We start from the raw sequence: 144,179 nt of genomic DNA on the forward strand, positions 1-144,179 counted from the left end.
GCGTTTCTTTTGTTGCTCGGTATATGTTTAGACTAAGAATTTGAAGAAGAATACGATGTAATCAATTTTAAAAGTGTTTGCGAAAATTGTATTTTAATGACAACTTTAATGAGCAAACTCATTAAAGGCACAGTAAGCCTCCCGTAAACCATCACAGATACGGTCAGGCTTTTACACACAGTACAAACACCCTTTCATTTAAACACTCACCGATTAGCGAACGACGAAGAAGAAGAAAACACTCACCGCTTGAGAACATCCTAGGTGCCCTCCGTAAAGAGCGAACAATTTTCAAAGAATTTATTTTTGCGTGGTTTATCTTACCCCTGAGCCATCGTGAACCCGTGTGATCCAGTTTCCCTTTTTCACAATGTAGTCGTCAGTTAGTCATTTGAATGCGACTCGATGTGAGCTTATCTACAATGGCACGTTTTTATGCACGAAACAAACGGCTGTGGTTCACAAGAACTCTAGCGATGGCTTTTGACTGTTGAGAGGAACGGCGATATGCATAAACCGTCGTCTGCTACGACCCTTGCGTGACCCTGCTTCCGGGCTTTTCTTTTTTCAAACTTTCACAACTTCGAATTGTACTGATCTTGTCTTGATGAAAAAAGAATTCTTTTATGATTAAAGAATGTTTGTGTAACAAGCTGTCAATTTATTATTTAGATTTTAAAAGTTAGGTCTAGCGCAAAAACGCACCACGGTCCAAAAACATTCTGATAATCATCGATCCACGGCTATGGCCAGTTTACATCGATGGAATGAGACCCGAAGGGAAGTAACTCATTTTTGACCTGAGTTCAGGATTGGTCCAAAAAGTGTTTGAGACAATCTGCAAAATTAATTCTTTAAAAATTGCTCGCTCTTTACGTAGGGCACCTAGGATGTTCCCGTTTGGTGAGCGTTCAAATGGAAGGGTGTTTGTACTGTGTGTAAAAGCATGACAGTATCTGTGATGGTTTACGGGAGGCTTACTGTCCGGGCGTGATTTCTGGTATTGAATATTCATAACAGCCGTCCAGCACCAAAACGAGGCGCCATTGTTGTAGAGGAGCAAGTCCACGAAAATAAATTCTTTGAAAATTTCTCACGCTCGACAGAAAGCAGCCAGGATGTTCCCGTTCGGTGAGCGTTCAAATGGAAGTATGCTTGTATTGTATGTAGACGCTCGGGGAGCTCTGTGATGGTTTACGGGAGGCTTACTGTGCCTTTAATTAATTTTTAAGCCTCCAAGCTGAAATGCAATAGCAAAGTCCGGCCTTCGTCGAACATTACTTGACCAAAATTTCAACAAAATTGGTTGGAAAATGAGAGTGTGACAGTGCTGCCTCAACTTTCACAAAAAGCCGGATATGACGTCATCAGATATTTATCGGAAAAAAAGAAAAAAAAACGTCTGGGGATATCATACCCAGGAGCTCTCATGTGAAATTTCATGAAGATCGGTCCAGTTGTTTTCTCTGAATCGCTCTACACACACACACACACACACACACACACATACGCCACCACCCTCGTCTCGATTCCCCAACTTGACTAAATGTAACAAGAACGCTGAGGCGTAATTAACCATGCAGTCAAGCACAGTAGCCACGCACACCAGCTGCGATGCGATGATACTTGAGTCGAGCACTTACAAACGTCCAATTAGCTCTCACTTTCCCAACACACACACACACACACTCAAACACACAAGCACGCACACACACACACACACACACACACACACACACACACACACACACACACACACACACACTAAACAACGTCCATATACATATTGTGACCAGTTTGAAGAGAGACAGACAGACAGAGACAGAGTCGAGGCACAGACAGACAGAGAGAGACAGGTCAATTTTCTTTATTGTGCTTGGGGGAAGGAAGGTCGGAAGATGAAGTCGTAATCTGGCTTTTCGGAATTTTTGGGATAAAGAGGGTAGTATCTGACAGCATTTAAAGTGTCATTCTTTAGAAAAAGTCAAGCTGATATTGTTAATTCCAAGTTTCCTTTGTCTTGTTAATTTTTAGCGTGATAAACAAAAGGGTCCCTCACTGAACGTTATAACATTTAGAGGGTCACCTAGAATAGTCCTGATTGGTCAAAAAGCCATAGGGTGCACTGAACTGGTAATAAGACGTTCTGTTGTCTATGAGTCGACTCAAAAATGGAAGGTTTCAAAGCCTGCTAGACAGACTGACACTGTACACTCGACTAGTACACAAACCCGTAAGAGAAAATAGTTTAACAAAGCAATCCACAAAGTCTTTGCTGAAATACAGTGCTTTTTGTCTAACGTTAACTTCCCCCCATAATTATCTAGCAAGTGGCTACTACATTCGTACAGTCGAATATAAGCCGTTATCTTTTTGTACCCATTTTCACAAAATCAGAAGACACCTGGTTGTTTAAACAAAAATTACAAAAAAATCCATGGGACTAGAAAAGTTTACTACAGAAATATAATGTAAACAGAATGTTCTTTCTTCCACAAAAGTATTAAATACTTTGAATAACTTAGACCATAACTAGGCAGTACCCTTAAAGCTGTCGTCGATTTATGACTATCCGGGGCTACGAGTTTGGAAAGGTAGGGCCGAGAATCCTGTACAGATGTATGTACACCGAAGGCGGCCCGTAACTCCACCTACACTGCCTGCATAACCTTGACAGCTTCATTCAACGCCTGACTTTTGCGCTTATAGCTTCGCGTTTGCTCTCTCAGAGCTGAGCATAATTTATGTTCAAAAGGGATTGAGGGGAAAATATAAACGTATCATGTACGGCCATGATAATCATCCTTGTTTCGGAAGAACCTTCCATCACATCTGTAGGTCCAACCTGGATCTGCTGCTTTTTACGTTTCGTTTGAATGTGAACTGATCACAATATGGTTATTCTTCTTTCGCGGTGTGCTAGTGGCAAGTGGCGTTGGTTCCGTACCGACATCAACGCTGCCACTGATGTCCAGTGTACTTGCGTTGATAATTAACCTCCTCCAGAATTGAAAGTTGAACAGATATCTGAAAGCAATCTTAAAAGGGGACGGGTAGAGCCTAGACAATGATTTTCTTTGCACTATCAAGAAAAACATGCATCAGTTTGCCTAAATTCTGGTCGCGATTATGCACACGTAAAGCAAATGCCACATTAGGAGTAAATACAAATGCACATGCCATTTATTTCGGAAATCTTAGTTACAGAGCTGCAAAGCAAGCAAAACTGCATAAATCTACCTGTACCTAAAAAGATATGTCACCAAACACATTACTCAAAAGCGTCCGAACGGAAACAATTTGATGAAAGTGGTACGAACGGACACCTGTTCTCGTCAAAATCAGTACGAACGGAAACACAACCGTTTTATGCAAATTCAATACTCACGTATATAGGTCCAATCTCACTCGTAGGCGTTCTGTGTGCTATCTGACGTCCATTGGAACACACAAAACTTGTAGTAGGGGCTGTTTCTCCCTAATCGTATGTGTACGAACGGAATCACTATTTGTATGAACGGAAACGGGTTCTCTTGTACGAACTGAATCATGGGATACGAACGGAATCGGCATGTTGTCAAAAAAAAAGTTATTGTACAAAAGCCATGGGTTTCTAATAACTTCTGTTCAAGCGAAATGTCATAACAGGCAATGCTTTTGGTGCTCATGTGCAAATCAGGGATCAGTTCTGATTACAGAGCGAGAAAAACAAGAAAATGTTGGAAAATCATGCAATGCTGCCACGTTTGAACCACGTCGACTAGCAACTGTGTATGTATCGTACACTTAGCCCAACCAATTTGCTACCTTATTCTTACAATATCATAAAAGTGCGCTGCCCACACGATTTACCGCACATTTTTTCCTCGACCAAGTGCCAAAAATGACGCTGTATGAACGGAAACATCCGGCGTACGAACGATATAGCCGGAATCAGTTTGACACACTGTGTCGACAAACCCCTCGTTCACCCATGCGGCGCAGGCCCTTTTGTGTGGGTTATGTCAATTCCTCTCGCTACCCGAGCTAGCCAACAACCCTCGCCACAGAGCGACACGGGGACGGTGTGTCTCGCTGTTTGTTGAGCATTTCTGTCCCCAGAACTAGTGTGTATTTGGGACATGACGTGGTTATATGCTTAAGACGCTGTTGAACGTTTTTCCTGTTCCTTAAATACAGTAGTACTCGGTAGGTTTAAGTCGAACTTGTTTTGTGTCTCAGCAAAAATTGGAATTTTTTGCACTGACCGATAAAATGACTCTAAACGTGCTGTGATTAAAACTTTGTTTTACAAGTTCGAGTGGAACTACTTTTTCCAGTGAAAGCTGGCTGCAAAGTTGCACCGAGATGGAATTATACGGTTCGTGACAAATTCCAAGGCAAGGATACCTCTACTCCCAACATGGCTACCAAGAAAAGAAGGGAAGGTTTTGTACGCGTCAGGTAAGCTGGTATCCATTCTATTTTAATGTGACATTTTTTCTTGCGCCGAAAGATTTGGGCACGTTGTGAAATGTTGTTTTATGCTAAGCCTGCTGTGCTGCTGCATGTCCCAAGATTGAGAGAGACAAAATGTTTATGTGACATAGGTTACATTACTGGTGTAAAACTTAATTTGCTTTTACGTTTGGTACACCAGTGACAATCTACAGGCTTGGTGTTTTATTAATCAAACGGTTCTTCGAAGTCCCGGTCTTCGCCGTAATAACTTCTGAAATTTCCAAAGCAAATCATTGAGAACTTGAGCAGATATGGCTCTTTGGGTGGAGGAACCCCTCAAAAATGTCCGCAAAACGTGCCTTTTTTGGCCTCTAAAACGGTTGACACCTACCGCCTTTGACAAAAGGCTACACAAAGACTAAAGCAGTCAGGTGCATAAAACAAAATGTTCTGAACAGGAATTTGAACGGCCTTTTCAATGGTTGTTAGAAGTGTTTGGTTTGTGCATATTCTTATTTTTTTTAGATTTTAAAATACGGGGCTACGGTTTTTGTCAGGTCGATTTTGGGGGTGACTTTGTTTGACAGACTGTCACGGGATGCCTATACAAAGTACCATCAATCGGACAAATGATATGTACAGCTGACATAATTACCTTTTCGGGCATATAAAGTTCAACTAAAATAAATTGCGTTTTAATGCTTTTCTTAGCGTGCGAAAATTGTTGCAATAATTTTTTGGCCAACTTTATATAAGAAGTTGTATCGACGTTGATCACGTGAGACGATAGATATGCCCTATTAAAGAGGTTATATGACGCACATTTGGGGGTACATTTTGTTACCCATAACGGTAATCAATAGACAATGCTCGTAAATAACTCCGTCAGTTTTGTATGAGTTGTGAAAGAGTGAATACCCTCACTTTTAGTGAGACAAACAATCTACACGTGCTCCTTATCCACGTGTTTCAGACACACCCCTTGCTGTGAATTGTTTGTCTCAATAAAAGCAAGGGTATTCACTCTTTTACAACCCATACAAACCCGACAGAGTTACTTCCAGAATTTGTCTATTACGACAGTAAATTGTGATGATGGTGATAAGAGAGGTGAAGACAGAGTGAATGACTGTGGTGGTGATGGTGGTAAAGAGGGAGGTGCAGACAGAGTGAATGACTGTGATGGTGATGGTGGTAATGAGAGAGGTGCAGACAGAGTGAATGACTGTGGTGGTGATGAGAGAGATGAAGACAGAGTGAATGAATGTGGTGATGATGGTGGTGATGAGAGAGGTGAAGATAGAGTAAATGGCTGTGGTGGTGATGGTGGTGTTGAGAGAGGTGAAGATAGAGGGAATGACTGTGTTGGTGATGGTGGTGATGAGAGGGGTGAAGACAGAGTGAATGACTGTGGTGGTGATGGTGGTGTTGAGAGAGGTGAAAATAGAGTGAATGACTGTGGTGGTGATGGTGGTGTTGAGAGAGGTGAAAATAGAGTGAATGACTGTGGTGATGAAGATAGAATGAGTGACTGGGGTGATGATGGTGGTAAAGAGGGAGGTGAAGACAGAGTGGTGAAGGACTGTGGTGATACTGATGATGTTGATATTGTCGATGTGTATGCAAATGTTTCTGATGTTCATATTTTGCATGACTCTCTGGATGTTGGCAATGCGCATGAAATGGATAATGTTGTTGTAATGTCAGATGTTGATGTTTATTTTGACTCGTTAGATGTTGAGAATGTACGTAACAAATCTGCTGTTAAAATAGATGTATACAATGTTAATAGTGAGATTGGAGATTCCTTTAGTACTGAATATAGTATTGAGGATAATCCTGATATACTCTCCTGCTTAACGCTTAATGTCTGTGGAATCACTTCAAAGCTAAAATTTCCTGAATTTGTAAAATTTATTGCCAAATATGACATTATTTGTTTTAGTGAGAGCAAACTTGATGATGTTGATGAGATTAACATTCCAGGATACATAGCATTCTATAAGAATAGAGGAAAATTTCGCAGAAAATCAGGTGGTGTATTAGTTTTATTACGGGAAGTGTTTGCTAATAATATAACTATTTTTGAAGAAAAAAAGCTGTCACATAAGATAAAAGAAGAGATGAAAATATGGTATAGATTTTTGGATGTAGAAATGTGTGAGAATGCGCTATTTTTTAAGTTAGATAAGAAAGTACTTGGCCGTGACACCCTTTTTTGTGCTTTATATATTCCCCCAGAAGGATCACCTTACCATAATAAAGATGTTTATGCTGAATTAGAAGAGGTGTACATGCAGTTTGGGGTAGATAATGATTATGTATGTCTTTTAGGAGACTTAAATTCCCGCACTGGTCATCTGAGTGAAATGTTGTTTGAAGATGATCAGCATTCAGAAGGTTTTGTTGATAATGACTTGTTTGACTCTAATGAGGTTAGTACTCTAATAGGTGAGCGGGCATCACAGGATAATAATACTAATAACCTTGGTTTCAAATTGATTGATTTTTGTAAAATTACTGGCTTAGTTATTGCAAATGGTAGAGTTGGCGATGATACAGGGGTTGGTAAATGCACATGTAAGGATAAGAGCGTTGTTGATTATTGCATCCTGTCAAAAGATTTGTTCTCGAAAGTTAAATATTTTTCTGTGATGGAATTTTGTGAAATGTATTCTGACGTACACTGTCCAGTTGTTTTGCATTTACTAAAACATAATGAAGTACGCGCTAATGATTGCCTAGCAGACGATGTGAAAAAAAACAAAAATGAAGATTTGCTGTCTAAAAGTAGAGAAAAGGATAACAAGTACACAAAACCAAAATGGGATAATAATAATGGGACCAAGTTAGCTTTTGTAGTTAATCTGAACGAGAATGATATTTATACTGTTGAAACTAAATTACAAAATATGCTAGCTACAAGTGAGAGTACGACAACAGATGACGTTGATAGTGTTACTAATAAGATTTGTGATATTTTAAATTGTTCTGCTGAGAAAATCGGTGTAATTAAAGAACACAAATTTATGAACAAACCACGTTCAAAGAAATTCAAACTCAACAACCATGGTTTAGTGCAATTTGTAAAGAGAAAGGAAAAATATTCTTACGTGCGAAAAACAAAGCAAGACGCTTTAAAAATGTGTTCAATGAACATGAAAAAAAGAGTGCTTTTAAAGAATACAAAAAGACAATAAAAAAGGAATGCAAGTTGTATCATAATGCGTTCGTTAAAACTTTGAGAAAGTTAAGAAGTACTGACCCGAAAGCATACTGGAATCTTCTAAATAAAAATAAAAATAAAAAAAATAATTCCAAAACTAACTATCCAACTTGTTCGGAGTTTTTCGAACATTTCACTAAACTACAAGAGTGTGATGAAAATGAAATGAATGACAGTAATGAACCCTTAAATGAAGCAAGTAATGAATTTCTTAATGCGCCTTTTACAAAGGAGGAAGTTATCAAATGTATAGACAAGCTGAAAAACAATAAGGCATGCGGTCAGGATAAAATAATTAATGAGTATCTAAAAGCGTCACATGATCGAATGATTGATATTCATGTATTGTTGTTTAATGTTGTTTTGCAGTCAGGAAAGGTTCCAACACAATGGGCTGTAGGTGAAATTATTCCATTGTACAAAAATAAAGGCTCCCAAGCTGACCCCACAAATTATAGAGGAATTACTATACTCAGTTGCTTCGGAAAACTTTTCAGTGCAATTTTAAATGCTAGGTTATCAAACTTTTTAGAGAGTAATAATAAATTAGGTCAAGAACAAACAGGTTTCCGCACAGGTTTTTCAACACTAGACCATGTTTTTACTTTGCATTGTATATTAAATTTTTTTCTCAACAAAAAGAAGCGACTGTTTTGTGCATTTGTAGACTATGAAAAAGCGTTTGATAAAGTTCGCCGTGCATTTTTATGGGAGAAATTAGTTAGTTCTGATGTTAATGGGAAGTTTTTAAAAACTGTAAGAAATATGTACGAAAATGCCAAGTCTTGCGTTAAAGTTAATAGTGAGTGTTCTTGATATTTTCCCAGTTTGTGTGGAGTTAGACAAGGGGAAAACCTGTCACCGCTGTTTTTTGCTCTATTTTTAAATGATCTAAAGCCTTTTCTGTTGGAAAACAGTAATGGTTTACAATCTATGTCAAGAGAGGCTGTTGTGGTTGGAATGGATGATACTGATGTAAATGCTTTGTTTCAAATGTTTTTTATTACTGTATGCGGATGATACTGTGATCTGCTCAGAGTCTGAAAAAAACCTACAAGAATGTTTGAACAAAATGCACGAATACTGTTTAAAATGGCGTCTAAATATTAATGTAAACAAAACGAAAGTTATAGTTTTTTCCAGAGGTAAAATTAGAAATAAACCATTGTTTACGTATAATGGCAATTTAATCGAAGTAGTGTTTGATGTAATGTACTTGGGCATTAAGATTAATTATAATAATAAATTTTCAGTCGCACAGAAGAATCTATATGATCGTGCCTCAAGGGCAATGTTTGTTCTTTTGCGTACTTGTAGACAATTGTCACTGCCTGTGGACATACAAGTTGACCTGTTCGATAAAATGATTGCTCCAATTTTACTATACGGATGTGAAGTATGGGGTTTTGGTTCCTGTGAACTTGCTATTAAACTTCAATTGCGTTTTTATAAAATTGTTTTCAAACTAAAAAAATCAATTCCAAATGCTATGATATTTGGTGAACTTGGAAGATATCCACTAGATGTTAATATGAAATGTAGAATGCTTTGCTATTGGTATAAACTGATTAGTCCTATTCACAAAAATAAATTTTCAAGTATTGTGTATTGCTTTACTTATAAATTGTATATCAACAAGATGATTGAATCTAATTATTTATGTTTTATTGAAAAAACCTTAAATGAAATTGGTCTCTCTGGCCTTTGGACTTTTCAAGAAAATGTTCAATACTCAAGCGCATGGTTTAAACAGAAAGTAAAAAGAAGCTTGTATGACCAGTATATCCATAAATGGTTTACAGAAATTGGAACAAAAAATATGTTTTGGAATTATCGAATGTTTAAAGATATTTTTGCATGTGAAGACTATGTCACACACCTGCCATATCAGCAATGTGTTTCAATGATGAAGTTTAGAACATTAAACAGCAATGTGCCTGTACAGAAAGAACGTTATCTTAACATCCCGAGGTCAGAAAGAACTTGCACCAAATGTGTATCACAAGACATAGGTGATGAATTCCATTATTTATTTGTCTGTGATTTTTTCAAGGAAGAAAGAGCTGAGTTGTTACCACCTTAATATTGGAAAAAACCTAATGCACTTGAATTTAAAAAGTTGTTTGCTACTAAGAAAAAGAAATTGCTAAAGAATATTTTGGACTTTATTAATAGAATTTGTAACAGCTTTTCATAACTTTTTAAAAAATTTTTAATTTTTATTTTTTATTTATTATATTAGCATATATCATGATTGTATTGATTGTATTTATTGCTCCCATGGGGTCGCCTTCACGCGGCGGGAGTGTTTCCACAGAGCTACCCCACCCCTTTACTTCTCTTCTTTTGTCTTATTTCTGCCTTACCAGTCCTTTCACCTATATTTCCTTCCAAGAAAACTCTCCCTACTATTCCCTGCAGATTTCCAATTCTTTTCTTGTTGTCTTATTTCTATCTGACTGGATCCATCACCTTTATTTCACTTACCAAAAGTCTTCTTTTCCACATCCTTATTTCTCTGCACCCCGCATGTCGTAAGAGGCGACTAACGGATTATGTTTCTCCTTTTACCCTTGTTTAGTGGTTCTTGTATAGAATATAGTCAGTGTTTGTAAAGATTTTTAGTCAAGCAGTATGTAAGAAATGTTTAGTCCTTTGTACTGGAAACTTGCATTCTCCCAGTAAGGTCATATATTGTACTACATTGCAAGCCCCTGGAGCAATTTTTTTATTAGTGCTTTTGTGAACAAGAAACACTTAACAAGTGGCTCTATCCCATCTCCCCCCTTTCCCCTATCCCATCTCCCCCCTTTTCCTCGTCGCGATATAACCTTCGTGGTTGAAAACGACGTTAAACACCAAATAAAGAAAGAAAGAAAGATTGTATTTATTGTTCAAAATGCCCCCATGGGTTATGGACCAATAAAAACTTGAAGCAACAAGTCGCGTAAGGCGAAAATACAACATTTAGTCAAGCTGTCGAACTCACAGAATGAAACTGAACGCACTGCAATTTTTCAGCAAGACCGTATACTCGTAGCATCGTCAGTCCACCGCTCGTGGCAAAGGCAGTGAAATTGACAAGAAGAGCGGGGTAGTAGTTGCGCTGAGAAGGATAGCACGCTTTTCTGTACCTCTCTTCGTTTTAACTTTCTGAGCGTGTTTTTAATCCAAACATATCATATCTATATGTTTTTGGAATCAGGAACCGACAAGGAATAAGATGAAAGTATTTTTAAATTGATTTTGAAAATTTAATTTTGATCTTAATTTTTATATTTTTAATTTTCAGAGCTTGTTTTTAATCCATATATAACATATTTATATGTTTTTGGAATCAGGAAATGATGAAGAATAAGATGAACGTAAATTTGGATCGTTTTATAATTTTTTATTTTTTTTTACAATTTTCAGATTTTTAATGACCAAAGTCATAAATTAATTTTTAAGCCACCAAGCTGAAATGCAATACCGAAGTCCGGCCTTCGTCGAAGATTGCTTGGCCAAAATTTCAATCAATTTGATTGAAAAATGGATATGACGTCATCAGAGACATTTATCGATAAAATGAAAAAAACGTTCGGGGATATCATTCCCAGGAACTCTCATGTAAAATTTCATAAAGATCGGTCCAGTAGTTTAGTCTGAATCGCTCTACACACACACAAGCACAGACACACACACACACACACACACACACACACACACACACACACACACACACACACACACACACACACACACCACGACCCTCGTCTCGATTCCCCCTCTATGTTAAAACATTTAGTCAAAACTTGACTAAATGTAAAAATGAAACAAAGGTTCTGCGTAGCGTGTATTGCTCAGATCGGTTGACCCTATGCTGAGATTTAACGATTTTTGTTTGAAAACGGGATACTGGTGTGAAAACCTTGGCCCAAATATAAGTAGGACCGCGGCACATTCTCGTGTGTGCGTCGAGCGCGGGCTGAAAGGTAAAGCTGTCGACGAAAAAAAATGTCAATTATTGAGCAGAACAAAATCTACCTAACCAATAAAGCTAAAACAATTAGATTAAATTTTTTTTTAAAAGCCTGTTTCAGTAAAATCAAAATGCAACGACGTTTTTGCCATTACCATAGCTTCACAAGTGGCACGATCGTTATGCTGTAATTATTTCATACCAGTTGCCGTTTAGAACGATATGACTGACGCTGTATAAAGCTCGCATTTTGAACTATCTAATGTTTACTATGTGATTTTCCTTACGGTTCAAACTTGGGACTTTTTAACACGGCTGAATTCAATTCTTTGCTCCAAATAAACCCTGTCATATTATACCAACCCAAACAGACGGAAAGAAAAGAAACCTTTAATGTCCTCACTGTCCTCATTCAATGGCCTAGAGCGAGGTTCTTTGAACAGTGTGCTGCTTTTTTTGTATGGCGACTGGCTTGTCAAGTTCTGTGCACACAAAGCGGTTGCCATGAGTGTAATGTAACCCGAGCGAGGCATGCATTTGCATGATCTAGGCCCCTCATTGTCACACGAGTGATCGACTGGTGCACTACAGCGAGCAAAGCAATGCGTGATTTCATGTCGAGATTGGGTGTGCCTGACACTTATCACGCAACCTGACTTTACCACCCTTGGGACAGTGATGGTCTGCCGTGCTTAAAGCTGTGGTCTATTTATGACTTTCCGGGGCTACGAGTACAATCATGTACAGAATTCTGTACAGCAAACGCTACCCGAAACCCCACCTATACGGCGTGTATGACCTTGGCCCGTATACATGAACTGGAAGTTAGAAACACTGGAAGTAGAGGCCTCTTTTGGAAGTGGGAACTCCCGAAATTAACTTTCCAACTGTTCACCATGCATTAACGCCGTAGTGGTGACTTCGAGAGTATTCGGTCAAGGTCGCGAAAATTGGGGGAATCCCAACTAGTACGCATGCGTTTGTTAACGGTAAGCTTGGCGACCAGAAGAAACACATTTGTGTTTGTTTGTTTGTTTGCTTAAAGCCCAGCCGACCACGAAGGGCCATATCAGGGCGGTGCTGCTTTGACATTTAACGTGCGCCACACACAAGACAGAAGTCGCAGCACTTCCCCCCGCGGGTTAGGGGGAAGAACTTACCCGATGCTCCCCAGCATGTCGTAAGAGGCGACTAACGGATTCTGTTTCTCCTTTTACCCTTGTTAAGTGTTTCTTGTATAGAATATAGTCAATGTTTGAACAGATTTTAGTCAAGCAGTATGTAAGAAATGTTAAGTCCTTTGTACTGGAAACTTGCATTCTCCCAGTAAGGTCATATATTGTACTACGTTGCAAGCCCCTGGAGCAAATTTTTGATTAGTGCTTTTGTGAACAAGAAACAATTGACAAGTGGCTCTATCCCATCTCCCCCCTTTCCCCGTCGCGATATAACCTCCGTGGTTGAAAACGACGTTAAACAGCAAATAAAGAAAGAAAGAAATGTTTGCAAATAAAGGCAAATTTTAATGGCAATTTTTACGTTTTTGCAACGCATGAATGGTAATTCAAGCGTAGAAAGATATACAATTATCTTTTTTTTTTTTTTTATCTTTGACAACACTGGTGAAGTGGCCTAGTGGTCAAGACATCGGCCCCGACATTTCGAGGCCCCGGGGCCTTGAGTTCGAATCCCTGCCAAGTCGTTTATTTTTTCTGCTCGATCCTTCTCCACAAACTATGCTCAGCTCTGAGAGAGCAAACCGGATGTTACCACTGCAAAATTCAAGCGTTGACTGAAGCTCTCAAGGTCATACACGCCGTATAGGTGGGGTTTCGGGTAGCGTTTGCTGTACAGAATTCTGATTTTATCCCTATTTTTCAACCTCGTAGCCCCGGAAAGTCATAAATAGACCACAGCTTAAAGGCCACAATACATCTGCGCAGTCGCCACTACACTACATGCTGCGATAGGGATTATGACGAGTACTTGGGCTGTTTTCTTTTCAAGCAACGTGTAGTGGGCTGTACTGGGGAAAAAAAGAATCACCTCAATAATCTGCAGTACGTCGTCTGTCCTCCTGGCGTTACATCTAGGTGAGCGCCAGGCCTTACAGAAACACACACACACGGATGTGCGAAAAACTAAAGCACACACAGTAATAATTATTAACCTTTTCAACATTCATTGTTTTGTGTCGTTTTTGTTTGACCTCAGTTGCATGCAGGCTGCTTCAACCCTTCCTTTTTTGCTTCTCTCTCTCTCTCCCTCTCTCTCCCCCCCCCTCTCTCTCTCTCTCTCTCTCTCTCTCTCTCTCTCTCTCTCTCTCTCTCTCTCTCCCCCCCTCTCTCTCTCTCATTTTGTTGTTGTTTTGTTTGTTCTTTGTTGTCGGGGAGCATCCTTCTTCATTGTTTTTTTTTTTAAACGAAATTTACACTTTAACACCTCTCAGTCTAACTGTCTTAATCTTAAATTCCAAAATCAGACATACAACGAATATTCATAGGTGATACCGTAACCGTATTTACCAATGCGAATTTTAGCGACAATCCTCAAATATTTCATATATTCTACTGCCTGAAGGAAAATATTTTTGCGTGGTGGGAAGCCCAGCAAGGCTGTTTCTGCATTCAATACTATACGAACGTCAAATTTCTTCATAACTCTATATACAACATCTGACCAAAAGTCATGTATTTTATGGCAATCAAAAAAGAAATGTTCAATTTAATCTATTTCATTGGGACAAATTGTACAACAATTATTATTAACTATACGAATTTTAAGTAACATTATGACCGTGTATTTGTTGATGCTATTAGTATTAGAAGTGATATATATCAACAGAGGGCTGGGTTTTTAACCACACATAAGTTAGTGTTTGTGGTAGAAATATTTACAACACACTGATTGTGACACTTGTTTACGATTATGACAGATATAACGTTGCAATGATTTTACTTTTACTGCCGTTATAACTTTCTTGATCGAGTAGATTTCCTCCAGCACAATCATTCTTAAAGGGATTTTTTGTTCACAGCTTAACTAAGTCAACCATTCAGGTGGAGGTTAAGTCAACGAATACGTACGAATGTCACAGTTTTCAATTGCTTCGTGCGTCTTTGTTTATTGAACAGTACTCTTGGTTGTGGCACCGTTGTGTTCCTAAGACTCTGCACTTTCCTTTTCATATAAGGCTCAATGTGTATAACTGGATCAAACACGTGATAATGAATAAAGTTATTAGTTTTTTCCGATTAAGGTACATATAGTATGTTTGGTTTTACTTATTTGCAAAAGGAAGTAGATATTTTGAAAAATATGAAATGCAAATGTCGGCTATTAATAATATTGTTGATATCTGCTTCCTCTAGCAGATAATCAAAGCCTAACATACGTAGACGGGTACATAAGGATGTAGACCATCTGTTGTGGTGATACCCACCTCACTTTCAGGTTCCAATTAGTCACTCTATGTACCTTCATCGGGAATAAACCCTGATTACTTCATTCATTAGCGACTACCGTGTTTCAGTTATACACTGTGAGCCTTATATCAAAGGTAAGTGCAGAGTACGATCAAGAGTACTGGTCAAGAAGCAACGACGCACGAAGCAATTGAAAATTGTGACTTTCGTAGGTATTAGTTGACTTAACCTCCACCTGAATGGTTGTGATAGGGTGTGACGCGGCTATTAGTTAAAATTCCGTTTTCAAACAAACAGACAAAAACAAAACAATATCTTGTTTTCCACTATGTTGGTCTCATTTTTTGGGTCCTTCTGTTTCATGATCTTTCTCAACTTCAAAACAGCCGAATACCGGAAATAACTCGGGTTTTGTATGAGACTTGGAAGGGTTGCTTTTCCTTGGAAACAAGAGTGTTAAAACACGTCATAGGAATTTTTACTTACATCCAAAAATTCATAATTTTGTACAGGGGCGGACGAGGGGGGGGCACAGGGGGCACGTGCCCCCCCCCCCCTCCAGCAAAAAAATAAAATAAAATTGGAAAGCTGATTCTATGACAATTTCTAGGTTCAAATGGCACCAGATGGCACCATTTTGCTTCTTTGGGCCAAACATTTTTTCCGGGGGGACATGCCCCCGGACCCCCCTAGCAAATTCGGGCGCTTCGCGCCCATCACATTCACTTTCGATTCAAAGTGCACCCCCCCTTACAAAGCAACTGATCCGCCCCTGTTGTATACAGACAAATGATTGATTCGAGTACTGCAGAATTCTCATTTGCGTATGACAACTGGCGTACATTTCCTACCCATGTCAACACATGACGAAAAAATAGAACGGTCACGCTGTGTTCCACTGACAGCGGCTATTGCTGAGTGCCGCTTAAATTATGCTGCGATCACGCATGACTGAGCATCGCTGTAGCACAGCAATCAACGAACAAATATTAAGCGTGTTTTTACATGGCTAGCAAATTTGTACCAGTATATATGCAAATAAAACTTCGGCAGTGTTTGTATCAATCATTTGTCTGTAAAAATGCGAAGTTATTTGTGTGTGTGTGTGTGTGGGGGGGTAAGTGAATAACCCTATTAACGTTTATTGCATATCATCTGAACAATTTTTTTTTTTTTAACGCCCAGCCGACCACGAAGGGCCATATCAGGGCGGTGCTGCTTTGACATATATAACTGCGCCACACACAAGACAGAAGTTGCAGCACAGGCTTCATGTCTCACCCAGTCACATTTTTCTGACACCGGACCAACCAGTCCTAGCACTAACCCCATAATGCCAGCCGGAGCAGCCACTAGATTGCCAATTTTAAAGTCTTAAGTATGACCCGGCCGGGGTTCGAACCCACGACCTCCCGATCACGGGGCGGACGCCTTACCACTAGGCCAACCGTGCCGGTATCTGAACAAATACATGTGACTATCTGAAATGTTACTCGAAGCACGGATAATATCATAAACGTTTTGAAGCAATCAATTGGGTCATTGCTGAAATATAGCGCTTCACAAAATTGACACAAAAACGTCCGTCTCGTTTTTGACCGCTCCAGGCTGCGGTCGACACCTGCATCAGTAAGAATGACGTAACACACGAAATAGCAACCCTGTTAAAGGGAATAAATCTAACAAGAAAACTTTCTCAAATCGCCCCAATAGCTATAAAGTTCAGGTTGGGGGTTGTAAGTCTGTAACCACACACCAGTAATACCTTTAAATAAACTTTTGAGCGCTGAGTTACTCAAATTGAAAACGGCTGTGTTTTGAGTGGGCATCCTAGATTGTAATTCTCAATGTGACGTTCTTTAAAAGCGAGTCATAGATTTCGTTCTGACCTTTCGACCCTGAGTATTTCATTCGCTATTCCCAGAGATCATTGAGCCGATAGCTATATAAACTGAGCAAACCAATTATTGCACCCATTTTTGTACCCCAATTAAAACATTCATTCTCGTGTCATTATAGCCGCCTTTATGCAAAGCATAAACAGGCTATCTAGGATTCGCTCTGGTTGTTTGTTTGTTTGTATCTTGAAGAGTTTAGACTGTATCGCTGGTACTCTGGTACTCAATTGAGCTCACATTTGGTGAGTAGCTTGGAATTGTGGGGCCAAGGGTGTGTGCAAAAAATTACGTTCCTAGCGGTAGCCAAACGGAAGATAGTAGAGGAGGTTTAGATATTGCGTCACGTACCCCGACCTCACCTATCCCTATCGAGATAAGTCACGCAGAGGAATGTTGTAAAAACTGCTCGTTAGATACCACGTCACGTATCAAAGTAGGGCAAGACTCCTTTCGAACATCATGCATCAAGTTTTGTGCTTTAAAAAATCGTGGACAGCGCGCAACAATACCCAGTGTTGAAACTGCTGCTGTCATTGTGTAGGTGTCGCTGTGAGCAGTTATGTTCCACTGATTTTTGATTTTTGTTAAGGAAACAGAAAAGAAAAGTAGGGCAATCGAACTTCGAGCGTTGGCTTGTGTACGTTCTGGGTCACTGGCCACCACGCTTTCACCCCCGCTTATAAGGGTGTGTGTTAGTGTGTAAGTGGGCGTCGTTGTGTTTCTGACTGTCGTGTGCGAATGTGTGTATATGTGTGTGTGTTTGTATGTCTGTCTGCGTGTCTGTCTGCGTGTCTGTCTGCGTGTCTGTCTGTCTGTGTAAATGGGCGACGCCGTGTGTGTGCGAGTGTGTTTGTGTGCGTGTGTGTGTATGTCTGTTTGTGTGGGTGTGTGTGTGGGTGCGTACGCGCATGCCTTTATGTGTACCCAAACCTAGCCTTCAATTCAAATGAATTGGACGGAACATTACTTTAGGGTCGTTTACAAAGTCTATGAAACAAAACATTCTTGCAAGGCAGTTTTACTAACCAAACCAAACAACATCCCCCCCCCCGCCCCCACCACACACATATGATACACGTGTGCGTTGGGTTACCTTGCAGACTTGATCTGTTCCTGGGAAAAGGTTACTGTTATGCTGAATTTTCAGTCTTTTTAAACATACGCTTCCTCGCGCAAGGTACTTGCTTCCCGGGAGTATTTTGGTCGAGATGACATTTCTAAATTTAACTTGGGTCGTCCTTGCGTGCTTCGTGGTTTGCTGTGATATCGCAGAGCCGTTGGAACGGGTCATCCGATTTATTTAATTTTAGTCAAGCAACCACACAACTAAACAAGTCGCGTAAGGCGAAAATACAACATTTAGTCAAGTAGCTGTCGAACTCACAGAATGAAACTGAACGCAATGCAACGCAGCAAGACCGTATACTCGTAGCATCGTCAGTCCACCGCGCACGGCAAAGGCAGTGAAATTGACAAGAAGAGCGGGGTAGTACTTGCGCTGAGAAGGATAGCACGCTTTTCTGTACCACTCTTCGTTTTAACTTTCTGAGCGTGTTTTTAATCCAAACATATCATATCTATATGTTTTTGGAATCAGGAACCGACAAGGAATAAGATGAAAGTGTTTTTAAATTGATTTGGACAATTTAATTTTGATAATAATTTTTATATTTTTAATTTTCAGAGCTTGTTTTTAATCCAAATATAACATATGTATATGTTTTTGGAATCAGAAAATGATGGGGAATAAGATGAACGTAAATTTGGATCGTTTTATAAAAAAAAATTTTTTTTTTTACAATTTTCAGATTTTTAATGACCAAAGTCATTAATTAATTTTTAAGCCACCAAACTGAAATGCAATACCGAAGTCCGGGCTTTGTCGAAGATTACTTGACCAAAATTTCAACCAATTTGGTTGAAAAATGATAGCGTGACAGTGCCGCCTCAACTTTCACGAAAAGCCGGATATGACGTCATAAAAGACATTTATCGAAAAAATGAAAAAAACGTCTGGGGATTTCATACACAGGAACTCTCATGTCAAATTTCATAAAGATCGGTCCAGTAGTTTAGTCTGAATCGCTCTACACACACACACAGACACACAGACATACATACACCACGACCCTCGTCTCGATTCCCCCCTCTACGTTAAAACATTTAGTCAAAACTTGACTAAATGTAAAAATGTGGTTTATGCGCCAGGATATAGGAAAATGTAACAGAACAAAAAGCGCTGTATTTCAGTAATGTCTAAATGGATTGCTTTGAAACTATGTAGACTTCAGATCCTGAAAGTTTCAAAGCAACCCATTTTGCCTATTATGTTTTTTGTTCGATTTGTTATGGGTACCTTTTTGTCAGGTCGATTTAGGGTACCATTATTTGAGCGTGATCCCTGTTAAAGAAATCTTTCATTTGAAAGGTGTGCCAGATCCAGTTGGCTGCCTTAAATTGCATAGAACGTTTAAAATCAAATAGCACGGGAATTAATGCTTTAATTGGGGTGCGACATTTGTCGCAATATTTATTTTGTTAAGTTTATTTTTTCCAATAGACGATGTTCGGAAATAACTCTGTCGGGTTTTTATGGGTTGTGAAGGAGTGAATTTCCTGGATTTTAGAGAGACAAACAAACCACACGTGCTCCGTGTTCGTGAGTTTCAGACACACCCTCCGCTAGTTATTGGCCTATGGACTGTTTTTCTCAATTGGGAGCGAGTTTTAGCGTCAACTAAGGTGACTCGAGTCGAACCGGAGGTCGCAAAAACTCGGTCCGGTACGACTGGAGTGACGTCACCGGTTAACCAACGTTCAACCTTGGTTCCTGCGTAGGGTCTCTCCAGTTCCAAGATGGCTGCCAAGGCGAGGTGAGAAACTTCTGCAAATATTTTTTGACAAAGTTACGGATTGTGAGAAGACATTTGTTGTAAATCACTTAGCCTTTCAAAAATTAAGGATACTGGGTTGGATACTGTCTTGGTTTTAATGCATTTTATTTTAGCAGTGATGTTTATTTTGGGAAGAAATGAGGTCAACAGGAGTTTGGGTGCGATTTCGGCTCAAATGTACTTTAGCGCCCTGAACTTTTACCCGGCTGTTTTGCGCTCGATTTTCACGCTCACTTCTTCATTGACGTTCGAATCGATAGTTCGATGTTTTGGCATTACATTCACATCAACAATAAAACAGTACACTAACCAAAATGTACCGATTATCTCAAAACAACAGCGATGGAATCCGTAACGCGCTTGTCGCCATCTTGTTGCAAGGGACGCGACTGGACACAACCCAACAGCGTTTCCGCGAAGAAAAAAACCAGACATGCGCAGTGACCCTACCGTAGCTCAACCCTGTTCCTCGCGAAAACTCGCTCAACAGCAAGGGTATTCACCGGCTCGGCGAGAGATTTATTTCTTGGAGTCACCTTTGTTCAGACTCTCTTCGGTGTCCGAACACTCCCGTGTGCACACATCCACACGAAAAAGGCACCAAGCTCACGGCGAAAGTCTCAGGACTTGGAAAACGCAGGAGCGATGCATCATCTTTGTTTTCTTTATTTGGTGTTTAACGTCGTTTTCAACCACGAAGGTTATATCGCGACGGGGAAAGGGGGGAGATGGGATAGAGCCACTTGTCAATTGTTTCTTGTTCACAAAAGCACTAATCAAACATTTGCTCCAGGGGCTTGCCGCAACGTAGTACAATATATGACCTTACTGGGAGAATGCAAGTTTCCAGTACAAAGGACTTAACATTTCTTACATACTGCTTGACTAAAATCTTTACAAAATTTGACTATATTCTATACAAGAAACACTTAACAAGGGTAAAAGGAGAAACAGAATCCGTTAGTCGCCTCTTACGACATGCTGGGGAGCATCGGGTAAATTCTTCCCCCTAACCCGCGGGGGGTAGCGATGCATCATATCTCGTCTCTCATTCTAATGACTGACTATTAGGGTTTAACGTCCTCTTAGACCAACTGGCCTATATTAGGACAGGTATTGGTAATACGCTGAAGATATGGTGTGATACTTTGATTCGAACAAGCCCGCTGTGGCTGTCTTTTTGGACACACCAGTATTGGGTTTGTCTCGTGAAAGTATCGAAATACGATCATGATAATCAGAGACGATAGATGATGCATGCGTGTCTTCGTGTTTTCCAAGCCCTGAGACTTTCGCTGTGAACGTGGGATTTTTTCCGTGCGCATGTGTGCACACGGGGGTGTTCGGACACCGAAGAGAGTCTGCACAAGGAACTTAGTCGATAAATATCGACAGGGGGCCGACTAATGGTTTAAATGTGAAATGTAAGTATAATAATGGGTGTGGGTCTGAAATGAAGTTAGGTAGTAGTTAACATTTGTTTTGAATAATTATTGGTATTTTGACAATGTGGGTAGCATGGAAATGTAAGCATTTGAATGTAAGTCTTAGGTACCATTGTACCCAGGAAGAGAGACCAGAGATAGGTGTAGGTTGCAATAGCTTGTGTGGTCTTTGAGTTTTGTTTTTGATTCCTATTGTTTACATGTGCCAATAATGTTATAAAACTGTACCTAAGGGGATATAATAACGATTGGCTGTAGCTTTCGAACACAGAAAAATTATTTCAGTATTGCAAAGTGGTTTTGATAGTGTCGAATGTAAACAGAACAGTCTCAAAGTGAAGGTGGATGTTTTCCGGAAATTGCGAAGTTAACAAGAATACAGAAAAGCGCGCTTTCCTGCTTAGCACAATACGCTACCGCGCTAATCTGGCGTGTCAATATCACTACGTTTTGGACGTGGAAGGTGAGCGATTTCCTTCACGCGGGGATCAGATTAATAGGTGCTTGATTTTGGTATTTTGATTTACATAACATTAAACCTTTCTTGGGGTTCATGGTCATGGCAACAGCCATATTAATATTATATGATGTATAATATTATATTTCAGCATATGTGAATTACATGTCATCATACCAAACTGTCATACATTTTTATTCCTGCATTATTCTGATTGATCACAACCAAACCTACTATCATTGGACACATCCAAATGCAAGAGCCTGTTCTTGACAACTTGCCATTGATCTAAACATATATTTTTAGATCAGTGCAACTTGCTTGGATCTCTTGTTTGGCCTGTAGGTAAAATGTACAATGTATTTTCTGATTTGTGCACAAAAGCTTTTTCTTTTCTTTCAACATAACAATGTTTAATGTCACTGTATGTTTGAAAGACCATGGTCACATTTATAAAACAAATGTTAAATTAGAAAATAAATAACATTTTGGTTCATGATTTTTTCCTACACCTGTGCTGAAAATAAGACATAAAAATGTTGGTATATAAGTCACTCAAATGCAATACAGTATGAATGGTTTGAGTTTGTTGCGGTTGACCCTGCACAGTTCGATCTGTGTTGTTTTTGTTGAACAATTTTGCCGTCACCCCTCCCATAGGGTGACTTATTTCACAACTTCCTGTGTTACACAAACTCAGTGATGACCAATTTTGCCTTCACCCCTCCCATAGGGTGACGGATTTCACAACTTTCTACTGATGAACAATGTTGCCTTCACCCCTCCCATAGGGTGACGGATGTCACAACTTCCTGTGTACACAAACTGATGACGTATTTCACAACAAAATGGCGCTGCCCATGGTCAACCTCGAAACTAACCGTATGAATGGGGGCCTCCTGGCCCCCATAACAAAGTTGACTCCGAGAAATAAATCTCTCGCCGAACGTGGGGATCGAACCCACGCTGATAGCGACCAACTGGCTACAAAGCCAGCGCGCTACCAACTGAGCTACGTCCCCGCCCCCATTCTAATGAATGATGGCGTTTCGAAGAAGACAGACGCAATGGGTTTGTTTGAGTCAAAGTATTCCACCATGTCCATCAATACCTGTCCCAATGCAGGCCAGCTGGCCTAAGAGGAGGTTAAGCCCAATAGTCAGTCAGGGTATTCACTCTTTTGTAATCCATTCGGTATTCATACCCGACATAATTATTTTCCAGAATTCGTCTATTGTAGGTCTATTACCCAGTACTTCAGTTTGGGGAATATTCGTCAAAGACTGAAGTAATTTCCCTATAAAATTACACACACACAAAATATGTATATATTTCTGTTTCATTTCAGTATCATATTGCGTGAACAATGACTAAGGGCCTGCGGCCAAGGTTGTTATGACGTCACAAAGGAGAATGTTGCAGAGGCGACTTGGACACGCTGGTCCTTGTGAGTTATTTAGACCAGATCCATCCTTAATTGATTCTCTCTCTCTCTCTCTCCCCCTCTGTATGTGTGTGTATGTATTGTGTGGGCGTATGTGTGTGTGTGTGTGCGTGAGTGTGTTGGATTGTGTGCGGGTGTGTATGTGTGTGCGTGTGTGTGTGCATGCGTATACAGGTATGTGTGACGTGATGTAAATGTGTGTGTGAGTGGTGCACATATTTTTATCCCTTTGCATTATTTTGACATGTAATTTTAAATGTATTCTGATTTATTTGATATTCGTAAAGATAATGTAGTAGTTTGCAATACTGCATGATTAATCTTTACATGTGTAACTTTCATACTTTTTTTTTTTTCGTGTCGGTTTACGATTGTCATTGTATTCATCTTAATACATGTTTTAGTTTTAGCAGGGACAGGTTGTAAGACTAGGCATCAGCCTAAAATCTCCATCCTTGAGTAATAAAGTTCGTTCGTTCGTTCGTTCTCTCTCTCTCTCTCTAGCGGCCTCGTTTAGAGCGCGACACGTGTGACATGTTGTACTTGTCTGTTTGTACGGACACTCTCCTTTCGTGCTATTTGCTACATGTGAACTTTTGAATTCGATTTTCAAATTTCATCGAGTGTTCGAACAGTCCTCCCCAAATCCACCCCCACTTTGCAACGGGCTCATAGCATACGCAATAACCCATTCTGACCTCTCTCTCTCTCTCTGTCTCTCAAGGACGTGTAACCTTCTTTCACCAATTCCTGAAGAAGTAAAGAAGGTCGTTGATATGTTACCAAGATTCGATGGCCTTCCCTGAGAGAAAGGCCTATGGCTTAAGAAAAAGCCTGAGCACCTCAAAACACGTCATGCAACGTGGGTTGAAGCATCTCTGGTTGAAGGAAAAGGAATGAGTGTCACTGGTATACATCCTGCGCATGCGCGGTACACCGGTAGGGGAGATAACCACTACGGACCATGCCTTATATGGCATGTGGTTTTTGTTTTAGAGTTATCTCCCCATGTTACCATGTAAGAGTGCTTCAATGTCTTAGCAACCAAACGAAGTTATTGCTATCTATGTGAGTTGGGTAAGAATATGTAATTTAATCCTGCTTTGTTCATTTTGATTGACCAGTCTGTCACTCTCTCAAAGTCGTCCGATTCGCTGACACGCACTTGCATGTCAAATCGCTTGTCGAACCACAGCGTTGATGACGGACTGATTACGACGGATGTCTGGAACACTGCCTCTTCCTATCAATCACTTCACCTTTTTCATACCTGTCAAGCTCTTGTGGACTCTCACCATAAGATTTTGCTAACAAAACCATAAGTTTGCACCAAAAAGCATAAGACAACGTGCAACTTGAAATTGCAGAAGTCGTTACTGATTAATCACCACAAGAACTTAAATACAAGCGCACACACACACACACGTACACACACACACACACACACACACACACACACACACACAGACACACACACACACACACACACACAAACAAGAAATCAGCCTTATTTCACACATAATAAGAAAAACACACTTTTTTCAACACTGAACTGCACTGTTTTATGTAATTTTGAAATGCAAAGCATGTTTAAATGTAAATTGTTAGATACTGAGAATCACCTAAATTGTACAAAGACAATACACTTCCAACCAGACACACACCCCCCGCGGGTTAGGGGGAAGAATTTACCCGATGCTCCCCAGCATGTCGTAAGAGGCGACTAACGGATTCTGTTTCTCCTTTTACCCTTGTTAAGTGTTTCTTGTGTAGAATATAGTCAATGTTTGTAAAGATTTTAGTCAAGCAGTATGTAAGAAATGTTAAGTCCTTTGTACTGGAAACTTGCATTCTCCCAGTAAGGTCATATATTGTACTACGTTGCAAGCCCCGGGAGCAATTTTTTGATTAGTGCTTTTGTGAACAAGAAACAATTAACAAGTGGCTCTATCCCATCTCCCCCCTTGTTTTTAATCCACTCCTCGGTTGCATTACAGGAGTTGTATAAAAATGTTTATACTACTCCTGTAATGCAACCGAGGAGTGGATTAAATCTAGCTGATTATTTTTGGGTGCGTATCGCTAGCGCTACGTGTCATTTGTGCTACGTGTCATTGTCCTACGTGTCATTTGTGCTACGTGCCGCTATCGCTACGTTGATTAGTGCTACAAATAATTTGTCGATGAATCGCTATCATTCGTTCATTATCACTACGTGTCGATAGCACTACATCTTTTAGCGCTACGTGTCATTATCGCTACGTGTCAATACCACTTACTGACGACTCTCTCTTTCTCCTTTTTTCTCTCGCTCTCACTCCTGGTTTGTGTACGTGTATATGTATGTCGGTGTATGTGTGTGCGTGTGTGTGTCTGTTTCAGTGTGTGTGTGTGTGTGTGTGTGACTCTCTCTCTCTTCCTCACTCGCTCGCTCACTCACTCTGTCTCTCTCTCTGCCTCTCTCTCTCTCTCTCTCTGTGGCCTTATTAATATAATAAACCATTCTGAGTTCTGAGTTATCTCTCTCTCTCTCTCTCTCTCTCTCTCTCTCTTTTTCTCTCTCTCTCTCTCTCTCTTCTTTCTCTCTCTCTCTCTCTTATGTTATGTTCGTTTGTATGTATGTTTTTGTTTGTTTGTTTAGTCTGTTAATCGTTTGTTTGTTCGGTTGTTTGCTTTTTATTACTTCTTTGATTCATATTCTAACATTTTTTAAACGTATTGTCATTAGATTAAACCCTCCCATGGGCGAGGGTTGGATGTAAAAAAAAACCACCTGTTTGCTTATGCCATTACCCTCGTTAAAGGCACAGTGCAGCTCACAGCCTTCGTTTTGCGGTTTTTTTGCAGCTGAGTGCATTTACAGTTCAAAAATTCTCCTATGGTAGTAAAATTCTCCTATGGTAGTAACGTGTTGGTCTGGGTTCGTTTACGTAACATGCCAGATGGATGCAGATAATACGACGACATCTGTGAAGCTCGACAGTTTCTTGTTCACGCGAGTGCATAAATTAACCTAGTTATTACGTGGTGTTTGGTCGGAGTTCGATTCAACTGAGTGATTCCGGCCTCCATTTTGTTTTACACAAACTCATGATGACGTCTGACATAGTTTGCTAGTGACTGTCTTTTTGTGCATGATGTGGTGATCTACCTGATCTAAATTTAGATCCAAAAATAGGTCAAGACCAGCCGGGTCCGAGTACGAAATTAATTCGTAAAAAAAATCGCAGTTCTTGACTCTTTGGGTGCAAGTCAATGAAACTTGGTAGTTCTTCTAACAGATAGCTGCCTGAGGTATGACTAAAAGCCCCAGGGGCTCCGTGCACCTGGATTTGACAAGTTCAGTACCTTTAATAAAGAATTTGTCCTTGTCTTGTCTTGTCTGTCTCTGTCTCTGTCTCTGTCTCTGTCTCTGTCTCTCTCTCTCTGAAGGCATATTTTGTTGTTCCTTTCACTTTGCCAGAGATTTGTAATTTTCGGAAGAAAGTTTCTGCATGATTTTCAGTTGTTTCTTTCGGATTTTGATCTTTTTAGAAAAACAGGGCTTTGCTTTTGACAAACTTGTAAGACAGTGTTATTGCATATATTTTTACTAGAATGTTGACACAAGGTATAACCGAGGATATTGAAACCTTTTCTTCTCTCCCAAATTCTTTTATGAAATGAGAGGGGGGAGAGAGAGAGGGGGGGGGGGGGGGGGATTGACTGACAGACAGACAGAGAAAGCGCGAGAAAGCGGAAGAGAGAGACAGTTAACAGAGAGAGAGAGAGAGGGACGGAGGGTGCTTTTTATTTTATGGTTGGTTGGTTTTAGTTCTTAATGCACTGTTTTTGACAATAGTTTTCATTCGGTAAAAGGCAAATTCAATTACCTCTCTCTCTCTCTCTCTCTCTCTCATAATCATTACACACACACACACACACACACACACACACACGCACAAACGCATACGTACCCACGGTATCGTACACACAAACTCACACACAGAAAAACATCCGTGTATGTATATACGGTATCATGCGAGAGAGAGAGAGAGAGGTAGAGAGGTGGGAGGGGGAAAGAGCGAGCGAGAAAGAAAGAGCGAGAGAAGACAGAAAGACAGATGGAGAGAGAGAGGGGGAGGAGAGCGGAAGAGACAAGGAGAGAGCGATTTTAAAGAGGTACAGAGAAAGAGCGATTGAGAGGTGCAGAGAGAGAGAGAGATCAAATCAAATCAAATCAAATTTTATTTTTGTGAACGAACGAACGAACGAACGAACGAACGAACCAACTTTATTTTTCGAGGGTAATGGAGTAGATACAGCAAAGATCTTTTTTCATCCAGCCCTCGCCCAAGAGGGAATTAACTAACCAGTGCATAATATTAAAGCAGAAGAAGAAGCAAAGCAAAAACATAAAAACATGGTTATTAAATCAGACAAAGAGGAAAAAAAAAAATGTTCATAGCATACATGGTCATTGGTAATGGTATACATTAAAACACACACTTTGACACACACGGTCACATGCACACAGACACACACAGACATACATGCACATACAGACACACACGCACACAGACACACGCACACACACATACACACACACACACACACACACACACACACACACACACACACACGCACGCATACACACACACACACACACACACACACACACACACACACATGTACACATTGTACACATAATCATTAAAAAAAAAACTTAACTGAAATGAAATGATTATACTAGTAGATCTTCATGTACTTATCAAACAGCAGTACCTGATCGAGGCATTAAGTGCCACACGACGATGAAAGCATATACAAAAAAGTATGTCTTCTAAAACTGGCAACAGAAAGTGGCTGTCTGAGAGAGACTGGTAAACCATTCCACAGAAATGGACCTGAATATGCCAGACTAGTTTTATACAAGTCAATTCTAGGGAGGGGAACATTTAGTTTCTTCGTGCGGCTTGATGAAGTCTCAGTTAATAATATTCTTTTAGTTAAATAGTCTGGTACACGTCCAAGAACTATTTTATGCATAAACCTTGCCTTGTTAAACGCTAGTCTGGATGAAAGTGGAAGAATTTCAGCTTTTTTGTAGTCATGATTAGAGAGGGTGCTGTTTTTCAGCAGAACAACTTTTACTCCGCGTCTGTGCAAAGATTTTAGGGGTCTTAAAGCTGCATCACTTGCAGAATCCCAAAGGGTTGATGCATAGTCTATTCCAGACTGCACATGCGCTTGAAAAAATGTTCTGCGCGCATCAAAATTTAGAAAATGTTTAATCTTTGCAGACTGATGAACTTTTTTTGCTGTAGATTTACATAAGTTACTTACATGAGGGCCCCATGTTAGATTGTTGTCAATAGTTACACCCAAAATTTTGTGTTCACTAACCTCGTTTATCAGCTGACTATCAACAGAAATGCACTTCTTTGGTTCCGACATGACTTGTCGTTTTTGACGCGTAGTAATTAGCATATACTTTGTTTTTTCTGGATTGAGAGACATGTGGTTTAAATGCGTCCATTCTACAGCATCATCGACACACTTCTGAAGCGTGTCGACTACCGAAGTAATATCATCACCTGAGGTATGAATAGTAGTATCATCAGCTAGCATATCACACTGTCCAGAGGATATGTGTAATGGTAAGTCATTGATGTAGACAGAAAATAATAAAGGTCCGAGGACCGAGCCTTGTGGGACCCCATATAAAATTGGCATTGCTTCAGAGCTCGAACTGTTAAAGGTAACTTTTTGTGTTCTTCCCGACAAAAAAGAGGCTATAAAAGTCTGTGTGGGCTGTGGTAGTCTATAAATGGAAAGTTTCCGCAAAAGGAGGGCGTGATCAATAACATCAAATGCCTTTGCAAAGTCCATAAACAGTGCTCCACATAACTTATTAGAGTTGATTTTTGATGTGAGAGAGAGAGAGAGAGAGAGAGAGAGAGAGAGAGAGAGAGAGAGAGAGAGAGAGAGAGAGAGAGAGAGAGAGAGAGCTCAGAATGGTTTAATATACTAAGGCCACAGACTCATATACAAACCACGGGGGATGGGGGAAGAACAAAATCAAAAATAAAAACCACACACACCAACAACAACCATGAAATAAATACATGGTGAGACTGAAAAGAGAGAGAGAGAGAGAGAGAGAGAGAGAGAGACACACACACCCAAACACACACACAACACACACACACACACACACACACACACACACACACACACACACACACACAGAGACAGACAGATCCGACAGACAGCCATGCAGACAATACATATACACACTCACACGCAAACACAAAGGGAAGTGTCTGCCGTTTGAACATGTAGTATAGTGCTATCGACACGTAGCGCTATCGACACGTAGCGCTACAGTACATTGGTTTTTCAAAAATAGTGATATCGACACGTAGTTTTATTGAGACGTAGTGATAATGGCACGTGTGAATTGTGGCAATAGCACTACGTGCCGATAGCACTACTGTTTTTGGCAATTTGTGTCGATAGCACTACAGAAAATAGCGCAAACGATACGTAGCACAAATGACACGTAGCGCTAGCGGGACGCACCGTTATTTTTAGACAAGTGAGAAATGATAACGAACTACTTTACACCCAAAACCGGCACGGTTGGCCTAGTGGCAAGGCGTCCGCCCCGTGATCGGGAGGTTGTGGGTTCGAATCCCGGCCGGGTCATACCAAAGACTTTAAAATTGGCAATCTAGTGGCTGCTCCGCCTGGCGTCTGGCATTATGGGGTTAGTGCTAGGACTGGTTGGTCCGGTGTCAGAATAATGCGACTGGGTGAGACATGAAGCCTGTGCTGCGACTTCTGTCTTGTGTGTGGCGCACGTTATATGTCAAAGCACATGATCACCGCCCTGATATGGCCCTTCGTGGTCGGCTGGGCGTTAAGCAAACAAACAAACTTTACACCCAAAAATCACACGTGGATTATTCGAAGTTTGAATAAAGAGGGCTAAAAAATAATCAATACTAGAATTTATTTTTAGAACATGACATCATTTGAAACCCAGACGATTGGATCCTGTTGCGGAAGAATACAACGTTGACTCAAAACTGTAACAACAATGGCTGACGTGTATAAAGTACACGTATACCTCGCCAGGTTTGTTTCTCAGACGATGCCATTTGGTTTGTGTGTGTTTTTGTTGTTGCTTACTGTACATGCCATACATTACGTGTAAAATCCAGTTCTTTAACAGGCAACAAACCTTGCAAATTTCCAGAAGCTGCAATCTGAAGCGACCTATCTCTGATTCTAGCAGACGATCTCTCCAATGTTCAACACAAAATCAGCAAACTCTCCTGTCACATAGAACGTCCATTATATAGTGCAATGTTGAAATGAAGTTACCGGTCTGAAACATTTAGTCGTTTCTTCTGAGACAATCCTTATTCTCTTATCATCTACAGATTTACCGCAGTCTTCACCACGCGAATTCCCAACAGAAGTCAGACTTTCGAACATACAATTTACGTAGGCAAGCATGATACGTCATGACGTCCTATGATTTCTAGCATATTGACGTAATGCTAAACATCCGGTTATTCCGAGTTTTCTCCGTAATACATGTCCGTGGGTTTTTCAATGTTCGGTTATTTCCGTGGCTTCATGCGGAAAGGGAACCGTCGTCTGCAATCAACGACATGGACCGTTCTGGTCCTTGTTGCTGGCAAAAACATGATTTTAACACAGAATGTAATGTCAGAATAGCTATATATAAACGCTATTGTGTTTTCATCGTAGCAAGAGGGTCCGATATTTAGACGAGACAAGTATAATGCCGACGAGTCGGAGACTAAGAATAAAGTAAAAGAATAGGGACTATTTGAATGACGCGCATTTGACACTCTGAGTGATTAGGCTGAAATCAGTGAAATTGCCTACAAAATGTCGCCTGCATGACTGCATGTTCGACCCGTGTTGCTCGTTGTGTAAATAGCTTAAACAATGACGACAACTCGTTGATTACTGGAAAATAAACCCTCGTGGGTATTTTCCAGTAATCAACTCGTGGTCATTGTTTAAGCTCCTGTAATGCAACCGAGGAGTGGATTAAATCTAGCTGATTATTTTTAGACAAGTGAGAAATTATAACGAACTACTTTACACCCAAAAATCACACGTGGATTATTCGAAGTTTGAATAAAGAGGGCTAAAAAATAATCAATACTAGAATTTATTTTTAGAACATGACATCATTTGAAACCCAGACGATTGGACCCTGTTGCGGAAGAATACAACGTTGACTCAAAACTGTAACAACAATGGCTGACGTGTATAAAGTAGCCTACACGTATACCTCGCCATGTTTGTTTCTGTGACTAGTCGACAGACGATGCCATTTGCTTTGTGTGTGTTTTTGTTGTTGCTTACTGTACATGCCATACATTACGTGTAAAATCCAGTTCTTTAACAGGCAACAAACCTTGCAAATTTCCAGAAGCTGCAATCTGAAGCGACCTATCTCTGATTCTCAGGCATGGGAATTGTCCTTTTTTTTTGTTCCGCCGAAAATGCAAAAGTGTCCACCGAAAAAATAAAGGGGGGGAGGCACACAAAAAAAAGCACCGGTTACTTTGGCCTTTGCGCAAAAGCCCGCGAAAACTTTCCGTACTTTGTTCACGCACTGCTACCGCCCGCCTCAGTTATTGAACTTTTATGTTTGAAAGTAAACCAGATTGCACAGATTGTGTTACAAGTTACATTTTCCTGTTTGTCTCAACAGATCAATTTTTTTAACAAATTTAAACCATATAATACATGTATATATTTTTTTTTCTTCAAAAAAGCAAAAATTGGTACATTTTTGTACTAAAAACTCTGATTCTAAAAACAGAATTTAATGGCAAACTTGGAGCTCAGATGACACCAGATTGCACCATCTGGGTTCTTTGCAGAATTTTTTTTCCGGGGGGGCATGCCCCCGGACCCCCCTAGTAAGGCTAGGCGCTTCGCGCCGTCGACTTGACGCTTCGCGTCTTCAGTTAAATATTTTCCGCCTTTTTTACAATTTTCAATTCCCATGCCTGCATGGATTCTAGCAGACGATCTCTCCAATGTTCAACACAAAACTCAGCAAACTCTCCTGTCACAGAGAACGTCCATTATATAGTGCAATGTTGAAATAAAGTTACCGGTCTGAAACATTTAGTCGTTTCTTCTGAGACAATCCTTGTTATCTTATCATCTACAGATTTGCCGCAGTCTTCACCACGCGAATTCCAAACAGAAGTCAGACTTTCGAACATACAATCTACGTAGGCAAGCATGATACGTCATGACGTCCTATCAGTGATTTCTAGCATATTGACGTAATGCTAAACATCCGGTTATCCCGAGTTTTCTCCGTAATACATGTCCGTGGGTTTTTCAATGTTCGGTTATTTCCGTGGCTTCATGCGGAAAGGGAACCGTCGTCTGCAATCAACGACATGGACCATTCTGGTCCTTGTTGCTGGCAAAAACATGATTTTAAAGGTCCTCGTCTACATTTTCTCACGGAAATTGACATTTTACAGCATTTTAAAATGCTGAGTCTAGTCACTAACACTTTCAAAAAAACACCCCCCTCCGATCAGAAAGGACGGAGACAGGGTAGCCGTTTGAAAATTCATTGTAGTATTTCAGCATAGTAGGATATCCTTATTTGGAACATAATGTAAACCGGAAGTTTTCAAAGTGCTCGACCACCCAGAATTCCTAGCGGTGAGCAGCCGCTGCCTTGAGGAAAGTTCTCTGGTAAGTTCTTTTTATCAATTATGCAATACATTCTTGTCGTATAAGACTTTTAAGTGGCTGCAAACAAGGCTTCATAATGCAACAAAACAGTTTCAAGCAATGTGTTTGCTCTGTTCACGTACTGTGTTCGTCATTCGTAGATATTAAATCTTAGCCCAGTTGACGCATTTCAGGGAACCTCTCAAAAGTCAGTTTTACGCTTACAGCATTGCACATTACGGTACTTTATGTTTTATGGTGGTTTACAAAGATTCGCTTAATGATTCGGTTCAGGAATTAAGGAATCATCATAAAAATAAAGCAAAAGCATAGGTCCAACGCTAACTGAATGTTTCGAGAGGCACAGTTCCGACACAGTGACACACGTACACTGACAATGAAATCTAAAACGCTTGCAATCGATCTAAATTTGTATTTCTGCACACACAAAACATTTCGACTACAAAATAAGGATCTGAATCAAAAACAATTGTATTTTCCAACAATAGTTCTTGATTTGTGTGCTTTCATTTTTAATGAGTTTACGTAGACTACTACCCGCAACATCGATGCCGTCAGAATCGCCATTGATTTTCCTGCAAGACTAACAACTACAGATCTAACTGCATCAGTTGAATCAGATATCTAGATTCTCCGGTCGAATCTTAGAATGCAGCTGGTTTTTATTGTTGTATTTTTTAAGTCTATGTGTGTGCCGTATGTGTGTAAAATGTGCATGTATGTGTAAAATGTGCGTGCGTATGTCTGTGGATGTGTGCATGTGTGTGTGTGTACGTGTTCCTGGGGTCCCCCCCCCCCCCGGCCATCCAATGTACCTCTCAGAGAAAATAAATGTGGACTTTGGACCCCTGCCTTCAGTTGGAACCCCCCCCCCCCCCCCCCCCTCAAACGAACTTGGTCCGGCCCTGGTATTGCATGGTAGATATCCACCGATCAGAAGAGGCAGGGCAGGGCCAGCAGGTGCGGCAGTGTTACATTGTTTGTGAGCGCAATCGGGGACGTTAAAGGGAATCAAGGACACAAAGAGTCCGCATGCGGACAGCTACTCAAGAAGCTGCCCCCAAGAGTTATCGGGAAGAAAGATCCAGTCTCTTAGTCTTACAGTGAGTTTGTGTAGTTACAAATGTAATGGTTTGAAGAGTTCTTCTCTCTGTTATTGCTTGAGTGCTTATGTTAATCTCAGTTATTCAAGTATGGGCTGTATATTGTAAATGTGTGTGTGTGTGTGTGTGTGTGTGTGTGTGTGTGTGTGTGTGTGTGTGCATATGAGAGAGAGAGAGAGAGAGAGAGAGAGGGGGGGGGGTGGTGACACACTATACTTCCGTTTGCTGTTTAAAAGGATACTTACAAAATCGACAATCCCATCAATCAGTCGAGACAATTTATTAACAAAAGAATTTTAATTATATACCAACTTATTTAATGCATACACTCTTACATATGTATATATCTGAATGCATAAAGCACACACACACACAAACATGGCCTGCAACTTTAACAGAGGATCCTTCCCAGAGGAGCCTACTTCAAGTGCAGCCACATGTCCTTCCAGGTGTGTTTGTCACCACTACCAAGATAGGGGAAGGGAGGTTGATAACCACCCATCAAAGACCTGTAATTACAAAAATAGTACTTAAAAATCTGAAACAGTTTCAAAAATGTTAGCACACTGCTGTTAATCGCCATAAGTTGTGCATGACTCGACTATGATGTGCCGTAATTATGCATTAAAATTATGATGAAAAAACAACAACCTGAAAAGTGATGGGCGTGTCAGGATAGGGCGGATAGTCGTTAGATGAAATCTTTAGAAATGTGTCATGTTTCAGTTATTAATCTTTAAATGTTATAACAACATCCTGGAAATTCACTTCGTAATACTAAAGTAGAAATGGCCCAGTCAGGCTGATTTTTTGGCAAATATAGGGTGACCTTAAAAAAATGCTACCCTCTAAAATGCTAATAACTTCTACATGTACAGTCGAACTCGCTTAAGACGAATCACTGGGGATCGGAAAAAAAGTTCGTCTTAACCAAAATTCGTATTAAGAAAATTGATTGATTTTATTTTTTTTTAAAATTTTTTTTTTCATTTTCATTTTCATTTTCATTACTTTATTGTCCCATCGCTGGGAAATTCGGGTCGCTTCCTCCCAGTGGAAAGCTAGCAGCAACGGAGTCGCGCTACCCAAGTGTCTGCGTGTTTAAGTGTATTCAGCCACCTGCACTTATGGCAGAATGACCAAGGTCTTTTACGTGCCATTGTGATGACACGGGGGTGGGACATGGCTTCCGTCTCTGGGTCTGCACATAAAGTTGACCCGTGTCCGTCCCGGCCCGAATTCGAACCTGCGACCTTTCGATCACAAGTCCAGTGCTCTACCAACTGAGCTACCGGGCCCCCCTTTTTAAGTCTTGTACATTTTATGGTGTTTCAATTTGTTTCTTTCGCAACTTTCATGCTGCTTCACGTTTAGACAATAAAGTGACATATTCAGTTACATGTTCATGTGTGTCTCATGTTGAGTGATGATTGTTGAGTTTGAGTGAGAGTGACCACACAGATGTTTCATCCAGTTGTTACGTTTTTGGTCACACACACGCACACACTGACACTGTCCACATTCGCGGTGTTCCTATCATTTGTCCGGAATCACTTACCTTGGCGACGGGTAGCAAACCTTGGCCAATTTAGTTTTTTTTTTTTTTGTTGCAACATGATGTTCAAATCCAAATCGAAAGCACTGACTGACTGATAAACTATCGCGAACCGGCGAACGCTAACGTTGAGAGTGTGGTTTCCCTTGTCCAAGGGAAACCACTCTGGCATCTATATTTTTTGGCAATGGCTTCCGTTCTAAACATTGATGTTTCGTATTTGGTATTCGCGAAGGAAATAAACGTCAGTCAGTCATTCATGTTCAGTGTCTGAGCTATCAATCACTTTGATTCTAAATTTGAAATTGTTTTGTGAGTACAGTGTAATCAGTTTAACTTTATTCAGTGATTGGTTGAGCAATGGTTCAAGCAGTCGACGCAAGGGAAGACTTTGACACATGTATTCAAACTTCTCAAATTCCCATGATATGTCGATCTCGGGACGAGTTTAAAGATTTCGTCATAAGCGTGAGTAAATTACAGACATTATGCATGCTTGGGAATCCAAAAAGTGCTCGTTATAAGCATAAATTCGTTATAAAGAATTCGTTTTAAGCATTTTTTTTAAGCATGAAGAAAGAGGTATTCAGTTGGGAACTTAAAACTAATACGTTATAAGTCAAAATTCGTAACTAGCGTGTTCGTTTTAAGTGGGTTCGACTGTACATCTGTTGACCGAATCACTTTATATTTGGGGGACATAAAATTCAGCCTATGCATGACCCTTCCACATCTTGGCAACTTTTCTTGAAATAGCACAAAAGTCTGACCATTTGATCTACAAAAATGCCCCTTTGTGAAAGTGTCACGGTAGCTGAAGTTTATGTCCCCCAAATATAAAGTGATTCGGTCAACAGATGTAGAAGTTATTAGTATTTTTGAGGGTTGCATTTTTGGGGGGTCACCCTGTCACCCAGTCTTCTTCAAAATGGCAAAACAACACTGCTAGGCACAACAGCTGAACCAAATTAATTTGTGTGGGCAAAAAATGAGTTCTTCAATTTGAGATAATAAAAAAACAAACAGTGTCACTCTTGCTCACACAATCAAATCTGCATCCAAATCAGTCTGTGTTGTTAACATATCTTGTCTAACATGGACGCTATGGCATGCTGAGCGGTGTAGGTGTCAATACTCTCAGCAGGCATAAAAGGCAGTTTTTTTAAGCCATTTTAGCGGGTAATGAGACAAAGAATGGTACATTTGAGTAACTTGCAAACGCATTGCCTCCAAACTTTCGGAGATTTGTGTTAACACATGTCGTAAAGCACACACGAAATCTCAAGTCATGTGAGGTATTAGTTCTGCTGTTATGCGACATCCTAGAAAGAGTTTTAAAAATAAAGATGTACCCTGTCCGATTGAACAGGAAAAAAAAATAGAATTAGCATGCATTTAGAAAAATGAAAGCTTCAATTTACCCTTAAATTTAATACAGTTTCACCAATGGCTGTTCGAATGTGCACTTCTTTAAACGCACACACACATTTTTGGAAAATGCTTTTTCAAGAGCCATTGATCATTATTTTAAGCGTGTCGGCAGTGAGCTTTGCTATGCGTAGGCCGACATTTGCGCTCAGCGCTCTGAATGAGTCAACTTCTTAAAAAACTACTTTCGCGCTGAAATCCTCATACCACCCATGTCTGATAAAATATGTACATGAAATTTGAGTATGTGGCGCATCTGTCATTGTTCTTGAAGATTTCAACAAATAAAATTTGTTCAATGATTCAGCAAAAACCTATCGTCAATGTCTGACATGACAAATAACAGCAGACCTAATGTCTCAAATTACTTGAAATTCCGAAAGTACTTTACAACATGTGTTAGCACAACTCTCCGAAAGTTTGAAGGCAATGCGTTAGCGAGTTACTCAAATGTACCATTTTTTGTCTCATTACCCGCTAAAACGGCTTCAAAAACTGCCTTTTATGCCTGCTGAGAGGATTGACACCTACATCGCTCAGCATGCCATAGCGTCCATGTTAGACAAATATGAAAAAAACTTACTGATTTGGATGCAAATTTGATTGTTTTGTCTAAGAACATGCTAAACATGTTTTGTTTTAGCAGTTCTGATTTGTTGTCAATTTTAACGGGGGAACCTTGATTTTGCGAATTTGATTGTGGGGTGTGTGTGTGTTGTAGGTTTCACTGTATCGACACTACGTCATGTAAACTCAATCTGTTTTCTGAATAAGTTAGGGGCATAAAAGGCCGTTCCAGTCATATAATTGGTTTTACGATAAACGGCCTCATCATAAAGATCTGCCCTCAAACGCATCTGCAAAGTTTTTTTTTATGACGAGTAGTGTAGAACAATCACCATCTAACACATCTGATCGCAAGATTATGCATCCCCGAAAAATTCTGCTATGTCTCCGGCGCATTCAGTATCTGTCTGAAGGGTTTGAAAACAACTAATTACAACACACACACACCCCCTCCCAACCTCCACCAACCCCCCCCCCCCCCCTTTCCACCCAAGAGAAAAAAGAAGAAAAGAATAAATACATTGATAAATACAAGGAGAAGGAAAGAATTAATTTACTTTTTTTTCAATTGTTTTTGATAACAAATCTATTGCTTCTAGGTCATCATTATCAGGCCGATGATGAAACCAAAGCTTAGTCACGGAAATGCATATATGGACTAAAAATGACGTGTATTTTCTTGCAGGACAATGACTTGGACATGACTTCATCCTGAATCGGCAGAGCAGCGATGTATTCTTACATGGATGCCATGGACGTCTTCCACCTAGCGGGCACACAGATGGTTCACAAATCTACCCACTTAATTGTATATTGCATACCTACCCCCTCACTCTTAACCATTGCTCCTTCAGTTCTGTAGTAAACCATAGACTGATAGAGCGATCATTTCTGAAAATATTGTAAGACATTAGCTTCTTTACTTCTGCAGCTGCATCAAAACACACACACACACACATACACACACACACACTTAATACCGATGCCACATTTCAAGTAATCGGGCTGCATGTATATGTGTTGTCTTCTGACACGGCTATGCATGCTAAAGTCCACAATCAGAATGGCAGGAGCTATTGGAAAAACCGTTTTCTTTTTTTATATTTAGTCAAGTTTTGACTAAATATTTTAACATCGAGGGGGAATCGAAACGAGGGTCGTGGTGTATGTGCGTGTGTGTGTCTGTGTGTCTGTGTGTCTGTGTGTGTGTGTGTGTGTGTAGAGCGATTCAGACTAAACTACTGGACCGATCTTTATGAAATTTGACATGAGAGTTCCTGGGTATGAAATCCCCGAACGTTTTTTTCATTTTTTTGATAAATGTCTTTGATGACGTCATATCCGGCTTTTCGTGAAAGTTGAGGCGGCACTGTCACGCCCTCATTTTTCAACCAAATTGGTTGAAATTTTGGTCAAGTAATCTCCGACGAAGCCCGGACTTCGGTATTGCATTTCAGCTTGGTGGCTTAAAAATTAATTAATGACTTTGGTCATTAAAAATCTGAAAATTGTAAAAAAAAATAAAAATGTATAAAACGATCCAAATTTACGTTTATCTTATTCTCCATCATTTGCTGATTCCAAAAACATATAAATATGTTATATTCGGATTAAAAACAAGCTCTGAAAATTAAATATATAAAAATTATTATCAAAATTAAATGTTCCAAATCAATTTAAAAACACTTTCATCTTATTCCTTGTCAGTTCCTGATTCCAAAAACATATAGATATGATATGTTTGGATTAAAAACACGCTCAGAAAGTTAAAACAAAGAGAGGTACAGAAAAGCGTGCTATCCTTCTTAGCGCAACTACTACCCCGCTCTTCTTGTCAATTTCACTGCCTTTGCCATGAGCGGTGGACTGACGATGCTACGAGTATACGGTCTTGCTGAAAAATGGCAGCTACTTGACTAAATATTGTATTTTCGCCTTACGCGACTTGTTTTACATTTTACGGTAGATACATTTTTGTCTTTGATCTTCAGGCTTCCATAACAGTTCTCTAAATGTCTTGAGAATACGCCTGAAACGTTACATGAACCAAAACAACAACAACCGAAAAACAAACGCTGTGCATAGGGAACACAAATATAAATGATAATCTGCTAATAATTTAGCAGGGAGTATCAGCCGGGACATTATTTATTATTCTGAATAGATCAACATTCATATATGCATCAAGTGTACTACTTGATCCTGCTAAATAGTTGTATTTGTTTGTGACTGATGCACTTTTTATTCACTTTGCACATATGAACAGCTCAGATCATGGGTCAATAAAGTGTTACACAGATGGTCAAAATTAAAGTACAAGATATTGCACTGGAAGTGGAACTACACTGTTGCTTAGTGTCTGTATGAAGCTACAAGGTGAAAATAGAAAAAGAAAAACACGATTCTTGACTTTGATGGGCTTTTTCTGCTCGTAAGCACACATTCTTCTACTCATCACAGCATGCCCCATTATTGAGTTTAAAACACCAATTAAATTTGTTTTGAATAAAACTCACAATTTTACAATAAGAATTTAGAGACCTGAATCAATTAGGTATATCCTACTTAGTTTGACTTTTGCAAAACTAAGTAATTACACATTTAATTGAATCAGTCAGACAGACGGAGACATAGAGAGACAGACAGAGGGCAAACAGAAATCTGAGAAAGAAACCCCTTTAAAAATGTTACCATGTTTGAAATGAAACATCGCAAGGTGAAGCCATAATTCATCACCTTTCAGTATGACGTCATGAGCGTGTTCCACACTTGAAATGACGTGTTTTTATCATGTTGTCGTTTTAGCCTATTTTCAACGTCAAACACCATGAAACTATATATATTTGGAATCAGAAAATGGTAAGGAATAGATAGAAGTTGTTTTTAAGTGTCTTTTTTCATAAATAAAGATAGTGGTTATTTATCGGTTTTCTTAATTTTTGAGTCACTTGAGAAAAAGTGACTATGTAATCGGTCAGTGTTAGTCTGTCCGGCCGGCCGTCCGTAGACACCACCTTAACGTTGGACTTTTCTCGGAAACTATCAAAGCGATCGGGCTCATATTTTGTTTAGTCGTGACCTCCAATGACCTCTACACTTTAACGATGGTTTCGTTGACCTTTGACCTTTTTCAAGGTCACAGGTCAGCGTCAAAGGAAAAATTAGACATTTTATATCTTTGACAATGTTCATCGGATGTGATTGAAACTTTGTAGGATTATTCTTTACATCAAAGTATTTACATCTGTAGCCTTTTACGAACGTTATCAGAAAAACAAGGGAGATAACTAGCCTTTTCTGTTCGGCAACACACAACTTAACGTTGGGCTTTTCTCGGAAACTATAAAAGTGACCGGGCTCAAATTTTATGTGAACGTGACTCATTGTGTTGTGAATAGCAATTTCTTCCTGTCCATCTGATGCCTCATATAATATTCAGAACTGCGAAAGTGACTCGATCGAGCGTTTGCTCTTCTTGTTAAGCATAATTATCAATACAAAACAACAAAACTATATAGTTTTAGATACAGGACGCAATAGGGAATACACCAATATAAATTTTTTGTTTCAAATATTAGTTTTTAAAAATTTGAAAAAATGACATATTTCGAACAAACATTTCAATAACAAAACTTTAAGTGACCAAACTGAAATGCAATCCCATAATCCGGCCTAGATCTGAGATTGTGTGATAAGAAATTCGATCAAATTGATGAAAAACTGTAACTGTGAAAGTGCTGCCTCGACCTTTTGGCAAACGGTAAAATATGACGTCATCAAACTGTCCTATCAATAAACGGAAAAACCTTCTATGAGAAAATCCAGTCAAAAATATCCATATCAAATTTCATAAAGATCCACTCCGTAGTTTTTGAGATATGATCTGCAGTGTGAAAAAACGCCCATAACGCCCAAAACGCAAACTCATTTGTCATGATTTGGTCGTGTTCTGCTGATACTATAATGTTTTTCTTTCCTAAAACACACTATAATAGTAGCCTTTCCCAATGTCTATGCTAAAACTGACTTGTCTGTGTTGTCAATGATTTTGCTACAGTGTGAGAACACAATCTCACGCCCATAACGCTGTGACACGAAAACTCATTTGGTCGTGTTCTGCCGATACTGTAATGTTTTTCTTTCTTAAAACACACTATAATAGTAGCCCTTCCCAAATGCAATGCTAAAAATGACTGGTCTGTGTTGTCAATGATTTTCTGCGAGAATGCGATCTATCTGTTTGTCGCAAAGACCGTGTGACACGAAAGTTATGAGCGGAAGACAAATCTGCTGAGTGCAATTTCGTTTCAGAAGATAGTTGGTTAAAACAGTTTATCACTGAGACACGCAAAGGAACACTATAACTTTATTATTCAGGCCATATTTGCTTTCCTTTGTCATGTATGAAAGTACTGGCCTTGGTTGAAGAAAGTGACCTGGCGCTGTGCAACAAATTTGTCGCCATTTTCCGCCGTGTTTTGTAAATAAAACGTGTTTACTACCCACACATACAAAACGATGCTGTTGGTTCTTTTTATTTTCTTATTGTTTGATTCATGCTTAGCAGTTTAGTATGCTTTGTTTTCTTCTCAATTCAATGGATGGCTATAAAATAAGCATTTAAATGTGAAGGTGTTAAAATTACCCATGATCTGAGCTGTTCACACATGTATCACGTAAAAAAAATCAAGGGAGGTAATTTTGCTCGGATTAGATGGTTCCCTCCCCTGATAACAAAAGCACTTCTTGTATGTGTTATTCAAACGTTTTGTTGGTTTTTGTTGAATATTGATGTGAAAGGTTCAGTCCTTCCCGAGTAAACTATTCAATTTACAGTCAGAACAGACCAGGCCTGAAAAGACCATCACTAAACACATCAACTAATCAGCCTGGGTGCAGTTTGTGATTGTTTTTTATTGACTGATTTGTGAACGAACACAAGCAGGAATCTGTGATGATAACACATAAAAATAAATTATCACTTTGCGCATGAAGCAGCCAGGTTGTCGAATCTAAGTCTTTGTTCATGTACAATCTTGTCTAAATCTGAGATGGTGAGCCAAAAGTTTTCATGGGAACGACTGTGCCTTTCTGTCTCTCAATTTTTACACCACTTGCCACTCATGATTGCATGACTCTAAGAACAGGCAAGATGTGGATATCGTGGTTTTAATGATACATTCGGACATACAAATGGTTACCGCTGTTTTCTTAGATACGTGTGATCTCTCTTTTCCCCCCTGGTCCTTTCTTTTTGATGTTATTAATTTTAGCCTGAAGTTTGTTGCAACTATTGGTCCGCTTGCATTTGTTGTTATAGTAATTGTGGATATGTTATTTAATTTGTCTGTGTTCCCTCATTATGTTGTCACTGTCAACTTGATGAATAAAGGCTATGAGAAAAAAATGTTACCCTTCACCATTAGCAAAATATGCAGCTGCATATACTAAATATTTCTGATACCTTGACCAAATACGATGTTTATTTTTGCGTGTTCTCGTTTTTTTAGAGCGAACACACACACACACACACACACACACACACACACACACACACACACACACACACACACACACACACACACACGGACAGTCTCTCTCTCTCTCTCCCTCTCTCTCTCTCTCTCTCTCTCTCTCTCTCCCTCTCACTCTCTCTCTCTCTCTCACACCCACACACACACACACACACACACACACACACACACACACGTACACGTATACACACACACACACACACACACAGTTTCAATGTTAAAAACTTGAAACACATATCCCTGTAGCATCAATAAAGGTTGTGTACAGGAACATCATAAAAGCTTGCTTACAAACGGACTCGCTGTCCTCGAATAAAACAGCTTTCGAATAAAATAGCTTACTGTTGGATCTTTGCTCAAACTGCGGCTTTCTTGTCCACATTCCTGGCGCACAGATCTGCAATGTGCAACGTTACTGTTGAATATACACAATTTATGTTGAAGTCACAGGCACAGATAGACATACCCCCCCCCCCCCCCCCCCCCCCCCCCCCCCTTAGCTTACACACACACACGCGCGCGCGACTGCGTGAAGATGCACGTCACCTTATCATTTAATCACACAATGTAATAACGTGGTGGTTAAAACCGAATAGTATCATGAATCTCTGAAGAGAATCTTTTTTTTTTCAACAGTCGTTCGTGTAAGGCACACGCAGACGGAATGTAGCTGAAGCCATACTGTAAAAACTAAGAACAGATCTATAAGATTCTAAAAATTTTTGGACATTTTAGCTCTATTCATCTGGATGAATCGGCCACTGAAAATGTAACTCCCCCCCCCCCCTCCCTCCCACACACACGACACGACACTACCTGCGAAAAGGAAAACGTGTGGAGGAATACATAATGTAACAAGAGGCGAAGCCTTCAAGGCTCACGTAAGAAATCGACAAACAGTAACACAAACTCAATCACTCCGTCACACATACACACACACACACACACACAGTAAGCATAGGTGACACTGTGCAAGAAAGCGAGACACTAAATAGCTTAAACAATGACGACAACTCGTTGATTACTGGAAAATAAACCCTCGTGGGTATTTTCCAGTAATCAACTCGTGGTCATTGTTTAAGCTCTATATTACGCACCCTCACACACACTCGCACAAATTGTACACCGACTTAGTCGTTAGAGAGGTGCTTTCGGAGCTGTCTTTTAAAAGAAGATAATGACAGACATGACCTAATATTTACAGGTACGTGTAGTGAATTTAAAGGAACGCACCAGAATAAGAAAAACTAGTTTTAAACAAATCGATGCGGGGCCTTGGTAAGGCAAGGTTATTTCGAGTGTTTGAATAATATGACGGAGATGATTTGAAGAGTTGTATAAGATATGTTGGGGCGTCCTTATACTTGATACATAAATGAACATTTATTATACAAAAGCTGCTTCTTTAAGCTTAACCCAATACTTTTCATCTTTTCCTTTGTATAAAGAGATGGACTGGGCAGAACTAGTTTAGCAGCTCTACGCTGGAGCGATTTCAGCTTCTTCAAGTGAACTTCACTACACCCGTCCCATACTATGGAAGCATAATCAATATGGGGTTTTATGTGGGCATTGTAAAATAGTTTTCTTGTGTCTAGATTAATAATGCTTTGTAACTTTGACAAAAGAAACAGGTTTTTAGCAATTTTTTTGCAGATTCCATTGATGCGAGTCTGCCATTTGAGATTATTAAGAGAGAGAGGGAGGGAGGGAGAGAGAGAGAGGGAGGGAGAGAGAGAGAGAGAGAGAGAGAGAGAGAGAGAGAGAGAAAGAGAGACTCACAAACAAACATTGATGTTTCCTTTTTCCCAGCTCTGCAGAGAACGTGGACGGTGCTGGTATGCCTGGTGCTGTTTCTGGTGCTGATGGAGTTTCGCTACATGTGGCACCAGATAGACTCCCCTGCTAGCGACACGGACACCGACCAACCAAATCTCGGCGCAGGCTACAGAAACGTCCTGGTTGACACCCGCAGCCCATTCTCCAAGGCACCAGCGTCTGGTACAGGAGACAGTCAAAATGTTGTCATCGAAGAGTGGCACCTGCGTTATGTTCAGTAAGTCAAGGCCTCTGTTAAATCAAGATTCACTGTATAGACACATTTTTTGTAATGTAGTATTTTTTTTTAACACAGCCTATACATGTAGTCAAGTTTTGACTAAATGGTTTAACATAGATTTGAAATCGAGGCGAGGGTGATGGTGTGTGTGTGTGTGTAGAGCGATTCCGTGAAAACTACTGGTACGATCTTCATGAAACTTTACATACAAATTCGTCCAGATGATACCCCAAGATCACTTTTTCCTTTTTTGGATAAATGTCTTTGATGACGTCGTATCCGGCTTTTAGTGAAACTTGAAGCATTGTCAGGCTCTCATTTTTCGATCAAATTGATTTAAATGTTGGTCAAGAAATCTTCGAAGCCCAGACTATAGGATTGCATTTTAGCTTGAAATTTTAGAATTGATAAATGAGTTTGGTCATTCAAAATCTCAAACTTCTAATTAAAATTAAAATGTTAGAAATCGACCCAAAAATGATTTCATCATATTTTTTTTTTTATTGTTTATCGGCTTGGTGGGAATAAAATGCAGTGCGTTCAGTTTCATTCTGTGAATTCGACAATATGACTAAATGTATTAATTTTAAATTTTACGCCACTTGTTATGATTATGACTCTGCGATCTACATAAGACAAATGGACAGGTGACTATAACAATTTGCAAGTATATTCTTCCACATAAAATCCCATCACTGTTTGTTTGATTTTCTCTTTCATTTTTTCTGTTAATGTCTTTGATGACGTCCTATCCGCCCCTTTAAAAAAGTTGAAAACTGCAGTGAACTTTTTTTTTAAATGTTGTTCATTTAACATTATTTATTTTGATCCAGAATAGGCGAACAAAACTGATTGTTTTGAATAGAAAAGTGATTGTTCTTTTCACCAACATAAAAAACTTCTGATTTTGTGTCGATTTTAACTAAGAGGACCTTGCTTTTGTGAATTTGAACATGATTTTTGTATCTTTTCATCAAATTCAGTTGTGCCATGTGTCAGCCATGAATAACCTCTTTTAATATGCAGGGAGCTGAAGATCCAGACACACAACAAGTGGATTGTACTCGACGTCACGTCCACAGACTGCAGGGGAAGTGTGTCCACTCCCAGTGGCTGGAAAACACTGGTCATAGGACATGCAGGGAGGCAAACAGGATGCAAGTAAGTGTTTGTGTCAGGTCACTTCAGCTTCACTGCATTGCACACTTGGGGGGGGGGGGGGGGGGGGGGGGGAGAGAGAGAGAGAAATACTGGGCCAGATGAAGAGTCTGTCATTTACTATAGTTCGGACCATAATCTAGCAATCATGACAATTCTAATATTGTACTGTCGCATCCTATCATCTTTCTTTTTTACATTTAGTCAAGTTTTGACTAAATGTTAGAACGTAGAGGGAGAATCGAGACGAGGGTCATGGTGTATGTGTCACAGTGTGTGTGTGTGTGTGTGTGTGTAGAGCGATTCAGAGTAAACTACTGGACCGATCTTCATGAAACTTTACATGAGAGTTCCTTTTTTTCATTTTTTCGATAACTGTCTTTGATGACGTCATCTCCGGCTTTTAGTAAAAGTGGACGCGGCACTGTCACACCCTCATTTTTCAATGAAATTGATTGGCAAAGCAATCTTCGACAAAGGCCAGACTTTGGTATTGCATTTCAGCTTGGAGGCTTAGAAATTTATAAATGAGTTTGGTCATTAAAAATCTGAAAATTGTTAATTTACATTATTGTTTTATAAAACGATTCAAAAACAAATTCATCTTATTCCTCATCATTTTGTAATTCCAAAAACATATAAATATATTATATTTGGATTAAAAACAAGCCCTGAAAATTAAAAATATGAAAATTATGATTAAAATTAAATTTCCAAAATCGATTTAAAAACAATTTCGTCTTCTTCCTTGTCGGTTCGTGATTCCAAAAACAAATAGATATATATATTACTAGATCATTACCCGCTTCGCCAGGTGGATCGCGAGACGGAGTATGCAGCGTGGCGGTTCGCACCGGCTTCGCCGGGATGATCGCGAGACGGAGTATGCAGCGTGGCGGTTGGCCGGCTTCGAGCACGTGTTGACGTGATTGACGCCACACGAAGGAAGGGAGATAAACGCGCAAAACACTGGAGAAGATAAGGAAGAGTTACTGGAAATGGATCTACAGAAAAACCAAAATCGGTTCACCGCGCCGCGCTTAGAGCACGTGTTGAAAACTTTCATCGACCAGATTGTGTCCGGGGTCTACCTTCTTCTTCTTCTTCTTCGGCGTTCCAGGATTTTTGGCCTCAGGTCAGACTTCAAGTTTTGTAGCTTGAATAAAGCTAGTGGTCAGGATCAGGGAGTCTTTGGTGCACCAGAGTTGCTCCTGCAGTGTGGCACCTTGGGGCCAGTGATCTGTTCTGGCTTCCTGGTGGAGCGGGCAGGTCTGCAGGATGTGCTCCGGGGTCTGTGGGCCTGTTTTGCACGGGCAGTTCGGTATGTGCGACAGACCAAGGCGGTGCATGTGGGCACGCAGTCGACAGTGTCCAGTCCGTAGGCGGAAGAGGATGGTCTGCTGATGGCGCTGTAGGTTGGGTGGGGTCTACCTGAATATGCCCACCAAATTTGAAGCAGATCCATCGAGAACTTTGGCCGTGCATCGCGAAGTGACAGACACACACGCACAAGCCGTATATAGATATAGATGTTTGGATTAAAAACAAGCTCAGATAGTTATAAAGAATAGAGATACGAAAAGCGTGCTATCCTGCTCAGCGCAACCATGCACTACCGCGCATTCTGGCTTGCCAATTTCACTGCCACGAGCGGTGGACTGACGATGCTACGAGTATACGGTCTTGGTAAAAAAAATCAGTGCGTTCAGTTTCATTCTGTGAGTTCGACAGCTCGACTAAATGTTGTATTTTCGTCTTTAGCGACTTGTTTTAATTATGTATAAGGTGATGGGTATAATCAGGGAATATGCATATTTCTTGAAACTGTAGGGGATAACTATTCATTCTCATTTACTCAACAATACATTGTTTTCTGCAATATCAATGAGTTGTTCTTCAGTGTTAGTCACGAAAAAGGGGAACTAAGCTTACAAAATAAAATGCATTCCTGTTCTGGCTTATTTTAAGCTCCATTCTATGCAGAATCTGAATTTATTCGTACAAAAATATTTTCTGTACACGGTTGAGATATCGTACAAGACAGGGGAGGAAGAGGGGGAATGCAGGGTGCACGCACCGTGCATTTCGGGCGTTACATTGTGACACCATCAGTACCTTAGCTGAATTATGAAGACCAAGTTTGACTGAAGAGAAATGGTGTAAATAGCTTGCTTTGATTATCACTACTTTGACACATTTAACCATCTATGGATGCAGGCACGTTCATTTATGTAGGTTCTACAAATAACAGAATTACCGTGTGGTTTCATCGCAACGTTTTCAATGTTAGAGCGATCTCCAGGAAACCAAGCCTTGTTATAGTAGAAGGCCACAGAGCTAAATTTAGCGTCGCCAGTACGAGAAACTAGAGCTACATCTGTAAGGGTTTTGCGACAGACCTGATTTTTGCCATCAGTTTAGTGAGGATTTGAAATGTTTTGAGTTCTTTTCTGACTTACAAATAAAGCTCAATTTTCACAAGAGGTAGACTAAATGTAGAGCGGATAAAGGTTGCACAGAAATCAACAAACCTTTATGCATAAGAATGTTTCATTTAACAAATACTTTCCTCTAATTTTGATGACCCCAAAAAGTGACCAACACTGGAGAACTAGTCTCATGACTGAATACCCTTTGCAGGTTACCATCGTGCGTAACACTTGAGCCAGACTCCAACAGGACAGTATTCAGGCATGAGGGTGCAGCCTGGTGGAAGAACCTGGCCTACCTCGCCGCTTTGTCGCACGGAGCTCAGCTCATTTTAGACGCCGACTGTTCCGTGTCCCTGGCAGAGGCCGTCACAGTTTTGAAGGTTTCTGGTTTGCTTTCTTAAGCCTTCCAATGGGCTTCTGTTGAGAACATTCTGTCACACCCTCTCCATTGTAAGAGGTTGTGGGTCTCTCCTTTGGTTAGCTTTTTGTGCGTCCTGCAGGTAACTTTCAGTTGATTCTTCTGCCACTCTATTGTTCCAACTTCCTTATTGTTATTGTGTCTATAGAAGAAGACATTTTATTTGACTTATTTGCTGCAAATGTACGCTGTTCACGTACAATTAAATAGCAACACATGATGATGTTGACGGTGATGATGTTGACAGTGATGATCTTGATGATGATGGCGATAATTAGAAATGTTCGCTGATCAACAGTTCTCTCATCCTGTCAAAAAAATCACCGTAAAAAAATGATTGCGTTTTGCAGTTTTCGCCGGCAGAAAAGGATCATGGCATGATGTACAACGAAACGCTTCTCTTCAACCCTTACGCTCACTTTGGGGCGTGGGCGGCGGCACCCAGGGCTGCATCAGGTAGCAGCGGCGGGCGACTGAACAATTCCCACTTGTACTTCATCAGAGACTTTGACCACAATGTGGTGGTGAAGCACGCGCTGAGTGAAGCCTCTCAAGATATTGTGACGGACAAGCGTGGGGGTGCCCCTATAACAAGGTATCAGATGGAATGTTTTTGATTTCGTGCTTGTTTTTGTTTTGACTAAAGCTCACATCAGATAGACAAGACATCAACGGTTGAAATTACTTGGGACACCAACATAGTTACAACCTGCGAATTATAGAGTCTGAGCTGCCAGACACACGTGACGTTGCTGGGCATGTTACGCACAGCACTTCTTCTGGCTGACGAATCGCTCGCTCTCTCTCAGACTATTGTGGAACCGTTCATCTATAAGATAAGATGCATCAGTGATCAACTGCACGGTTCAAACGGCGGATTGTCCCAGTTCTGAATGATTATAGTCATAAACTTAAAAAATAAAATAAAATTTAAATAAAAATGGAGTGTTGGCTTTTAGTAGTTTGCCCTTCTGTTGTTGAAAACAGGGGAATTAAAAATTGTTGAAGCCAGCCCAGAAAAAGAGTCATGGCAATCAGAGCTTTACGAAAACACCACGCTCAAAGGGCACATGTACATACGCAAAGCATTGAATTTAGCTTAGATCTCTGCAGATGAAGCCATTTTCAAATGAAGGTTTATAATGGCGCTAACCAATTTATTGTAGGCAGCCATACTCTGTTTTGGGGAGATGCATGCTTAGTATTTTCGTGTTTCTATAACCCACGGAACTCTGACATGGAGTACAGTATCTTTTCAGTGCTTACTTGGTCTTGTGCTTGCATGTACACATGAAGGGGGATAAGGCGCTGGCAGGTCTGCACATTAACTGACCTGGGAGATCGGGATAATCTCAACCCTTAACCCACCAGGCGTGTCCAGGATTCGAACACTCAGCCTTCCGCAGGGGAGGCCGACGCCTTATCCACGAGGTTATTGTGCCCGTCTAAACTAGCCTTTCCTTTCCACAGATTTGACCGCTCTGCACCTCCAGTGTTCGTGGGCCAGAGAAGCTTCTCGGCTGCCATCCCCGCGTGCAGCGTGTACAGCCGGGACGCCGTGTGGGGGCTGGTGCTGCCCTGTGTGTCTCACAGTGTGCGCTGCCACGCCCTGCGTCTCCTCCTGGCCCAGAGACTCTTCCGGGAGATGGACGCCTTCTCCGGCTATTACCAGCTTCACGCCACGTCAAGTGTTGGACCATTTCCCGAGTCTGAGGCTGGCCAGGCTGTTGATGCTCAAGGCCTTGTGCTATTTTTGGATGCGTGGAAGTGTGCCAGTAACTTGACTTTTTTTGGGTGTATCGACGCTCTTGTTGAGGACATGTTTAAAAATGGTAGCTTTATTAATCAACACGAAAAGTCTCTGCTGAAATCTTGGATCATCGCCTTACAGAAAACTGCTGGGGTTGTGGAACCGGCTAGAAGAAGTTCTCCGTGGCGTGGTGTGAGGAAAGTCAGTGAAATGCGCATGACTTTCGGTAGTGTGCTGTCGCAGCTGGAATCCGGAGGAAGCAAAGTGGAGCAGCGTTTACGAAGCCAGTGCGCGGACCAGGTGAAGAGAAGTTGCAATGGCAGCGTTGGTGGTGTGAACTGGTTCCCCACCGCCCAGTGGAGGAAGCCGCTGATCATGGAGGTGGTGCTGATTGTCGTCTTCAACAGCAACCGCTTCTTCTGGAACAACCTGCCTTTCTTGGAGACCATGCACCGGCCCTTCTTCAAGTAAGATGCTAAAACCTAGCTCTGTGTGAACAAAATACAATTGGTCGCAGTTTTCTTTCTTTTGAGATTCGACGTTTAGGTACATTGCAGAGTTTCAGACACAAGAAAATATCTTGATCTCTCTAAGACTCTTTTCGTGTGAAAATACAAAATCAAAGAGACTGCCAACGTTCTAAAATTCAGAATAAAAAAACAAGAAGTTGTTGAAACGTTTGTTATTGACTAAACAATACGTTAGTCACAAATATATCGACCCAACGGTCTTTTAAGTGAACAGACAAACAATTAGTGACAAAAACTTAGCTTGATGGAATTTCGGCCGCTCGCCAGGAAGGCACACTTGCCTTCCTTCCATGGATAGCGAAGCAAGAGTTACCCCCTTGGCTTCTGGTACCTTTTGGTACTGTTACCTTTAATTTTTCGTTTTCATGTATTATACCCTGATAATTGCAATAGAGAAACTATAATGTCACCGACACAATGTGCTTGCGAAAGATGAATAGCAGGCGTTGTACTGGCCTTGCACTATGAAGCGTGAATTCAATAAAGGGGAGGTTCATAATCTCAGAAAGAAAATAATGAAGCAAAAAAATAAAACCCAGGTGTGACAATATCTTATTCTTGCCTCTTACCATCTCTGAGGTATGGCGACCACAGACAGACAGACTGACAGACAGACTGACAGACAGACTGACAGACAGACTTACATCCATTTAACATAAGATTGGATAAGATTTACCCTGCCGAGATGAGAAACCACGCGATTCCATGGATGAATCGGAGGTGTAAGAACCATTACACAAGAACCATTACACAAGAATGTTCTGAATTCTATACTAACCGTCATAAAAAAAAACCACTAGGCTGGTGCGTTTGAGGGCAGGTCTGTGTGATGAGGTCGTTTACTGTAAAACCAATTATATGACTGAAAAGGCCATCAATCCCCTATCTTATTCAGAAAACAGTGTGAGTTTACATGAGGTATTTAGTGTCTACTGGTTGGTCCGGTGTCAGAATAATGTGACTGGGTGAGACATGAAGCCTGTGCTGCGACTTCTGTCTTGTGTGTGGCGCACGTTATATGTCAAAGCAGCACCGCCCTGATATGGCCCTTCGTGGTCGGCTGGGCGTTAAGCAAACAAACAAATTTAGTGTCTGTATATACAGTGGAGCCTACAACACAGATACCCGGACAGTTCAGGAAATGTCTAGAAGCAAATGGAGGTAACTCTTACTTGGTTATACATTGAAGGGGGGTAACTTGTATCATACATATATATGCATATGCCTGATCATTCTCACAGAATGTATAGAGTCAAAGTTAGACCTGCTCATGTCAAAGTTATTTTTCAGCAAAACAAAGTGTGTTCGTGGTTATACTTTTACATTGTCTCCCAGCCTTTTAAACCAAATGTATACATTAGCACACACTTTCAACTATTCTTATCCTTATTGGAATAAGATTCTAGAAATTTCTGAGAGATCAGAAACACCCGGGCGAAGCAGGGTCCTGACTGCACGTTTAAAAAACAATGTGAATGAATTGTGTGTGCCTTTTTTTTAAGGACGAATGTTTTTGATTTGTGAACTCGTCCATTGAAGTATTGCACCACTTTATGATCCCGTCGCAATATAACCTTCGTGGTTGAAAACGACGTTAAACACCAAATAAACAAACAAACCACTTTATTATAATTATATCAACCTTTCTGTGACTAAAAAGGTGCTTATTCTTGCTGTTTGGCGCACTTACGGATAACAATTTCTTTCACAGGGGTCACATAACAGCCACTCAAATGTGGTTACCTCCCAAATTGATGGAAGTCTTGAATTTTCCGATTAAGAATTACCGATTTCAGTAATATTTGCACACCGACAGTAAGATCAAATATTGGACCTATGTGAACCATAACACGTATTGAATTTGCATCAACCAAAATCACAAACGTCATATAACGCGTACGAACAGAAATAATTTGATGAAAGTGGTACGGACACCTGTTTTCGTCAAAACTGTTTGATGCAAATTCAATGCATCTTATGGTTCACATAGGTCCAATATCACTCGTAGGCGTACTCTGTGCTATATGACGGCCATTAAAACATACATAACTTGAAGTGGGGGACTGTTTCTGCCTGATCTAACGAATGTGTACGAATGTGAACGAACGTAAACGCTTTTTCGTACGAACGGAAACATGCACTTTTGTACGAACGGAATCTTGGCGTACGAACGGAATCTGCATGTTTTCGAAAACAAGTGATTGTACAAAAGCCATGGGTTTCTATAAACTTCTGTTCAAGCGAAATGTCGTAACAGGCAATGGTTTTGATGATCATGTGCAAATCAGGGGTCAGATTTGATAACGGAGCGAGAAAAAAAAGAAAATGTTAAAAAAATCAGGCAATTCTGCCACGTTTGGCCCGCGTGTGTTATCATGAGGATTGCTAGCACCTTGGTACACATCGCCCAACCAATTAGCTACCTAATTCTTGCAATATCACAAAAATACGCTGCCCACACTACTTACCGCCACGTTTCAAGTTTTCCCCAAGCAAGTGCCGAAAATGAGGCTGTATGAACGGAAACATCCTACGTACGAACGTAAACATCCGTTGTATGAACGGAATCAGTTAACACACGGTGAAGCCTGTGTGCTTGCTTACCACCCACTGACATCATTTTTTCTCAAGGGAGCGTGACGCGCACGTGCCAAAAGTCTACACGAAGTTGCCGCGTATGATCCTATGAAGAAGTTTTAAGTAGTCTGATAAGAGTTTTCGTCAGATGCATGGACAGCGGCTGAGGAAATCCTCTTTATTTCCTTTATTTATTTATTTACTTATTTGGTAGGCCTACACGTCTTGCTTGTTTTTGTTGAGTCCAGTGTGCAGGAATTTGTGTTAGAGAAAGCAAAGTAAAATGCAATATTGATCAAGTTGCAAGTCGAAACACTGATTTGCCGACAAGGGATGGCGTTAAACAGCATTTTGTTGTTCATGTGTAACAAATCTAAAAATATTGGAAACAAAATTGGCAAAATTGGTACATAGTCAAACCTACCGGTTATTTTCATTTGACATGTGTTGCTACATATGCAGTACAACACTGTGTGTAGAAGGAATGTGGCTTGCAGGTTTCAACATTCAAGACAGACTAACGAATGGAAGAGGAGGGGAAGAAAGGGGGTGAGATGTCTTAATTTTGTCACGTTATTTTCCAGGCATATTGTGTACTGCGTTCCAAATGTGGATGAACTTGTGGCGAGCAATCGGAATGAGGATTTTCCTTACCTGACCATGGTAGAGGGGCTGAGTGACCAGTGGTATCTCATGTACGAGTGTCTCACCACAGCTGCCCGCATCAATTTTCAGGTGAGTTCATTAGCGTGGCCACGCGATTTAAAAGTTGAAATAGGAATGACAGAACTGAAATGGTCATCAGAACAAGAACCAGACGTTTGGAAATACGTACACTGACTTGGACTAGCACTAGCAGTACACATACAGACACACACGTTTATGAAAATACGTTATGAAAGATGCGTGGTAGACATGACTGACTGATCGCACAGGTGTTTTACTGATATTTAATGCACAATTAAAGATTTTAGACAAATACCTGGTCTTGGAGTCAATCTTTTCTCAGTTTAGTCAAGCATGCACTGATATAGTGCTTAATTTACATCATCATTATACAGAATTAGTACTTAAAACGGTTGACTATAACATTCCGTGGGGCAGTTTTTATTGATTTTATTTTTTATTTTTTATTTAGGTAGCCTACATGTATGAAGATTATTTGTGCAAAACAATGGTGCACACGTATGTTGATGTATGAATATACTAGATGAATACCCGCTTCGCCGGGTACGGCTTCGCCGGGAAGAAGTCGAGCCGAATACCCAGCTGCGCCGGGGACCCGGCTTTGCCTGGTGTACGCCGGCTTTGCCGGCACACCGCATGAAGGAAGGGAGATAAACGCGCAAAACACTGGAGAAGAGTAATATGGAGAAGAGTAATACCCGGCTTTGCCGGGACAGTGACCTTCTAAAAATAGTATAACGGGAATATGGATTGAGCGTTGTCGACAGTGACCTTCTAAAAATAGAAACGGGAATATGGATTGACGCCACACGAAGGAAGGGAGATAAACGCTGAAAACACTGGAGAAGATGAGGAAGAGTTACTGGGAATGGATCCAGAGAAAAAACAAAATCGGTTCAGCGCTGCGCGCCGAGAGCACGTGTTGAAATATCTCATCAACCAGGTTGTGTCCGGGGTGTACCTGAATATGGCCACCAAATATGAAAGAGATCCATCGAGAACTTTGGCCGTGCATCGCGGACACACACACACACACACACACACACACACACACACACACACACACAGACACAAGTCGTATATATATAGATAGAAGATAGATATACATGACAGTGTTAACATCTACTGTTGTATTATAAATGCTACACTACCTATCAGAACAAATTTAACTGGATTGATGCATCTGTGGGTAGGCTAGATCTTTGTTACGAGGCTGTTGATGTTATAATGAATTAGTATTACACTGTTAGAACAACCATTCGCTGCGCTGCTTTTTTCTTTATTTGGTGTTTAACGTCGTTTTCAACCACGAAGGTTATATCGCGACGGGGAAAGGGGTGAGATGGAATAGAGCCACTTGTCAATTGTTTCTTGTTCACAAAAGCACTAATAAAAAATTTGCTCCAGGGGCTTGCAACGTAGTACAATATATTACCTTACTGGGAGAATGCAAGTTTCCAGTACAAAGGACTTAACATTTCTTATATACTGCTTGACTAAAATCTTTACAAAAATTGACTATATTCTATACAAGAAACACTTAACAAGGGTAAAAGGAGAAACATGACATACTGCGCTGCAGTATGGACTTGCAAACAGGTAAGGTGGCAGGAAGCAAAAATGAAGCACACAAAAAACGTCAAAATAATTTGTCATGTTGCTGCCATCAAGTACTGAGAAGTGACTTTCTTCATTGCTATTTGTTGCGTATCTTGGTCGTTCTTTGAAAATTGCTCGCTCTTTACGGAGGGCACCTAGGATGTTCAAAAGCGGTGATTGTGTAAATGAAAGGGTGTTTGTCCTGTGTGTAAAAGCCTGGCAGTATCTGTGATGGTTTACGGGAGGCTTACTGTGCCTTTAAAGACTGATAGATCAGATTTCGGTGAATTTTTGGTTTACCTTTTGTGTTTAAAAATAGCCTTTGAAACGATGAGGAACCAAGCCAAATAAGCCACCATGAAGTTTATCTTAATGCCAAAGACAATGTAATGAGTTAAAGTTAAATGTCAGCATTTGGCATGAGGTATCTGCGAGGTTCTTTTTAGTTCCAACCGTCATGCAAAGCTGATGAACTCAAAAGTGTTTGCTTGAGTTGGAGTAAAGCACTACAAAACTTACGTTAAAAAAAAAGGGTTGAATGAAAAAGGACCTAAAGTTTGGACGGGGTGGGGTCATGGTGTAATAGACTTTATTGCATTTTTTTCGTAGTTGTTGTTGAAAAGAGCACCACTTAAGAACATATGTGCTGTTTGTTGCAGGGTGTACGAGGCTTCCTTCAGATCGGAGATGACACTCTGCTCAATACCTGGCTGCTATTCAACATGCCCCGTGACTCCATGTGGATGCCTCATGGCTTCACGACCATGCGTGGTGACCAGAGCAGCCACCGTTGGGACTGGTACTGGTGGAAAAAGTCCAGGGGCCGCCCTGCTGTGCTGCATGCCTTGGCTGACCTTGAACGTATCAGCGGCATGACCTCCGAGCAGCTGCGACGCCTTGACCCCAACTTTAACAAGACTAGCCAGTCACCAAAGCATCGCGCAGCAACCACTTTCCTTGAACTGTATAAGAATGGGAAGGAAGGGTTTCCACCTAATAAGTCTGCTCTGCGTGGGGCTGAGGTGTGGGATGAGCCGTCCAAGCAGGAAGCCTTGGGCTTTTTGAACAACTACTACCGGGCCAACAGACTGGCGGGCTTGCTGACACACAGAGCCATGGACCTCTTCTACATCCCTCAAGTCCTCATAGACCGCTTCGTCAGTTTCTCCAGGTACTTCATGCGCCATGGTGTCATCATAGAACTGGCCGTTCCTACAATACACTTTGGACTGTCCCACAGGTCTGACGTTAAGTATGTCACAGGCAAAAGTCTGTGGGAGCATGACAGATCCGTCACTTATTCTTTTTACAACAATGCCACTTTTTTTCTTCACCCTTTTAAAATGAAGGCCACTATGGGTGAGAAGCAGGGTCAGAACTTATTCTGTCAAGTGTACATGAAAAACTTGTTTCTGGAATTGTTTAAGCATGTAAAAAGATGATCGAACTTACGGTGCTTGCTTGTTTATTTGTACACATTAAAGTAATTAATTTTTAGTTAATGGAGAATTCACCAACATGTAGACCTGACCAGTTTATTCAAAGTTTTGTTTACTTTTATTGTCAAACTTTGGCAGCTTCTTTGGAACATTCTGTCCTTGGCAATTAGTTAAATAAGAGAACACTAAAGTTATGATGGCTCCATTGGGAGATGCCCTTAATGTACATACACCTTTTGAACAACATTCCCCGACATGACCTGGTTTTGGGGTGGCTGAATCTTTGAATCATTTGTTTTGAACTCCACCACCCCCCCCCCCCCCCCTTAAAAACAACACAAGCAAGACAAAGATAAAGGAAGAATGAACCGTTTGGGGGGAAAATTATTTTCTGGTTGCAATAAGTTATGACTGAATTTTCATGAGATTTCCCAGTATTTGATTTCGAAAATGTTAAATTGAAATTGTGTAAATTTCAATGGTTTCAAAGATTGCAGATGTACATACATGTATATTATTTTAGCACATAAGCTCAAACATTAACATTTGTTACTTGGTGCCTTTTCTTGGCGTGGTTCCTTACCTAACCCCACAACATTTATGATTAAACCCTTGTTATTCTGTTGTTAGGCAACAAATTGAATTGTTGATGACTGATCCACTTTTTATGAATCCCTGGAATCAGCAACTGGTGCTTTAGATTTGCATAATGTGAATAATCTGTTTAAAATCACACTCCTTCTGGTGAACACAGTTGTGTGGGATGAGACCATCTCTCCACTTTGTCACATGGTCAACAGCCTGGGTGGTCTCTGTGCACAGTGGCAATCATTTGACAAATACATTTTGTCAATGCAACCAGTGGTTTTTCAAATTAATTCACCAAATAAATTCAACTCATCACAGGACGGTGTTGATTTCTTTCTTTATTTGGTGTTTAACGTCGTTTTCAACCACGAAGGTTATATCGCGACGGGGAAAGGGGGGGAAGATGGGATAGAGCCACTTGTTAATTGTTTCTTGTTCACAAAAGCACTAATCAAAAAATTGCTCCAGGGGCTTGCAACGTAGTACAATATATTACCTTACTGGGAGAATGCAAGTTTCCAGTACAAAGGACTTAACATTTCTTACATACTGCTTGACTAAAATCTTTACAAACATTGACTATATTCTATACAAGAAAGGGTAAAAGGAGAGACAGAATCCGTTAGTCGCCTCTTACGACATGCTGGGGAGCATCGGGTAAATTCTTCCCCCTAACCCGCGGGGGGGACGGTGTTGATATTTGGTATGTGACCAAGTGGAGGGATGGTCTTATCCCAGATTTGAGATGGTGTGCCCAATTGTTTTCACAGGAAGGAGTGTGCCTTTAAGTGGCTGACTGTTGTAATACATGTACTAACTTGTAATATCTATTTGACCATGTTGAACTCAATGCTGAGTCAGTGAGTGACATATTTCAATGAAAATGGGTGAATACATAGTTCATTTACTATTAAAACACTACAAAGATATGTTTTGTTATCCTGCTAATTTCTAAACTCTCTCACTTTTACTGCACTTTGCATAGCGGTGTGATTATAAAATGAAATAACCGAAATTGCACATTTAATAAAATGCTCAAAACTTACTTGTACACCTAGAACAATCATTTTGTGGGTGGATGAAATTTCTGACTATGATGTGTGCTTTAACATTTCACAATGAATTTGTTAGTTCAAGTTTTGCTGTGGTATCCCAAAGGGTACTGGTGTATTTTGTTGTTCTTGTTGTAGTTGCTTTTGAGGTCAGTGTAACTTGCACATCATACTTTCGGGACTAGAAGGCACAACTTTTTTCAACCATAACCCCCTGCACCCTATTGACCAGTAAGAAGGACATTTAAGACTTCCAAAAATCATGTGTTTTTTTGTTTTTGTGTTTATTTTTTGCTGTCCTGTGTAGGTTAAATACAAACAAACAATGATAATGCTAACACAATGTTAAAATCATTTCAAAAATATTTAGAAAATTCAATGGTCCCAAACAACATACACACAAACAGGCACGCACATTGAGGCCCCAGGCATGGACAGCTTGTGGCATAGTTGCTGAACTTCTGAAGAAATGCTTCAATGCTCAGAATTGTTACATGAAGTAGCCGTTAAATGTAGGAATGTTCTCACAGCTTTAACATCAACATTGCTGAAAGACACCACTTTTTGTCAAGTAACCTGGTTCAAGTGCCTTTTAGGGCATAGGAAGTTTGAATAGAATGGACTATTTCGGAAATAATAAGAGTTGCCCCCCACTGTTTGTGTACATAAAGAAAACATGTGGTCGACCAGTAAAAGCCACGATATCAGCAAACAACTGACTTCGATGTGTATGCTATGCAGTGTCCAATTGATATGTCTTTTTCTTTCAAAAATCTGCACATCGGAACAACGCACTGGCGATGGGCTGCTGTGATCGCTAAGCACACGTGTCAGTTTCCTAAACTGCCGTGACCTCGGGCAAAACACATTGCCGCAACAAATAGTAAACTCCAATGTGTATATTTTCGAAAAGAAATGGGGTCATATCAAGCGGACACTGCATAGCATACACATCGGTATCAGTTATTTGCTGCGATTGTAGTTTTCACTGGTCAACTATGTTTCCTGTTTGTATGTAAAACGCGTGGCGGAACTCTTCCACAACATTGAAAATCCTGACCGAGTTACTTCCAGAAAACGTCTATTACACATCTATGAAGTTGTTGGCATAGGTAGAAAATGAGGTGCAATAGTTTAGTGTGTATTGACAGGAGAGAGAAATACAGTCAAGACAATCTGACGCACACAATGTTTTTTGTTACTCAGCTTGTTATGAATGGAAACTCGTGAAAATGCTGATGAACAAACATCGAACGCAGAAGAAGAAGAAGAAGAAGCTGATGAACAATCACATTGTGAATTTCTTGCTTTGTCAAAAACAGAATTTTGGAACAATAGCAGTCTATCTGTTTTAAGATGTTTACATACTACATGGTTCAGCTTTACCAAACCCAATAGAACCATGAAAATTGATTATTTCCCTTGAACAACATTTGGTGAAAAATCTGCTGGAACACAGCATTTTAACACAGGCCTGGAAAATACTGTGTTGGCGCCAAATTTGGCCAAGTTCATAGCAGAACTAACTGCTAACCCATTTCTTTCAAAAACTTGTACATGCTTTCATTGATGAATATTTTCTGAAGGTATAACATTTATTTTATCCTACTTCACACACACAGACATGAGAGAGAACACACACATTCACACAATACATATAAAATGCTGGCACAGGAATACACTGTAAAGCCAGAATCCACACACATATACACACACACAGGCTATATAGTCTAGAGAAAAAGTGAGAAAGAGAGACAAAGAGACAAGATAGGCACACAATCAAACACACATTCTACGCGCTCATGCACACAGAAAAGCCAGCATACGCATACTCAAAAGCCAGCACCCACACATACACAGAGACTATATTCATCAGAATCAGTGCAGCTTTTTGTTATCATTCACACACAGAAATCAGCTGGAGGAAATATCAACAGCGCACACATGAACACTCGCACATATGAGACATAAAAACAAACATTGCTTGCAAATCAAACAGCTGCCTGCACATGCTACAAAAGTAACATTCTGTTTTAAAGAGTAAACAGGGTTTTCATTTTAGTTCATAACCAAGCTTCAATGATACACAAACTTGGTAGTGTTGACTTCTCCCGAACAACTGATTGCCAGCGCACTACATGTTGAAACACGTGTATTGACAGTAAACAGAAACATGTATAACATTTTCCAACTTAACTCCCAACAGAAACCAATAAAATAAACTTAGCAACTTATGACAATTTTCGCACCCCAACAAAAGTATTCATACCCGTGTCTTTTCATTCAAACTTGCTATGCCTTTGAAGGCTTTTGTTGGGGTGCGAAAATTGTCACAATCTTTTTTTTGTGCTAAGTTTAGAAAATCAACTATGAATATGAGCACCGAGTGGAGAAAAAAAGAAACCAAGAAAAGAAGGTGTCATCAAATCATGTGAAGGTGAGCTTGGTTTTTGCAAACTCCTTGCTGAGTGCGTCCATCACATCCTTGTGTGCAAGGCCACCTCCCTGCTTCTTGATGCTGCCGTAGTTTTCTTTGACAAACATGGCAAAAGGGTTGGGCGTGCGAGGCGTAGCAGGGACAGAGGTGGTGGAAGTGTGCCTGCTGTACGGAGCCTGGAGCTGGAAGCACCCCCTGCACTTCCCACACACTTTCTTCTCTGTGTCCAACGACTTGGAGTGCCGACCAATTCTGACAAGGAGAGAAATGAAGTTTACAATCAGTTGTTTTTTCAAATGTCCTCATACATTTGTTCATAACTGAACCATTAATCTTCTTCTGCTTCTTCTTCTTCTGCGTTCGTGGGCTGAAACTCCCACGTACACTCGTGTTTTTTGCACGAGTGGAATTTTACGTATATGACCGTTTTTTACCCCGCCATTTAGGCAGCCGTACGCCGTTTTCGAAGGAAGCATGCTGGGTATTTTCGTGTTTCTATAACCCACCGAACTCTGACATGGATTACAGGATCTTTTTCGTGCGCACTTGGTCTTGTGCTTGCGTGTACACACGGGGGTGTTCGGACACCGAGGAGAGTCTGCACACAAAGTTGACTGAGAAATAAATCTCTCGCCGAACGTGGGGACGAACTCACGCTGACAGCGGCCAACTGGATACAAATCCAGCGCGCTACCGACTGAGCTACATCCCCGCCCCACTGAACCGTTAATAAAATGATACAAGCAGAGGAAAGACTGCCTTTGAAGAGGATACTGAAACTGTTGAGTGTAAACACATACATATAAGGTAGTGGTTAAAGCACACAGCATATTCTCAGTGAAATCTTGTTCCTGCTGTCTGCACATCTGTTCCCCTAAAATTAGATTTAACTATGTATGCAAAAACTCAATGATTGAACTAAACATGCTATTTGCCAGATCAACTCGCTGGATAAAATAAGATCATGAGAAATGAACTAATCAAAGGGCCAGAAGCGCAACTGCTTAACTGACTCACCATCGTTGTGCGCAACATTATCTGCAGCTACACACACACACACACACACACACACAAATTCCTATGCTATACTCTGCCATTAAAAGCATTCAAGAAAATGATAACTGTCTCTTATGTTATACAGACAGTTATCATTTTCTTGACCTGAATTTGACCACACTGTGACTTTGAAATTTTACAAAAGTAAGGTGGGTCATGTCTGGAGATCATTAAATCTTCAAAGTGTGTTACGTTTCAAAGCTACAGCTCTAAACACTGGTGTAGGTGTAATTTTTTTTGAAAGTCGGAAGAGGCAAGTTTTGAGGTCAACCTTAGTCGGTAATAAAACCAAAAGCAACACATTTGGAAACTGCTCCGCACGTTATCTTCACAACTTTACGGATTTGAATTTACGAATATGTTTCTGTGAAATTAGCAGCCAATAGACGTTTTCCGGAAATATCTCTGCCAGGATTTATAAGCGTTGTGGAAGAGTTGCACCCCTTTACCTTGTACAAACAGGAAATACGGGGATGACCAGTTAAAACAACAAATGCAACGAATAACTGACTCCGACATGTAAGTTATGCAGTGTCCGCTTGATATGATCCCATTTCTTTTGAAAATATACACCTCGTAGTTTACAATTTGTCCCGGCAATGCCGGATCGCTTGCCCCAAGTGATAGCTGACAATGTGTTTTGCCTGAGGTCACGTGAGTGTTGCTTGAGGTCAAGGTCACAGCAGCGTTGGAAACTGACACGTCTGCTTAGCGATCGGACAGGTATCAGACTTTAAATTCATTCACTTTTCCCTCCCACACATATGTGCCACCATGTCAAACACAGAGGAAGAAAAATTATATACTGACTGGTAGCCACACTTGACACATTTGTAGATATACTTGGTGCTGATGCTGTAGTCATGGCAACGGCGGATTACAGGAATCTCAGGATGTGCTCTGTTAGCCTTGCTGGCCCTAAAAGAGAAACACACAGATATAAAAGAATGCAATACTCATACAAAATACATTGTATTTACCATAACAACTAGATTTGCATATACATTTAAAAAAATGTATTAACATCTTTTTCCCCATATTGATATTTGTCAGATATATTTGCAGCCCTATAAACTTTTACCAAGTCATAAATCCAAGTGCATACACAACCAGGAAAACAGGGTTTGGACGTTCAATTATTCCCATTTAAAAAGATGTTAAGGTTTTCTTTACTAACTGCAATTTCTCCACGCGCGGTCTGTGTTGTTGCCTTGTCTTACCGTTTCATCCCTGAAGATAGCTGACAATGCTTAATGCTTAACTTTTTCATCTTTTTCAGACCAACAAAACCCCGATAGAGTTAATTCCAGAATTCCTCTATTAAAAACTGACTGTGTAGAAAAAAAATTAAATTAGCCATTTTAACTACAATTTTAGCCTTTAGGGATGGTAAAATGATTGCACTTTTGAGTTTTACATTGAGGTTATGAAAAGAAAGTCTGAGAAAACAGGGTCTTAAAAGGGGTTCCACTGTATAACCAGTGACCTTGACTGTGACAAGGTCAGTACCAGTATCTCCAATGGGGTCCATGCCCCTCCTTGGCTTGGTTGAGCATCCAGACAGCTGCGTGACACATCTCATGCACCAAAGTGTCCCTCACACGTTCTGCAAACACACAGACATTGACAATGCTATCTTCCTATATGTCTTTTTTTTCCCATTAAAAGAATTTGTGTTAAAGTAACAAAACCTTTCAAGAACTACATTTTCTCATTGCTGAGAATAAAATCTAAAGTGCTTTGTAAAATACGTTGTTTTCATCCATGTGCAAGCGTGCGACAGACAGCACATTATTAACGTTACTTTCTGACACTGTCTAAGAAAACAGTTGAAAATGAAATGTGATTTTCTTCAATTCAAAGCTGATTTAGAAATGTTTATTGTCACACCTGAAAAATCAACTTAAAGAATTTGATCCAGGGAAAGGGCCGAGTGGAGAGGAGAGGCAGTACGAAAAAAATTGCAAACCTAACAGAAAATAGCTGATCTACGATGAAGATTACAACATAGGGTTCTGCGCATTCTGTTGCCAGTAACTTCTGTTCTTTGCCTTATTAAATTGGTCTCACTTTACAAATGTCCCTAAAGAGTAACGTTCAACAGCCACTTTCTCCTCTCTGTGATATCTACTTGCCCAGATTCAACAGGGTACACCTCACAGACTCTCCGCATCATCCACCGTTAATCACCATTCAGTTTGGCATTTTACCCTTTCTGTTTTTATATTCTACTTTGGTTTTTACATTCACATCCTCATTGTGTAAAGCACGGAGAGCATATATTCCTGTGGTTTACGTTATAGCATTATAATATTATTATATTATCAGCGTTTGCTCATGTGAGGCTTTAACATCTTTTAAATTAACATGTACTTTCAGGGACATTTTAGACACATCAGATAATTGACCCTATTGATGGACAAGGCGTTCTAACAATCCATCATGATACTGAAAACATCAGACGTACATATGTCGACAACAAAAATCATGGTATATTGGAAAAGCCAACAAATAAAACGCCTGAATCAAATAAAAAATTAACCAAATAATACCCAAACAAAATACAACCTCAGACAACACAGCCCCGACAGCAACTAGGCGAAAAAATATTTATATGGCAGCTAAATTTGTGATCTAGCTTAGCTTACATATTTTGTGGATACATGTAATAACAAATGATAGTGAAAGATGATCGTCTGATCACAATCATCTCTTCCGCATGTGGTGATGATGGATGATTCTGTTCAGAACACCATGTACAAACACACTCAAACACAATAATAGATATGGGTCATTCCATAAAGCTGTGTACCAAAAGTGTGACATGCATTGTGAAAATTGAAACTGTCTGAATAGGTTGTTTTTATGGTTTATGTGACAGATATAGACATATGCCACGGTGCCATGCTAAACAAAAGATAAGTTTATGCTTTTTGGATACGAGGGGTGGTTGGAAAGGTGTGTAACATCACACATGTTGTGACGATTCGATTGGTCCATGACATGGCGTCATCAACCGGCTTATGAATGACTGTGTTATGAATGGAATTCTTTTGGTTTTAGTGACGTCGTCATTGAATACTCGAAATTCGGTCAGATTTAGGTGCGTTGTTTTTAACACACGGCAGATCAAGAGCCTTAACGATTTTGATTATTAATGATTTGCTTTGTCTTTGAGTTACGTCGGACACACAGTGTTCCTCTCTTAAACATGTTGGTATTGTTTTGTGTTTATATCTAAATCATGGAATAACTCAGATACAGAACAATACACAAACTATCAACACAATAGACACGATACTTTTTACCTCAAAAACGTTATTTTTCTACCAAATCGCCTCATTTTTGCGACCATATTTTTGTGATCATGCTTCGAAAAATTCAATGTACTTTACGGGTTTTCACAGCTTATGTGTCCGAAACAATGTACTGCCGATTTCAAAGCTACATGGCACAGATTATAAACACGATGGGCAACTTTTTAGATCTAGTTGACCACTTGCGCCTTCTTGTTATATTTGATTGATAATTCAATCTTTTCTTAGTGGTCCTGTCAGAAAGATTATTCTTCCTTTACCATAAATCTAAGTGTCATGGGCGAGAATAATCGCACAATTTCTAACTGTAAGCTAGTGAAATCCGATGCTAAATTTGCCTGCTTGGTTCGCCCAGTCAAGTCTTCCAGATACATAAGCTTAGTATCACCAGGCAGTTTGAAGGGACTGCTCCTTTTTTTGCTTAATGCCCACTAACAAGGAAATCAGCTTCACAGACACAGGATTTCTTTCTCTCTATTTCACAACAGCATTTAATCTGATTTTCTTCGATTTATCGTTCCCCCCCCCCCCCCCCCCCCCCAAAAAAAATAGTCGATCGAGTGTGTTCAAATTTTGATGAAAACTCAATGGTTTTTACATTTAGTCAAGTTTTGACTAAATGTTTTAACATAGAGGGGGAATCGAGACGAGGGTCATGGTGTATGTGTGTATGTGTGTGTGTGTATGTGTGTGTGTGCGTGTAGAGCGATTCAGAGTAAACTACTGGACCGATCTTTATGAAATTTGACATGAGAGTTCCTGGGTATGATATCCCCGGTCATTTTTTTCATTTTTTCGATAAATGTCTTTGATGACGTCATATCCGGCTTTTTGTAAAAGTTGAGGCGGCACTGTCACACCCTCATTTTTCAATCAAATTGATTGAAATTTTGGCCAAGCAATCTTCGACGAAGGCCGGACTTCGGTATTGCATTTCAGCTTGGTGGCTTAAAAATTAATTAATGACTTTGGTCATTGAAAATTGTAAAATAAAATAATTTTTTTATAAAACGATCCAAATTTACGTTCATCTTACTCTTCATCATTTTCTGATTCAAAAAACATATAAATATGTTATATTTGGATTAAAAACAAGCCCTGAAAATTAAATTTTTTTTAAATTATGATCAAAATTAAATTTTCGAAATCAATTTAAAAACACTTTCATCTTATTCCTTGTCGGTTCCTGATTCCAAAAACATATAGATATGATATGTTTGGATTAAAAACACGCTCAGAAAGTTAAAACGAAGAGAGGTACAGTAAAGCGTGCTATGAAGCACAGCGCAACCGCTACCGCGCCAAACAGGCTCGTCACTTTCACTGCCTTTTGCACTAGCGGCGGACTACGTTCAATTTCATTCTGTGAGTTCCACAGCTTGACTAAATGTAGTAATTTCGCCTTACGCGACTTGTTTTACCTTAACTATGACAACTGGAACAGGACTAGACTACAAAGAATAGCCTAAGACTTGACAAAGAGACACCGAGCACATATATCACAAAATAAAACATTAAAATGTCGAACTTTTTAAAAATATTAACTTTAAGAGCGAAGAGTCGCGAAAGGTTGCCTACATAACATTCGTTCCTCGTTGGTAACGACTCATAAAACGCTCCACGCCTGCTCCGTTCAAAAAGTTAATGGGATTTTTTTTATGGAAAAACCTTTCAGCGATGTTGAAGAACATTGCATGCAAAAGAAACACCAAGTTTGATGCGTTGCTAAGTGACAAATATCATTTTTAACGATCCAGCGTAACCAGAAAAAATATAAACGAAGCTTAGTGACGACACGCAGAAGGCAAATCACATTCAAATCGGATCAAATTGACACAGCGCACATTCTAACACATTCACTACACATCAGTAATGCCTGATAATACACACAGTCGCATATTCGTGCGTACAGAAGTTATAGACACGTTCACGTAGTTCGCGGTTGCTTTTATAAACCAAATGTTGCGTAGGCAACCGTTATTTTGGAACGATCCAAATGCACACTGTAAACATGCGTAAGGGCAAACAGCTAAGTGCATATGTAACACTAGCACAAAACACAACGAAGATGTATGTTGGGGGTTTCATAGTCGCATTTCATTGGCAGCCACACGGATACTTAAAAACAAGATGTAAGCAATGTCACAATAAAAACGCCATTTTGACGTCATTTTCTGTGTTTGCTTTCATACAAAACATTAACCAACCTAACGATCTTCTTGATTTTATTATCGTTATCTCTTTGGTCAATTTGCAGTCTGTTGATATCCTTATATCATTCGAGAAGCAAGAGAAACATTCTGAAATCTAACTCTAAAGTCATGACCCTCTCGTGGTACACAGCTTTGTAGAACGACCCATATACACACACACTCACTTTTTCCCACAAAGCAAAGACCAGGTGAGATTCCACAACTCAATGTAAATTCCAAAGCTCCAACAGGAGCCAATTTTACTCATGCCTCATACATGCCAGGTGGTGCAACAAGGAAGGTGAGACTAAGAAGTGCATCCTTTCTACCTGGACGTACCTGCCGTGTCACACACTTTGTTGGAAAGCTCAATGACCACTGTGTAGTTGCAATCAACCCTCTTCTGCTTGCACAGCCCTGCCGTCTTCAGCAAGCGCTTGTTCCACACTACGGGCATGTCTGCAGGCAGCTGTGGAAACAGTGAACACTCTGAAACTTGCAGCGCATGAAGAATACAGGAACAAACGCTCAACTGACTCCCCTTCACAATGGTACTTCAAATGTCCTGCCATAATTATTATCAATTTACCTATAAAAAGGATGGACAAATGAAATTATTGTTAATTTTAGAAAGAAGGCACCATTGAACCCTCTCATAGTGCACAGTTTGTGATAAAAAAATCACGTTGACCCTTGGGTATCACACCTTCCCAGCACTGAGAATTCGGTTATCTAGAGCAGCCATCTATAAATAGCCCAGCCAGCTGCACACAGCGAGCCAGCCAGTCAGCTGAGGGTGCCAGCAACAAACTGGCCTGTCTGACCGTAGCTGTAATACTCTTACTTACAACTTTATTTAATGATAGCTGAGCCGTTTGTTGCATTTCTTTTTTGAAATTTGACACATGACTAGATCGATTTCTGCAGATACCACTCAATGCAATTGTAATCCCATTTCAATTTGGTAAGAAGTATTTATTAGTACTAACTGATTGAGGTGCTTTGGTGTGTTTTGAAAGTGTTAGCACACTTTTACTACAGACATAATACAGTTTTGTTTTAGAGGCAACAAGCATGCTAAACACAGAACAGCAAGCAGAATGAATGAAGCAAGCCTTACCTTTGCACCAGAAAGTAGAATGAATAACTGCTAATCCAATACACTGCACTCCATTGTATTGTATACAACTTTCACAATTCATTTTGACGGCATGAAAATGAGCACAGTCCACACAAAAACAAGATAAAACAGCACAGATACCAACACATTCACTTTCCTTTAGATAAGGCACATATTCATTCCAGTAGTGCTTGCTTTCCACAGAACAGAGAGCACAGTGAGTGGGAGTAGACACTCGTCCCAAAGTACAGACCAAACCCATGGCGCCCCCCCCCCCCCCCCCCCCACCCTTTTTCCCCCCAGACAAGTCTTGCTTCCCTAGAACTGTTTATTACAATCTGCAGCATAGCATCTCTCCCAACAGGTCTAGGTACCAGCAAAGCTACAGGATTAGAGGGAACTGAGATAAGGGGGCATTTGTTTTAACATCTGGAATCCATTTCCTGCTCAGTGCCAAGGGGCCAGTTTCACTTAAAGCTGCCTACTATCAATTACAGTGGGGATAAACATCCCTGGCTCCACACACAGCAAGCTAATTGCCTGGCTGACAGACTGGTGCAAGATAGTGGGGCATTAGAATGAAGGGAATGTGTTCTCTTCTTCTTCTTCTTCTTGGCGTTCGCAGAGGTTACACAATCAGTCCAGCACTGGTGATAAATGTTGTCGTTTTCTCCAACTCCTGTCGACTGCCGTATAGTTTGGTCTGCAAGGGAGTTGGTGACGGCCACACTTCTTTTCGTTCCTCATCTAGTAAGGGACATCGCTGTAAGATGTGTTCCGCTGTTTGGTCCTCTTGACCGCAGGCACAGGTTGGTGATGGCGCCAGCTTGAACTTTCGGTTCATGTGAGCATTGAGCCTGTTGTGGCCAGTACGCAGCCTGATGAGGTTGACTTGCTGCTCTCTGGACATGGTGTGGTAGTCATCTCTGTTTGTCCTTGGCCTCATCAATGCCTTGATGATTGTCTTCTGCTCACTAAAGCTGACACTGTTTTCAGGTTGGTCTTCCACGGCTCCTTCTTTTGCCAGCTCATCTGCCCTTTCATTTCCTGGTATCCCACAGTGTGCTGGTATCCACTGGAGGACAACTCTTCTGGTTTGTCTGACCATCTGTAATGCTTTGGCCAGCTGTGGGAGTTTGTCGTTCTCTAGGGCCTGAAGGACTGAAAGGGCGTCCGAGAGGAAGACAACTTGGTAGCAAGGGTCTGCGGAGTCCTGAACGAAGGAGGCGGCCTGCATGAGAGCTTCTGCTTCTGCTTTATAGTTTGTGCAGTGTTTGCCAGTGGCAACGCTGGATGTAGCTGTATGTCCCCCAGGGAACTGGATGAGAATGCCTGCACCTCCATTGAGCACGGCGTTAGTCGCTGATCCATCGGTGTATACATGGATCCACGCCTCTTTTGGGTACTGTTCGTCGATCAGGGCTAAGGTGAGTGCCTGTCGAGCTGTGTCATTCTGATCTTCTCCTGAGGTAACATGTGGAACACTGGTGCAGATCTGGATGCCTGGTTTTTCTGTTGCCTTGGGGGTTTCCTCTTCTTCTTGAGTCAGAGGTAGAGTGTTCTGTGGAAGGACTTCCCTGTACTGTCGAGAAAGTCTCTTGCTCTCGTGTACAAAACTGCTCCGTTTAAGCCGGTTCTTGGTGAGGTTGCTCAGTCTGTGCTTCATGGGGTGGTCGGGTAGGCACTTGAGCTTCTCGGCCTGTACCATAGTCTTGGCTTCTCTTCTCTGACAGAGGGGTTGGATGGTGGTAAGCTTCTCCATTTCCTTGATGGGCGTGGATTTCATTGCACCGGTGATGAGTCGGAGGGCCTGGTTTTGCACACGGTCAAGGGTCTGCAGGTTTGTCTTGGCTGAGGTTGACCACGCTGTGGAGCCGTACTCGAGGTGGGGTCTGATTGTTCCCTGGTATACTGTCTTCAGTATCTTCTCGTTCGCTCCCCAGGTGGTACCTGCCAGCTTCCTGAGTATGGCTAGCTTGCGCCGGGCCTTCGTCTCTGCCTGTGCAATGTGTGGCTTCCAGGTCTGCCGTCTATCAAAGGTGACACCAAGGTACGTTGCTTCTTCATCCTCTCTCAGAGGAGTTCCACCAAGCCTAATGGTTCCGGCTTTCTGCTTTGGCGACAGTGTGAATAGGGTGGTGGAAGATTTCTCCTTGTTGATGGAGACGCACCAATCTTCTGCCCATGCGTTCAGCCTATCTGCCGCTTGCTGCATTCTGTAGGTGGCAGTACTTGCGTGCTCCTCCTTGCACCAGATCACAAGGTCGTCTGCGTAGAGAGCAGCTTTGATCCCCTTGGGCATCTCAGACACCAGATCGTCGATGAAGAGAAGGAAGAGTGTGGGGGAGAGGACTCCGCCCTGAGGGACGCCATGACGAAGGAGGAACTTCTTGCTTTTGGTCTGGTCGACGTTAACTCTTGCCCTGCGGTTATAGAGGTAAGAGCGAATCCACTGGTACATGTTGCTGGACACGCCTTTCCTCAGCAGTTTTACAAGGAGTCCATCTTTCCAGACCTTGTCAAAGGCCTTCTGAAGATCTATCCAGGTGACGAAGACCAGCTTCTGTTCCTGAAAGGCATCTTCAACTTCTTGCGCCAGGTAAGTGACCTGATCTTCAGTGCTGCGGAACTGTCGGAATCCAGCTTGTTCAGGGGCGAGAAGGTTCCTGGATTCCAGGTACCACCTGAGGCGCTCGTTCACAATTCTCTCCAGGGTCTTCACAACACAGCTGGTGAGGCTGATTGGGCGATAGCTGGTGGCCTTCTTTGGATCCTTCCCTTTTTTTAAGATGGGGATCATGATCGCTTCTCGCCAGAGTTGTGGTAGCGATCCTTCTTGCCAGCTGCTGTTGAAGACCTCGAGTAGCTTGTTCTCTGCTGCACTACCAAGGTGGGTTAGCATCTCGTTGGTGATGCCGTCTGGGCCAGGGGACTTCTTCGCCTTTGACTTTTTCAGAGCTGAGTGCAGCTCGTGGAGTGTGAGTGGTTGACTCATGGCGTCCACTGTCGACTGTCTGGCAGGTCTCTCTCTTTTCTCTCTTCTTGCTTCTCTCTGTTTCTCGGGGCTAACATGGAGGTTGCTCTCAGCTGCATAGCTTTCAGCAAATTGGTTGGCAGCATGCTTTCCAGTTAGCACCTTCCCGTTCTCTTCTAATGTGATCTTTCCTCTACTGGTGTTCTCATCATTCAACTGCTTGGTGAGCCTCCAGAGCTTTCTGCCATCCTTCTCAAGGTTCAGAGAGCTTGTTTTCTCTTGCCAGCTTCTCCGTCTTGCCTGTAGCTTCTTTTTGAGAAATTTGGCTTTGGCTTCCTGGAGGCGGATGTTGTTGTTTTGTGACGGGTTGACTTCTGCTTCCCTTCTGGCGTCTGCCAGATCATCATCCAGTTCCTGCAATTCATTGCTCCAGTAGGGCTTATAGTCTCTCCTGGCACCCCTGGGAATGGACTCACGCGCTGCTCTGAGGATGCTCATGTTGAAGTCCTTCGCCACCATGTTGATGTCTCGACCCTCGACTCTGATGTCTTTGGTGAGTTCGCTGGTGCGGTGTCTAAAGAGGAACCAGTTCGCTCTTTTGTAGTTCCACCGTGGGAAGGAAGCTTCAGTGCAGGACTCCATGCCCAGGGTCAAAAAGACTGGCCGATGGTCACTTCCACCTAGCTGTTCTCCGACCTCTCTGCTGGTTAGCTGGTGCATGTCTTCCGTGCAGAAGGCTAGGTCAGGAGTGGATGTAGTGTGCCATCTTCTGGAGTAGAATGTAGGGCAGTCAAAGGGACTGTTCAAAAGGATGAGACCTTTGTCATCCTGCCAGTTCTCCACCTCTTCTCCTCTCCGATCCAGGTGGTCATATCCCCAACTCTGTGAATGACTGTTGAAGTCACCCACCACGATGAAGTTGGAGGCCTTTGCGGGGATCGTGTCAAGGGCGAGGTGTCTATCATTGGGGCAGTAGAAGTTGACAAGATGGAATTCTGATGTCTTCGTCTGAATTTGAATCACCTGATATTCGGAGTCCTCCATGTGCGTTTCTATCAAACAGGCATTGATGTTGTTCCTGATGAGGGTCAGGATTCCTCCTTTGCTTCGGTCTGTTCTGTCGGACCTAAGGCATTGGTAGCCTCTCACTTTGAAGGACTTTTGGGGTGTCAGGTGCGTCTCCTGAATACAGCAGATGTTGATGTTCTTCTCATGCAGGATATGCTCCAACTCTGTCTTCTTGTTCAGGATACTTTCTGCGTTCCAGTGCATGACCTGAAAAGGTCGCTGCTGACTGGGTTTCTTCCTGGTTGTGGTGGTGCCAGTCACTTTCCTCCCGCGTCCCCTGGCGTGACAAGACGGACGGGAGGGACCTCCAGTAGTTGGGGCTGGGTCCCTTTGAGGCATGGGACCCGACGCTGCTCCACCCTGGGGGGTCCTCAATGGGCGAGCGCCATTTCCATCTGTGCTGGTTGATTGTGTCATCATTTGCGTAAGTGCGTGTACCCGTGGTTTGTTAGAATGCGCCGTGCGGCCCGGGTCCTCCGTCTTCAGCATTCGGGGTTTTCTGTCGGGGTTACCTCACCCTTAGCTCATGGCCCGTACGTCCTACCCTGAGAGCACAGGGGGGAGGATTTTCCGGGATCCCACCCGGAGCCAGTTTGGTCCGCGGCCGCAAGCGGCTATCTCCATATCTGAAGACCGTTCCCCTATCCGCCACCCGGGGACGCGCTGGGTTGGGGGTGGTCGCCCCACTGAAAATCCCACACTGGGTTAAGAAAGATCAGCCTGTCCCAGGGAATGTGTTCTAAATCTCCTAGAAACAGCACTCGCCAGAGATAGTGAGACTCTGCTGGCCGCCATTTTGGATTTCCATTGCCCTGGTAACCAGCCAGTGCGGGCGCACTGGCAGGAACAACTGGGTCGGCTAGGCCACGAACCGAATTCTGACCTGCACAGCGCGGCTGAGAAGGTGTGGCATAAGGAGAGTCACAACCAGACCTCAAACTCATTTCATTTTCATTACTTTATTGTGATGCAGGGATGTTGCTACAAATTCGTGCTAATCGGACAAATGTCCTGACTTCATCAACATGAATAGGACATTTGACCGGCTTCACAAATTTCAATAGGACATTTCAGGTGACCTACATTGTGGTCGTACCCATTTTCGCCTGCTATTTACTGTTCTCTCTTTATGTCGTCCTTTCTTCTTTTTCTCTTTTGTTTAATTGAGGTTGCATGGCATTGTACCTCATAAATACTTTGTTCCATCAGCTAAGTTTAAAAACAAAGAACCAGAAGACAAGGCAAGGAACTGAGACAAGCGATTTGGGACTGGGAGTACTTGCCAACCGATTCTACATTTCCAGAATTTGAGAATACTTTTGGCTGCTTTCACTTTTAGCCTCTCTCTCTCTCTCCCCCTCTCTCTGTTGTGTGGGTGAATGTGTCGGTTATAAACATACAGTTACTCCTTGTCCTTATTGTTACTTTGACGAAAAAAAAATGTTGTTCTCCATTTATAACAATAACAAAAATCAATAGGTTGAAAGAAAGAAGGTTTAGACAAATGACAGGAAATTACAGTTACCTCCCTTGATGGGAGAAAAATATGATTTCACCAATTATTTCATGAAGCAAATGAACAAATGACTTAATTGACTGATTCAAATAATTAACAACAAACTTATTAGAAATGGCTTTGTTCCATATGATACTTTTAAAAGGACCCACTGTACCAACCCCCCCAAACAATTGATGTTTAAGGCAGGTAATTACTCCATACCTGAGAAAGACTGATTCCGTACCAGTGGGATACATAAAGTGACAGAATTTTATGAACCTTCAGATACTGATGCCCTGGAACTATTGCAGCAAATCTCTCTCTTTCTCTCTCTCCCTCTTGTGAGTTTTTCAAGTGTGTAGTGTCAGCTTGTTGGTTTTGTCTAGTTGTTGTATTGTGGATTACACATGTTGTAAAATGATCTTGAGTACATAGCCACAAAATGATGTCACTGCCCAGCTCTGCGGTCCTATGAATCGGACATTTGAGGCAGTTAATTGGACTATGACCGATGTCCGACACCTAATTCACCCAGCCCAGATTCAAACCCGTTGCCCACAGAGCACAAGTCCAGTGCTCTACCAACTGACCTATTGACCCCCCCCCCCTCCCATCCCACACAGGAAATACAACAAAGGTTTTGACATTACCTGATTTTCAAAAACAGTGAAGTTAAACAGCTTGAACAAGTGGGATGACAGGGCTTCCTGTCTTTTCTTGAACTGAAGTATAAAACTAGAAGATAAAAACAGAAGATAGCAAAAGATTAATTTTGACCAGGTTTTCACAAAACAATCTATTATATATAGTAAGTGTGTGGTGTGGTGTGTGTGGTCGCAGACCTGTTTACCCTAAACCCGAGGCAAGAGTACTTTCCCAAAAAGTTGAGTGTATTTTTCAAAAAGTTGGTGTACTTTGCAAGCAAAGCCATATGGGCTAGGGAAAATGTACGCGTCGGGTGCAAACGTGTTTGTGTAAGAATAGCATGTCTTGTGAACACCTTCAGAATTTAACTCCTTCCAATACAACAAGGATAAAACAATTTTATTTACCTGTCAGTTTATAGCATTATAACCAGTGTCTTCCAAACAGATAGATAATGAAAAGATGAAGTTCGTGAAATAACATCTGCGGTTGACAGTGGCAAGTTCAGTTTTACAATCATCTCAGAAAACATTGCTTCAGCACGGACTACAGCCTTTTCCTCTGGCAGGATTTGCTTTGCGGGAATGAACTTCATAATTCCTTGGCAGCTTTCAGCGGATTTCTTTGCAGCAACCTTGTCCAGGTGAGTTTTGGAACTGCAGTGTCGTTCGATGTCATATTTCCCAGCATGGGCAACGAAGAAATCTGATTTACAATACTTGCAGTGTGCATGACTTTTCCCCACAGTAGACTCCACAATTCCTGGCTCTTTCTTATATTTCTCCAAGAAAATCTGCTGCTTCTGCTGTTTAGACTTGGTACAGTCATCCGAAACTGGAACATTTTACCGCTTCATTTTGCCACAATTGTCCAGACGATCGCACGTGCCAACAACTGAACAAGGTTTCCACAGCTGAAGACTCGCTGTCATGGTTATCTCCTTTCGACCGAAACCGGTATCAGTTGTACCATCCCGTAATCAGCACACCAACACCGGAAAACGTATTCTAGACTTTTTCTTATGCGTATTTTGTGCGTGTGTCGCGTATTTGCGTACCGATAATAATTTGGCGTACAAAATACGCCCAAATCGTACTGGTAAACAGGTCTGTGGTCGCCATACCTCAGAGATGGCAAGAGGCAAGAACAAGATATGTAAGAGGTTTAAACAAAATGCATACAAATTAACATGACTGAAAATTGATGTGACAAACTGGACCCCAGCCCTGTAGAACCTTCTAACCTTCTGGCCTCTTCATCCCTGAGATGATCCGGGGTCTGGGTGGAAAGGGAGCGCAGAAAACTGTATGGCCTGGCCTTCACTCTGTTGGGCCCTCTACTGGCCAGGGGGGCAGGTGTCCTCTGGGCCGCAACCCTTCCTTTGTCACCAGCGTGCTGGTCTTCTCTGTCCACATCCTGTCCCCGTCTTGTTTTTACCGAGGTGGCTGGGGTGAACCACTTTGGAGACGCTACCCATAAAAACATTTGAATGTGATACACCAAATTATTATTCTTGTGCTGTTTAGGAAGAGATCTCATATCGCATGAATCTTTCCTACAGAAAAAGGTTCAGTTCTCATACAGAAAAGATTTTGGCTTCCATGTTGCCTCATTCTCGACAGTTGTGCTCCCTCACCTTCATCTTGGAAAGAGTTCATGAAACTGTTACATTCATTTCAAAGGTATGTTTTAGTTGAGGTGCAGCAGTATACAGATCTGTATTCATAAATTTTAGACATTTCTTTTTTGGTCTAGAAATATCTACAGACATCAGGGGTGGGACTCTATTGATGAAAAAAGAGGAAATACCTTTTTTCTAGGCCGAATTTTATTTTAAATGGTACATTAAAATCTGTGCAATCTGGTACATTCTGAAAGTAAAATTATACTTCGTAACTTGTTTGGATCAGGTAAAAAAGACATTCTCCTCCCCCCCAAAAAAAAAAACACAAAAAACCACACAACCCAACCAAACAAAAAAAACACTTTCACACAACAATGATAGCATTGTAATGGTGCATATTTACGTAATGAACCATGTATCCATAATCCAATACTGGCAATAGTATGACGCGGAAAAATAGATTACTCCAGCGGAATTCGTAAGTTGTGTCCCTCGGAAATCCGCGGATTCGCGGAAAAGTCCCACCCCTGAGACATTGAAGTCTGCAGTTCTTTGAATAAAGGAGCAAAAATACCCACATGTCTCATTGGTTTTGGCATTTTTAGGCAGACTTGTTGGCTTCGGTGTTGACAAGCCAGCTCTCCTATCCTGTTGGCCATGATCATCAGCTGAGCTGTCTTCACTCTCACTGCTGCTGGTGTCGGTTGTCACATCCCATGACACTGACAGCTCTGCCTCTGCTCCTTTTTCTCTGCTGGCTGTTGTCCGTCCACCATTTCTGTGCAGTCAGTGTATAAATAGAGTACACCATATATCCTTTTTGCAGAACTGAAAAAAATCGCTCAACTTGCTTGCTGGCCGCTGCGCTGCTACTAATGACTTCGGTCCTCGCTCTCTCTCTCTGACTCCCTTATCTGTTACCATTGTTTGATTCCAGATGCTGTCCTTCACTCATCACCTCCCCCCTGCCCTCCAACCCTCTTCCATTCCCCGCATTCGTTCCCACGGGACTCTGCTATCACTTCCTCCTGCATTACCTCAACACCTCCTCCCCCCCCCCCCCCACCCCTTTTAGCTGCATATCTGTCTCGTTTAAATAGAGTTTATGGTCGCTGACCGCTCCCTCTAAACTCACACATAAATAGAGTACACCATATGTGGCCATTTCTGTGAAAAGGGACCTTGTTGAGCTAAGCCTCCGATTGGAGAAACGCGGGGTCAAAGTTAGACCAAAATGTAAACAAACTTTGCTGTGCTGACTGATGCCCACTTCAAGTTGAATTTCTAAAATGTTCAATGAATTATCAGCGATAGTGCAATGAACAGCAATTTAAAGTAATGGAAAATAGTCTTGGGATCAACATTACAAACTTCTACAAATGTTTATGTTCATTCCTCCTCAGGAAAAACACATCGAACCGATGACAAGTTGACTGCGATGATGCCGAAAATGCCGACAGTGTTTTGTTGTGCTTCGAGAAAAAAATTTTCGTCGCTAGTTTTGGTCAAGTTAAAACAACTTACCTATTTTTTTTTTTAATGTTTGACAGTAAGTTTAATATAAACTTTCATCTGGAAGCACATTCAGCAAAGTGATGTAGCCAAATCATCACACAGCTACATTTCACTAGACGGATCTATACGCATAGTTCAGGTAGATCTGACTTTCACGCGACCGTAGCACTGTAGGAAAAAGCAGACGACAAATGCAGTTGCCCGATGAAGAACAGTTACTCCCCGTTTACATCTTTAGTTGCTTCCCTTGCTAAAGTTACTGATATTTAGATCAGTGGTTACTGACTGGGGCATTCTGTTCTTTGCAGCTGTGAATTCTGATAGTGGAAGGGCAAGTCAGTCTTCTCAGTTGAACACGGAATGTTCTGCTGACAGAAGTCACTTTGGGATAAGACAACGATTTTGTTGACGAGGTCAATGCTGTTAATTCAGAATAATTTTGTTGCACTTCGCCCGGACATCATTTTGTGACTCCGAAGTCGAAGCAGATCTACTTTGATCACGATGGTGTTGTAAAGGTTCATGATGACAACGCACACTACTAATCGGTTAAAGAGTTCTCCAAGAGCATAGGCCTATTGCGAAGCAAGGTCTTCCTCTTCCTGATCGTTTGAATGCCCGGACATCGTAAATGAGAACCTGTTGCTCTTACCGTTTGCTGTCTCCACTTAGATCTATGACAGGCTACAATTTCAGGTAAGTTACCATATAGACTGCAGTGTGTGTTTTGTGTGTGTGTGTGCGCGCGCGCGCAGCTTGTGTGTGTGTGTGTGTTGTGTGAGGGTTTCTGTATGTGTGTGTGTGTGTGTGTGTGTGTGTTTTTGTGTGTGTGTGTGTGTGAGAGAGAGAGAGAGAGAGAGAGAGAGAGAGAGAGAGAGAGAGAGAGAAAGAGGGGTAGATAGAGGAAGAGAGATGATGATTTTGATGATGATGATGATGATGATGATGATGATCGTGGTGGTGGTATGTGTGTACGTGTAGTATGTTTTTAAACTCCTCTTTTTTTTTATTTAACCAATGTTACTCTCTTTCTCTCAGTTTGCTGGCGTGGAACAGCAAACAAGTCCAGCAATTCACCGGACAGTGCAACAACAAAAGACAGAAGTGCCTGGCCACAAAGCAGGTGTTCGACAGAATGGGGCAACAGCAATGTCCAGCCGGTTCCAGTTCCAAGGAAATCAGCATGGTTTACCCTTGGGACTTTGCTCAGTAGGTAAAGACATATTAATACTTTACAATTTGTCAGTACTTTAAAAAAAAAAGGGGGGGAGCAATACAGTTATATTTGTGTTTATGTGCTGTTTTCTCCAACAAAGAAGCACACACACAGACACACACACACACACACACTACATTTTCGATAATGTCACCATACCATACCAGCTTAGAAATGGCAAGTGGACAGGTACCCAAAACCAGACTTGAGCTGTGCAAATAGTGGTTAGTAAATAATATGTTGATCAACTCTGTGGTTGCCTTTGTTTCAGAGAAGCAAATCGTCTACCTTGCGAATGAGGCAGGGGTACAGAGGAGGGTAGCAACTTCAGTCTTCGGCATGGTGCATCAATACTTAGGCATGCAGTTTTGTGTGTGAAAGAACAGCACAAATCCATTTTGAAAATGTCTTGATCGTCGGCCACATCAAGTTCGACCCTGATAGGCATTTCAGTTTGTTGAAAGTAAAGGGAGACGTTCGATAGCAGAGTGCACGGATGACATTTTCAATTCAGTGAAGTGATGGACAGACTGACAGACCCACGTGTGCAAGGACACACAGCACCATATGTTACTTTCTACAACTGGAAGCTGTATTTACCAAGGAAACTGAACAATTAATCCTTGTTATGAAATTTAGAAGTACCACAACTTCAAGTCGACAAGTGTGTGTGTATTGTTTTCAGCAGACAGCCTCAAATAGTTTGTGTTTGAATGTGCGTGGGTGAAGAAAGAATAGAACATGGCGGGGGGAGAGGTAGTATGAAAGAAGAAGAAATATTCGATAAAAAAAATCATATGGCTGATTGTTTTTACATTTAGTCAAGTTTTGATTAAATGTTTTAACATAGAGGGGGAATCGAGACGAGGGTCGTGGTGTATTTGTGTGTGTGTCTGTGCGTGTGTGTGTGTGTAGAGCGATTCAGACTAAACTACTGGACTGATCTTTATGAAATTTTACATGAGAGTTCCTGGGTATAAAATCCCCAGATTTTTTATTTTTTATTTCGATAAATGTCTTTTATGACGTCATATCCGGCTTTTTGTAAAAGTTGAGGCGGCACTGTCACACCTTCATTTTTCAATCAAATTGATTGAAATTTTGGCCAAGCAATTTTCGACGAAGGCCGGACTTCAGTATTGCATTTCAGCATGGAGGCTTAAAAATTAATTTATGACTTTGGTCATTAAAAATCTGAAAATTGTAATTAAATATATTTTTTTATAAAACGATTGAAAATTACTTTTATTTTATTCTTCATCATGTTCTGATTCCAAAAACATATAAATATGTTATATTCGGATTAAAAACAAGCTCTGAAAACTAAAAATATAAAAATTATAATTAAAATTAAGTTTACGAAATCGTTTTAAAAACAATTTCATCTTATTCCTTGTCGGTTCCTGATTCCAAAAACATATAGATATATGTTTGGATTAAAAACACGCTCAGAAAGTTAAAACGAAGAGAGGTACAGTAAAGTGTGCTATGCAGCACAGCGCAACCGCTACCGCGCTGAACAGGCTCGTCACTTTCACTGCCTTTTGCACTAGCGGCGGACTACGGTGATTGTGAAAAAAATGCAGTGCGTTCAGTTTCATTCTGTGAGTTCCACAGCTTGACTAAATGTAGTAATTTCGCCTTACGCGACTTGTTTCTTATGCATGGGAGGAGAGAATGATAGAAAAAGACGAAAAAGTAAAAATTAGGGTAACGTTACAAAAAGGGCAATAACTCTGGAATGAAACATTATTTTGACCTAAAACCATAAAAGTAATAACGGCAGATGATTGAACTTACTATTTCCCGGCAAAAGTTTGTTTTTAAAAGTTTGGCCATTTTAAGTCATTTTGGGGGTATCTCCAAAAAAGGGTCATAACTCCGTGAAAAATAAATTTGAAGGTCTGAAATTCTCACATCACGTTCTAAATATAACAGTCTGTGAAATAAAATCCAAAACTCAAAATCGATAAATTTGTCAACAAGGTCCCTTTTCGCAGAAATGGCCACATATATCCTTTTTACATTTAGTCAAGTTTTGACTACCGTACTTTCCGGGTGACAAGGCGCTTCGTTATCTAAGACGCACCCCCTTCTTTTAAAAAAAAATTGTAATCCAGTCACCCATTGGACGCAGGGGGCCGATAGGGCGCACCAAAATTGAAAAAGTATACCGTAGTCGAAGAATGAAAATAAGCCGGTGAGATCAAAGCCAGGTCCATTGTTTATAGACACGACCTTCTTCCCAGGGGTCAATGACCCAGTTTTTGCCATGAGAGGTGGTTCCTGTCATAACTGAGAGAGGAAACACTTCCTGCTTCGGGGTCAGTGACCTGTCAGTGACGGAGTTTAACAGAGTCGAACTCTGTGTGTGCGGCGAGATCAAAGACATTGTGATAGCTGGGTGGCCTTGTTTATAGACACGACCTTCTTCCCAGGGGTCAATGACCCAGTTTTTGCCATGAGAGGTGGTTCCCCTGTCATATCTGAGAGAGGAAATACTTCCTGCACCGGGTCAGTGACCGAGTTTAACAGAGTGGAAATAATTATGTGTGCTCTGTGTGTGCGGCCAGATCAAAGGCAGGCATTGTGATAGCTGGGTGGCTTGAGAGCTCGAGGAAACTTGGCCAGGGCAGTACCAAGAAGCTGAAACATGCATTATCACAAGTTGTTTGACTGGTACTCAGGCGATCTCTTTGATTTTTGTCGTATTTCATACACGGATTAGACGCTTCGTTATACAAGACGCAGGGGTCGAACTCGAGGAAAAAAGTCGCGCCTTATGACCCGGAAAGTACGGTAAATGTTTTAACATAGAGGGGGAATCGAGACGAGGGTCGTGGTGTATGTGTGTGTGTGTGTGTGTGTGTCTGTCTGTGCGTGTGTGTGTGTAGAGCGATTCAGACTAAACTACTGGACCGATCTTTATGAAATTTTACATGAGAGTTCCTGGGAATGATATCCCCAGACGTTTTTTTCTTTTTTTCGATAAATACTTTTGATGACGTCATATTCGGCTTTTTGTAAAAGTTGAGGCGGCACTGTCACACCCTCATTTTTCAATCAAATTGATTGACATTTTTGTAAAGCAATCTTCGACGAAGGCCGGACTTCGGTATTGCATTTCAGCTTGGTGACTTAAAAATGAATTAATGACTTTGGTCATTAAAAATCTGAAAATTGTAATAAATTTTTTTTTTATATAAAACGATCAAAATTTACGTTCATCTTATTCTACATCATTTCCTGATTCCAAAAACATATAATATGTTATATTTGGATAAAAACAAGCTCTGAAAATTAAAAATATAATAATTATGATCAAAATTAATTTTCCGAAATCGATTTAAAAACAATTTCATCTTATTCCTTGTCGGTTCCTGATTCCAAAAACATATAGATATGATATGTTTGGATTAAAAACACGCTCAGAAAGTTAAAACGAAGAGAGGTACAGAAAAGCGTGCTATGCAGCACAGCGAAACCACTACCGCGCTGAACAGGCTTGTCAGTTTCACTCCGTTATGCACAAGCGGCGGACTACGGTCATTGTGAAAAAATGCAGTGCGTTCAGTTTCATTCTGTGAGTTCCACAGCTTGACTAAATGTAGTAATTTCGCCTTACGCGACTTGTTTTCATCTGACATTGAGAATCAGTGTGACTTTCTCTGTTTATCTGGTACACTCTTTGTCAAGGCTAGGAACAGTTCAGCAAGCAAGTACAAGGAGAAATGTCATTTTTATTGGACACAGTGCTGTTTCCTGTACATTGCTCTCAGATAGGTTTTCCACCATGTGTGCAATAGGAAAGTTTGCCCGTCAAAATATTGCTATCGTCACCCAACACTTTTCCTGGCTTCCAATTCAATTTAGGAATAAGCCACAAATTGAGTCCACACTCCAAACAACCTGAAGAAAATGACCACATCAATCAAATGCAATAATAAATCAGCTACCTTACCCAGAGCCAAGAAGATCATCACGTTCGCCTTTCAGATCCACATGACAAAAATCTTCATCAGAGTCGGTGGCATCGGAATCGGTGACAATAAAATCGTCCAGGTCATCATCCTCACAGGAAACGTCTTTGTGCAATCTTGCAGGCGTACGTACTCTCTGCAAAACTGTCAACAATCGCAGAAGAAAAACTTAACTTTATACTCTTAGACTTACTGTACTGATTTGAAGCACATAATGTCTACAATATATTAATATAATATATATATACATGTGATAAATATATATTACACCATAAACCTTAAGTTGATGTTCTCTCACTCTACTTTAATAGACTGAAAATGATATGGTTTTCTATGACATGGACACCTATTGCCCTAAGAAGGGCTCATGACATAAAGCAAATAATCTATCTGAGTTCTCTCTCTCAGTGACACATGTACACACACACAAACTTTTTTAATTCTTACATGCTTCCAGCTTTTGGTCACCGTCCTCTTCTCTACTGCTGTCAAGGTGAGCGCTCCCAGTCTTCCCCTGCTTCCTTCATGGACAGCACAATTCAACACTCATTTGTCAAGTCTGCATGACTCATTACTATTACATTATAGCCATGTTGGTCAACTAATGAAGAGTCAATGGTACTCATGTTTTTCCTTTTCTTTCATAAAGATGTCAATTGTCATCACAAGTGAACAACTGCCCTGATAAAGATGACCTGAAAGCGAAAATATAATGCCAGACAAACTGCACAGGGGATGAACTTGACTACAAAAAAAGTTGAATTAAAAATTTGCTAAAAATCTAAACTTCAATTCAGCAACTGATGAAAAAAGTCCCCATTGTGTAACATGTACTTTAACCATAACATTCAGAAAAGATCCTTTCGGTAGAAAATCTTCCTGAACCTCCATAAGCTGTCATTAGTGTCGGGCTGTAACATCATTATTCATGACAGGGATGTTGCCACTGCCAGCATTTATTTTCTTCAACACTTTACAAAAATGTCCATAAACGTTTTCACAATTCACGGAACTTGGAATTTGAGGTGGCTCTTGGCATCACCTTCTCAACACAGTGAAAAACATTTGACAGACCTGCCCAAACGACAGCAAAGGAATTTAAACGACATTCTGACGACTGTCAGTGCCAAGAGACATCCCTGCATGATGCATTCAACTTGGTGTGTATCTGTAGTGCATGTACACAGAAAGGAAGCATCTTTTAGGTAACTGTAAAATGTAGGTGGTCATACCTGGAACTGGAAGAGTCAATAGATGTTGCATTTGAGTTTGAGATCTTCTGCTGCCTGTAGTCCATTCTTTCTCCTGTCTCCATCCAAAAGACTGGTTTTCCACTGGTTTCAGATCCATCTGCAGTAGTCTGTTCCCCCGAAACATGACCTGTGTTAGCGTCAATGCCAGGATTTAGATCAGCATGACAGTGGTGGTCCTTTGTCTTTTGATTATCATCCGATTCCTCTTCTTTGGTTCCCTGCCCTAGCTGTTCACTGCAGAATACGTCATCAGTCTCTGTATTGGTGTTGTTACTAGTGTTAGTGTTATTACTCAGATCCTCAGCATCAGCTTGGTCGTCAGAATTCTGCGAACAAAAAGCTTGCGACTCCTTAATGCTAGTTGAACCTGCAGTATCAATCCCAACACTTCTCTGAACCGAGCTATCAACTGTTTCATAAAGAGAGGAAGTGCCTGGGGTGGAAAGACATGTCATAAACTTTGATTCGCTTTCAGACATCTCTGGAACTAACAAAGATGAAGCTGGTTTGCTTTCCATGAAGTTGTCTTTCTTGCCATCTTCTGCGTGTGATTTCACTGACGATATCTGTTTTAAAGCCATGTTTCCCTGGTAAGAAATATTTAACTCTTCATAAGACAAATTTCCTAACCTAAGCTTGGAAGGTTTGAGGTGAGCCGCAAGATGACCAAAATCTTCCTGGGATGGAGCATCAGTTTCTGGACAGTCAAGACGAGTAGATTCTGACAGAGGGAGCAGTGATTCTTCTGAGGGAGAAAAATCTACCGATATACTGCCAGACCAAGACTGAGCTGACCTGATGACCGACACATTACGGTGCTGGGAACATGAATATTTGAAGGAAGTCAGAGTTGAACAAACATTTGCCACAGTAGTGCATGCCTTCACTGGTACACAATCTTTGGTGTGCAAATCGTTTAGTGGACTTGCTACCGACTTACTAACACAGGGAGACTCAATGGATAGTTGACTGGACTTATCACTTCCAGCAAAAAAACCTACAGAGTTTATGAGTGCTTTTACCTCTGTAGTTTTGGAAACTTGTTTGCAAGCCTGTTCCTTTTCACCCTCCTGCATTGCAGTTTCAGCCTCAATATGCTGTGGTTTCTCACCTTGACAAAAAACCTCAGTCTTTCCTTTCTCTGCTTTTTCTCCTCCTTCATCAGAGCTTTCCAAAAGGTCAAAAGAAATATCAAGATCAGCTAATGTCACATTTTGCAAGCTAGTTCTCCCAGTTGACTTTGGTTTGAAATGCACAGGTTTGTCTTTAGCAACTCTCTCTCTCTTCTTCTTCTCTGCTGGCAGGTTTGTGTTGCAAACCCCTGAAAAATTCCTAACGCCAGCCATATCAGTAGTCCTGCGACCTCCTTTACATGTTTTCTTTTGCAACTTTCTTGCATTTTCCTTCCCTTCAGCAACTTTCATCTTCTCTTCTTGCTTTGTATGATTTGAAGGTCTTGCTGCATGGACTGATACCAAAGAATCTTCATCAGAACTTCCTGAAGAAAAGTTGAGCAATTCTTGCAGTATTTCCTGCCTGTTGTGACGATGTCTGTGTATTGTGTATGGCTTGGCCATACTGACTCAGTTTGAGTTGCTTGTCGTGATCTGTACCAGAGATGCTGGGTCAAACCGCTGAGCCTTTCCTTCAACTTCAAGCTAAATTCTGTAGAGACAGAAAAGAAATTGGTAGTTAGTTCAGCTTTTTTACATGCATCTATATATATATATACTAAAAGGCCTCTGTCCGTCTGTCACAATGTCTTAATTTGATTGCTAAATATCTCCTGTGTTTCTAGGCCGAGGCGCTTGAAATTTGGCATGATATATACGCCATTCCCTTGGCATATCTTTGGGGAAATTTCCTAACCAATCACTACGCTAACGCCTGGAATTATGATATAATCGATGCAGCGCTCACACATGCTTTCTTTCACATAAATAGCTAAGGTGTTTGACTGATTCGCCTAAAATGTGTTGTGAATTGGGACATATAATATAAATATATATATATATATATATATATATATATATATATATCAGTATATGGTGAATCAGTACATCAAATTACAGACGAACCATTCAAAAATGCATCAAGCAAGACTGAAAAAGTTGGTGGATTTCATTAGTCGTAACTTCGAATTAAATAAAGTATCATGAGAACCCTAGCCGTGGAATAACAATTGAAAAGGTGGGAGGGGGCTGAGAATTCTTTTAGCTACAACAAGTGCTACGAGTTTGAGACTCACCCATGTGTCCGCGTATAGGGTTCGGCTGAATAATGTGTCATTGGCACTTGTAAATTGTATACAGTTTGAAAATGACACAGAAAAATTCCATTCAGAGGGTCAAAGGGCGCATCAAAACAACTTACTGCACCACCCTATACATGGACAGTTTACAGCGTTTGTATTAAATAGGCTGAGAAGAGCACAAGCGCACACCAAAACAAACTCACACAATAGAATTATAGAATATATAAATATACACATTGGCCGTGGCTAGAGAACCATGAGTCATTTACGGAGCCCCTAGGCTCGGGAACCGGTGATCGAGCTAGCTGGTCACGGAGCCTCCAGGCTCAGGAACCGGCACTCCCCACAAGCTACTTTTATCGTTTATAAACTGATAAAGATTTTTCAAATCAAAGAACAATGGTCTTCTTTTTGGGGGAGAAATATTTATGGTGATCAGTTTTAGACTCAGAAAGACTTGCATCTCAGCAAGCTTGATCATGAGCAACTGATCCGCGAAGTCAGAGATGCGGTTCGCAGATGTCAGTACTGTTGAAGTAACTCGATGCAAAGCAGACTTAATTATGCTTTGTCATAACTGAAAAAAAGTGTTTTTTGTTGTTGTTTTCATGTAAATGATATATGTACTGCATATTGTTGATAAATGCTGCTTTTAGTCTTGGGACTAGTGATTCACGACTTCGTTCGCGGACACACTTTTCATGCAGTGATTGCCGACTTGGAAATGTGAGCTTTGTTGTGATGATCTTCCATTTTTAGAATCCACTGTAATGCCTTGGAATAAAGTCATTAAAGAAGAGAGCAAAATAAGAGAAAGGAGAGTGAAGAAGGAAAAAAAGGTTGAAAGATGTAACTTGTAAGGAAAAAAATAAAAAAACAGCGTTGGCACAGCTCAAAGTCAAACTCTTACAAACCACTGTGCCATTCAAATTAAACTATCACATTGATAGAAAAAAAAGGATGTCTATTTTGAGAGCTACTGGTGACGGTTTCCGAGCCTGAAGCACAGTATCGTTCACTGGACCACTACTTCCATAGAAAGACTAGTCTTTCTATGGAAGTAGTGGTCCAGTGAACGATACCTTCCGCCTGTGCCTGAAGCCAAGGTCGCTTCCCGGGGTACTGCTTCCCGGAGCCACTCCGATGACAAATCCTCACTTGGCTAGCTTTTGGTGGGGGGCTGCACGCCTTTTACAATGTCTCATCCGACTTTAGTCGAAGGGGGGGGGGGGGGGGGGGGGACCCATAGTCTTCTCTCCCAGGGTGAAGCATAGATGTGCAATCAATATAGATGGCCATTTTATCTCGGACACGACAGAGCCACTGCAACCAACATGTACGATTTGAAATTGTGTGAACAACACTGCAAACTGAGCCCGTGTTCTAAACAGCCTGAATCAGCTAAAACTCTATACATACCCTGAAGTTGACATCAAACCCTGAAACGGAACAACTGGATTAAAACCAGTCATGTGGGCAACAGTGTGTACTTTTTCAAAGTTTGAAGTGGTCCCCGCCGTCATCACCAAGGACGGCAACTCAAATGAATTATTGCGATGACTTGTTGCGACCCATCTCGTCATCGGCGCTTTTCCGGAAATGACCTACGCTTTGTTGGAATTCCAACAATGGCCGCCATTGTAGGAATTCCAACTTTGCGCTACGCGATTCTAGAAATGTACCGCGCGCATAGTGAGAATTCTGCTCTTTCTTAGAATGCGATGTAAAATGATACAAGTCATGATGGCCTATGATGATCCTTGTGTTTTAAAGTGATCAATGCTTAGTCTTGAAAAAGCAGATGCCTTTTATAACGCACCAAACCAACCGAATTACGAAAAGCAAAAACGCTTTTGATAACTTCGGCGGGCTGTAACAACACAGTTCAACGACCCATCCCACTCGACCAAAACGCACCAATTTTACATAATTTTTAACGTTTCAGATCTTACATTTTACAACCAAAACACAACAAGAGTGTTCCGATATTACTTTTCACTGGTAACTATCGATTTTAATAACTTTTTACTCAGTCTTAACTGATTATATATTAAACTCACACAGTCTCTCTGGGCTGCAGATACAGCATTACGTCCCTTTACTGAGTAGGCTCTTGCCACTGCATGGTAATCTAGGCTCTTAAAACGTGATGTGCAAGTCTGTGCGCTATATTAATGTGATCGATTGTTGCAAAATGTTGATTCAAATTAAAGATGATTTCAGCCTGTTGTAACAAACTAACACTCTACTCTGAGAAAAAAAATCATTGTGTTCAAAATAGATCGAGACAGCAGCAACTAGCTAGCTGCATGCGCTGAGTGTCACTGAGAGCCGAGTTGTTACACAGTGTACCCCCCCCCCCCCCCCCATTCAAGACTTCCCCTGTATAAGACCTTGCTTTTTCATATACCTTATTCATGACCTGTGAAAAGGGTATACTTTTTTGTGCCAGTCGAAGGGTTGCCATTTCTAGAACGAGGCAGCTCGTTTCCGGAAATGCGGCGCTTTGTTGGAAATCAAATGAGGTTTCGGAAAATCCCGATTATTCCAACTCTGCCCCGGATTCTTACTTTGCGCCCAACACGACTGTCTCGCAATTGCGTCCCCTGAGCTGCTCAATGCCACTGATCTAAAAATATTAGTTCAGCTCAATGAACGAGCTTGCACGCTGCCTCAGTAACCTAGTAAGTAAACTTTTTCTAGTTATACAGTTATCAGCTGAGTTTTTCCCAGGGGTTTATTTTAAAAACAGAAACACGTGCCTTCGGTCATTTATCCTTATGATTAATAATTGTTGGTAAACAAGTCAGAATAATCAGTGACACATTATCATGATTATGGCAAAATCAGATGAAGTGAGGTGGGAGATAATAGGGACTGCGTGCGTGTTTAACAGGTACAGAACAAATAATGTAGTCTTTCTTGATCGAGAAGATTCTTCTATGTGTCAATATTTCCAGTGGCGTTTCCCATAGGCATCAGTCAGTGAATTCAAGTACGGGAAAAAGTTCCACTCTGGCACTGCCCGGGGACAAAGTTTTAATTCTTAGGCCTAAAAAAAAAAATTGGTGTGGTTACGGTAACCCGACCTACCCTATTTTTGGGCGCCGACCCTATAACTTTTTATTAGATTTGTCAAAAAAATACCCAAAAAAAACAAGTAAACGAGTGCAGAAAACGCAATGAAAGCGAAAGCGACTTGTCGCACACTTATTTCCCTGTCAAGTAGGTTTAATTTGTACACATTAGAAAAAAAAGTAAAAACAAAAAAAAAGTGATTGCCTACCTTCCTACCCTATTTTTTTTTGCTATGTTACCGTAACCACACCTATTATTTTTTTTGGCCTTATCTTAGTTTTGCTGAATTCAATTAAAAGATCAATCTTAATAGTTTTATTTCTTGTAAAATTAGTATTACTCTTAAAAAATGTTAGTCTAGTTCAACTTGAACACAACTTAACTTCAGTGACGGTATTAATTAATTGTATCCTTAGCGGATAATGACATTATTGGGTAATTCAACAGAAAAACAGTACGTAATGCTGCGGAAAAACTGTGTTTTCCGTGGAATAACCAAATTTTGTCATCATCTGCCACAGCATCGGTCTTTTTTGGAAGCAAAGCTGTTTTTTCCACGGAAAATCTGAAATGAAGGGTGCAACGGTAAAATGGGGGAACTGTTGTTTTACTGTGGAAAAAGTTTAAATAATTGTTCGCGGAATCTTTTACTGGCTCATTGTGAGATTGGAGCACGTTTGTTCCCCCTCTACTGAGAGATGGACTCGTTCAAATTTACCCAGAACACAGCGCCAAAAGATTTTACTTCGTTGCTGAAAGTTTGAAGTCACAACAATATGGCAGTCAGTTGAGCAGTTGTGTGCTGCACTTGGGCAGATGCGAGAATAAATTTAGTCAACAAATAGATCATGGAGGGTCCTCATGTGTCTGACAATAATTAATAGAAGTACATTGTTCAAAGATTGCGCACGCTCAGCCGCCATAATTGTACTAGTCAAGGTGAATGACCACGTGCTTTCTGATTGGTCCACACGGTTAACTTGATGAAGCTACTTCATTATTGTGACGATAAAGAATCAAAAGACAAGAAAATCTCTTTGTTTTTGGATGTGAAGATAAAGTGTAAGCAAATAATGCCGCGGAAAAAGTTCCAACAATTATTCTGCAGAACAACAGTTTTGCTTCGGAAACAAATGCTGCTGCTGTGGATAATGACAAAACTTTGTTTATTCCACGGAAAAACAATGTTTTTTTCTGCAGCATTTCTGTTTTTCCGGGGCTGGAAACCCCCCCCCCCCCCCCCCCAGCCTAAATTTTTTTTTTAAATTGAAGAAAAAAAAGAAAGAAAGAAATTTGAAAATAAAGAAAAAATGATGGCTCAGATTGCAACAAATTTCTCCATTATCCTTGTTTTTATACAAAATTTCCGGGAGAGGGGGGGCATGCCCATGGACCCCCCTAGGAGCCTTTGTCTTCTAAATGACGGTTTTGGAAGGTAGTTGGGTAATTTTATTGGCTCAGGTAGCACCAGATCTGTCAATTTTCCTTGTTTTGATCCAAATTTGTCTTCTTAAATTAACTTTTGGAAGGTGTATTCTTGGCTCAGATTGCACCAGATTGCTCGATATTCCTTGTTTTCATCAACATTTTTCGGGGGGAAGGTAGGGAGGAGGTTCGGGCGCTTTGCGCCCTCAACTAAACACTTCGCATCGTCGATCTGTCCCTAGCCGAAAATTTGGAAACACCCCCCCCCCTTAAGAATGATGAGATCCGCCCCTGGATAGTATTGATTTGGTTGTATTGCCGATTGAAGCCTATTTGTTTCACCGTGACTTGAAATGTTTGAAGTTAAAAGTACTCATGAACCCCATAAGCAATAGCTGTTATCAGCTGCGTGCTTCTAAATGTAGGCCTTGGTAGCATCAAAGTGTGACAATAGCAATGTGACTGAGCTAGTCTATTATCAGCGATCACACAACTCCCCTCCTACAGATACACTCAGTGTTTGTCACCAGACCCACAACAGACCAAGCAAGAAAAGTCAAAAGTACGGTAAGTCCAAGTGACCATTATTTTATGTATGAAAAGTCATGATTTTCAAAGACCCACGCACACACCAACACACACACACAGACACACACACACACAAACACACACACACACGCAAGCACACATGTTCACAAGCACACATCTGCATACACATATACCCTTCAAAAAAAGTTAAGGACCACTTTTTCACTGAAACGCATGCCATACAAAAATGACAAGGTTAAATGATTTAATTTTGTCTGTATTATTTTATTGAAGAACTGAGGAGGGCTGTGTCCAGAAAATGTCACGTCAAACATGCCAGCGAAAACAACGCTAGAGCTTGTTACTCTAGACAACCCTCTGATTTCAAATTCACAACAGTAGTATTTCTCACAACGAAAAACTGAAAAATCTTATCCCGGCAGTGATCACTAGTTAATCTTCCACTAATTGTTAGTGAGATGTCGTACGACGTAAGGTGATCTCTCCCCGGACCATCACAGAGCCCCCATTAAACGATTTCGTTCTAGAACAGCGCCTTCTGCAAAGCGCTCTCTAGGACACCTCCAGACTCTGATGCGTCTATCAGCAGGATTCAAGAAGAGGCAGGACCCATCTGTAAACAAGAACCGAGTCCCACTATGACGTAACCACCTCACATGTTGAGTGCACCAGGCTCGGTGGGCAGCTGGATGGTTGGCAGTCAATGTTGTTTTTGCGGACTGGGCGTCTTTCACTAAAGTTGAAAGCGTGTAAGCAGTTTGTAACACTTTGATTACTGACAACAGTGTGTGGTGGCAGCTCATGGTCGATGCCAGCTGCCTTTTCAGTAACCTTTGTTTGCTGCATGACCTTCATTTGGATGAGGTGATCCTTCATTGTTGTGGTGACTGTAGGCCGACCATAACATTGTCGTAACTGTACTCTGCCAATTGCGTGAAGCCATTCCTTCAGTCCGATGATGTTGAAGTGAGACACTGCAAAACCACTTGCCTTGCAGAAACAACATGTCGTAGCCATCAAACTGCCCTTGCCTCATCCAAGTCGCTGTTTTCGTGATAGGGGCATATGTTGTTTTATTGCATTCTTTTGTCAGTGTGTCATTTTACAAACACAAATTTGTGAGCACATTTCGTGGCTGGAACCCTGTGGTAGCACGTGCATTACTGGATTTTGTCCTGGCATGTCTTGCACCGATTTCATAGGACTTTGAAAACTGTCTCACTTTTCCCGCCTGTTTAGCATGACACAGTAACTGTGACTGCCTGCCAAAAATGTTCCAAGAGCAAGACTGACTGCCCTTTTGTTAATTAAAAAAAAGTGTGGTTTCAATGAAATTGTCAAACCCTTGATTTTTGGCGAACATTTTAAAGATTGTGAACATTTCATGACCGATCCTTAACTTTTTTTGAAGAGTATACACAAAACACACACGCTTGCAGGTAAGCAAACAGATACACTGTGACATGCACACACACTCACACACACACACGCACACACACACACACACACACACACACACACACACACACAAACAAATGCGACCCCCCCACTCCCACACACACACAAACACACTCACAAGAGTCACTTATACACACGCACGCTAGCATGCAAGCACACAGACACATTGTGACATGCATAAACACGTACACACACACACATACACATGTACTCACACAAACGAACGTACGCATCATCCCCCTCACCCCAAACACATGCACACTTGCTCCCCACAGACACACACGATTGTTGCAAGATTCCATAAACAGGCAAATTACTATAGTCGATACAGTCACAGCTTTATGGCTTGTTTTTTAAAAACTGATTTAAATGAGACTCTTAGCCTAATGTACAGGAATAAAGTTTGCCATGCCAGTATTCTATCCTTGGCGGATGATGACTTTATTCAGTTATTCTGCAGAAAAACAGAAATGCTGGAGAAAAACCGTTCTTTTCTGCAGCATTTCTGCATAATGTCATCTTTCGCGAGAGCAATGTTTTTTTCTGCAGTAAAACAGTTTTACTGCAGTAAAATTGAAATCAAGAATGCTGCAGTAAAACGGAGATGTTGTTTTACTGGAGAAAAACTGTTTACACTTTTTCTTCAGCATTTTGGCATTTTTCAGTTATTCTGCAGAAAAACAGAAATGCTGGAGAAAAACTGTCTTTTCTGCAGCATTTCTGAATAATGTCATCTTTCGCCGAAGCAACGGGTTTTTCTGGAGCAAAACATTTTACTGCAGAAAAATTGAAATCAAGAATGCTGCAGTAAAACGGTGCTGTTGTTTTACTGCAGAAAACCTGTTTACACTTTTTCTGCAGCATTTTGTACTGGCTCTTGGCGGATTATGACATTATTCAGTTATTCTGCAGAAAAACCGAAATGCTGGAGAAAAACTGTCTTTTCTGCAGCATTTCTGCATAATGTCATCTTTCGCGAGAGCAACGTTTTTTTACTGCAGTAAAACAGTTTTACTGCAGTAAAATTGAAATCAAGAATGCTGCAGTAAAACGGTGATGTTGTTTTACTGCAGAATAGTCTGTCACAGTTTTTCTGGAGAAAAACGAACGACCTTGTAAAGTAGCGTTTGTATTCGTCGCCCCCTGGGATAGTATAATAGTTTGTTCCGCAGTGTACCAATCAGAAGGCGTGTAGCACAACTATTGGTAATTCTGGATGAGTCCATCTCTCGACAGAGGGGGCTCGCGTGCTCCAACATTATAATGAGCCAGTACAAAATTCTGCAGAAAAAGTGTAAACAGGTTTTCTGCAGTAAAACAACAGCACCGTTTTACTGCAGCATTCTTGATTTTGAATTTTACTGCAGTAAAATGTTTTGCTCCAGAAAAACCCGTTGCTTCGGCGAAAGATGACATTATGCAGAAATGCTGCAGAAAAGACAGTTTTTCTCCAGCATTTCTGTTTTTCTGCAGAATAACTGAATAATGCCAAAATTCTGAAGAAAACGTGTAAACAGTTTTTCTGCAGTAAAACAACATCACCGTTTTACTGCAGCATTCTTGATTTCAATTTTACTGCAGTAAAACTGTTTTACTGCAGAAAAAAACGTTGCTCTCGCGAAAGATGACATTATGCAGAAATGCTGCAGAAAAGACAGTTTTTCTCCAGCATTTCGGTTTTTCTGCAGAATAACTGAATAATGTCACAATCCGCCAAGAGCCAGTACAAAATGGTGCAGAAAAAATAAAAACAGGTTTTCTGCAGTAAAACAACAGCACCGTTTTACTGCAGCATTCTTGATTTCAATTTTTCTGCAGTAAAATGTTTTGCTGCAGAAAAAAACGCTGCTTCGGCGAAAGATGACATTATCCAGAAATGCTGCTGAAAAGACAGTTTTTCTCCAGCATTTTGGTTTTTCTGCAGAATAACTGAATAATGTCATAATCCGCTAAGGATAGTATTCTGCTGTTGTAACAATGTCATCTGTTGGGCGGAATGAAGAGAGAAAGACGTGTATGTCTTTGAGTCCGTGTGTGAGAGTCCAGAGAGAGTCTGTAAACACATCAAGAAGAAAAGATCTTGTTTACCGAACCCTTTCACACACTGTTTGTTCTTTTGTTTCAGGTGGTGGAAACAATGATTAGCATGAAGGAGGAACTATGGGGTCATATTTACAACGCTTTCGGCCAGGATCACCACCTTCTTGGTGTCTATGGTACTTTATACTCACTCTTCTTCTTCTTCTTGTTCTTGTTGGTTGTATTATATATACAGGCTGTGAGTGTAATACACACATACACAGACAGACAGACACAAACACCCTGACGCACTCACACATGTGACAGGGAGACTACCCTCATCCTTCACAAGCAGGCTCTGTAGAGTTGTCTTTATAGCTCAATGTTTCTTCAACGCCGCTGACACCTGTGAATTGTAGAGTTCTGTTTGTGATGGGGTCTGGCAGTTGCAGTCCTTGTATGTTCTTGGGATCCTTTGTATACCCATTTTTTTTATAGGGCTAAGAAATTAGCTCTAAAATCTCAATCCTGTTTGATTGGACTTTGCCTCCAAAGGTGATTGTAGTGTTCCGGCACTTAGGGGAAGGGCTCCTAATATGGACCACTTTTTGTTTCATGCTAATAACTAGCTTGTTTTCTTGCGAAGAAGTTTCATTTTGTGCTTGGTTAGTCCTTCTCTCTTAGGTTAACCGTTAGGCCTAATCAGAGTGAAATCGCTTTGATAGATATTCAGCCAAAATTAAATACAGAAAAAATCACAAATGGTCCATATTAGGAGCCTGGGCGCCTAATATGGACCAGTGAAGCGGCCTTCACGAATCACTGTAAAAAGCCCCCTATACTCCAAAATAACATGATACAACTTAGTGTACAAGTCAGACTAATTAAAATATGCTTTAGATTTATCTGTTTTGGGATGATGAGAGCATTATTTGAAGCACACAGGGAAACTAAAGAAGCTTATCAAAAACAGAGTAAAAATAAGTGAAATTATCAACTTCCACGAAAAGAAGACTTTTTGTTATATTTTTTTGAAATCTCGAGGGCTAGTTATAGGTTATTTCCAACAAGCTTTTTAATGAATTAATGAAAATAGCCTTTAGCTTTTATTTTCTTCAATTTGTTGAAGGTGGTCCATATTAGGGGACTCGCACATACTTTGAAATTTTGCTATTATTTTTTGTTTGCAGTAGAAACTCGGGGTCAACACTGCTAAAATGTAACAAATACGGTCTTAGCTGTCATATGTAGCAATTTGTGTGTGATAAAAGCTTTGGCTGTGGACAGAAACGAGTCCGTTTTAGGCGGCAAATTTAGAGTGATCGAACGCTGCCAAAAGTGAAAACAAGTCGCGTAAGGCGAAATTACTACATTTAGTCAAGCTGTGGAACTCACAGAATGAAACAGAACGCACTGCATTTTTTCACAATGACTGTAGTCCGCCGCTAGTGCAAAAGGCAGTGAAAGTGACGATCCTGTTTAGTGCTGTAGCGGTTGCGCTGTGCTGCATAGCACGCTTTACAGTACCTCTCTTCGTTTTAACTTTCTGAGCGTGTTTTTAATCCAAACATATCATATCTATATGTTTTTGGAATCAGGAACCGACAAGGAATAAGATGAAATTGTTTTTAAAATGATTTCGGAAATTTAATTTTAATCATAATTTTTATATTTTTAATTTTCAGAGCTTGTTTTTAATCCGAATATAACATATTTATATGTTTTTGGAATCAGAACATGATGAAAAATACAATAAAAGTATTTTTGGATCGTTTTATAAAAAAATATATTTAATTACATTTTTCAGATTTTTAATGACCAAAGTCATTAATTAATTTTTAAGCCTCCATGCTGAAATCCAATACCGAAGTCCGGCCTTTGTCAAAGATTGCTTGGCCAAAATTTCAATCAATTTGATTGAAACATAAAGGTGTGACAGTGCCGCCTCAACTTTTAGAAAAAGCCGGATATGACGTCATAAAAGACATTTATCGAAAAAATGAAAAAAATGTCTGGGGATATCATACCCAGGAACTCTCATGTAAAATTTCATAAAGATCGGTCCAGTAGTTTACTCTGAATCGCTCTACACACACACACGCACAGACACACACACACACACACATACACCACGACCCTCGTCTCGATTCCCCCTCTATGATAAAACATTTAGTCAAAACTTGACTAAATGTAAAAAGAGAAAAAGCCTAACGGTTTTGAGATTTGTGTTTCTGCAACTGTTTTGACATGTGCAAGTTATCCAGAGAGGGTAAATACAGCAAATAAAACTTTTTTGAGCGCTCTAGCGCCGTTAGTTTGTCAGAACAGGAGGTGGTCCATATTAGGAGCCGGTCCATATTAGGAGCCCTTCCCCTACTTACACACATAACAAGAGGCGAAGCCTTCAAGGCTTATGTAAGAAATCGACAAACAGTAACACAAACTCAATCACTCCGTCACACATACACACACACAGTAAGCATAGGTGACACGGTGCAAGAGTGCGAGACACTAGATCTAGATCTGCCTGTCTGTTCTGACAAACTAACGGCGCTAGAGCGCTCAAAAAAGTTTTATTCGCTGTATTTACCCTCTCTGGATAACTTGCACATGCCTACTTACGGGGACACGACTGCCAGTTGACCAGATCGACACTGCGCTTTCGACAGCGCTTCCTCGCGCAGACACTGGAAACACGCTGTGCAGATTAACCTGTAGGAAATCTCCTTTGGTATCTTCTTTATCTATTTTTCTGGAGCTACGAAACCGAACAATGTGAAATCGTCTTCTCTGAATCGGCGAACTGCAGCTCGGTGATAACTGTATCTATACCACAATCCTTCACGCGATCTGACCTAACCTTGACCCCTGACCTGGTCTACATACCACACACAACACAAACCAGTCAGCTGTTTTTACCCCCCCAAAACCCCCCACCACCCGTTTTCTTTGGATACACACTTTAACTACATACGTGCCGACGAAATGTTGATCATTGCTTCAATACTTTGAAGCTGTTGCTTGAATAATAACCAGGTAAAATTAGTATTTCGGTGTTCAGTCAAATGTTAAAGTTTCTACCACAGACATACATACATACATACGCATGTACGCACGCACGCACGCACGCACGCACAGACAGACAAAAGTTAGCATCGCATAGGCTACACTTACGTGAGCCAAAAACAAACAGAGAGAGAGCGAGAAAGAGAGAGAGACCCCTTCCCCTCCACCCCTGCTCAACATATTAAGAATCTGGTCACACAAGAAAAGGACTAAAATGGAAGATAATTAGCAGCCGGAGAATATCTTATACTCACAACTAGATCATCGAGTCATCCGATTGATGATGTGCTCTCAGCCACAGACTAATAGAAGCCATGAAGCTGTGTCATTGAACAGTGCAGAAAACAACTGCGGTCAACCACCCCAGCTTTAGTTCCATCTTCTCCGTATTATGCTGATCCATTTTCAAGTGACGCTAAATGGAGAAGATGTTTGACAGGCACGCTCCTGCAGGTGTGGACCGTATTCTGGATTCCTAACCTGCTGTTGATGGTGGTGGACGTGACGGGTCGGCCGACGGCGCTCCTCAGGTACAAAGTGCAGCCTGACAAGAACAGGCCTGTGAGTACAGTCGTCTCCTCACATCAGCTAGCTTGGTCCTGTGCTCCAAATTCCAAGTACACAATTTTCACAGCTCAAGGTTGCGAAGACGATAGCACAACAACAACAACAACAACAACAACAACAACAACAACAACAACAACAACAAACGAGCCTTTAAGCACCCACACACACACACCCACACACATGCAAGCGCAAGCACATACTGCCACATTAATTGGCACATACTTTTCAACTAACAAAAATGACTAAATATTAATATAACATTCAAAGATGTTAGAACTATAGTTCTGCAAGCATCTTGTCCTTCCACAAGCCAAGTGTGATGTGTGTGTGTGTGTGTGTGTGTTCGATTCATTTGGACCATTTATGCTTGTAAGATATTTTCAGGTTTCCAAATCTAAACTGTGGACAGCCGTTAGAGTTGCGATTTTCAACCAGGTGGTAGTAAGCCTACCTTTCACACTTGGTTTGTACTACACAATGGAGTGGCGAGGCTGCGGGTTTCATCCTCACCAGCTTCCTACTTTCTGCTCAACTCTACTCCAACTCGCCTTCTTTGTCGTCATTGAGGAGATTGGTTTTTACTACTCCCACAGGTAAGGCTAATTGCTGTAACACAGACGTGCGTGTGTGTGTGTGTGTTTGTGTTTGTGTGTGTGTGTGTGCTAAAGGGAGAATGGTGGTGCCAGACTGGTGCTAGAGTGAGAAAGGTGGCGTTAATTATTTTCACGTGAAAATGGTAACCCTAGGTTTTGGCACTAGTAAGCTGTCATAGAATGTGGCATCAAGTTTTACGCCCTCACGGCAAAGCCATTAGGGGCATGTTACACAGGAAAACCCGGCTTTGAATGAAAAATTGAAAAATCAAAATGGGGGGGGGGGGGGGGTGCGGGATGTAGACAGCTGGCTGCCGGCTGCTAGAGGAGAACTGAAATGGGCGAGGGACCGGGTTGGGTCGTCTTGGGTCAGTGCTGAAATGGTTACTTTATTGGCTGTTGGCCGAACGGACACCCGGGCTTCATATTTTTGCATGCATGTATTCGTGTTTCCAAGGCCTGAGGCTTTTGCTGTGACCCTGGGATCTTTATCGTGCGCATGTGTGCACACAGGGGGTGTTCTGAGAAATTCAAGTTTTACGCCCTCACGGCAAAGCCATTGGGGGCATGTTCCCGGGTGTTAACCCGACTTTAGATGAGATACACAAGTGTATGCGTGTTTAGGTGGTATCAGCCATCTGCACTTATGTCAGAATGACCGAGGTCTTTTACATGCCACTGTGGTGACACGGGGGTGGGAGATGGATACCGTCTCTGGGTCTGCACATAAGGTTGACCTGTGTCCGTCCCGGCCCGGATTTGAACCAGCGACCTTTCGATCACAAGTCCAGTGCTCTACCACCTGAGCTACCCGGGCCCCCGGGGGGGGGGGGGGGGGGGTGTTCTGCTCACCCACAACTTTATATACCCCACTTGCAGGGATTCAGAGACCTAAAGTGGTGTACATAGTAGAAAAAAATTGCATTCCTAATCTGTGAACCAGTGGTATTTACATTCTGATACATTGAGTCCTTTAGAAAGTTTGCAAGTGAAACACGCTTAATTTAAACATATTTCTCTTTTAATTCAAGCTATGATTCAACAATAATTTTAGAATATAACGCCTGAAATGATGAAATGAAAAGCAGCATCAGAAGACTGTGTATAGCATTAGCAAGGGATATAAGTCTGGTGCTTTCTGTTTTTGTTTAAACCTTCTTCTTTTATAACCTGAGCAGTTAGCCCTTTTGAAGGTGTTGAATTGAAACAAACTGACTTGAAACTTGTTTCTCATTTGGTTCAAGCTATGGTTCAACAATTATTTGAGAATATACCACCTGCAATGATAAAATCATAAGCTACAAGTAAAGATGTGTAGTACAAGGGAGGTGACTGTTATTTTCTGTGTTTGCTTTGTTTGCATGGCGATTTTCCTTTAATGCAGTAAACATTTGTTTTAAACAAAGACAAAAGTAGGTGATGAAATCAAATACCTTCAAGTTTACGAGATTTTTTAATTATGTGCATATCCAATTTTAAGTTTTTGTTTAAGCCGTTTCTAAAGCCCTTCTTGAAATTTGTTTACCACTTGTTTGTGTAGACCCCCTAGCAAGAGTGATGCAACCAAACACCTTCAAGTATAGGTTTTTGATTTTGTGCATTCATCCCCCCCCCCCCCCCCCAAAAAAAAAAGAAAAAGTGTGTGCTGTTTTCAGTTTTAAAGCCAGGAGAGGCTTAAATAGCAACTCTTGAATTGCTAAAAATTCACTTTCAGCTGGTTTGTTACAAAAACCTTCAAGTTTACAAGATATTTTACTTTTGTGCATCTCCAATTTTAAGATTTTGTTTAAGCTTATAGGAGCTTCTTGAAATGTGTTTACCACTTGTTTTTGTAGACCCCCTAGCAAGAGTGATACAACCAAACATCTTCAAGTATAGAGGTTTTTGATTTTGTGCATTCTCTCCTACCCCCCTACCCTCCCCCATTTGTTGTTGTTTGTTTGCTGTTATCAGTTTTAAAGCCAGCAGAGGCTCAAATAGCCCCCTCATGAAATGCTAAAATTAATTTTCAGCTGGTCAGTTACAAAAACCTTCAAGTTTACAAGATGTATATATTATGCATCTCCAAAAAGCTTGTTTGTTCTAAAATTTACAAGTCGGGAGAGGCCACCTAAACCCTCCCTAAAATGCTAAAATTCATTTTCGGCTGGGGGGCGCTGCCCCCCTAGACCCCCCAGCAAAGGCGCTGCCTCTGCACCCCGCCGGAGCCTTAGCGGCCCCTGGACCCCGGCCTTCCAAAATGTTCAGTCCTGGCAACATTTTGGGCTCCCACCCATGGAGAGTGCTGCTGCCAGAACGGTGCAAGAGTGAGAATGGTGGTGCCAGATTGAGAATGATGGTGACAGCAGAGAGAGAGTGGTGGTGATGCCAGAGTTAGTGTGTTCATGCCAGAAAGAGAATGATGATGTGGAGTGAGAGTGCTGCTGCCAGACCGGTGCAAGAGTGAGAATGGTAGTGCCAGGTTGGGAATGATGGTGCTGGAGTGAGTGTGTACTGCCAAAAAGAGAATAGTGACTCAGAGTGAGAGTGCTCGTGCCAGACCAAAAGTAAGACTAGTGTTGCCAGAGTGATCTTTTGGTTAACCCAGTATATCCTGGGGACCTTTCAGTTCAAGATAAAATAGAAGTTTTAATTTTGTTGCACTGCGCAGACTGCTGCACCAGCCAACACTGTACCGGCACGTGCACAAACTGCACCACGAGTGGACGGCGCCTGTGGGTGTGGTGGCCATCTACGCCCACCCTGTGGAACACGTGGTGGCCAACCTGCTGCCTGCCGTCACGGGGCCCGTGCTGCTAGGCTCGCACCTAGCGGTCCTCTGGCTGTGGATGACCATCGTCATTGTCAATACCACTGTACATCACAGCGGCTACCACTTCCCCTTGCTCACCTCGCCTCAGTTCCACGACTTTCACCACCTCAAGTGAGTGTCTGCAGTGTCACTCAGTCTACCTGCTATCATTGCTAATTTAGGCTATTATTTATGAGGGTGAATGATAGTATCTTTCTATTTCTGTGTAACAAACTGATATGAGATCGCAACCAGTTATGAGATCGTTTCCTGCATATTTTTGTAATGGTTCTAAAACAATGCAAGATCCGGAAAATTGAAATAGACGATTTTCAAAAATACGTAGCTCTTGTCAGGATTATCAGCGGTCTAGAAGAGTAAGAGCCCCTTTACCTTGGACAAGCTTTTCGTAACATCCGGAGCATGTTCCATGCTTCTGATCAGCTGTATCCTGCGATCGGCACAAACAACTAACTCTGATGTGTACGTTATTCTCGGAATTGGGGGGGATAAAAGCTGATACCCTTTTTTTCTCGAAAATCAGCTTTCACAAGTTCATCGGAGTTCAGAATTTGTTGCGGAATGATCGCTCACATTGGCACGTAGGCACAACGTGTTTTGATCGAGGTTACATGAGTATAGAAAAACACATTTGCTTAGCGAACACTTCCAGTGATCAGCAAGCTATTGGTGGCGTTTTGTGGCTCCAATGATTATATTTTGTGAAGAAAATGGTATCATTTTTAGTGTAGAATAACATCAGATGCAGAGTTAGTTGTCAAAGGCAAGAAAGCACTATTATATATATTATATACAGACTGCACAGTTCATTCTTGACTCTGGTTAAGATGTGATGCAACATGTTTTCAGGTTCAACTGCTGCTATGGGGTACTGGGCATATTGGACAGTTTGCACGGCACAGACAAACCGTTCAAGAGCTCTAAAGCCAGTCTCCGACACAGACCTCTCTTATCTCTCAGACCCATCTCACAGCTGATTCCTGATGCCGACAGCACGGAAAAGAGCCAGTAATGCTTTGGAAAACTGTGTGTATGGCAATATTTGAAGTGCTGGTGAATTTAGTCGATGTTCTTTCTGTTCTTGTGTGAATGCTTTCTGTTCTATTAGAACAAATGGTGTATGGGAAAAAAAAAGAATAGATGAAAAGGGCCACTTCAAGAAAATAATTCAAGATTTCATTAATTTTTAAAACATTATTTTAAACACTCACACAGACGTTTAAAAAGAGATTTTTTTTTAAGTTTTAAAAATAGCCTTCGGTAAAATTGAGATGAACATAACTCATACAAAACGAAATGCACATACACATTCACACGAACACACAGACACCTGTCTGCATGCCCACCAAAGAATGTTGAAACAAGAAACTTCACAAGACTGTGTAGATGTATTTTAGTGCAACCAACATACACTGACACATTGCATTGCTCGTGCAAAAAACAACAAACAAACAAAACAAAACAAAAAACATTTCTATGAAACAAACAAGAAAAAATGACTAAAACAGCAGAAACAGATGACCCTGGACTTTGTTGTCTATTCTGGACCTCACAGCTCAGTATGTCATTCATTGTCAACCAGGGCTAGCAAAACAAGTCGCATACACCTATCCAAATAACCCTTTAAAAAAAAAAGTAAATGTTTATAAAAATCCAGGTGTGTTTTTGCGTGCCAGTGTGCAACAGTGTGCTCGAGTATAATTGTTCAAACCAGAGGCAAATACTTAAATTCAAAACTATGTCTGTTTCAAATTTCTGAGAAAAAAAGTTTCAAAAGTGTCAGTTTATTTTTGAAACAAGGACACAATCAAGAAAGTTCTTGAATTTAAATTTCTACATGAAAATTCTGTAGAAATACGTTCAAAATTAAGTTGTAACAACTTTTTAAATAGAAGATTTCACTCTCCATTAACACATCCTGCCATGCATCCATACAAACACTCCTCGCTACAATAACTTCCTGATTACTTGGGTTAATCAAAACAATAACCAAATGAGTACCTCTATCTTGCAAACATCTACTATATGATAATGACTGAATGATTTCCATCCGCACAAACTCAATTAGTAACAGACGATTTTCGGAAGGAACTCAGACAGGATTTTCAGTGGTCTGGTTGGGTAAGGGCCCCTTTTACAGGGACAAGCTTTTTAAAATGAGGCGGAGCATGTACTGAGCTTCCAATCGGCTTAATCCTGCTTAATCCTTAGGACGAACAACTAACTCTAATGTGTATGTTATGCAGAACGTGCACAGTAGGATACCCCTTTCTTTTGAAAATCAGCGTTCATGAGTTCATCGAAGTTCACGATTTCTTACAGCAATGGTTGCTTGCCCTTAGTGATCGCTCACGTGTTTTGATTGATGTCACGCAAGTTTAGGAAAACATATGTCCTTATCGAACACTCCCAGTGAACAAGCAAGCAATTTTATCTCCCACAATTCCGAGAGGAATGGGTCACGTGAGATAGAACGCGGAATACGTCACTGAACGAATGGTTTTCGTCCTGTGAAGACGTGTTGGTGCACTGTCTATCTTTTGCTTTGCTTTCCTTTTTCTCTAACCTTTCTCTGTACAAGTTTTAGTTGTAGGTTAGTTGATTTTGATTGTTTGGCTCTGATGTGCATATTTTCGAAAGAAAAGGGAACATGTATCATATTAAGCGCACTTTGCCTAACAATAACATACACATCAGAGTTAGTTGTTCGTCACGATCGCAGGGTAAAGCTGATCGGAAGTGTGGAACATGCTCCGCCTCATTTTGAAAAGCTTAACCATGTAAAAGGAGCTCTTACTCTACCACACCTGACAGTTATTTCCGAAAAACGTCTATTCAGAGATCCGATTTTTTTTGTACATTTGTGAATTCTTAAATGCAGCTCTTTTTTTACATTTAGTCAAGTTATGACTAAATGTTTTAACATCGAGGGGGGAATCGAGACGAGGGTCGTGGTGTATGTGCGTGTGTGTGTGTGTGTGTGTGTGTGTAGCAATTCAGACTAAACTACTGGACCGATCTTTATGAAATTTGACATGAGAGTTCCTGGGTATGAAATCCCCGAACGTTTTTTTAATTTTTTTGATAAATGTCTTTGATGACGTCATATCCGGCTTTTCGTGAAAGTTGAGGCGGCACTGTCACGCCCTCATTTTTCAACCAAATTGGTTGAAATTTTGGTCAAGTAATCTTCGACGAAGCCCGGACTTCGGTATTGCATTTCAGCTTGGTGGCTTAAAAATTAATTAATGACTTTGGTCATTAAAAATCTGAAAATTGTAAAAAAAATAAAACGATCCAAATTTACGTTTATCTTATTCTCCATCATTTTCTGATTCCAAAAACATATAAATATGTTATATTCGGATTAAAAACAAGCTCTGAAAATTAAATATATAAAAATTATTATCAAAATGTTTTTTTCGAAATCAATTTAAAAACACTTTCATCTTATTCCTTGTCGGTTCCTGATTCCAAAAACATATAGATATGATATGTTTGGATTAAAAACACGCTCAGAAAGTTAAAACAAAGAGAGGTACAGAAAAGCGTGCTATCCTTCTCAGCGCAACGAATACCCCGCTCTTCTTGTCAATTCCACGGGCACTGCCTTTGCCACGGGCGGTGGAGTGACGATGCTACGAGTATACGGTCTTGCTGCGTTGCGTTGCGTTCAGTTTCATTCTGTGAGTTCGACAGCTACTTGACTAAATGTTGTATTTTCGCCTTACGCGACTTGTTTAACATTACTGTTGGAGTTGGACAATGCTTCAAAAAATAAAAAAGAATAATTTGACATTCTCTGGGTATATAATCTTTTTGAAATTGTAACTTTAAAAGTAAGCTAAAACCTTCCTGTTTACAAATACTGATAACATTTCATCCAACTCTGACCCAGGAACAAAAAGAGCAAATGGTCACCTTCGTAATTACACGTATGGTAACGGTTTATTTTAACTCTTGTAATATTTCAGTTAATGGCAAATTCTTTATTTACTGTGCAAAAGAGGTTCGTGGTTACAGTCACAAAAATGACAGTGACATTCAAAATAATAACATTTGAAAATTCATTGGTACTGTTTTAAGAACTCACAAGCTATAAAAACAGCAAGCCCACCTTCTCTCAGCAAATCTTGTTGCAGTACAAAACATGTAAATACGCGCATAAGGTTCAATGGTAAAACCCTGATGGGAAGAACAGTCTCCTCAGATCTGTGCAGCCTTTTAACAAGAGTTCTTACAAAAATTGTTTTATTCATATGAAGATGGCGACCTTTCAAGTTCATATAATGCCCATTGAAAATAAGTAAATCAAAATTGCAGAATTGTGTTTGACTGCATGACTGCATTGTTTTCTGTTAAGCTGTATACAGTACTTTTCTGATCACCGGATCTTGTGACATGGCGGTCCATACCAGTGAGATTCTACACTGGGACTAGGGCTTGGTGGGTATGTCAGTGGTCCTCTGAGATATTGGAATGGATGACAGATAATGATGGGTGACACTGAGGGTTTATCTTGCCAAAGTCCACACGGCCAGTATGACTACAGATGCTGTCTTCACTCTGACTTGCTCTTGCTGGGTTGTTCAGGGAACTGCTGAGCCATGGGGATAAAACCTAGCAGCAGAAAATGGCGCTGGTAGGCCTTGGATGCACGGAACTGATTGTCTGTGCCATGGAGTCTGTCCATCACACCAAGCACCCCATAGTTCTGGTTGAACCTGAAAGTACAGAAATAGCTCTGAATTGAGTATTTCTAGTTCACTTCAAACCAAATCCATTAACGTGGAAAAACTTTGGTACACAATACAACAATTTCATTTCACTTCACTTCTGTTCTCATTTCAAGATTGATTCCACAAGAAAGTGCGCTGTTACAAAAATTTAATTGAAAACATCGAAGGAAACCTTAAAGATGCAGTGCCGGTTACAGCATTGTCGAAGCAACGATTTGTCTTTTTGTTGCAGATTACGATATAAACAGTCAAAAGCTTTGCACAACTATCTCACAGATGCCTACACATACCGTTAGTGTTGCCAGCCAAAATCAATTTATGCAGTTTGTCAGTTCGTGTCTCCCGCCAAAATGTAATTAACATTTCCTGTGATCACGTTCTGGTGATAAAGGCTGTGTGCCGTATGCCAAAATGGACTCACAAACTATCTTTTACAATTTGACGTAAAGTAACCAAGATAGAAAGAATTCTCCCTCTCGTCGAGACTAAAAGACTTCCATGTAGGCTTTTGACATTACTAGTTCGTGTGCAGGACCTGATGAGAGCCTGATCAAGGGCCACACTTTCCTGCCCGAGGAATGATGAAAATTAATTTGTAAAAAAATTGTAGTTTTCAACTCATTTAAAGGTCAAAATGGATAGACGCCTGAGGCATGACTGATAGACCTGGGAGCTCAGTGCACCTTGAAGTGTCAAGGACAGTAACTTTAAGGAAAATTTTGTTCCAGTACAAGCAGACTAGCCAGCTATCTGAACACTACCGAATCCTATGACTGTCCTTGTTGCTCAGATGAGTCGGAAGAGGATTTGCGTCCAGGCTAACTGCCTGGCTCCCAAGATGCCCACACAGAGCAAGACAGGCACTCACTTGAGATGGTGGTAGTCATGCGCTTCAGGGGAAGGCAGGAAGGGGAAGTGGTAGCCGCAGTGAGCCACGGTAGTGGACATGAGGGCCAAGGCAAACCACAGCCAGGCGGTGGCCAGGTGAGAGCCAAGCAGCAGGGGGCCCAGTGCTGGGGGGATCAGGTTGGACAGGACATGCTCCACGGGATGGGCGTAGATGGACACGATTCCAATAGGAGCTGTCCACTCATGGTGTCGCTTGTGGATGTACTTATACAGGCGAGGATGGTGAAGGAGCCTGTTATTAAGAACACACAATGAACACAAAGCTGTGGATGTACTTGTCCAGGCGAGGATGGTGAAGGAGCCTGTTATCAAGAACACACAATCAGGGCGGGGATGTAGCTCAGTCGGTAGCGCGCTGGATTTGTATCCAGTTGGCCGCTGTCAGCGTGAGTTCGTCCCCACGTTCGGCGAGAGATTTATTTCTCAGAGTCAACTTTGTGTGCAGACTCTCCTCGGTGTCCGAAGACCCCCGTGTGTACACGCAAGCACAAGACCAAGTGCGCATGAAAAAGATCCTGTAATCCATGTCAGAGTTCGGTGGGTTATAGAAACACGAAAATACCCAGCATGCTTCCTCCGAAAACGGCGTATGGCTGCTTAAATGGCGGGGTAAAAAACGGTCATACACGTAAAATTCCACTTGTGCAAAAAACATGAGTGTACGTGGGAGTTTCAGCCCACGAACGCAGAAGAAGAAGAACACACAATGAACACAAAGCTGTGGATGTACTTGTACAGGTGAGGATGGTGAAGGAGCCTGAGTTATCAAGAAGACAACATGAACACAAAGCTGTGGATGTACTTGTACAGGTGAGGATGGTGAAGGAGCCTGAGTTATCAAGAACACACAATGAACACAAAGCTGTGGATGTACTTGTACAGGTGAGGATGGTGAAGGAGCCCGAGTTATCAAGAAGACAACATGAACACAAAGCTGTGGATGTACTTGTACAGGTGAGGATGGTGAAGGAGCCTGTGTTATCAAGAACACACAATGAACACAAAGCTGTGGATGTACTTGTACAGGTGAGGATGGTGAAGGAGCCTGAGTTATCAAGAACACACAATGAACACAAAGCTGTGGATGTACTTGTACAGGTGAGGATGGTGAAGGAGCCTGAGTTATCAAGAAGACAACATGAACACAAAGCTGTGGATGTACTTGTACAGGTGAGGATGGTGAAGGAGCCCGAGTTATCAAGAAGACAACATGAACACAAAGCTGTGGATGTACTTGTACAGGTGAGGATGGTGAAGGAGCCTGTGTTATCAAGAACACACAATGAACACAAAGCTGTGGATGTACTTGTACAGGTGAGGATGGTGAAGGAGCCTGTGTTATCAAGAAGACAACATGAACACAAAGCTGTGGATGTACTTGTACAGGTGAGGATGGTGAAGGAGCCCGAGTTATCAAGAAGACAACATGAACACAAAGCTGTGGATGTACTTGTACAGGTGAGGATGGTGAAGGAGCCTGAGTTATCAAGAACACAACATGAACACAAAGCTGTGGATGTACTTGTACAGGTGAGGATGGTGAAGGAGCCTGAGTTATCAAGAACACAACAGCTGGGGCTGTATCCACATCCTGATCTTCTACATTTACATAAATGGGATGAGTTAGCTATAAAAACGAGGGGGAACAACCGTTTTACATCCACGCAATGCCATCTGCATTTTACTGTTAAGCAAAGCGCGACTCGGTACTCATCAATGCTACCAGAAACAGCAAACTATGTGAGTGGCAGGAGGTATCGAAGACATGATGTAGAGCAGAAATATTTTCACTTATTAGTACTTACATGTGTCTTTTTGCTATTGGCACACCTGACACGAGAATTTAGAGAAATCTACCTTGTCAAGAGAAAATAACTATTGCATGTGTGGCTGAGAGTCAGTCTGAAAAAGCAAGCCTTCATGATTTTTTTTCAAATGCAAACTGGTTTAATGTATTACAATTACAGAGGATTGCTGACTGAAATATCATCATGTTATATTTGCCATTTCTGCAAGCAAAAACATTGACAGTATCAAATGATTTGCAGTAAACAACCATGTAAGGCAAGTCATGCAGGTGGGTGGTCTGCCCCTTGACCACTATTTATCCCTTAATGCCCAAATAAGCCAAATTACATCACTGCAGCAAACACTCACTTGAATTTATGGTGAGAACTAAACCATTTGAGTGGTGCATGCTGGCTACCTGTGAGAATAGTAGAAGCAGACCTCCTCCGTCAGAATGCAGATAATAAGCTCCAGCACAGCCCAGTGGAAGGTGGGCAGGTCCTCCGGCATGACACTGCAGCCTCTCCACCGCATGACATAGTTCACCACCACCGCCACAGGGATCCCCACCACCATCTGATTGAACAGCACCAGCTGGACCGCACGCCTTATACTTTCCTTTGGCACCTACAACATACAACACAAAGGAATTTCAAACAGCTGACACAAGATCTGACGGAATAAGTAACAGGGTCGTTCTAAAAAGCTGTTTTCCAGTGGAAACGGTGTTAAGCAGGCAATGTTGTAATGAGGCACTTTTAACCACAGAAGTTGAATTGGTCAATAAATGGTCTTCCAAAAGGGTCATCAACCACAAACTTAGTGTTCAGACACTGTGATTTCATAACTTGATAAAATTCTGTTAGGTTCAAAATTAGCTCAGGGAATATGTGCAGCTTAGCTACTCCATCATGGCAAGAAATTAACTTCACCAGACTTTTATTCACTTCATTCCCTTTAATAAGGTGGCTCTTTGCAAAAACTGTACAAAAAGGTTTACAAAATATATTTAAACATGCATTGATAAAAAAACTACTGACGGGGACATTTTTGTCTGGTTGCACTTTGTATCGCAGTAAAGCAGCAGGTCTACCAGTAATGTCCAGGAGGAGGAGAAATGCATTGGAAAGCCAGAACACAAGAAAGCCAAACACAGTGGTACCTGAAAAGAAAAAAGAAAAACAAAAACAGCACTACTTGTTAATAATGGTACCTGAAAAGAAAATTAAAATAAAACTAGGATTACTTCTTTATATTGGTGAATGCTCATCTGGAACATAGTATTCAAGGTCACTTAAAATACTCCTCTCAGGTTTTTCTCATCCAAACCATGCACACACAGACTTGTGAGACTAAACCAGGACATCAAGTGCAAGAAGCTCTGCCTGTTTGGATGAATCAGTGGATGTTTACGTGAAAGTTTAACGATACTTTGCTTCCCATAAAAACTTTGATGTAAACCGCCACTGATTGATCCAGTCTGTTGTACAGGATATGAGCATCCTTCCACTTGGACACATAAATGTCTGATTGATCCAGTCTGTTCTACATGATATGAGCATCCTTCCACTTGGACACATCAATGTCTGATTGATCCAGTCTGTTCTACAGGATATGAGCATCCTTCCACTTGGACACATCAATGTCTGATTGATCCAGTCTGTTCTACAGGATATGAGCATCCTTCCACTTGGACACATCAATGTCTGATTGATCCAGTCTGTTCTACAGGATATGAGCATCCTTCCACTTGGACACATACCAATGTCTGATTGATCCAGTCTGTTCTACAGGATATGAGCATCCTTCCACTTGGACACATACCAATGTCTGCTCCCTGTGCAGTGTGGCATTATTTGGCTGAACTTAGTTGGCAATTAAACACAGGTGCAAGTTATACATTTGATTCAGAAATCAGCCCAAAATCCCTGATCCACATTGATATAGTAGCCAGGCAAGTGACTGTTGGTATGTATGTGTGCAAATGAAAAGGTTTACAATAACCTGGGAAGGTTTAGCAGCTTGGAAATAAAAGAAACTTACCAAATACACCAAGGGTGAAAGCACTGGAGCCACAAAGATGGTAGATGTTTTTCCACTGTTGCTGCCAGAAGTCACCAGATGCTCCCCAAAACTTCTGCATATGCCTGAGAGAGAAATAAAATGATCTGTCAACACAAATACAACTAGCCTAACTTCGTCAATAAAGAATAAAGATCTTTCCCTCTCCATCTTGTAACCCCTTTTTGCTTTTGTGCTTCTTTTGTTTTTGCATTTTGTTTTCCTTCGTATGTGTTGTCCAGAAGAAGCCTATAGGCAAACATTTGACTTTGTCTTTGCTGTCCTTGTGTAGGTGAGTACAGATTTCTTTTGTTTTTCAAATTTGTTTATCTCAACCAGTCATCTTTTTGTTTAGATTTAAATAAAGAAGATACTAATTTCATGCAACTTGATACTTGGTACTAAGTCGGTCACCACAGTATTAATTCTTTGACATCCGGAGCAGAACGCGCTTTTGTCCCAAAGCACAATGACTGTGCTGGTATGTGTGAAATGTCATTTTTTGGTCAAAAATGCAAACAATGTATAATAACATTTACTTCAGGAAGCAATAATTTACTGATGACGGAGATGCGTTAAAATGTTATGCCGATGGACGTTATGCTGACGGATGCTGCCACACATACATTGGCGCCATGCCAACAGACGTGCTAAAAGGGCATTGTACTACGTTTGTTGTGTATTCACAAGCGCTCAAATGCATGTACTGGCTATCACCTTTAACTATTATATTTAGTCACTTACTATGAACTGGAGAAAGTGTGTTATACATTTGTGTGCATGCTTGCATGTGTGACCGTTGGCATGACATCCAAGTACTGCAGGCATAATACAGTCAAATATTAAACCTGCTCCAAACCATTTGCTTGTGTGAAAGATGTTTTGCAGGACGAACAAGCAGTGACCAACTCTCTGCATATAAGATTTTCATCAGTGCCTTGGAAATGCCAATGGTGTAAGCAATGGAAAATGTCCTTTCATGCAGAACATCATCACATGAACAGAACCCCACGTACCATGTTATGGAGTTTCTGGCAGCAATAAAGATAAGTAATGCAGTGCCCACAATGAAAAGGCCTTTGCGAACAGAGTCCACAAGGCGAAGAATCTGCCCAACCATTCTGGACTCAAAGGCTGCCGAATTCTTTGGCCGTGAGTCACTCTCTCTTGGATCCGTGTCCTGAAATAAGTACATTTGATGGTTATGTTTGGAACTGTTATTTTAGAAGTGGATGGATGTACCTTTAATAACATTATACAGAGTGGTTCGGGAACTGATGATCCAAGACTCGAGAACCCATAGTCACGAGTATCTCCTGAAATAAATGTTCTGTTTTGTGTGCCTGAAACAACAGTGACCTCAGTAGTGTAGTCGGCAGCGAGGTAGACCATGGTCCGGCTGGTTGGAGATCAATGTGTGCTGTCGACATACATTTTTTGTTTCTTTCTTTAAATCCTCTTTTTTTTAACCCATTCCTTCTTTTATTGCCTTTTCTTTTTCTTCTTCATTCTAAATGTCTTTTTATTAAACATTTTTTTGTGTGGTTTATGAAGATTGCCATACCAAAACTCACAAGTCATTCCATTTAATAATTTATTAGTAATATTACTGAATGCAGTTGCAAACCAAGCACTGGAATCACTACTATAGTCTTTCTTCACCAAACTGCGCTGCAGAAATCTATACCATGACAACAATCAAATACATCATACATGTACTTCTTTTCAGTTACAATAAAACAAAATTCTGATTCCCATTGAACTATTTCGTCAGCGCTGACACCTTATGTAGCCGAGCCGCATCTTTCGCTATTGCCTTCTTTTTTGATCTCCATAGAAACCTTCATGTGAAAAAAGAAAGACAACAGGTCTTTGTATTTAACTTAAAAACATATTTTTATGAAGGAATAATGGGTACTGATGAAACAAGGAACGGATATTCAAGAGCTATAGTCATTAGTTCCGCGTAAGCACTTCTGAAGGCACTGCACGTAACCGACTCATCAGTTCTCAAGCTATATATATGATAATGTCAAAAACATTGATTAATGGGACCAAGGTACAAAATCTGAAACAGACTTATTAAGTAACAATCAATGAATCATAATACCGACATGGGTAGATCCTATGACAATTAATGTGCATAAACTACTCAACATGAAACCATGATTTTTTCATTTGAACAACAGAACTACTACCAGTACTATTACCGAGTACTATATTCTTTGTGCACAGTTTCGCCAAATTCTAACACTGTTCTTGCAGAGATGTTTATACTCACTGATGATACACTTTGTGGGATCACTTCGATCAGGCACCACTACCACAACTATCTCTTTGTTTACAGTCTGATCCTGTTCATTCTGACCCGTGCCCGATTAACTGTCACATGAGCGTAACAGTCACGTCACGTGCCTTTAACCTGCAGTTGAGTTGGTAACTCCGTCGTCTATAGAACTTTTCGGTATCTGAGCAGCTCTCGCGAGATACGCTCTTTGTTATGCTTTGAACATCGCGAGAACTTCGAACTTTGGCTTGTGCAGCTCGCACGAGATCGCTGTACCGCATGCTTTGCTATGCTCTGAAGTTTGCGAGAGATCAGGAGAGCTTGGAATACCGATAGGGTCTATTATAACAAGAACTGTCGTCTTCTACCAGCACATGACTCAAGCGGTCGCTTTGGACATAGAACGTTCAAACGATTTTAGTATTTTCACGGTCAGTTTCGAATTCTAGCCTTTGATCCGGAGAAATTGAGCAAACAGCTGCTCTCTATATATATATATCTCTCTCTCCCTCTCTCGCGGCTGTTTGTGTTTCTTTCCTCGTGCGCAGTGAAACCAAGCCACTAAACTGGACTTTGTACCGACACCCTCATCTGTCAAAATATCGGTCAAATAGTTTCGAAACGCGTGTTATACACTTTGCACATATGAACTTTTGCTCCCTGACAAAAAATTCAAAGGAAGTCATTCAGCTTTTGAAGAACAGAAGAGGCTGGCTTACCTTTGCCAGTTAGAAACTGATGTCCGTGGCTCGCTTCTATGTTTACTGAGTAGCAGTGCACCAAGCAAAATCAAAACATCACTGACGTCATGTCAAGGGACGTAACTCGATAAACTCGTTAGCTCATGGTTGAACGTAAGAAAATTGCAGAACTTACTTTTAAATTACTGTCTCAACCACTCAAAAAACGATTGAGCTGTACTAATTAATGTTATGGGTGGCAGCAAAGAGGGCAGCACAGAAAGAGGGATAAGTCGCGGATTTCTGCATGCCTTTCTGCACGGCGTGGGAGTGTAGAGCTAAGTCGAGTCAGAGACTCTGCCAGTCTCTGGTCGAGTGTTGTGTGCGCGCGCTGAGCGTGTTTTCAAAGCGAGTTTATTTGCTCATGTGTGTATTTTGTAAAAAATAAGTATGTTCTCAAGTTGTGTCGTTTCTGTCAGTTTCAACTCAGTGTTTGTGTGCCAGCCAGAGCGTGTGTGTGTGTTTGTGTGCCAGCCAGAGAGAGTGTGTGTGTGCAGGTCGGCGGATCCAGCCCCCTATAGCTAGCCTAAAAAAAATAAAAATAAATTAAATAAACAAAAACTGATGGCTCAAATTGCACCAGATTGCTCCATTTTTCTTGATTTTTATCAACATTTTCCGGGCCTTTCTTTTCTATAAGTGACGGTTTCGGATATTAGTTGGGTTATTTGTTGGCTCAGGTTGCACCAGATCGGTCATTTATCCTTGTTTTTATCAAAATTTGTCTTCTTTAATTTACTTGTTGGAGGGTGTATTAGGGGAAGTTTCTTGGCTCAGATTGCTCCATTTACCTTGTTTTTATCAACATTTCCCGGACCCCCCTGGCCGGAGCTAGGTTCGAACGCTTCGCGCCCTGAACTAAACGCCGCCGCTTTGCGTCGTCGCGGCGAATTGTCTCAAAATTAATTTGGACCCCCCCTTAAATGATGTGATCCGCCCCTGGTGTGTGTGTGTGTGTGTGTGTGTGAATTTGTGCCAGTTTGTGTATCAGGTGTGTTTGTCACTGTGTGTATCAGTGTGTATTATGTTTGTCAGTGTGTCAGTCAGTCAGTGTGTGAGTGTGCATTTGTGTCAGTGGGGATGGGGGCCCGTGAGCACACGCAACGGTTTTTTTTCTGATATCCCAACCCCATCCCAGGCCCAGTACACAAATCAACTCATGGACCGAACACGGCGCTGTGCATGCTGTCTTATCAGCCGCACGGTACACACTGATGCGTGTCGGTCCCCCACTAAACCGACGCACTGGCTGAGCGGTCAGCGAACAAAGGAATTTCGGTTCGCTGGTGAAGCGGCGCCTTGACCAGCTGCTGATTACGGCGCATCGGCTGCCCTTAGTTACACAACAACACATTAGACACTACATGTACCAAAAACATAAACTTTATTTGCTGTGTGCATTTTTCTTCTCATGATACAGCCGGCTAAAAAGCTGAATCGTAGGACAGTCGTTTCCAAAAGTTTCTTAAGAAAAAAATGCATGAAGTGCACTTCAGGAGAGTTTCTTGGGAGTTTCTTGGGAAACTCTACATAAGTCGAGTTTCTATATATGTTATTTCTGTTATGTACTTCGGTACAGTTTCATCACGCCATTTGATACTGACTGTACGGAAGTAGAGTTCGCGTCATAGTGACGCGTCAGCTGCAACCGGGTGCCTGAGCGAAAATGGCACTGTAAACATTTCCCCTCCTTTCACCTTTCTCGCCACCATCCATCCTACCAACCACAGGAGCTTGTATCATAGCGCTGTTCAATTATTATTACTATCACTCCTTTATGCCTGGGTCTCACATATACGATTTTTCGGAAGTGTCGGGGATAGTTAAGTCGGCTAGGTCGGAAGTGTCGGATGCAAATTCGGCTCCAAATTTCACTCCCGACCTGTCCTTACGACTGATCCGACCATGTAGCCGACAAGCAGACGACAACCACCCGACTTTAGGGCCGACAAATCCGACATGTGTCCAGACACTTCCGACTGCAGTAACGACAATTCCGACTGCAGTTACGACATGCCCGATTATTAGCTGAAAAACTTCCGAACAATAGCCGACTCTCACAACCAGTGTAACGACTAAACCGACTAGCTGACGACTGTCCTAACGACAAATCAGACTGCCCTAACGACAAATCAGACACCATTACGACTAATCCGAACGACACTATGCTACCGACAAATCCGACCACCCTTACGAGTCTTCTGACTACCGTCACGACTAATCAGAATCGCCTTACGACTAAACCGACACGCTTACGACAACCACCCGACAAATTTCTATTCGTCTGAGTCGGGAGGCTCTTCCGACTGTTTTGAACATGTTCAAAACAGTTTGAAGGGCCTTCCGAACTAACCGACTTTTCAAAAACAAAATTGCTAATTCTCACGAACTCTCCGACCTCTTCCGACTTTCAGCCGACTACCTAAAGTCGGGTGACATTCGTAGATGTGAGACCGGGGCATTATCCTTACTGTAGTGTTATGAGAAAGGGAGGTAACTTAGACCTCGCGATTATTTGAACCACCGCCAATTCTCTGTAACTCGATGATGGAAAGCTCTACCTGGTTATGGAACAAACGGGCACTTTGACTGGCTTACATTTGCTGGCAGATAACATGGCTTCAAAAAAGAAGCAGCGTCTAAGGTTCCACATTTTGCATTACAGTTTCATCAGTTTCTCTAGAAGTCACGAATTTGTGTGTGGATCTAAACTTGGCCAAAAAAATTATTGCAACAAATTTCGCACGCTAAAAAAAGCATTAAAACGCAATTTATTTTAGTTGAACTTTATATGCTGGAAAAGGTAATTATGTCAGCTGCTCTTATCATTTATGGTACTTTGTATAAGCATCCCGTGACAGCTAGCCTGTCAAACAAGGTTGACCTGACAAAAACCATAGCCCCATATTTTAAAATCTGCAAAAAATCAGAATATGCACAAACCAAACACTTCTGACTACCATTGGAAAGGCCATTCAATTTCCTGTTCAGAACATTTTGTTTTATGCACCTTACTTCTCTAAGTAGCCTTTTGTCCAAGGCGGTGGGTGTCAACCGTTTCAGAGGCCAAAAAAGGCATGTTTTGCGGTCATTATTGAGGGGGTCATTCACTCAAAGTTCGCTCAAGTTCTCAATGATTTGCTTTGGAAATTTCAGAAGTTATGACCAATAGGCTGACCAAAATCTGTGTTGATTTTTGCGAATTTGTATACTTGGCGTGTTGTATTACGTAACTTTTCCGAACGAACTAAACAAATATTCATATTAAGTAAGGGTTTTAGATTAAAAAATCGTGACTTTGCATGCTAAGCAAAAAAAATGGTTGAGGCAATAGGTGCCAAAGTTTAAAGCAGATCTGAGTGCTGGTTTACATTTGCTGGAGATGGGAACGCGCAAGGAAAATGATCGATCATCGTCCTTGGTACTGCGTTGTTTAACTACCGCCGATGGGCTGATGTCATCAGTCCACTGTCCATGTGGGTTAGTTACTACATGGTGGTTGTCACACTTTTACTTCCTTCCCTGTGTGTGTGTGTGTGTGTGTGTGTGGCATGTTTGTAAATTTGTGTGTGATCTTGATGTTTTCTTCTATTGACCTGTTTGCCTGTGTGTGCGAGCTTACCTCTTCACAAGGATCTGATCATCAAGCAGGTTCACATAAATCCCGTACAATTCTGTCTTTAAACAAATGCAGGGGTTTTGTGAATGTGTGTGCATGCTCTGCACCTGTGATCGTGGTTGTCCCTATGTTGGTCTGTTTGCTTGTGAGCTCTTCTGCGCACATGGCGATCTGATCACCAAACATGTCTAACTTGAATTGTTTTAAACTCCAACAACTGTATGGAAGTGCAAATGAACACACAAATGTCTTCTGAATCCTTTATACTTGATAACACATATTACAATGTAACAGCAACACATGTGTGAGCCAGCAATTTTGAACTCGGTGGGAAAGCTACCCTGCACAGCAAAGTTGAATGCAATTAGTTGTATGCAGTACAGTACACAGCAGTGTATAGCCGATCAGTTCAACCCATCATGTTGCAGGCAACACATGGCGAGCTGCATTGAGCCTTGAAATGAAGCAGGACATATTTTCACAAATGAAACCTGCTACGTATAGTACGATTCACAGTAGCTGTGCATGGTGCAAAACGGCAGTAGGTAACTGCATAACCGTGCAGCAGTAGAGCAGAGATGATAGCTGTTTGATTGTTGTATGCAACCAATTGCACCAACTGCGCTGTGTATGGTATTTCCCTACTAAGTAACAAACAACCATGAGTGTTATTGCACAATCAATGATTTTCCCCTTAAAAAAGTGTAATCACTACAAAAAGTTACTTTTTTGACAAACATCTCAAAAGTATCACATTTTCTTGCAAACCCTGGCTTGGAAGGAGACAACAGAAGAGAAATGAAAGAGAAACATAAGTACATGTACTGGCATAACATACCTTAATCATGATGTTCTTGTAATTTTACATTTAACGTTACATGTACTCTGATGAATGTTTTAGTAATTTAATCTAACCTGTTATACACATGCATATAACAGATAACACACACACACACACACACACACCATAACACATTGCACCACACTAAACAGAATGGAAACACAACACCTGTTCATTCAGTGAGTTTCCAGATTGGCAATGCACCGCCAGTGCACATGTATTTGACAAAAAAGTACTTTCTAACAAACCAATAGTAATCATATTGTGTTTAGCAGAACACTGGGGGACACAGACAGACAGGAACATGTTATATGAAATAATGCATGTCACTGACACTGAATAAATCACACACACACACTCTCTCTCTCTTGATCTCTCTCTCTCTCTCTCTCTCTCTCTCTCTCTCTCTCTCTCTCTCTCTCTCTCTCTCTCTCTCTCTCTCGCACACACATATCAAGCTCATTGGAACATACAGGATTTGTCAATTCCTACCATGTCTAGAGCGGGGTGTAAACAAACAACATTTTGCTGCTCCTCTCTGTCTTGACCCTCGACTTCTTGCACTAGTTTACTGTTCTGGCTAGTTCTTTATCAAATTAAACTTAGCCATGAACAAAGAATTTAAAAGATTTAAAGTAACTATCATTTCAACATGACTTCCAGATCACTAAGTGATGTAAAAACAGACCCTACAAACAATATGCTACACAAAAACACTTGACTGAAATGAAGAGAAGTCAAAACTTTCTTTCTTTATTTGGTGTTTAACGTCGTTTTCAACCACGAAGGTTATATCGCGACGGGGGAAGGGGGGAGATGGGATAGAGCCACTTGTCAATAGTTTCTTGTTCACAAAAGCACTAATCAAAACTTTGCTCCAGGGGCTTGCAACGTAGTACAATATATTACCTTACTGGGAGAATGCAAGTTTCCAGTACAAAGGACTTAACATTTCTTACATACTGCTTGACTAAAATCTTTACAAAAATTGACTATATTCTAAACAAGAAACACTTAACAAGGGTAAAAGGAGAAACAGAATCCGTTAGTCGCCTCTTACGACATGCTGGGGAGCATCAGGTAAATTCTTTCTCGTCCCAACCAATATGGGACTCGATCCCCCTAACCCGCGGGGGGTAAAAGTCAAAACATGTTGGCGATTAATTGTTACTTTAAAGCTGAAAAAGTATCAATTCTGTCTAATGAAATATCTGTTGAAAGAAGAAAGGGCACATATACAACCCGAGTGAATTAATCTTTGGTTAGCCTGCATAGTGTCCCCTGATGAGGGTTTGGCTGTTTTAAATGTCCTCCCAAAGTACCCCCCTCCTCCCCAAATCTGTGTGGTTGAGTAAGTGAACTTCAGTGACAGTGTTGTACAGCATAACGGAATCTTTCACCATGGCTTTCTTTTTATAGAACTAGCAGTGCAAGACTAAATGTGTGCAGACAGACTGAGAACTGAATTGTTCAAACGCTCTGGCTTTTTCCAGAGGCGTACTGTGGAAGACTTGGGTAGGTCAGTTGGCACGTACACACACACACACACACATCAGGGGAAATAATCCGGACTAGTCAAAGAAGGACTCATGTTGTTATGTTTGTGGCCTTCTTCTTTCAAAAGTGAGTTAATTGAACAACATTGATACCTTTCAGCTTTTAAGTAACTATTATTCTGCTGTTGAATTCACATTTCAACCACATAGACTTTGGAATGGTACACATTGTTGGCATCAATTAGAAAAGAACACACATTAAATGGCACATATACTGCATGCATCTTTCTTTCTTTATTTGATGTTTAACATCGTTTTCAACCACGAAGGTTATATCGCGACGGGGAAAGGGGGGAGATGGGATAGAGCCACTTGTCAATTGTTTCTTGTTCACAAAAGCACTAATCAAAAATTTGCTCCAGGGGCTTGCAACGTAGTACAATGGGAGAATGCAAGTTTCCAGGACAAGGACTTAACATTTCTTACATACTGCTTGACTAAAATCTTTACAAAAATTGACTATATTCTATACAAGAAACACTTAACAAGGGTAAAAGGAGAAACAGAATCCGTTAGTCGCCTCTTACGACATGCAGGGGAGCATCGGGTAAATTCTTCCCCCTAACCCGCAGGGGGTCTGCATGCATCATTTCAAAGTAAAATTTAACACAAATTAAAACAAGTCCTGTGAAGCAATATATAAACATTTAGTCAATCTGTCGGCCTGAAACTAAAAGATCAACACTTAAAAAACAGCCAACACCAAGACTACATGGAATCGGGTTCACTAGACTAAACCCGAAGACAGACGGGTCCAGCTCATCTCCGGTAAGCATGCGAACATAGTGCCTAATTAAGCTATTTTCTGTTATAGTTACATTTTCAGAATAAACATGGCATATTTATATATTTTTGATTCAGGAAATGATAAGGAATAAGATGAAACAACTTTTTGATCAATTACTAAAATTTTAATTAGAATTATGAGATTTTTATGACCAAACTCATGTTTATTTTTAAGCTTCAAAGCTGAAATTCTTTCTTTCTTTCTTTATTTGGTGTTTAACGTTGTTTTCAACCACGAAGGTTATATCGCGACGGGGAAAGGGATAGAGCCACTTGTTAATTGTTTCTTGTTCACAAAAGCACTAATCAAAAAATTGCTCCAGGGGCTTGCAACGTAGTACAATATATATTACCTTAGGCCAAAAAAAAAAAATTGTCTGTTTCTGGTCACCCGACCGACCCTAAATTTCGGCGCCGACCCTAAACTTTTTTTTTCCAAACTCAAAAAGCCTTGGTGGTGAAGGACAGGGTGAGAAAATGAACAACAAAAACGTGTGAAAACGAAAGTCCGCTGACGATTGAAGGGGCATAACCCTACATCACAGTTGTAAGGGACATCACTCTATGTACTTCCTGTAAAACCACCAAACACCGAAGCATTCACGCTGCGTTGAAATATGGAATCTAAAGGTGATGTTCGACACGTTCTGGCGTTGACGCTGGAGAAGTGCGTGCACGAAAAAACAGGAGTTAAACTTATTAGTGCGTATCCTGAAACATTCACGATCCGGGATGTGTTTCATGATATCCATACACCCGAGTTTGACTTGAAAAAACATTCTGTGCAGGTGAAAGCTGACGAATACGACCACTGACGATCGGCGGCTTGGTTGGATCTTTAGATATCAAAAGGCTCCGATTTATTTGTGCTTCAATTCCAAATTCTGACTCTGAGGACACAAGCGAGCCGACTGCTGCACCTCCAGAAAATCAAATTAATGCATTCGCCATTCTTATGTCTGGATTGCGTGAGAGATATCTTTTCTGTTTCATCATGGAAATATCAGACCAGGTAAACAAAGAAAAACATGTCATAGTCTTTGTCACAGATTTGTAAATGTGTTGAGTGTCTTGTCTCTATGTATAGTGAATCCAGTCTCTTTGCGCAATTTTTAAGTTAGTTTTATTGGTCTACATTTGGGATAACAAAAAATTTAAAAAAATTAAAAAAATCCCTACATACCTACCCTATTTTTTTTAGCCATGTTACCAGAAACAGACAATTTTTTTTTTTGGCCTTACTGGGAGAATGCAAGTTTCCAGTACAAAGGACTTAACATTTCTTACATACTGCTTGACAAGGAATAAAATGAAAGTGTTTTTAAATTGATTTCAAAAATTTAATTTTGATCAGAATTTTTATACTTTTAATTTTCAGAGCTTGTTTTTAATCCAAATATAACATAGTTATATGTTTTTGGAATGAGGAAATTATGAAGAATAAGATGAACGTAAATTTGGATCGTTTCATAAAAAAAAATTTTTTTTTTTAAATTTTCAGATTTTTAATGACCAAAGTCATTAATTAATTTTTAAGCCACCAAGCTGAAATGCAATACCGAAGTCCGGCCTTTGTCAAAGATTGCTTGGCCAAAATTTCAATCAATTTGATTGAAAAATAAGGGTGTGACAGTGCCGCCTCAACTTTTACAAAAAGCCGGATATGACGTTATCAAAGACATTTATCGAAAAAAAGAAAAAAACGTCCGGGGATATCATTCCCAGGAACTCTCATGTCAAATTTCATAAAGATCGGTCCGGTAGTTTAGTCTGAATCGCTCTACACACACACACATGCACAGACAGACAGACAGACACAGACACACACACACACACACACATACACCACGACCCTCGTCTCGATTCCCCCTCTACGTTAAAACATTTAGTCAAAACTTGACTAAATGTAATGAGGGCGTGACAGTGCTGCCTCAACTTTCACTAAAAGCCAGATATGGCGTCATCAAAGACATTTATTGAAAAAAGGAAAAAAATAATTTGGAAACATTATTTTGTTTGTAAAGTTTCAAGAAGATGGGTCCAGAAGTTTTCTCATAATCACTCAACACGCACATACATACAACCCCACCCTCGTCTCAATTGTCCGTCTATGTTAAAACATTTAGTCTTCTTCTTCTTCTTCTTCTGCGTTCGTGGGCTGAAACTCCCACGTACACTCGTGTTTTTTGCACGAGAGGAATTTTACGTGTATGACCGTTTTTACCCCGCCATTAAGGCAGCCATACGCCGCTTTCGGAGGAAAAAACATTTAGTCAAAACTTGACTAAATGTTTAAAAAAATAAAAGGGCATGAAAATGTGAGCATGTTCTGATCAGGGACCTATATTTAGAGGTGATCTAGCTAAAGGACACAATATATTTGGAATCTGGTTCATCAGTTGTGAAGATCAGGTTTAATTTCAACCATGGTCAGATGAAACTTGTCAAACTATACTTAAAGCGAACGAGTTAGGTGCCACGTACATATTTGTCCAGTATTTGAAAGTCAATTAAATATGCTTAAGATGAAAAGACATAATGAAAAATAAATACGATGGAAAATGTATTTTCAAAAGAAAAAATATTCCACTCAGTATAGGTCACAATTTGCAGTTTTAAAGACCTGCGGCAAATAATAAACCTATAATATTTCGTCATCACTGACTAACAAAATCATGGGGGAAAAATTGTGTTTTGACCATTTAAAAAATTGTATTTTTTAAATTTTGTTTTGTTATGTTTTTTTTCACAGGAATTCTTACAGCAAAGAGACTCATGCAAACATGCCTTGTGCAAGCATAGTTGAAGTAGAAAGCAAGCGTAACTGAACTTGGGCAAGATCTTGCACAACTGTGTAACCCAAATTCAGCTAAGGCAGGTTTCACGGTAATCAGACTCTTTGATGTGTGTAAACTTTGCCTTCAAATTACTTGCTTACTGTGTTGATTTTCATCATTTTTTCTGCTTGGCATGAGTAAGTATGGTATTTGCAATACAAAAAAATAAATAAAAGCTAAAATGTTTGTGTTTGAGCAATTATTTGAGCGCGTTTTTCGAAGCGAACGTGTGAATCCTGACAGACACCATTTCCTTCTGTCACATGACCCCATCTCAAAGTGTGATTCAACAGACACAAAAATAACACACAAAACTTATGATAATGGGGTTATTAATTCAATTAATACACAAGGTTAGTCTCTGACTAGAGAAAATAGGGAAACAATATCAAATGGGAGCATAAAACCGTTTCTGGAAAAATTTTCAATCACCACCGAAAGTGTCTGTCAGTAAAAAAAACACGTGCTTTGTTTGCAAAGCAAAGCCTAATTTTACACATCGCGTGCTTTTGTCTGTTATTCTTGCTTGTGAACATCATTTTATTGATGTTCTTCACTGGAAAGCAGGTGTATCATCAACCAGGGGCGGACGAGGGGGGGGTTTCAGGGGTTTCCGGAAACCCCCCCCCAGCCAAAATTTTTTTTTTTAAATGGTGTTTTTTTGGGGTATTAATCAGTGACAAAATCTGCTGCCTGAAACTGGTAATGATCATCCTCAAAATGCACCAGATTGCACCATTTTGCATCCTTTTTTACAAAATTTTCCGGGGGGGCATGCCCCCGGACCCCCCTAGCAAGCTAGGCGCTTTGCGCCGTCGGCTCGGCGCTTCGCGCCTTCACACCCATATCTTCACAATATACTTTTGGAAACCCCCCCCATAAAATGAACTGATCCGCCCCTGTCAACAGTATCACAAAATCGCAAAGAATGAACATTTTTGTTGTGATCCGACCGGTGTCTGTAGACTGAATCACACGTTCGGCAAACTTCGTTTTTAACGGAAATAACCGAGCCTTTAATCGGAAACGACGTTTCAACCGCTTCATATCGTCTGCAGGAAGAAAAAGAGGAATGCGATACCCAGTGAGTAAAACATTTAATCGTTTTTAGTGCCTTTTGATCAAGTTTTGTTGCGTCTGTCAGCAACGTTCGTCAACCCAACGTTCGGCACAGCGACGCACGCATACGGATTTGCAGCGTTTGCATTCGGAAAGTGAGGGATTTGTGAGTTCGTTTGCATAATTTCAATCGCTAGTAGGTTTTCCCTTCGTCTCCCATTCTTGTGTGTACATGTTATTGGCATTTCATTGTGTAAATTGAAAGTTTGTGAGTAACAGTAGTAAAATCTGTCGAACGTTGGCAACGCTGACAGACGGAAATATCGAACGTTGCCTTCTATGACAGACTGGCTTGGCGATCGTACTTTCGATTCGTAGGAACACAATATATAGAGACAACAATGTGCGCTCGTTACCACAACGGTCATGAACCGGTGTAACACAAAATTTTTACTCCACGAAAAATTGACTCGGACGGAGTAAACTTCCAGTAAAAATCTTGTACGAAAAAAGAACTCACAAGGAACTAAATTTTTACTCCCCAAATATTTACTCCCAGTAAACATCTCGTACGAGAAACTTAGGGCCTACTCCTTCGTTTATAATTCGCGCAATATCCCATTTACGTGCAATCCCGTTTTGCCGCCGTCCCATTTTGGCGACATTTAACAAGCCAAGCGTCATTTTACTACCGCATCCCATTTTGGCGCAATCCCGTTTCGCCGCTATCCCATTTTTTTGATTTTTTTTTTCTTTTTACATTTAGTCAAGTTTTGACTAAATGTTTAACATAGAGGGGGAATCGAGACGAGGGTCGTGGTGTATGTGTGTCTGTGTGTGTGTGTGTGTGAGTGTGTGTGTGTGTGTGTGTGTGTGCGTGTGTGTGTAGAGCGATTGAGAGTAAACTACTGGACCGATCTTTATGAAATTTGACATGAGAGTTACTGGGTATGATATCCCCGGACGTTTTTTTCAGTTTTTCGATAAATGTCTTTCATGACGTCATATCCGGCTTTTTTTTAAAAGTTGAGGCGGCACTGTCACACCCTCATTTTTCAATCAAATTGATTGAAATTTTGGCCAAGCAATCTTCGACAAAGGCCGGACTTCGGTATTGCATTTCAGCTTGGTGGCGTAAATATTAGTTTATGACTTTGGTCATTAAAAATCTGAAAATTGTAATTAAAATTATTTTTTTATAAAACGATCTAAATGTACGTTCATCTTATTCTTCATCATTTTCTGATTCCAAAAACATATAAATATGTTATATTCGGATTAAAAACAAGGTCTGAAAATTAAAAATATAAAAATTATTATCAAAATCAATGGACGTCTACCCACAACACGCCACTGGATGCCGCGTGGTGCCAGTCATGAAAACCAGGTTCTTTGTCCCACAGTGAGACATTCAAGTTGGGGACTTTGTGACCGCTGACTTTGTCAGCATGGATGGAAAGGTGGAGAGATACAGGGCGGTGATCATCCCCAAGTCAACCCATTTCCCCGATGGGCCAGATCGAGAGGAGATCTGTGTGAAGTGTTTGCGCGCAAAAGACAATGGGAGATACTATGTCTTTCCTAATGTTGATGACATTTCATGCTTGCCAATGGCTCAGATAAAAAAAAATCCCACCAACGAACCATGAACAACAGGGGGGATTACTATTTTGACATGTGACCAAGTCTCATTTGAGCGTTCACAGTGTTACCTGAGAATAGCACACCCCCTTGAATTGGGACCAAAGAAAAAGCGTTGTATATATGCATTTTTGAATGCTTTTCTAAAGTCATAAGTTCATTTGTGAAAAAAATAAATTTTTAGGGATTGTTTTGCTGAATGCATGCAGTTAAGAAATTGACCCCGTTTTCAAATTTAGGGGGTAGGGTTGCCCCATAGCCCACGTATGTCTGTGTGACTGTGTCAAATATCAATCTACTTTGCGTACAAACTGTATAGATGTTTGTTTTTCGATTTTAGAATGATTTCTTAAGCTGGTTAGAACTTCTGAGGTCTACAGGAAACGATAAAGATAAAAAATGTACAAAATATAAGTAGCGTCCTTTATCTTACCATTGTTCTGATCAATACTGTCCCTTTATTTGCAAGTTAACCGTTTTTATTAATGTGTTCAAGGAGTATGTTAAAAATTATTATCAAAGGTTGCTTTAAACAGCACCTTTGGGCAGTTATTATGCACTGAAGTTGTAAAAGCATGTTTTGGGGGTTTTAGGATACAGCGTCTTGGAACGCCAATCATCTTGGAAATACGAATGTTCATATAAATTTTTTTACTGTTTTGGATAGATAAAAAGTTGAACTCTTGGTGCAAACTGTTTTTTGGCCCCTGTTTGACTATTTATTATTTTGGAATATTGTGTGTGAGAGGGAAACTGCAATCCTCAATATCATGAAACGTGCCCTAAGTCTATTTCTCTGGCCATGTTGTCAGTACCCAGATATTGTTTCTATTATTTCCCTTGAGCATGTTACTGTCAAGTATAGTCCTAACCAGCCAATCCCAACTACCATTACAAGTTTTGTCATTCTATTGTCTGTGAACTGAACTGAACGGAATTTTACAAGGAAAAAAAGAACAGTCCTCACTAAAGGACAGTTAGCACATCTGTGGTTTACATAATGTAAATGTAGCATTTTGTTTTACCTCGAGCAGTCTAATGTGACAAGAAGTTTGTTGTATCTTAAATGTCATGGCAAACATGATTCTGAGTCGGGTTCAAAATGGTCAATGCAGGAACTGCAGTGTGAAATACTACAAGTTGGCACTGATTGTACAAATGACAAATATAGCTGAAGTCAACAAAATATTAACTTGAGTTCAAATAAAGCTGCATGTTGTACTTCTCACCCTGTATGTTTCCAGTTCGTTTGACTCAAAATCTTGAGAAGCAATGCAGTTACATTCACATCTTGTCAAGTTAAAATGTTACATATTTTGACACAAAACCACTATGGAGAAATATGACATTCCTGTGTACTCATATTATCACTTGCAAACACATGCACCTTTCAAGACAAACCTCTACTTTATCAGTCATTGCTCTTTTTCTGTTTTAGGACTTTATGTTTGTGAAAACACAATCGATCATCAACATAGAAATTCACACCCTATCAAATTTTAACTTTAGAATTTGTTTATTCTTAGATGTTTAACATCTTAAAACACCATGTAACTGCCCATTTTTTGTTTGTTTTTGTTATGTTGTTGACCATAATTAACCCTTCAAATCTGAAAACCGTTTGTCAACCAAGCTGAATTTGTGCAGAGAGTTTATGCGCTCATCTTGAATTCCACCTTTCAAGCTGAAAAAGCTATCATCAGCAGCAAAACACACTTGTATGTGACTTACCATGTATATACACACACATACCAACTACCACAGCTCAAAGAGTTCATAAAAAGTAAAAGTTTTAAAAAGTGCTATATTCTTCGGGTATTAAAGGCACAGTAAGCCTCCCGTAAACCATCACAGATACTGTCAGGCTTTTACACACAGCACAAACACCCTTCCATTTGAACGCTCACCGAACGGGAACATCCTAGGTGCCCTACGTAAAGAGCGAGCAATTTTCAAAGAATTAATTTTGCGGATTGCCTCCTCACACAATCGGACCGTGGTGCGTTTTGGCGCTAGATCTAACTTTTCAAATCTAAATAATAAATTGACAGCTTGTTACACAAACATTCTTAAGGGATTGCCTCTTCACACAATCGGACCGTGGTGCGTTTTGGCGCTAGATCTAACTTTTCAAATCTAAATAATAAATTGACAGCTTGTTACACAAACATTCTTAAATCATAAAAGATTTATTTTTTCATCAAGACAAGATCAGTACAATTCGAAGTTTTGAAAGTTTGAAAAAAGAAAAGCCCGGAAGCAGGGTCACGCAAGGTCATGGTTCTCGTAGCAGACGACGGTTTATGCCTGTCGCCAGTTCCTCTGAACAGTCAAAAGCCATCGCTAAAGTTCTCATGAACCACTTCCGTTTGTTTCGTGCATAGTCAGAGGTACATAATAACGTGCTATTGCAGATAAGCTCACAGCGAGCCGCATTCAAATGACAAACTGACGACTACATTATGAAAAAGGGAAACTGGATCACACGGGTTCACGATGGCTCAGGGGTAAGATAAACCACGCAAAAATAAATTCTTTGAAAATTGCTCGCTCTTTACGGAGGGCACCTAGGATGTTCTCAAGCGGTGAGTGTTTAAATGAAAAGGTGTTTGTACTGTGTGTAAAAGCCTGACAGTATCTGATGGTTTACGGGAGGCGCACTGTGCCTTTAATTAGACTTTCCCATTATGCAAAGTGGTTTCTAGGTCTCTCATTGATTCTTTCAAGTCTCATATGTGAGTCTGTTGTTATTCACATTCACAAGTGAAAAGAAGCAGCCCCAAAGGACGCTAGCGTCACCCTAGGAATGTCTAAGACTAGAAGCTGGGTCATCACAACACGTTATGTCAACATTCAGGATGGAGGATGTTACACGCTTCTTGTCAATCCAACAGGCAGGAAAAGTCTGTGTGTGAATCCTACATCATGGAAGATACAGAGGAGAACCGGATGCACATGAAAGCTCGACATCTGTGAACACTGCTTTCTGAAGCATTCCACAACACAGTAATTGGTGAGAGAGGATCATGGAACTATAAATCCTCATCAGTCTAATGGAGTACAATCATGGAATTATCATCTACACTGCGTAAGCCAAATCCATCACAGTAGCACAAGTTTATTCAAGCAATGTGACATACTGCGAAGAATCATCACTATTCGCTCCAGTTTTGTACAAAGTTCACCCAAACCGTTAAGTCAAGGTCTCACCACAAGTCAAAGTCTGTGCACACGACCAGGACCATAATTTATCACGTCAACACTACGATGATAGAAATGTGTGCAACTACCAATATCAATATCCCCCCCCCCCCCCCTCCACAAAGCAAAGCCCCTCCGATGAACCACTGTTTGTGGTCCAGGTGGGGTAAGTTTGCAGGACCTGCGACAGGTGCTAATGACATCAACTGAGGGCGAGGTCAAGGGAGGGGGAGCGGCGCAGCATCTTGTAGCAGGGCTTGCAGACTGGAACAGGCTTGCGCGAGAAGTGCCCTGGCAGGGCCGTGTTGTGGGCAATGCACCGCATGCAGAACACTTCCCCACACTTCCAACAGTGAAACTGAAACAATAGTGCACATTTACTATCAATACATTTCCCACTCAACAGGAATGGGATTCATTTCCAGCACACACTCTCCTCGATCTCTTTGGACCACAACATGGTGCCTCAAAAAAGGAGATTAACACATTAAGACACGAAGAGGAGCTCTCTCTTTCTTTTTTTTCTCTCTCTCCATCTATTTCTTTCTCTCTCACTCACACACACACACACACACACACACACACACACACACACACACCTCTTTGGATCAGAACATGGTACCCCAGAAAAGAGGATTCATGCAGACAGGAGGAGGAACCCCTTGCTTTCTTTCTTTCTCTCTCTCATACGCCTCTCTTTTGACCAAAACATGGTATCCCCCAAAAAGGGGATCAATACAGAGACAGAAAGACCACCCCCCCCCCCCCCCTTCCCGCCAAACAACGATAATCAACATACCTTTTTCACATAGTAATCAAAAGGTGTGGCACAGCTGCAGGTAAGGACATGGCGTAGTGACTTCCAGTCGGAGGCCACGGTTTTCACTTCCGCACGTATCAAGTCTTCACTCAAGTTCTCTGAGCTAGGAGATCGAACCATGGATGAACTGAACATTCCTTCTTCAATTCCTGACCTTGACATTTGTGAACTCGACTCATCGAAGCCTGACTCAGAGTCACTCTTTCCATGCGTGAGACCATGCTGTTAACAGAATAAAACAATCAGATTACGACTACAAATAGAATCAAACAAATCAATGTGTATACAAAAAATTCCACAAATCTATAAAACATTGTCCACAAATCTTTCATATGTGTGTAGACTGCACAAAGAGAAAAAAAGTGTGAACAAACTCAAAATTACAACAACAAAAACAAACAAATGATCACAAACAGATAGCAATAATAACTACAGTTTAACAGCAAAAAATGAAATAATAAAAATAATATCTGCCCCATTTTTTTATCTTGGGAAAGAAGAGGTAAATCATGTCTTGGTTGATTCTCAATAGGCAATTTACAACTTTTTGGTATAGCTTTGTGGGCCCATTTGGGGGCTAGCTGAGATCATTTTTCATGTTCACTTCCTCCACTCTCAGACACCATGAATAGCGAACGACGAAGAAGAAGAAGAAGACACCATGAATAATAAACACCATTCACTTGACACACTGACAAAACACACACATTTACATTTACCACAGTAGTCATAAAAGATGTTCAAGTTCTTTTGAAGCAGAAATGGCAATCACATTTGGAAAGAACAATCTTTTACGTCATTACAAACATTGCAACGTATTTTTCATGCAAAGCAGCTTTAGTGACAATAATCAGATTCCTTTCACGCTCACACGATAAAAGTTCAATCCCCCTCAAATCTGGGACAACGTTTTGTTGCACCTTCAAAATCATGAAGAGACTTGTGCGTCAGACTGACAGACTTGTCTGGGACTTCAGATTTTCACAGCTAGAGCACAGGGGATGCATGTTGTTGAGCTTTACAGGCATGAGAATGGCTGAATAAAAAGTCAGCTGAAAACAGGAGAGGGACCCAAAAACAGGGGGTCCGGGGGTCCTCCCCCGAAAAAAAAAAATTTAAAGATCAAAATCAATGCAATCTGAGGGGTATTTGGGACAAAGTTTAGCATTTAATTTCACATAAATATGCAGGTGTTTTAGCTGCAACTTTAAGTTTTAAAAATTCTGAACAAAGGATTGTGCATACTTTATGACTTTCTTGCAAACATTCACTGACTGCTCTCACTCTCAATCATACTTGTCAAACCCACGAGGAAACATGTGATAGGATCCAGCTCATCTTTAACTTTCTCTTATTCCAATGTAGAGTTGCACTTCACGGCTAAGCCTTTATCCTTGTGTCTTTTCGTTAGTAGATGCTCGCTGAGGGCAATGAAACCACGATTGCTGTACACAATTTCTCTGTCACAAAGGGTGCATCTTGCTTGACCGGGCGTGTCGACTTTTCGAATGTGTTCACCGATCCGCTCTTGCTTGTCACCAACTTTAACCTCTTTGGAAACCCAATCCCATTGCCACTGGTTAACCACACCTTTCTCGTCATAATCCTGGCCGCGTCGAACAATATTCGATACCGAAGACATGAAGTTTTCTTTCTAATCGAACACAAGAGACGCGTCTTTGTCTCGGACAAGTAAACCACATGCAGCGGATGTTGCGCAAACGTCTGTTTCATATCATGTGGGACAGCCAAGACTACAAAAGCTGAAGTCAACCGTCAGTTCCGGATAGTGGCTTGTGCCATTTGAAGACACCCGACCGTTTGAGAATAAAAACCTCATATACGATTTTTGAGGGATTTTTTTTTTCCCGCTGAATTTTTTTTTTCCCCGCTGAAACTTCTCACAAAAACCGCTGAAATTAGCGGATCCGCGGACCATTCCCATGCCTGGCTTTAACACAGCAAGTGTATCATGCACCTGGATTACTAATAACATTGTTTTCCTCTTCTAATAAACACCTCTTTCCATGACAGTTTGTTGCTATGGTCACATCTGCTTGTGACTGTTAAGTTCCGACATTATTGAAAACAGATGTCAAACTTTTCTGCGGAGGTATGAAGAATGGAATGGTCATTAGCTTCTCCCAGTGTGTAAGAATCAACTACTTTACCTAGAGGTTAACATGAATAATCTTGCAGTCGGTCTTCTCAGCCAAGATCTTCCAAATCAATTTTTTTTTCATCTGTACCGATTTGTTTTTGTTACTAGATCATTAAAAAGAAAGACTTAGACAATACCTATAAAACACTTCCAACCCCACTTAGAGCTGAGTGCACATTGATATGCAGATGCATCAGCACAAAGAATCTCACTCTCACTAAAAACTGTGAGATAAAACAATCAATTATTGAAGGCACAAAATGTTGCCCGATGCGCCTAGGTGTGGATAGAGATCCACCAACAAATGCATGAATAAGCGCAAACCTGAACCAGCTTTTAACACTGAAAACACCCTTTACAAACCGTGGACTGATTATGAAAACTACAGTGATTTGAGTTACCTCAGGGGGCAGACGGCCATTGATGACAACGTCTGGTTCAGTGCCATGGCCAGAGTTGCTGTTGAGACTGAGGGTTCCAATCCCGTCCTCCAGGGACCCCGTGGCCATGTCAGACAGTGACTCCACTGACAGAAAGCCTTGCAGCTTGCGCTGAATCACATCCTCAGGCTTGTTCAGCAGTTTGCATAGGTGAGTTATTCTCTGTGGACACACACGGAGAGCACTAAGATGCTGAAATCGTTAACATTTCCTCCTTGCCCAACTCATTACAGAAAACAATATACACACTCTTGCAAACTTAAAAGAGGAAATATCAGCCTTACTGTTAACACACAATCAGGATTCCCCTTCAAGACCACAGATAACCTTATTCTCACTTCGTTATCACTGATCACAAGTTCTGCATCTTCCTCGACACACATTGGAGTTTGACTCAAGAACATGACCCCTGATTACCCCTGGATGCGATAGCCAGTGTAAAGCCATCAACAAACAATGGGTCTGTTTCATACCTTCTCCAGAAGGTGAACGTGATCCTCAAGAGATGCGCTGTGGTCCCTGGCTGTACTCAGAACATCAACAATGTTTTCACGGGGATGAATTCCATTCTCAAAACGATTGTACATTCCTCTCCAGAATCTGAAATACATTTAAAAAGCAATTTAACCAAAATCTTACACAAGCGACCAAAGGGGTCAGTGGTTTGTGTGTGTGTGTGTGTGTGTGTCACACACAAGACAGAAGTCGCAGCACAGGCTTCATGTCTCACCCAGTCACATTATTCTGACACCGGACCAACCAGTCCTAGCTAACCCCATAATGCCAGACGCCAGGCGGAGCAGCCACTAGATTGCCAATTTTAAAGTCTTAGGTATGACCCGGCCGGGGTTCGAACCCACGACCTCCCGATCACGGGGCGGACGCCTTACCACTAGGCCAACCGTGCCGGTCTAAACATGTATTTGAAATCACTGAATTTTGCATAGTACATATACATTTACTATAGATCTCTCGGCAACTGTCAGGCCTGAGTGATATTGTTGAAGATTCGCTATGCCAAAAGAAAGTACAGTGAATAAAATGGTTCACTTTTTAGTAGCTGTAGGGCATCTCACACCTTAAATCTAGGAATTAATAAATAACCGATTTCAAAGTCTTTATGACAGTGTTAAGAGGTTTTGGATGAGTCTTTTAACGTCAGAGTAGGTGTTTTTGGATGTGATTATCTTTTTTTTTTTGAAAGGTGCATGCTGGATGCTATGTAAGAGGTTCTGCTCAGACAGGGAAATGTGCAATCACTAAGCACTGCATGCTGTGAAATGCACGAGTCTGCAGAGAAAAGCTGCCACTCACTTGATGTACTGAGGGCTGGTGTTGGGGTTGAGCACAGGGTTGGTGATCTCTTGCTCCTTCTTAAAGATGGGGTTGATGTACTCCTGCATGTGGCGTGCCAGGTATCCCCACAGTGAGTACGTTCTCTCAGACAACCTGCAGACACAGGGTCAGTGACTATCATGGCCAGCAGTGTCAAACAGTGCATACCAATGGTACCATTCATACTTTACATATATGTCTTCCTCCATGTCAAAACATAAATGCAACAAACAAACAAAATAATTAATTAATCAAACAAACAAACAAACAAACAAAACAAAAAACAAATATCAGCAAAAAAGTTTTAAAAAACCCACCTGAAATAGATCAAATATAGTCATACCTCATTCTTTCATCAGATAAATCAAATGATCTAGCCATTTCAAAACATAAGCTGACAATGTTTAGTTTTTACCTTTTAACCTTCTCCTTGATTGTTTTTCACTATTCTTTTGTCTGCTGTACACTTTCTTTGGACACCTCTAAGGCTCCGAAGCAGAAGATATAACCTTTAATCATACATAACAAAATTATCAGCATCTTCAGGCTGTATGTGTAGACCAGTAAATGTGTAGCCGTGTGGAGATGTCACGGCCATTGTATTGTTCTTGTCTTTCAGATCCTGTCCCGATTATCACCCCTTGACCTGTATGTCTTTATTACTGGCTTGTCCATGTGTGTGGATTTGCATCTTGACTGGTTGTTTACATTCTAGTGTTCATTGGTTTATTCTTTAGAATGATGCGCGCTCATACCTGATAGCATGGGTTCAGGTCAGTTAGTTGTGTGAATACTGGTTCTGTCTGTGTGTTCGCCAAGTGATGTTTGATGAATGGCAATCCTGTTGTATTGGTGTGAAGTTTGGAGCTCATGTGAACTTTCCTGGACTGACTTGTCTAACCAAACGAACTGTGTTTTCCATCAGTGATGTGACTTTCCAGCGGCGGGCAATTGTATTGAAGTTCCATAACTTCAACGGGAAATGTGTAAAGTTGTGCTCTGCATTGAGCAGTGAACTGTAAGTAGATATTGTTTCTATTGTATTTGATAGGTTTGATCAAGTCTATGTGCTCTGATGATATGATTGATGCTATATGTAGAAGTATCTGTGTGACGTCAGATATGTATAAGTTACAGCTCCGTCCATCCATGGTATCGCGTGATATTTTGTCGAGACTGGGTCAATAAATATGATGACGTCATTATATTCTTTCACCCCGTTGAGACAAAATATAACGCTATACCATGGATGAGTCTGAGCTGTAAAATATATACGGCATGAGAAAAGTAAGGAGAATCTGTCATGGGATGTGGAAACAAAGCATGGGAAATTCACCATGGGCAGAATAATCAACGCAAGCCTAGAAGTTGTAGAACTATATTTTGTTTCAGTCTTGGCAAGGCCAGTTTTGTCCAGTTCCGGAAAAGACATCATGTATTCATTCACCCTGCCGAGACAAACTACCATGGATGAAAACGTATATATCCCGTGACGCATCAAAGCTAAATTTTGTTTTGAAATGTCTTCACAACGTACAGATAATTTATAACGACATAATCGTCATCACAAGACAGGAAAAACGCATACTTTGTTTGTCGTCTGCTACAAATCTAGTCTTGTTGGTTGACGGAGTGAATAGAAGCTTCAATCGTACCTTCCTCAACCGGAATAAATGCTCAATCCGCTGTCATTTCGCAACTGAACATTGGTTTTTTTTCTTTAACTTTTTGGTTAACATTGAAACGGCAACCCAAAAGAGTGTTTCAGCTGTTTCAAGACACAGGCTCAGCTACTTCTTTTGAGTTGCTTTTCAGTCTAAAATGACACCGGAAGCGAACAAATTGTTGCGCATACTGTCACAAAAAGACGTCATGACAATGTTACACGCAAAACGAAAGAGACTTTGACGTCATTTACTTTTGTTCGGACTTTTCCGTCTGTTCCTAGCTTGTCAGTGAAGACTTGACGTGAGTATCCAAATCGTCTTTTAGTTCTCTGTTCGCATTGCAGCTGTGAAATAATCAGTCTTGTGTCTCGGTCGTGTAGGTACAGAGTTTGCTTCTGCAATTGTTGTGTTCGTGTTGATGACGGCTTTGTAAGACAAATCAGCGAATCTATCGTGTGGAAGACATTTCTGTACAAAACACCGAACCCAACAGGAGGCTGTATTGATGCGTTTGCAATTTTCTGAAGAAATAAACTACATGTGGTTAATTTTATCCGTTTAATGCTTGTCGAAATAAGCCATAAGGCTTTAGAATAAAAGATTTCATGCATTGCTTGGCCATCTGATCACAGATGAGGTCGCAGTTTGTAGGTTGAATCTATGAATCGGCCAGAGATAGATCTGTATTTCTGGTACGACCTTCCAGATTATCAACAGCGGGTTCATGGTCGGAGTCAAGAGGTCAAATTTGCGTGGCTCCCAATCATTTCATAAAAGATTTCCTGTTTCTGCAGCTGCGCAAGTTATTTTGCCTAGGTCATGGCCGAACTTTAGGCCTACGGAGAAATATCGCTGGATATTTTCTCACTAGAATAACAGAGACAAAGAAGGGAAGTCATGCTATATACAGATATACAGTAGTCCCCTTTAGCATCTTGTTGTAAAGTTATCAGCCCTTGTCACGGTTTTGTGGTTGCAACCTTAACTCGTGTCCCGATCTATTGTCTAGGGGATTAGGTCTATCTCTCTACCCTCTTTCTGTGACTTTTCTCAGTAATTCAGTTTCACTGCTGAATGTTTGTTATTATCATGATGCACTGTTATGCATTGTGCGTCTAGATTTTGTTATGTTGTGTACTTATTATGTCTTCCTTCTTTTTCATGTGTCAACAGACACTGCCTTCTGGTATTCGTTAAATTAAAGACATGTCTCCATTGTATGCTTCCTGGCCTGTGCCCCCTTTCCACTCCACCTTCCCACAAGTGCACAATAAATGAAACAAGCATGTGGCTGACCTGAGGTCCAGGCGGTCTTTCTCACAGTTGCCGATGAAAGTGCCAAACTGACAGGAGTAGGCATGGTCAAAGATGGTCAAGAGGAATCGCTCGTTGAACTGGAAGGCGCAGGGAAACTGCAGCATCAGTTGCCACACACTCTCCAGAAACTGGGCGAATACTGGCGACACCTCCTTGGCATCCACACTGTCCAGGTAGCCACACCTATCCGTGAACTTGTGACCAAAGGACAGCCACTCTTTTTCTATCAACACCTGTTCACAGATATGATTAGGTTAAGAACACATTTTCATGGCTCTAGGCAAAATAAAATAAAAAAGACACAAGAACAATCTGTAGATATTTAAATAAAATATAAAAACTGATTCAGTACAAGTTTGTATCATTTAGTTCAAATCTGGAAACTTATTGAAATTGCCCTCTGCTTTACCGCATTAATCATTCTCTACCTGTGCAAAGCAGATCTCAACATATTATTAACACCAATACAAACAGGTCAAACTGACAGTGCATTTTAAGAGGGAAAGAGCTAAGGCTTTTACAGAGTTTAGACTGTAGATAAAGACCAAAAAACTATATTTTCCATGCTGACTTGCATTAAAATTAAAAAAATCTAATGCATTCAAGAGATTTTACAATGACAGTTTTTTGAGAACATCAGTCTGGTCATAAACTAGGAAGCCTCCGATTTGTTCCCCAGCCTCTACTGTTTTCACGATGGGATGTTACTTTGCACAATATTGGTTCAGAACAATCTGCCTCTACCAGCCAAACATTTGCACTCTATCTCAATGAAGTCATCAAAACTGATGCCAAGAGTCTGAAGGGAACTAGTAAATGTGCAGAAAAGATTCATCTTGAAGCCTGAAATGGTACGCTAATATGGGTACAGGATGAGAGAAAACCCACCTGGAAGCCTGAAATGGTACGGTAATATAGGTACAGGATGAGAGAAAACCCACCTGGAAGCCTGAAATGGTACAGTAATATGGGTACAGGATGAGAGAAAACCCACCTGGAAGCCTGAAATGGTACAGTAATATGGGTACAGGATGAGAGAAAACCCACCTGGAAGCCTGAAATGGTACGGTAATATGGGTACAGGCTGAGAGAAAACCCACCTGGAAGCCTGCAATGGTTCGGTAGTATGGGTCCAGGAGCAGAGAAGCCAGTGAACACGTCTGTGCCGTCCTGTCCCAACCATCGGAGCAGTGAACCAGAACGCTGGTCCCATCACGTATAGCCTGCACCATCAAGCACACTTGTGCAATTTGTTCACACACTTTCAGAGCTTTTCATACAAAAAGTGGACACGTCACATTTAATTCGAATGCAGTCTCTAGAGGCAGCAACTGCCTCTAAATATATTTTTATCTTTGAAAATGAGATGCCTTTTTTTTTAGATTTTTAACTGAGAAGGATAAGGATAAGAATAAGATTACATATAGTCCTGTGAGGTTACCCTCATGAAAATTGGGGCTGCTTTCTCCCTGGGGAAAGCGAGCTGCCATACAGTACGGAGCTACCCATTTTTTTCGTCTTTTTCCTGCTTGCAAGTATTCATTTTTCCAAGCCCCGAGACTTTTGCTGTGAACTTGGGTTCTTTATATGCATGCACACGGGGGTGTTTGGACACCAATTAAGGTCTTTTTTTTTATAGACAATTTGCTTTGAAACCTAAACTGATAGTGCAAAATCAACCCTCCCTAGAGGCGGGACTCTTTGACTGCATGGTGCTTCTTCAAAGCAAAATTAGGCATAAATCTTGCAAAGGAAGAAGTATAATTCAACTGAAAACTGGACTCTTCTGTTGTCCAGGGGTGAAACTCTCTTGTGAAGAAAAAAGAGGAAATCCCTTTATTCTAGGGGGGTTCGGGGGCATGCTCCCCCGGTTTTTTGTTTAAATGGTAAATTAAAATCCGTGCAATCTGGTGCATTTTGAGACTAAAATTCAACTCGTTTAGATCAGGTAAAAAAGACATTCTGCCCCCCCCCCCCCCCCCCCCCCACACACAAAAATCCCAACCAAACATAAAAAACACTTTCACACAACAATGGAAACATTGTAATGGTGCATATTTACGTAATGAACCATGTATCCATAATCCAATACTGGCAATAGTATGATCCAAGTGACGCCCCAATGCATTGAAGCTCAACATGACTATTAGTTATCAGGAGTTTTCAGACAGCACAATTTAACTCTCAAGCCTCCAGTGTTCTGTTCCATCTTCACTTCTCTTCATATCATTCAGTCAACAAGTTATAGATACTGTGATGAAATTGGACGCGGAAAAATTGATTACTCCAGCGGAATTCGTAAGTTGTGTCCGCGGAAATCCGCGGATTCGCGGAAAAGTCCCACCCCTGGTTGTCACAATCACATCATCATCTGATGAACTTATATACATGAAGATAGAAAAAGCATTTTCGTAAAAGAAACACTTCACTATAGCAGTATTTATTCATCTAACCATACAAGTTCAGTCATATCAGTTACAAAATAAGAAACAAAAATTCAAAGCATTAAATACAAATGTTAAAATTCCTCACACAATTCATTATTAATAAATAATCATCATCACCACAATCTTTCTTTATTTCTTTATTTGGTGTTTAACGTCGTTTTCAACCGTTCAAGGTTATATCGCGACGGGGAAAGGGGGGGGGGGGGGGGGGGGGGATGGGATAGAGCCACTTGTTAATTGTTTCTTGTTCACAAAAGCACTAACAAAAAAATTGCTCCAGGGGCTTGCAACGTAGTACAATATATGACCTTACTGGGAGAATGCAAGTTTCCAGTACAAAGGACTTAACATTTCTTACATACTGCTTGACTAAAATCTTTACAAACATTGACTATATTCTATACAAGAAACACTTAACAAGGGTAAAAGAAGAAACAGAATCCGTTAGTCGCCTCTTACGGCATGCTGGGGAGCATCGGGTAAATTCTTCCCCCTAACCCGCGGGGGGTATCAGCACCACAATCAAATAAAAGACAATGGCCTAAAATAAACACAGTGGGTTTTGCTTTTATTTTCTGTTAGTAACTGAACACTGTGCAGCAGGTCAAATCTTACATTGGCAATGAAGACAGATGTTTCCAAAACGGCAGATATATGCTTGAGCCATCCACTTCCCTCCAGACCTGACAGGAATGCAGTCATGGATGGGTTCTTCAACTCACAGACTGGAAACAAATCATGCCACTTTCATGAATGTGAAAGAGCTCTATAGCATTCAGGCAGAAGGTTCTTCAAACTTTCAGCTTAATAACAAGACAAAACCATCACTGCAAAAAGGCACACGTTGCAAGGCTGTTTACATTTTTGCTTGTTCTCTTCTTACATTCCCTTTATTTTGTTTTTTCTGCTTTGCTTTATTACACCCCCGGTATAGGGGTGTGTATAGGTTTCGCTCGATGTGTTTGTTTGTGTTCGCATATAGATCTCAAGAATGAACGGACCGATCGTCACCAAACTTGGTGAACAGGTTCTATACATTCCTGAGACGGTCCTTACAAAAATTGGGACCAGTCAAACACACGGTTAGGGAGTTATTGGTGGATTAAGATTCTACAAGGACTTATAGAGGCACATATTAATGGTCAAAGGGAAATAACCTTCTCAGTTGGTGGCAGTTCTTCTTCTTCTTCTGCGTTCGATGTTGGTGGCCGTGCTAGATCCTCAGACCAGTGGCTGCCAGGAAGTCCGCAGTCTTGCGCAGTTCGTCGGCAGGACCCCAGAGTTTGGCTCCAACACTGGTCTCTTCTTGCCAGAACTTCTGGCGTATTGTCTCTAGATGGGGGCAGTTCTGGAGAATGTGCTCCGGAGTTTGCTCTTCCGAGCCACATTCACAGTGTGCGTCATCCGCAAGGCCCAGTCTCTTGAGGTGTTTCTTCAGTCCACAGTGCCCTGTCCTTAGACGGAAAATGGTGGTTTGGCTTCTCCGGTCTAGTTTGTTGATGGGGTCTTCCTGTGGGTTGTAGTCTCCGTTTCTCTTTTTCCAGTTTTCTTTCTTCTTCCGTTGTAGAAGAGTCTTGGCTTCTTTGTACGAGGTGGAGTTGTGTGGTTGGGGAAGTCTCGCACCTCCTTTTGCCAGCCTGTCCGCTTCTTCATTGCCGGCAATGCCGACATGAGCCGGTATCCACTGGAGCACCACCTTGTTGTGTTGAGACAGGGTGCTGAGGCAGTTGTCGAGTTGCCTGGTGGGGAGGTCAGTGGGGCCAGACAGAAGGGACTGGAGGGCGGACAGGGAGTCAGTGAGGAGGACGATGTTTTGCCGACTGCGGTCTTCCCCTGCTGCGTGCTCTGCTGCAGTGATGAGGGCGTGGAGCTCGGCCCTGTAGTTCGAGCTCAGGTCACCAGCTGGGACGGAGAGGGAGGTGGTGGTCCCGTTTGGGCGACGGATGTAGACGCCACTGCCTCCATTCCTTACGGCGTTCTCTGAGGAGCCGTCTGTGTAGACGTGAGTCCAGGTGCAATGTGGGTAGCGGTCCTGAATCATCTCCATGGCGAGGGCCTTCTGGACATGTGGTGACTGTTCGCCCTTTGCTGTCAGTCCTGGTACATCTGTTCTGACTTCATGGAAGCTCTTGCGTGGGGCCCAGACGTCTGAGACGAGTGTCTCACAGCAGTTGGGTCAGCTTCCAGAGCTTCAGCATACTCCGTTTGGAGGTCCTTGACCTGATGTTTGAGGCTCTTTCGTTTCAGCCTGTTCTTGGTGCCCTTGTTGAGGTTTTGGTGAAGTGGGTGAGTGGTCAGTCTCTTCATCTTCTCTCCAGTTGGTGGCAGTGAGAATGGTTATTTCCCTTTGACCAACGGGGGGGTTTTTCCTACCTCCTCGGAGGAATTTCTTGTTCAATTCAGATTTGCTTTATTTTGCTTTGTCCAGTTTTTGTTTGCCCTGGGCTTCTAAAACTAAATTATATGTAACACAAAAACAGTTATAGCCATCAGTTTTCCACGAGTTTGAAATGGCCTGCTGTGACTGATCAACACCTAGGTTATCAATGAATAAAAGACAACATTGCTGCCTTACCTTCGACCAGCTTCTGTAAGCTGCTGCGCATGATGTGAATGTTCTCAATGCCCAGGAACTGGAATTTCATGTTGGAGTAAAAGCTCTCATTCTCGTATCCCTTGCCTTGGGCCTTGTTCACCATGGCGTTGATCTGCACACATTCATACACACATTAAACCTGGCTGCTACCTAGAACTACGCTGCATTGTACAGGGATCCTAGCTTGAAGT

The 144,179-nt window shown here is 41.0% G+C and overlaps 5 protein-coding genes and 1 long non-coding RNA gene across 14 annotated transcripts in view; 3 read left to right on the top strand and 3 right to left on the bottom strand.

Annotated features, from left to right (window-relative positions):
- The first annotated feature begins 4,012 nt into the window (after positions 1–4,012).
- Positions 4,013–59,418, top strand: LOC138968509 (uncharacterized). 3 transcript variants are annotated; one of them, XM_070341078.1, is made up of 9 exons: positions 4,013–4,443; positions 23,095–23,193; positions 44,949–45,192; positions 46,222–46,356; positions 48,994–49,165; positions 49,554–49,798; positions 50,674–51,420; positions 54,645–54,795; positions 57,006–59,418. In XM_070341078.1, the coding sequence occupies exons 2-9, from the start codon at positions 23,142–23,144 to the stop codon at positions 57,786–57,788; spliced, it is 2,529 nt and encodes an 842-aa protein (XP_070197179.1). In that variant the 5' UTR covers positions 4,013–4,443; positions 23,095–23,141; the 3' UTR covers positions 57,789–59,418. The 3 variants fall into 3 exon arrangements, with proteins under 3 accessions (XP_070197179.1, XP_070197181.1, XP_070197180.1); XM_070341079.1 differs by lacking the exon at positions 4,013–4,443 and adding an exon at positions 19,690–19,823; XM_070341080.1 differs by lacking the exon at positions 23,095–23,193.
- A 309-nt stretch (positions 59,419–59,727) lies between these two features.
- On the bottom strand, positions 59,728–89,114 carry LOC138968508 (germ cell nuclear acidic protein-like). Its single transcript, XM_070341077.1, has 11 exons — positions 88,994–89,114; positions 85,300–86,985; positions 84,515–84,588; positions 84,049–84,211; positions 77,935–78,134; positions 76,976–77,201; positions 75,738–75,822; positions 68,767–68,896; positions 64,428–64,524; positions 63,729–63,836; positions 59,728–62,114 (listed from the first exon to the last, which is right to left on the bottom strand). The coding sequence occupies exons 2-11, from the start codon at positions 86,895–86,897 to the stop codon at positions 61,853–61,855; spliced, it is 2,943 nt and encodes a 980-aa protein (XP_070197178.1). The 5' UTR covers positions 86,898–86,985; positions 88,994–89,114; the 3' UTR covers positions 59,728–61,852.
- Positions 79,032–80,461, top strand: LOC138968505 (uncharacterized). Its single transcript, XR_011456209.1, has 3 exons — positions 79,032–79,567; positions 79,910–80,084; positions 80,359–80,461. It is a non-coding gene; the product is annotated as an uncharacterized lncRNA (long non-coding RNA).
- Positions 89,115–90,161: 1,047 nt separating the features above from the next.
- On the top strand, positions 90,162–104,203 carry LOC138968519 (fatty acid hydroxylase domain-containing protein 2-like). 6 transcript variants are annotated; one of them, XM_070341094.1, is made up of 7 exons: positions 90,190–90,258; positions 92,585–92,644; positions 96,210–96,300; positions 99,609–99,730; positions 100,121–100,329; positions 102,980–103,252; positions 103,991–104,203. In XM_070341094.1, the coding sequence occupies exons 1-7, from the start codon at positions 90,226–90,228 to the stop codon at positions 104,151–104,153; spliced, it is 951 nt and encodes a 316-aa protein (XP_070197195.1). In that variant the 5' UTR covers positions 90,190–90,225; the 3' UTR covers positions 104,154–104,203. The 6 variants fall into 6 exon arrangements, with proteins under 6 accessions (XP_070197196.1, XP_070197195.1, XP_070197194.1 ...); XM_070341093.1 differs by lacking the exon at positions 90,190–90,258 and adding an exon at positions 90,387–90,470 and having other exon boundaries at positions 92,608–92,644; XM_070341095.1 differs by lacking the exon at positions 92,585–92,644 and having other exon boundaries at positions 90,162–90,258.
- Positions 104,204–104,510: 307 nt separating this feature from the next.
- Positions 104,511–115,740, bottom strand: LOC138968518 (fatty acid hydroxylase domain-containing protein 2-like). 2 transcript variants are annotated; one of them, XM_070341091.1, is made up of 7 exons: positions 115,645–115,740; positions 113,655–113,818; positions 112,621–112,724; positions 111,618–111,739; positions 110,996–111,204; positions 108,749–109,021; positions 104,511–107,865 (listed from the first exon to the last, which is right to left on the bottom strand). In XM_070341091.1, the coding sequence occupies exons 2-7, from the start codon at positions 113,756–113,758 to the stop codon at positions 107,703–107,705; spliced, it is 975 nt and encodes a 324-aa protein (XP_070197192.1). In that variant the 5' UTR covers positions 113,759–113,818; positions 115,645–115,740; the 3' UTR covers positions 104,511–107,702. The 2 variants fall into 2 exon arrangements, with proteins under 2 accessions (XP_070197192.1, XP_070197191.1); XM_070341090.1 differs by lacking the exon at positions 115,645–115,740 and adding an exon at positions 114,920–115,108.
- Positions 115,741–128,363: 12,623 nt separating this feature from the next.
- Positions 128,364–144,179, bottom strand: part of LOC138968531 (phosphatidylinositol-3,5-bisphosphate 3-phosphatase MTMR8-like) — an 89,563-nt gene continuing 73,747 nt past the window's right edge. The window contains exons 7-15 of the mRNA XM_070341107.1: positions 143,968–144,100; positions 142,008–142,117; positions 140,046–140,168; positions 138,925–139,178; positions 135,941–136,075; positions 135,100–135,226; positions 134,588–134,788; positions 132,005–132,247; positions 128,364–131,563 (exon numbers count right to left, since the gene is read on the bottom strand). Coding sequence (XP_070197208.1) covers positions 131,408–131,563; positions 132,005–132,247; positions 134,588–134,788; positions 135,100–135,226; positions 135,941–136,075; positions 138,925–139,178; positions 140,046–140,168; positions 142,008–142,117; positions 143,968–144,100 — 1,482 coding nt within the window. The 3' untranslated portion in view covers positions 128,364–131,407. The remainder of the gene's footprint in view (positions 131,564–132,004; positions 132,248–134,587; positions 134,789–135,099; positions 135,227–135,940; positions 136,076–138,924; positions 139,179–140,045; positions 140,169–142,007; positions 142,118–143,967; positions 144,101–144,179) is intronic.

Source organism: Littorina saxatilis, linkage group LG6, assembly GCF_037325665.1.
Source record: "Littorina saxatilis isolate snail1 linkage group LG6, US_GU_Lsax_2.0, whole genome shotgun sequence".
NCBI classification, from domain to species: domain Eukaryota; kingdom Metazoa; phylum Mollusca; class Gastropoda; order Littorinimorpha; family Littorinidae; genus Littorina; species Littorina saxatilis.

What these genes read in the sequence shown, in the direction of transcription:
- LOC138968509 (XM_070341078.1), top strand. Translation starts at nt 23,142, where the DNA reads ATGACGTCACAAAGGAGAATGTTGCAGAGGCGACTTGGACACGCTGGT. An exon ending in ACTTGGACACGCTGGTCCTT is followed by an intron (nt 23,194 to 44,948) that starts GTGAGTTATTTA and finishes CCTTTTTCCCAG; the next exon opens with CTCTGCAGAGAACGTGGACG. An exon ending in GGGGGTGCCCCTATAACAAG is followed by an intron (nt 49,799 to 50,673) that starts GTATCAGATGGA and finishes TCCTTTCCACAG; the next exon opens with ATTTGACCGCTCTGCACCTC.
- LOC138968519 (XM_070341093.1), top strand. Translation starts at nt 90,406, where the DNA reads ATGATTATGGCAAAATCAGATGAAGTGAGGTGGGAGATAATAGGGACT. An exon ending in CAAGAAAAGTCAAAAGTACG is followed by an intron (nt 92,645 to 96,209) that starts GTAAGTCCAAGT and finishes CTTTTGTTTCAG; the next exon opens with GTGGTGGAAACAATGATTAG. An exon ending in GGTTTTTACTACTCCCACAG is followed by an intron (nt 100,330 to 102,979) that starts GTAAGGCTAATT and finishes TGCACTGCGCAG; the next exon opens with ACTGCTGCACCAGCCAACAC.
- LOC138968508 (XM_070341077.1), bottom strand. Translation starts at nt 86,897, where the DNA reads ATGGCCAAGCCATACACAATACACAGACATCGTCACAACAGGCAGGAA. An exon ending in TGCCAAAACCAATGAGACAT is followed by an intron (nt 77,202 to 77,934) that starts GTGGGTATTTTT and finishes TTTTATGGGTAG; the next exon opens with CGTCTCCAAAGTGGTTCACC. An exon ending in CAAAGTGTGTGACACGGCAG is followed by an intron (nt 64,525 to 68,766) that starts GTACGTCCAGGT and finishes GTGTGTTTGCAG; the next exon opens with AACGTGTGAGGGACACTTTG.
- LOC138968518 (XM_070341091.1), bottom strand. Translation starts at nt 113,758, where the DNA reads ATGGTTGGGCAGATTCTTCGCCTTGTGGACTCTGTTCGCAAAGGCCTT. An exon ending in AACCAGACAAAAATGTCCCC is followed by an intron (nt 111,205 to 111,617) that starts GTCAGTAGTTTT and finishes TGTATGTTGTAG; the next exon opens with GTGCCAAAGGAAAGTATAAG. An exon ending in TGCTTCTACTATTCTCACAG is followed by an intron (nt 109,022 to 110,995) that starts GTAGCCAGCATG and finishes TCTTAATAACAG; the next exon opens with GCTCCTTCACCATCCTCGCC.